The sequence below is a fragment of the Solanum verrucosum genome, unplaced genomic scaffold, assembly GCF_900185275.1.
Source record: "Solanum verrucosum unplaced genomic scaffold, falcon-dt-bn FXZP01000103.1, whole genome shotgun sequence".
Classification (NCBI taxonomy): domain Eukaryota; kingdom Viridiplantae; phylum Streptophyta; class Magnoliopsida; order Solanales; family Solanaceae; genus Solanum; species Solanum verrucosum.
In genome coordinates, this window is record NW_026020048.1 from 31,107 (window position 1) to 175,285 (window position 144,179).

General features: G+C 29.4%; 5 protein-coding genes across 8 annotated transcripts; all 5 read right to left on the reverse strand.

Moving 5' to 3' along the window:
• Window positions 1–12,590: 12,590 nt before the first annotated feature.
• LOC125822840 (phospholipase A1-II 1-like) lies at window positions 12,591–21,831 on the reverse strand. The gene is made up of 3 exons (XM_049502295.1): window positions 21,822–21,831; window positions 21,632–21,757; window positions 12,591–13,093 (listed from the first exon to the last, which is right to left on the reverse strand). The coding sequence occupies exons 1-3, from the start codon at window positions 21,829–21,831 to the stop codon at window positions 12,591–12,593; spliced, it is 639 nt and encodes a 212-aa protein (XP_049358252.1).
• An 8,700-nt stretch (window positions 21,832–30,531) lies between these two features.
• On the reverse strand, window positions 30,532–40,858 carry LOC125822841 (phospholipase A1-IIgamma-like). The gene is made up of 4 exons (XM_049502296.1): window positions 40,850–40,858; window positions 39,651–39,812; window positions 39,236–39,564; window positions 30,532–30,811 (listed from the first exon to the last, which is right to left on the reverse strand). The coding sequence occupies exons 1-4, from the start codon at window positions 40,856–40,858 to the stop codon at window positions 30,532–30,534; spliced, it is 780 nt and encodes a 259-aa protein (XP_049358253.1).
• A 1,390-nt stretch (window positions 40,859–42,248) lies between these two features.
• Window positions 42,249–108,582, reverse strand: LOC125822708 (phospholipase A1-IIgamma-like). 3 transcript variants are annotated; one of them, XM_049502142.1, is made up of 3 exons: window positions 107,995–108,582; window positions 107,289–107,916; window positions 42,249–42,334 (listed from the first exon to the last, which is right to left on the reverse strand). In XM_049502142.1, exons 1-2 carry the CDS (start codon window positions 108,580–108,582, stop codon window positions 107,296–107,298), a joined length of 1,209 nt encoding a protein of 402 aa, XP_049358099.1. In that variant the 3' UTR covers window positions 42,249–42,334; window positions 107,289–107,295. The 3 variants fall into 3 exon arrangements, with proteins under 3 accessions (XP_049358099.1, XP_049358100.1, XP_049358098.1); XM_049502143.1 differs by lacking the exon at window positions 42,249–42,334 and adding an exon at window positions 103,951–104,496 and having other exon boundaries at window positions 107,838–107,916; XM_049502141.1 differs by lacking the exon at window positions 42,249–42,334 and having other exon boundaries at window positions 107,181–107,916.
• On the reverse strand, window positions 42,275–59,340 carry LOC125822707 (phospholipase A1-IIgamma-like). 2 transcript variants are annotated; one of them, XM_049502139.1, is made up of 3 exons: window positions 58,732–59,340; window positions 58,565–58,643; window positions 42,275–42,879 (listed from the first exon to the last, which is right to left on the reverse strand). In XM_049502139.1, exons 1-3 carry the CDS (start codon window positions 59,338–59,340, stop codon window positions 42,338–42,340), a joined length of 1,230 nt encoding a protein of 409 aa, XP_049358096.1. In that variant the 3' UTR covers window positions 42,275–42,337. The 2 variants fall into 2 exon arrangements, with proteins under 2 accessions (XP_049358096.1, XP_049358095.1); XM_049502138.1 differs by lacking the exon at window positions 42,275–42,879 and having other exon boundaries at window positions 57,853–58,643.
• On the reverse strand, window positions 76,331–76,858 carry LOC125822880 (phospholipase A1-II 1-like; the record flags this gene model as incomplete). Its single annotated transcript, XM_049502347.1, has 1 exon — window positions 76,331–76,858. A coding segment is annotated over one exon (528 nt), but the record flags the coding sequence as incomplete, so codon positions are not given.
• Window positions 108,583–144,179: the final 35,597 nt, after the last annotated feature.

Below are 144,179 nucleotides of genomic sequence, written 5' to 3' on the forward strand. Positions count from 1 at the left end.
TGGTAAGTTCAAGTTTCGTTCAAATTAAGTGGGGACAAGTTGGTGATGTATATTTGGAGGGTTAATGATGAGTAGTGGTGAGGTAATCATTGGAAAATAATGTTTTGAAGGAATTAGTTAGTGCTCTACATATTTCTTGGGAGATTTGAACAATACTGGTTTTGTTAAAGGTCACCGATCATGTATTGAACTTCGATTTAAGATCTTTCTTATTGTTATCACATTATGATTCAAGCTTTGATATATTGAGATATGAAATCAGTTATTAGATGTATCATACGAAACCTATTAGAGTTGATATTGGAAAATTGAGACATAATCCTAGGCTTGAAACTTAAAAACTTGATTATAGATTTGAGTGAGTTTTCGGGTCTAGGCTAAACCGATAGTAATATGGGTGTTGATTAGTTTTGAAATCTTATTGTGATTATATATTTGAATAGATTGCTTTGAGTCGGAAGTTCAACGAAAAGGGAAGGCTCAAGTCTTGGAGTGAATTCTTGATCGATTGAGGCAAGTGGATTTCTAAACCCTTGTTAAGCGTATGGAATTCGTGTATTTCCTTGTGGTATATGTTTGGGAGTAATGTGATCAATTGTTTGTGTAATGTGTTGAGAATTGTTTGAAAGACTTGTTGAATCATCGTTGAACTTGTGATTTGTGCAATGTTATGAAAATGGTCATCTCCTCATTATTTGTGTGAACATGTCATTTGCATTATTCTGAGACATGGTTGTGACAAGTGTTATGTGCATTGAGAAAGAATAAGAAATTAAGGAGGATGTACCATTTCGAGGGACGTATCGCGCGCCGCGATGGATACTATATTTCGAGGGACGTGTCGCGCGCCGCGACGGATATTATATTTCGAGGGACGTATCGCGCGCCGCGATGGATGCATGGACAGATATGTCCCCCATGGGTCCCGGACTGAAAGACAACGGGTGTGTATCATTAGGTCAGACATGCATCACTATAATTGACATTGCATTTCATTGCATTGCATATTTTTATTATTAATGAACTTGATCTTGTGTGTTGCTGATCTTGTGAGTGCCTTTCTGTGAAATTGGTTATTGACGAATATTGAGGTGTTATTGAGAATATATGACCTGTTAGAGTGCTATTGTTGAGTTGTATGCTTTGTAAATTGTAAATTGTTAGGTTGGGTTGGTTTTATGCAGGTTGTAGTTATGGAGGTTAGGATGGGGTGTAAGGAGTACCCGTATTCTGTACTCTTAGCTTGTGTTTAGAGGTTTGCTTGTTGAGTACCGTGTGGTTTGGTACTCACCCCTTGCTTCTACAATCTTTTGTAGGTTACGAGCCCGGATCTTCGTGATACTTTCAATTCTCTTCGTTTCCGAGGTTTTCTGTGGAGATCTGAGAGGTAGTTGTTTGTCATCTCAGCGAACCTTCTTACTCCTGTTTATGATTTTGTTTTTACTTGAAAGACAACGTCATTTGAGACTTGCGTATTTTCTTTCAATTCTAGTATTTACATTAGAGGCTTGTGCACGTGACAACCAGGTTTTGGGGATTGAATTAAGTTGACTTGTTTTCGTAATAGTAATTGCTATTGAACTTTGCTTTATTTCCGCACTTTATCAAAATGATTGGGTTTTAGGCTGACTTGGCTTGGTGGGATACGACGAGTGCCATCACATCCATCTTTGGGTCGTGACATATTTTCTTTTGCAGATTGAGATTCGGGACATACTCGAGAGGTAGCGGTTCATTCCAAACGTGCCCTTGAGTTATCTTTACTTTCAATTTTGTTCTATTCGAGAACTATACTCTGAGACTTGTATATTTTTATTCGAATTCTGTATTTAGAGGTTTGTACATGTGACAACAAATTCTGGGTAGTGTTGAGTCTTAATTAAAGTCTTCCGCTTATTTATTATCTTTTATTCTCGTATTTCTACTTCTCTATCGTTGTGGTTGGGTTAGGCTGACGTGTCTGGTGGGAAATGGACACATGCCATCACATCCGGATTTGGGGTGTGACATTTTTTAGTTTCAAGTTAGTATATGAAAAGGAGTTACGTTGAAACAACATGAATAATAGATATAAAAATAATAAAAAATAAAAATAAAAAGAATGTGTCTAATAAATTTAAACAAAAACAAATTAAAAAGAAGAAATGGAATAAAAGGAAAAAATAATGAAAAAGAAGAAGAAGGTCTAAGCCCAAAAGTTACATTTTCCAAAGCATTAAAAAAAATAGGGGAAAAATGTTGCCCAACGGATTTGAACCCGTGACCTAGGGGCACGCACATCTTGAACCACTTATCCATTGAGCCAAGCCTGTACTTTGTTTACAAGGGGTTCATTTTAATATATATACCCATAAAATCAGAATTTGACATTATATATATATAGTGTATTTTTTTGACGAGGGGGTTCTGGTGAACCCCCTGGAGTCCACCTAGGTCCGCCCCTGGTGGGGGTGGGGGTGGGGTTTATTTTTACTCAAGCATGCTTTTTTTATTTTGTATTTTATTATATTTTCATATCAGCTTTGAGGATGATATTAAATTAGATCAACCTTTGAATAGTAATGATGTAATAGATCGTTATGACAATTTAAGCAAGTAACTGATTCTTTTAGGACAAGTTCAAACGGGAATTTATGTCTTTTTCTTATACTTATAATATTAATTGTTTTGTCAAACATGCATTTCATGGTGTTGTTAAAAAAATATGCACGTTTAATTTTTATGATTTATTAAATTAAAATATCATTAATTTGAAATATATATATTAAAGAAGTTTTTTTTTTTTCTAAACTATGTTAAAGTATTTGCCCATTTCATTTAAAAACTTAAAACTTTTTGAGAGAGATCACTATGAAAAAAATATTAGGAAATAACTTTTAAATTCATTGTTGATCTTTCAGTTCATATCTCGTAGCTGACAAGATTTTTTGATACTTTATCATTAAATAAGAACAACAATGATTTTTTCACTGTTTAATAACACAAATATTTGTACATAATTAATTCCTAATTTATTTGTAGTATGTAATTATAAGTGATAACATATTTTTATTTACTTAATTAACTTTTGAACATACAGTGTGTAGATATTCTTTATCTATTATACCGAATGAGACCTTAAATCTCAATATACCCATAACATGTAGCAAAATAACTAAAAATTGATTGACAAAGACATAATTAAAGGAGACAATAATTATTTTTTCGACCTTGCTATGGTAGATATATATACCTATCTCGTTTCTCATGATGTAGCAAAATAACTAAAAATTGATTGACAAAGACATAATTAAAGGAGACAATAATTATTTTTTCGACCTTGCTATAGTAGATATATATACCTGTCTCGTTTCTCATGATGCACATTATTTGAGTCATTGTCAGAGAGTTTCTTGACATTAATTTTGGCTAATATCTTTCTTAATGAGAAAAATAATTTCGGTTCCAATCATGTTCCTCTATCAAAATATCTTGAGGAGTCGGTTTGGGATAATAATAAGTTTGCATACTAGGTTTTTGAGCATATTGAGTATTACCACTATTCTTCCTGGGATACCCGCGAAGTTTATTAATTTCTAAATCAACTTGATTTTTAAAATCAAAAGTGGTTTCCATATTATCTGCAAAATCGTCTGATAAATCAAGAGGTTTAGCTCCAAATTCAGAAAAAAATTTATCAAGAAGTTTTTCTAAATCATAAAGTGGTTTAAATACAAAGTCCTGAATCTCAGGGGGTCTTTGCACATGAGTAGAAAGTTCAGAAAGTGATTTGGACGTAGATGCTTGCTCATAAGGTTTTAATTCCTTTTTTATTTGAATTATTAGCGCAGTTAAGTCATCTAATTTTTTATCAAGAGAACTAATATGCTCTCCTATGACTTTAACATAAAGCCCCAAATAATTATTTTGAGAGATGAGGTTATTAATCTCATTGATACTTATCGTAGCCACATCATTTTCAATAAACTTTTGAAAAGCAAGAAAGTAATACCTGTATTATTAGGTAGTATAAATGGTGCCTGAGGAGGATAAATAGCTTTAATAATATTACATGATTCATCTTTATAGGATCGTTCAAGAACATTGATGAATAAAGGCAAATAAGTGATTACAAACCATGGTACGAAAAACATAATATGATTATGTAAAGCACAAGTCTCATGAAATTCTTGAGAAATATTATGCAAATCCTCTGCACTATATGTGTTAAAAAATCAAGTTTTAAACTGGCTCCATTTATCACTTGCAAATTCATTTTGAATATATTTTCTTGCCAGTGAACCTGGACTAAAATCAATTTGATGTCCACTCATCATTAATTATCATTAAGATTAAAATTCATTTCGGATGCAGAAGGAATATCCTTATCAGAAATATCAGATGATTTATCGTTTGTTCGAACAATATTTAATCGAGGATCAATTTTAATTTTATTTTTATCCGCAGATATAACAGAGGATAGTGTATGCAAAGAAGCAGCACGATTTCGAGCTGGACCATAAACAGGATCAATCGGCGAGATGTGTTGAATGGCAAGTAATCTTCTATCAGAAGAAAATGAATGTTTATTAGATGGAACACTCTTGTCATCAAACTGAATGTAAATCTCACCATCAACATTTTGAGTAATATGAGAATATTCAGTATTAGTGACAGCATCAACCATCTGTTCTGGCGGTATAACAAAGTCTAAAGTCCAAGTAGTAGGAAAATTAATCTCTTCCCATTTTATAGGTCTTCTAGTAGTGACCTTAGATTTAGCAAAATTAGTTTCAACTAAAATGGTTTGATCAAATGTATCATATAATTTACATCTTGGGTTTAACTTAGCAAGCAATTTATAATAGATTCTATAAGATAACAAATTAATTCAGAACCATGCTCATAATTATAACCATGCGTTTTAACATTTAAAGAAAAAGCATACAGAATATTAGAATCAGTCAAAGATAACTGCAAATTAGGTTGAGTATTAAAATATACTGGGCCATAAGCTACCGTGGATTCTATCGAACCCATCAAAGATTGTCAAAAATTTAAATTTCTAGCATCACGAAGAGCAGCTAAGAAAGTTTTAGGTAACCCTTTAAGAGTTAGAGGTTTAAAAGCAATTTGTACCATGTCAATATGCAAGAATTTATATTGCGATTTATATAAATCAATATCGCGCTTATTCAACAAACAAATAGTTTGTTCAGACAAATTTAACGCTAAAGATTTCTCAGTAGTTTTTATCAACTGTTTATTAGAGATCTTATCAAACCAACCATAATCATAAATGGTTTTTATATCAACTTTCGGAATAGTCCATTTGTTTAACAAATCAAGGTTTTGAGGTATATCTACCTCTTCTAATTTGGTACTTTTAGTACTAGTATCTCCTAAATCCATGATTAAGAGAATATATCTATGCCGAACTTCACATCAATTTCATATTACCATGAAAGTTCCTAGGCTCTGATACCAACGTTACAGGATCTCTGACCTGGCGGATATATACCATATAGGAATCACAATATCAAAAAATTTAATTCAATGTGATTAATTCGATATCTATTATATCATACACATCTACTTATCTTAATTATTGATAATCAAATTTATTTTTGTTCACTTTTACTTCTCTGCTATTTCAAAAATAGTTCTTTACCACTTTTAACATATAAAGAAAATACAAATTTTTTTCCTCATATTTTATCCTTAACGTTAATTCCTTATTCTTCAAGTTATTTTTCAAAGCATATGTCACGACCCAAATTGGGTCATGAGTGGCACCCACACTTAACCTTCTAAGTGGGCGGACCAAGGAATCTAAACCCCCACATATACCAATATTTTAACTACGACTAACAACAATAACGCGGAAGCTCCAAAACTTATTAAAGTAATCAATCAAATAAACCTCTAAAGTCTATTACATATTATCCCCAAAATCTGAAAGTCATCACATCAAGGACATCTGTTCTTAACATATCAAGTCTAAAAGTATTAGAGACCCCAAAATAAGTAAATACGTTGGTCCATGTCCGAAAATCAAGGACATCACACCATAACTGAGAGAATCCAGCACGAGCTAGAAGGAATAGCTCACCCTGAAATCTGATGTGCGGGAGACTGGCTAGAGCTGAGGGCGAGTCGAAGTCGATGGTACACTTGCTGCACTCCACAAAAGAAAAACGCAGAAAACACAAGTAGGAGTCAGTACCAGGAACACGTACTGAGTAGGTATCATCGGCCAACCCAAAATAGAAACTAATATACAATGAGTAATAGTATAAAGTCAACTATAGCACTTAGCAGGTGATAAGAAACCACAACATGAACAAGTAACAGTTGAAGCAAGTACGTAATCAATCACAATATCAAGCACACACACGAGGACTCATGCCTCTACATCACACTCGTTTGGGAAATGCGTTCATTGAGATTGAGTACATTAAGTTAATTCAATATTTTTTTCCTTTAAGGTTACCGTGTCGGAACGTGACACTCCGATCCAATTATACCGTGTCGGAACGTGACACTCCGATCCAAAAATACCGTGTCGGAACGTGACACTCCGATCCAATAATATTATTAATTTATCATTTATTATCACTACTTTTCCGTTCATTAATAATATTACATCAAGCCTTCTTTATTCAAGGCATAACTTCAATAGAGAGGTGTTCAGATTATAAATCTCACGGTCTCAGGATTTTAGACCAATCACAACCACACAATCAAGCCACACAATCACACAGTTAAGTACATAGAGAACTTCACAATATCAGTCAATGCATATCAATCGCTATTAAGAGTTTATCTATCAAATAGAACAAACCATAACCTACCTCCACCGAAGAACCGAAGTCAAGCAAACTACTTCTCCAATGCTTTTCCCTTCCTCAATGCCTCTGAACCTTTCCAATCTATCAAATATATTTATGCATAATTTGTAAGTTAGCGAGTCCATAAACACTCATATTATTTTATGTCTAGCCTAAACCCAAAAACTCACCTAATTCTATAACCAATTTCCTAAAGTTCAAACCTATGGGTAAGTCTTAATTCCTCCCATTAGCACATCTCTAATGGAATTTAAATAATTCGATGGACCTAATATTTAATTACCTATCTCAATATATCAAAATATAGTTTATAATATAATAACAAAATTGTAATGTTTAAACGTTAAAGCCACTGGTTACGGAACCAGTGGCAGCGAACACTCCAACAATATACTCTACACTTTTATATCCTTAAATCACCTTTGTTAAATTATTAACTTCCTCACTTTCATCCAAAGTCCCAACCAATCAGTGATACAAATTCATGCATATTACCACTATACCTTTCTTATCTTCTTGTCCATCCTTAATTATTTTTATACCAACACCATTCTGCACTAAATTTCAGCATATAACAATATACTCCTACCACATTACAGTAACCTGTACCAATAAAATGATTACAACTCCTTAACCAACTAACAATACCTTGTACACGAGTCACAATTTTATATCATTGTTCTAAACATAACTTTTGTTGTGTGTAGTAGCCATTACTTAATAATAAATTATGATATAAACTCCATATGCATGCTACCATTGTGGAATCAACAAAGAGTCACGACAATTTCAACCAACAATTAATGAGGCAAATAACGCTAAGCATGATTCATTACCAATCAAAGGTGTCCTACATCAGGCGGGATATATATATGTATACATAGTCAACTTTATACTCAGAAGTTAGATGCACTTTGATGAATTAAAGTTACCTCGATGTTGTTCTTCACTGGTATACGCCGCAACTACTGTTTTCTCCCCAATTTTTCCTTCTTTGCTATAATTTATTTATTACCCTAATTCTTATATAACCAATTATAAAAAGTGGTAAAAGTGACCCACTATTTATTTTACTATTATTTTCTTTAACCACCAACTAAGTAATTTATTAAAATTACCCCACTAATTTCATATTGTAGTTACGAATAGTCCAAAATACCCATTTAGAATTTATCGGAAAAGTCTTTTATGAAATAAAACGCTCTAGTACTCAAAACGAGCAAATGGGTCGTTACAGCATAATAGAAAACATCAATTAATATAAATAGTATAGTAAAATAGTCATGTCAATCATTATTTTGTGTCAAGTCATATATGACAAACACAAACAAATTTTAAAAAGTATAATATTTAATGTACTATAAGATTTATACCTAACAATTATTACTCATTATATTAATTTTAATACATCACTTTCAAACCAGCAATCAAAGACCCCAAGTTAATGGCTCAAAGGCCGTATGAGGGAAGGTAGGAAATAAAGCTACAACGAATTTTCGTATTTATTGAGTTCTTGTCTTAGTCAGAAAGTTGTTATTTCGAATTTTTTAGAAAATAATTTAGTAGTAGTACCTAACTCATATAGATTTTTTTTTCCCATAGAAACTAGACACTTGTATTATTGCATCAAAAAATTATATAGTTTAAACTTTAAATATATCCACAATATCATGTACAATTTAATATAGGAAAAAATTCTTTCTAGAAATTCCCTTCAGTGAAGAAATAAAAAAGTACAAACTATGAAAGTGGCCATTCGATTTTTTGTTTTATTAAAAAATTGATCTAATTTTCAAAATTATCGAAATTGAACAAATACGTACTTCTTCTTCCTTCCAGTTTTGTCATCAATGACTTATTTTCCTTTTTCTTCCTTCTTCATTATCATCTTCTTGTCTTCTCCTTTTTTCTTTTTCATTTTTAATTCGACATATAAAAAACAATGAATCGTTTAGAGTGAACTATATATGATGATCAAAAGATTCAAAATATTGAGAGGATTTCATATATAATTTTGTTGGACTGTTTAGAGTGATTTTGAGTTGATCGGTATTGAATAGTCAGTATATACTTTATGAATAGTCAATGTATATTTCATGTATAGTTAAGTTATATTCAATTTTTTGAATGTATCATAATATACCATCAGTACATAGCTCATGTATAGGCTAACTATATTGTATAGTTAGTGTATATTTTTTTTTATGACTTTTGACAAGATATGATATATAGTTCGCGTATACCTTTTATGACTTTTGCTATTTTTTATGTAAATAAAATATGACTATATTTGTTATAAAACTAATTACTTTATTATATATGTTTGAAACTAGTCCAATAATTCTTTTGGTTAAATTATAAGCTATTTTATTCAAACATTATATATATATATATATATATCAATATAATCAAACATGCTTGAAAGCATCTAAATATTTTCACACAAATGCTATCTCCCATTAAGAGTTTTTCTTAATAATTACTTATTTGAAAGTAACTTTGCAACAACCAATTTTTTCCAACGTATTTCCATATTTATTAAGCCCTTATCTCATCCAAAAAGTTATGTTTCGATTCGTTAGATGCTCATGCTATGGTAGTACCTAACTCGCAGAAGACTATATTTTCATTTCTTCATAAAAGCTAGTCACTTCGTATAACTACATCAAAAAGTTACATATTTTAAATATATTATATACAATAACATCATGTAACATTTAACCCGAGAAAAACCTCTTCGAGGAGTCAGCAAAAAATAAAGCATACAAATATCTTCACACGTTACTTTTATCTCCAATCAAACTTTTCTTGGTAATTTTGGAGCAATTAATTTTTTCCAACTTGTTTTCGTATCTATTGAACTCTTATCTTATCCAAAAAGATAATGTTTGATATTTTAGAAAGTAATTTGTGAGCCTTACAGGATGTTCTATTCAATGCTAGTACGCTTAACTCACAAACATCTGATTTTTTTCTACTTTTCAATTTAATTTGCTTATCTGATTTTGATTTAAACGAAATTTTATAATATGAAATATTTTACTTTAAAGAGGCCGTTAGAAATAAGGAGAATTAAAAGATTAACAAGGAGGGCATTTTTTACTCGAAAGATTATTATCAAAGACATTCTTTGTAAAATAAAAAAAAATATTATATCAAATCTCATAATTTAAAAATATTTTAAAATCTTCTTCGTAAATATATTACATTCTACCTCATTAATTTACAGCAAATAGCCTAAGGAGTATAAGAGAGATCCACAAGTACCAATTTAACTTTCTATGTGCATAGTATTCTCATTGGTAAATTGTATTTTAGTAGTCTTTAATAATAATTTTAAAATACTTGTAAGTTCTAATGGTGTCGTCGTCATTGATATTTTTAGCATTTATAAAATATTAGAGTGCAAATCTTTATTAAAAAAATAAAGATAAAAATGTAACACAAAAAACACATTATATGTTAAATTACTCCAATTTTTACGATGTAGACAAGAGCGAGTGGGTTGTTACAATAATTTAGGTCAAGCTTTCACATTTAGTGAGACAACGGAGCAATCTTTGTCACCAAATTAAATACAATATCTAAATAAACATTGATTGAAAATATTGTTAATTAATCATTAACATATACATAGAAAAAACCATTTTTTTCTCGACTTACAGTAACATAATATATACTCTACAAATTTCAGTTTTAACAGGTGTGCATTTAATCAAGTCATATCAAGTAGATTAACTAGCGCAATAGGTAGATTTTATGAAATGGACAATTCTCTCTTTATTTGTTTTAAAAATCATCGAAACAAATAAGAATGGAATTAATTTTATTAGATGCCACTTTTAAATTCGGATAGTATGGATTATGTTGGTATGAATTATGATGTTGATGTAGTAGGTAATTTAGGCGTTGGCCATGCCTTAGGTCACTGATCTTAGTATGGATGCATAATTATATCTATAAACATAAATTTTCCTTTTCAACCAAAAAAAACGTCATAACAAGTATGTTAGTAGGCCCGGTTTGTAGAGTAAATTTCTTAGATAATCATATCACCTATGGTTGGTGATAAAAATTGGAGCATAAATTTATTTTTTATTTATTTGAAATTAATACTTATTTATATAATATGAACAACATTCCATTTCATTATTTTATATTACAAAGATAGATTCATAATTTAATTTTGCAAAAGAAAACTCATATTTGACGTGCAGAGATTGTTTATACAATGTGAGAATCATATGAAAGAATAGTTAGTTATTGATATTGTTGATTTATTGGATCAAATGAATCTTTGTAAAATTATGTCTATTTAAAAATTGTAATATCATGTAATCGCAAATATATTTATTTTTTAAAGAAAACACGAAGATATACAATTTATTAATTATCTGACACCTTAGAATATTTATTACCTTGTTAATAAACTATATATGGTTTGCTTGGTGAGATTATAATAGTTTTGATAAATTTTGGGGGTTTTCATATTTATGGATTTTTTTAAAGAATTCTAATTGCATGTCAAATAAAATTGAAGTTTTTGCAAGAATTTTCCCTATTTTGGGTAGTTTTAAATATTTTTTCGATTCGATTTCCCAATAGATATTAATCCCAAAATTCAGCACCAACATATACAAGGAGGTGGATAGTCTTAATTATCTCTGCCTCCAAAATCATAGCTGCAAAATAGAACTATACCTAATTAAAATTATGTTCCAACAAATAGCATCTAGTAGCCTTTAATTGTCATCCTTAAATATAAATAATAGTTTTTATTTTTGCCTATGTTGGTCATTTAATAAAAAAAATTACAGCCAAAATACTCTTATATATGACCTAATTTCACAAGACAAAAAGCTTTTGCTTTACCCTACACAAATTGTGTAGTATCTTATTTACAAGACACTGTAAACCGACAAAAACTTTGTAAGAATAAACTATTACTCGATCGATTTTAAGACAACTTTATAGGTTCCGAAATTGAATGAATACTTCTATCAAAATTAAATTTTACATGAACTAAGTTATGTCTTATAATATGACATAAGTTACAAATTATGAACTTCTTAGGATATAAACATAATGTTCTAAAATTAGACTTATGCCTTTGTCGTCATAAGATCTAAGTTTCTCCTTTATAAAATCTTTTTACCAACCCTTTTTTTTGTTGTTTAGCTTATGATATATAGTTAACCAACAATCTTTCGCTTCTTTTTTTACAGAATAAATCTGAGAAAATGGTCAAATGTCCCCCTAATCTATTAGTCAATTCTCAACTACACATCAATACTTGGGTCACTATGAGGAGTAGGGTTTTTTTTTTTTTTGTAAAGAAGAAGAGAGTTGATACTCAATTGAAGAGTAGACATGGTGGTTATGTTTGGAATTGAGAATTTAACCAAATTAAAAGGAAAAAGTTAAAAAAGTGGGTCCATTAAATCTAAAATAAATATAAATAGGAATTTTTTTTTGAAGAAAATGGGCCCGCCTAGCGTGTGTGTACAAACATTTGGGTATATCTGGGTAATAACAAAAGATGAGCGTTTAAGGGTTACAAAATATCAAAAATAAAAGGTTCAGGGGGGTAATAGGACCCCCGTGAAGGGGGTAATAGGACCCCCGTGAAGGGGGTAATGGAAGAGAGTAACCATAATATATATATGGTTCTCTTTCTCAAGCTCAAAGAAACGCCCTTATTAAACCATTACATGAAAAGAAATAAATTAAAACAACATGTAAAATTAAACCATAAATCTCTCAAAGCTCATACTCCTCACAATCCATGAGATTCCATTTTCCATCTTCTTGTTTAACCATCCCATTGTGCTTCTCCACCCACCAAGCTCCAGGTACCAAATATTCATCTTTTAAGATGTCCCATATCCTGTTCACAAGTGCGAGATCGCGATTCACCTCTAGTTTACAACCATCTAAAGGTCCAATTCCTTGAGTACCATCAATTTCGTGAAAGTAACCTTCCAAATTATGCCTAGTGTGTGGGTCCCCAGGATTCAATTTCAAATAAGGGGATTTTGTGGTGTCAATTACTATTTTCTGTCCAACGTCGAAATACCCAATGGATGGGTATTTTGGTACAATATCTAATAAGTTATGAATTCTTATGATGTGAAGATGTTTCAATTTGTTAAATGCGTTAACAAAATTGAGACCTCCAACTTTAGGACTTGCGAATACAAAAGCTATCACTGGAAATTCCTTGACACTGCTTGTTTTGTTGATTCCATTGTAAGCTATGTCGACTGTATTTAGAGTTGCAAGTGATAATCACCCTGACCCCTAATTTCCTTGAGAATAGTATCCTGGATATGCATGGTAAATGATTTTCTTTTTTAGTTTTTTTTATGTCGTTGGATGGAAACAAAATTTATTTAATGTACAAATTACTTAAACAACTCAAAAATATACGGTGACAATAGCTGTAAAAAAAACATATTTATTACATTAGGAAAAGAGAAGGCATACTATAAATATGAAAGGTGTAGAAGATTATTAATGTCAAGAAACTATAGCTGACAATGACCAGAATACTGTGCATAATGAGAAACAAGATATTTAATTTTAAAATTTGATCATAAGTTAATGTTTTACGAAAATAAAATCATGATTTTATAATTTTGAATTTGTAGTATATTTTTGTTTTAATCTATTTGCTTTAGTAATATTAACTTATATTTTAACACTATATACCATTTATTCTTTAATTAAAATTGATAGATTATCTCTTTCTCAAATATTAAAAGAATTTTATGGTGTATATTTATTTATTTATTTATTTATTTTTAAATTCAAAATGGCTTATACTAATTATAGCGAAGCAAAATATCCAACTCTGAACTTGTTTTAAAAAGTTGATTTCACACTCAAATTAATTTAGCAACCTATTATACCACCCTAAATGTACTAAGTTAGTCCCATAATCTAATGTGATTTACACGCATCTGTCAAATCTTTGCAAGCTTATCCGTGTAATTTTTTTATTTTATTTTTTCTCAATCATTTTTGTTTTTATTGATACAAATATTAGTAAAGTCAGACAATAACTTTCTTCAATTTATTTTTTTCCAACCGCCATCCAAAAATTCAATACCATCACAATCTTATTGCGCGACATCTATCATCAAATATCACACGCTATTAAGGTCACCAAAAATCACCAAACATAACTACCTATTTCACCATCTGACACTCAAAGAACAATTATCAACATTTATTTACAAAGATCTTAGTCGAACAATTGACAATTTAGTACTCAATTTACTATCACTAATTTTGTGGAAAATTTAGAAATGATTTTCTTAAGAGAGAAAGAAAGATCTATGAAATTTTTTACATTAAAAGATTGGATTTTGTGCAAAATTCAAAAACTTTTTACAAAGAAAAGGAAAGGTATGGAAATGTTCTAACTTCATGTGTTCACAATCAATAAAAAAGATAAATAAATTGATGAATTTGATGATGGGAGTGGAAATAGTAAGAATTGATCAATTTTAGATGTCTCGTAGAAATCTTTTTCAACCAGCAAACCTAATTAATTGAACAACTTCGAAGATTTTTGTAGTGAATTTTGACCCTCGATATTGTTTTATGTTTCTCTCAAAAAGTTACCATGAAAATTTTTTTGTTTGTTTCATAAACACCATAGTAAATTGAGTGCTTGTGATAAAGAAAAAAAGAGGAAGAAATATAAGATGGCGTGAAGATGAAGGGGTGTATGTGGGGTTACTTTTACTTAAACACGCCTTTTTTATTTTGTATTTTATTTTATTTACACGTCAGCTTTGAGGGTGATATAAAATTCATTTTTGAATCGCCATGATAATCTAAACAAGTAACTCACTTCTCAAGACAAGTTCAAGGAAAAATTTATGTCTCTTTATTTTACTTATAATATTTACCGTTTTGTCAAACATGCATTTCATGATGTTGTTAAAAAATATGCACATTTTAGTTTTATATTTGAAATTTATATATTAATTACTTTTTATAATATTAGTTAAAAATACATGTTCATTAATTAATATATTTTCAATATATAGTATCAATCTTAGATACCTAATCTAATACTTTATTATGAAGGCACATATTCTGTCAAAATTAATTTAAATTTTTTAATAATCAACTCTTATTTTAAAATTTTGATTTAAATTGTCAAATATGCATTCCACTATATGTTCTTAAAAAATATGCACTTTCAATTTTTATGATTAATCAAATTAGAATATTATTCATTTGAAATCTACATATGAATTATTTTGTATACTAGTAGTAGTTAAGATTATAGGTTTATTGATTCATATATTTCCAGGAGACAATATCTATCTTATGTATGTAATTTAATCTCCATTTATGAAGGCACGTGTTTATTAAATATCAATATTTATTTTTTAATAATCAACTCTTATTTTAAATTTTGATCTAGCTAATTATACAATTATATTTATGTAATCAAATAGTACGCATATAGTTATACTGTGACAAATAAACAGGTCATCAAAATTATTATACTATATAACTATTTAATTGTGTAACTATTGCCTTAATAGTCATATCAATTTTATTTATCAAATGACTTTTCAAATCAAATTTATGTTGTAGCCCAACAAGCACACTATCCATCCTTCATAGTGAAACTTTGCCTTTATTAAAAGTCATAACATTTCATCTTATTTAAAAGTTTAAATTATTAAATGAATTTTACTTTTAATTATTAAATTATATATTTAATATGTTTTTCATATTCAGACGTTGAATTTAAAATTTTCATGGATCAAGATATTAATTGATGATGAAACTCAAATCTAAGAAGTTCACTTTTTTTTATATACTATGATAAAATATTTGACTATTTCATTTTAAAGCAGGGATTATTAAATAGAGAATATTACTATAAAATAAATCAGGCAGCGATTATTTTTTCATTGTTTAATGACAACATATTTGTACATAATTAATTCCTAATATATTTGTAGTAAGTAATTATAAGTGATAATATATTTTTATTTACTTAATTATTTTTAAATATAGACTTTACTATAGTAGATATTCTCATGAAGCACATTATTTGGGTCACTGTCAGAGACAATTTCTTGACATTGATTTTGACTAACATCTTTCATAATGAGAAAAATAATATTTTTGGTGTACGTCTTTGAATTAGCTACTATTAATAAAGAGTATTTCTTTTGTTGATATCAAACAACAAATAAATAAAATAAAATAAAATAAATACATATAAAAGATTCTAATAAACAAAGCTTGTAATATTTGATGAAGATCAAAAGGACCAAAATCACGTATAGGATCGGATTAGAATATTTAAGAACTTTTTAAAAATTTACCCTAAATATAAAGATCGTGTTTTAAATTTTCTTTGGCACGATTACTTTCACCATCTTATTTATTAATAATGATGAATAAATGGAAAAATATTCTTTTGACAGACGAAAAAGAGAAAAGAAGTACTCTGAATACAAAAAAATATTCATTCCAATTTCCACCTTAATTATTATTGATTTGGCATATGTACACTGAATACGTGAATTTCATCCATTAAAAGTAGACAACATGTTGTGGGGGTAAAACAATAATTTACTTTAAGGATGGGTATGATATGACAGGGGCGGATTTAAAGGTGTCACGTGACACGGCTTCGTCGGAAAATTTTATTAAATAAGTATAAATAACTAAAAAGAAAAAAAAATGTAAACAAAGAACAAATATAACAAAGTGACATTCCTTGTACCAAAAATGAGCGTAGCTAAGCTGGTTAGGGTTCTTCAATACATGCTGTATGTTGGAGGTTAGAACCTCAATAGAGCCACCTTTCCTTTCTTAGTTTAAATTTATTTCGCTACCCAAATCAAAATGCTAAATAATTCTTAATTTTTTAATATAATATTATATTTTTTGTTTCTTTATTTTTATTCTGAAATGTGATATTTAATTTTTTTAATTTAAATTTATTTCGCTACACAAATCAAAATGCTAAATAAATATTAATTTTTTAATATAATATTATATTTTTTTTTATTTAAAATATGACACTGCTTAGGAAGAATCCTGCGTACACCACTGGATATGATTTGTACAATGTTTAAAATTTCGATTCAATAATTTTATTTTATTTTTCCAAATGTTATATTGTTATTATATTAAATTAATTTGGTAATAATTTAATATTTTAAAGTTTGTTTTTAATATTTTATGAGCTCATAACTATAGTCTATTATAAAAAAATGTCTCAACTAAATCAAATGATTATATCATACTAATTATATATCTATTTATATATATATATATATATATATATATATATATAAATATATATGAAAATTATTTACATAACTATACACTTCGTTAATATATTCAATATTTCAATATTTTATTTATAAATAATGAATACTATATCAAATATAAAAAAAAATATTTAAATATATAGCATATAGGAATCACAATATCAATTTTTTTAATTCAATGTGATAATTCGATAGCTATTGTATTATACACATTTCTATTTATCTTAATTATTGATAACCATATATTTTTTTTATTTTTACTTGTCTGCTATTTCAAAAATAATTACTTGCCATTTTTAACATATGAAGAAAATACAATTTTTTTTCTTCATATTTTATCCTTAACAATAATTGCCTATTCTTTAAGTTATTTTTTTAAAACATAATATTAAACATCAATTAATAGAAATGGTATAGTAAAATAGTCATATCAATTATTATTTGGTGTCAAGTCGAAATATATGACAAATAAAAATAAATTTTAAAAAAATACTATGTTTAATGTACCATTAGATTTATACCTAACAATTAGTACTCATTATATTAATTTTAATACATCACTTTCAAACCAGCAATCAAAGACCCCAAATTAATGGCTCAAAGGCCGTGTGAGGGAGGGTAGGACAAAAAGCGACTTAACTTAATTTGGAAAAAAATAAATTCAAAAGATCTCCATCACCAAAAAATAATAATTTCACTAAATTATGAGCTAATTTATTCAATTATTTAAAAATATATATAAAATTAATGTAATTAAACATGTTTAAAAGTATCCAAATATCTTCATAAGTTACTTTAGTCTTCCGTCAACTTTTTGTTTGGGTAATTACTTGTTTGAAAGTAACTTAGCAACAATCAATTGTTTTCAACGAATTTTCGTATTTATTGAGTTTTTGTCTTATTCAGAAAGTTATTCCGCGATTTTTTTAGAAAATAATTTAGTAGTAGTACCTAACTCATATAGATTATTATTTTTCATAGAAACTAGACACTTGTATTATTGCAATAAAAAATTATATAGTTTAAACTTAAAATATATCCACAATATCATGTACAATTTAACTTAAGGAAAAATTTCTTTCTAGAAATTCCCTTCAGTGAAGAAATAAAAAAGTAAAAATTATGAAAGTGGTCATTCGATATTTTGCTTTATTAAAAAATTGATCTAATTATCAAAATTATCGAAATTGAACAAATACGTTCTTCTTCTTCCTTCCAGTTTTGTCATCAATAACTTATTTTCCCTTTTCTTCCTTCTTCATTATCATCTTCTTGTCTTCTCCTTTTTTCTTTTTCTTTTTTAATTCGACATATTAAAAACAATGAATCGTTTAGAGTGAACTATATATGATCAAAAGATTCAAAATATTGAGAGGATTTCATATTTAATTTTGTTGGACTGTTTAGAGGTGATTTTGAGTTGATCGATATTGAATAGTCAGTATATACTTTATGAATAGTCAATGTATGTTTCATGTATAATTAAGTTATATTCAATTTTTTTGAATGTATCATAATATACCGTCAGTGTATAGCTCATATATAGGTTAGCTATATTGTATAGTTAGTGTATATTTTTTTTATGACTTTTGGCAAGATATGTTGTATAATTCATGTATACTTTTTATGACTTTTGACTATTTTTATGCAAATAAAATATGACTATATATGTTATAAAATTAATTACTTTATTATATATGTTTGAAACCAGTCCAATAAATTGTTTAGTTAAATTATAAGCTATTTCATTCAAACATTAAATATATATATATATATATATATATATATATATATATATATATATATATATATATATATATATAAAATCAAACATGCTTGAAAGCATCTAAATATTTTCACACATCAATGCTATCTCCCATTAAGAATTTTTCTTAATAATTACTTATTTTGAAAGTAACTTTGCAACAACCAATTTTTTCCAACGTATTTCTGTAACATCTCGCAACTAGAAAGAACTAGAAGGAAGTTTAAAATCTGGAAATAGTTACTTTTGGAAAGTATAAGGAAATCTGAAAAATTTTAAGTTAAAGTGAATTTTCGGTAAACTTTAAACGACCATAACTCCTAGCTAAGGATGAGTTAGGTGTAGTTCCAAGATATGGTTGGAAAGCTTTTGCAATGATCTTTCCAGCGCCGCCAAATTTACGTGATTCCGAGTTCGTATGAGTGAGTTATTTCCTTTGGAAGTTGGGTTGTTCAAATAAGGAAATGCCCAATCCGGATTTTTGAAGGGTAGTTTGGTCTTTTCCTTACCCAATTAATTAAATCCGTTTTTAATAAAATAATTGGGGTCAAAACTGAGTTAGTTCAGTTACACTTTTGAGAAATAGAGTTAGGGCTTTCGGAGAAAGAACGCAAGAGAAAGAAGAGGAAAAGCAAGATTCGCCAAGAACGATTGATTTTGGTTGCGGATTCGCCAGGGAATTGACCCTACAAGGTATGTGAGTCTCTCATAGTGTTGGGTTCATTCACCCACGCGCCAAACATGTTTAGTTCAGCGAAATTCGTCCTAAAAGAGTTTGAAAGTTGATGTTCTTAACATAAATTCTTGAATTTGAATGTTGTTTTTGAATTGGGATGAATTGAGAAGTTTCTGAGTTCGTTACGTCGCATTATAGAGTAGTTTCGAGTTAGGTTCTTAGGTACATTTCCTAGGTATCTGTATCTAAAGGTAATTTGAGAAAAAGAACCGAGGTTGTGTGATTTGGGGCTGGAAAATGAAGAAGAAATTTCGTCGAACGAAATTTGAGTATGGGAGCACGTCGCGCGACCTGTTCACAGAATTGAAAAATTCTGCTCCGCTTTGCGAAGCTGACACGAGGTGTTTTGCCTCAAAAGACATTTTCGGAACCAAAATTTAATTATGCCTCCACGTCACGGACCCACCTTCAAATCTTGATTTTCGGTCTTTTCTCATGTTTAGCGATCTAAAATCATTCCTAAACAACATGAGATCTTTCCAAACACCAATCATAATCTTTCAATCCATAATTCAATTCAAGGATCAGTTAAGAGTCAAGACAAGAGCAATTAAGATCAAAGTCAAGAGAAGTCAAGAGTCAAGTAAGAGAAGTTCATTTCAAGTTTTCATAAGTCTTTTACAAACGTTCTAACTATGTTTTAAGACTTAAGTTTTGAAGTTGAGTAAAGAGTAAGAGCAAAGTTCATTTTCTTTAAAATGATATACGGGAACTAAGTATTTCCAAGAGTAAATGTTTTCACATTTAAGATGAGAGGAAACTGAGATTTCCAAAAGAGTTTTGAACAGCAAAAGGGAACATTGATTCCAAGAGAGCTTTTTAAGCTAAGTTTGAGCAATTATCTCAAACCGGAGAAGAAGTTGTTTTAAAAACATATGAGCTAAGTATATTTTGGGAGTAGTATTGAGCACCGATATGGGGACGCGAGTTTATATTAACTCAAGCCCCCAAAAACCATGTAGCCATTATGGGCAGAAAAAGGATCATACTTTTTAGATGATTCCTTAGTGCTTTTTAGCATAGACTAGTGGATCCACTTAGTAGTTCAGGTTCTATATCGATGGCAAGGTATAGGACGGTACTTGGCAACGTGAGGTAAAACGTTGTACCATCACTTAGGCTCATAGTGATGGTTGTCGGTTAGAGAATCTTCCACATAAGTTATATTACTTTCTAAATGAGTAAAGTTAAGTTTGTTATTGCTTTATCTTTAACGAACTAAGATTGTTTTCAGTTGTTTTATAAGCTTTATATATGTTGACACCCAATTTTGGACCTTCAAGATATGAATTAGTCACCGAGCCTCTTCAATTTCAAACGATTTGAAATAATTGACTTTTTAAAATTTAAAATATTTTTCAAGTTATTTTTATCACTTTTTATAATTTTTATATAATATATATGTTTATATAAATTTGTCTATAATTAGTATAGTTTATGAATATTCGAAAACCGTCTTAAAAAATTTTTGTTAAATTTTTGGTTAATTAATTTAGTTATATAATAGTTTATACTTTAATTTATTTAGTTTATAGTTAAGTTAATTATTTTATTTCGTTAACATTAAAAAGCTCATTGATTAATTTATATTAATTCGTTTTATTTAGGATTTAGCCGAATTTGTTAATTTAACTCAATTTAGCTATTTTTTTTTAAACTCCAAAATCTAACCAATCTATGACCAATGTTTTCACTCCTTATTGGACCATTTAAAGGACCAAGTTCTGGGCCTTTCTTGCCTCTTTTCAGCTGCCCAACAGACCCAATTTAATATTCCAACCCAAACCCAATTCTTCCAACAATACAACAATACAAAAAACAACCAGCAGTGCTCCAATACATACCTAACCCGACCCTGCACTGTTTTTCTTCCCTAGACGCGACCAAACCCAGAAAATTAAATCGCAACTCCAGCAAAGAACGCGACCCGACCCAGCTCTCGCGTCCCTCTCCCTCTCTCCTCACGCGTGTTCATCCGTACGCGAATCTTTCCAGATGTCTTTAGCTCCTCGCCTCAATCGTCCTCTGCTCGAATCGGACGGCTGCAATGCTTTTTCCGCTGAAGAATGGTACAAGAATCGTACTGTTCCGGCAGCAACCTTATCCTCTAGCAAGGATTCGAATTTCAAATTTCGAATTCAGAAGCTCCCTCCCATTTTTCCCTCTTAAACCGAGCCCCATTTTCCTCTTATAAATAGTCCATGTTCATCTTGATTGAGAGAGGGAGGATGGCTCATTTTGGGTTGGAGATAGCTTATTTTGGGTTGGAAAAAATATACATTGGAGAGAGCTGCCATTAGAGACGAAATTACAATAAAATTGCTAGCTATACAACTTTAAATAAAATACTTAAGGATGGACCTTGAAATCAAAGAGTGAGAGTTCAAATTTTTGTTCAGTCTTCTTGCTCATGTCTTGAACACGGAAGTTTCTCGAAATCATATTTCAGTGGTGGTGAAGTCGCTTCCATGCTCGTCTAGTTCCCGTTCGCTGCTCCGAGAAAGGTACAACTTTTTCAAATCTTGATTTGCTTAAGTTAAAATTGTTTTTTTTTTTTACTTTATTTGTTAGATGAACTTAGTATTCTCTTCTTTTAGTAATTTCATTTCTTTAAATTTAATTCTTCTAAATGCCCTATATTGTTTATTATGCTTTGTTAGTTAGTTTATGTTGTTGCTATAAATAAGAATGCCTTATTATGTGGATACTTTGATGTCATAGATGCTAAATGTGTTGTTACAAATTTTGCATTGAGAAATTGTAAATTTCATAATTTCATTTTGGTATCTTGGTTGTTTATGGAAGTTCTATCTTTTCAGAATTAATCCCCCTTCTCTGTTTCCCCGAGTTTTTTTTTTCTTCCAGCTTTCTCTTTAAGATTATAAGCTAAATTGTTTTGATTAAATAGAAATAAAAATGGTTGTTCTTTAATGTAAGTTTAATCTGCAAAGTTGTGAATAAATCATGCTGTTCTTCTCTGTTTTGGATTACCTGGTTCTGTAGCGAAATTTATAGTTAAAAAAATATATATATAAATATTGTTGCTTTATCTCTTTTCGATCTTGAGTCGCTATGTCAGTTCTTTCGGGTTCAGTTCAGATAGGTCTGTCTCTATGTTGGACCGTGGAAGCATAAATTGGTTGACTATAATTGTTTAAATGTTATTCCCTCAACAGCCTTTTTGCATTGTGTATTTATGTTTAGTAGCTAAATTTATTTAGTCTACTATTGCCTTTGTATTGCCTTCACTTATGTTACATTTTCTTTCTTTTTAGTTCAGGAAGTTACCTTAATTAAATATCATATCTCAGTTTCAATTAGTTACCATGGTCATCTCTTTCCTTTGAAAATATCTCTCTCTCTTTTCTGTTAAAATGCTTTAGCTTGTGGCTTTGATCTTTATTTCTTAAAAATGTGTTGTATGTTTGTCTTCATTGTGAGTTGATTACTAGACCATGTGTATGTGGGGACTTGTGTTTTCTTATATTTATTTTTGTCTATTTCTATATTTTATCTTGTCACTTAAGTTATTTCCCTTTAGGAAAATTCCCCTTAAATCCTATTCCCTTAAGATAATTATATAATAGTAATAAATAAATAAGTTAAAATAAATGAGTTCTTTTACTTAGTTCAAATTTCAAAATTAGTCAAAGTCATTATGGGTGCTTTTACTTAATTAAAATTTCAAAATTAGTCAAAGTCGTTATGAGTCCTTTACTTAGTTAAAATTTTAAAAAATAAAATTAATCAAAGTCATTTTAGTCAAATCGCCGGTTAACCGCAAGTTAGCGGGCATTTCGAGGGCCTAACACCTTCTCGGAAAGTACATTGAACTTCGAACCCTTTTATTTTCAATTGATTTTATCTGTTTGAGTCTTTTGAAAAGCTTAAATTTTTTCTTGATTTTTCTCTAAAAATTAAGTGGCGACTCTGTTATTTTGGAAATTTGATTTCTTTTAAACCATAAGTTTGATCGATTTTTTGAAAACTTAGTCATTTTCTTTTATATATAATTTCGAATAAAACAATATATATATATATATATATACCGCATGTGTTTTATTGCTTTATATTGAGTTGAGTATCCATGAGTTGAGAAAAGCCAGGTAGGTGTTTCTTCCATAATCTCTTTCAAGCCAATGTTTGTTAGCATTCCAACTCGCATACTCATACATTCAATGTATTGATGTCAGTTGGCCTGCATCTTATTATTATGTAGACGCAGGTAACCAGGATCAACATCTAGCGCCTTGTTGATCCAGCTTGAGCATTCAAAGTCTGTTGGTGAGCCTCCTTGAATTCAGGAGGAATCCTTATTTGCTTTCTAGTCTTTCAGATGTTAGGATGATCGGGGGTCCTGTCCCGACATCCCTCTTTGTTTTAGAGGCTTCATAGACAGTTAGTAGTTCAATAGTCTTTGCATTATTGTTCTTATGTTAAAGACTTGGGTTGCCACTTTTGGCCAAGTTGAATGTTTAATCTTTAAAACATTCTCAGTTATTTTATTATTCAGTTCAATTAAGTTCATTGATCATTATAGATATGAATATTGTCTTCCGCTTAGTTAAGTAAGCCAGGCCAGGGGTTCGTTTGGGGCCAACAATGGTCTTCGAGTGTCAATTCCGCCCAGGGTGTAGGCTCGGGGCGTGACAATTCCCATATTTATTAAGCCCTTATCTCATCCAAAAAGTTATGTTTCGATTCGTTAGATGCTCATGCTATGGTAGTACCTAACTCGCAGAAGACTACATTTTTATTTCTTCATAAAAGCTAGACACTTCGTATAACTACATCAAAAAGTTACATATTTTAAATATATTATATTCAATAACATCATATAACATTTAACCCGGGAAAAACCTCTTCGAGGAGTCAGCAAAAAATAAAGCATACAAATATTTCACACGTTACTTTTATCTCCAATCAAACTTTTCTTGGTAATTTTGGAGCAATTAATTTTTTTCAACTTGTTTCCGTGTCTATATTGAACTCTTATCTTATCCAAAAAGATAATGTTTGATATTTTAGAAAGTAACTTGTGAGCCTTACTGGATGGATGTTCTATTCAATGCTAGTACGTCTAACTCACAGACATCTATTTTTTTTTTACTTTTCAATTTAGTTTGCTTATCTGATTTTCATTTAAACGAAGTTTTAAACTATGAAATATTTTACTTTAAAGAGGCCGTTAGAAATAAGGAGAATTAAAAGATTAATAAGGAGGGAATTTTTTACTCGAAAGATTATTGTCAAAGACATTCTTTGTAAAATAAAGAAAAAATAATATTATATCAAATCTCATAATATAGAAATATTTTAAAATCTTCTTCGTAAATATATTACACTTCTACCACTTTAATTTACAACAAATAGCTAAGGAGTATAAGAGAGATCCACAAGTACCAATTTAACTTTCTATGTGCATAATATTCTCATTGGTAAATTGTATTTTAGTAGTTTTTAATAATAATTTTAAAATACTTGTAAGTTGTAATGGTGTCGTCGTCATTGATATTTTTAGCATTTATAAAATATTAGAGTGCAAATCATTATTAAAAAAATAAAGATAAAAATGTAACACAAAAAGCACATTGTATGTTAAATTATTCCAATTTTTACGATGTAGACAAGAGCGAGTGGGTTGTTACAATAATTTAGGTCAAGCTTTCACATTTAGTTAGACAACGGAGCAATCTTTGTCACCAAATTAAATACAATATCTAAATAAACATTGATTGAAAACATTGTTAATTAATCATTAACATATACATAGAAAAAACATTTTTTTCTCAACTTACATAACATAATATATACTCTACAAATTTCATTTTTAACAGATGTGCATTTAATCAAGTCATATCAAGTAGATTAACTAGCGCAATAGGTAGATTTTATGAAATGGACAATTCCCTCTTTGTTTGTTTTAAAAATCATCGAAGCAGATAAGAATGGAATTAATTTTACTAGATGCCACTTTTAAATTCGGATAGTATGAGTTATGTTAGTATGGAATTAATTTTACTGGATGTTCTATTCAATGCTAGTACTATCTAACTCGCAAATGTCTATTTTCTTTTACTTTTTAATTTAATTTGCTTATCTGATTGTGATTTAAACAAAGTTTTAAAATATGAAATATTTTACTTTAAAGAGGCCGTTAGAAATAAGGACAAGGTAAGTTTGAGTTAAAAAAGTTAATAATGAGGGCATTTGTTGGCTCGAAATAAGAACAAACTTTGAATTAAAAGATTAATAAAGAAAATAATATTATATCAAAACTCATAATTTAGAAATATTTTAAAATCTTCTTCGTAAATATATTTCACTCTACCACTTTAATTTACAACAAATAGCCTTAGGAGTATAAGAGAGATCCACAAGTACCAATTTAACTTTCTATATGTGCATAATATTCTCATTGGTAAATTGTATTTTAGTAATCTTTAATAATAATTTTAAAATACTTGTAAGTTGTAATGAATGTCGTCGTCATTGATGTTTTTAGCATTTATAAAATATTAGAGTACAAATCATTATTAAAAAAATAAAGATAAAAATTTAACACAAAAAACACATTGTATGTTAAATTACTCCAATTTTTACGAAGTAGACAAGAGTGAGTGGGTTGTTACAATAGTTTAGATCAAGCTTTCACATTTAGTGAGACAACGGAGCAATCTTTGTCACCAAATTAAATACAATATCTAAATAAACATTGATTGAAAATATTGTTAATTAATCATTAACATATACATAGAAAAAAAAACATTTTTTTCTTGACGTACAGTAACATAATATATACTCTACAAATTTCATTTTTAACATGTCACATGTGTGCATTTAATCGAGTCATATAATGTAGATTAACTAGCGTAGATTTTATGAAATGGACAGTTCCCTTTATGTTTATTTTAAAAATCATCAAAGCAGATAAGAATGGAACTAATTTTACTAGAAGCCACTTTTAAATTCGAATAGTATGGATTATGTTAGTATGAATTATGATGTTGATGTAGTAGGTAATTTAGGCGTTGGCAATGCCTTAGTATGGATGCATAATTATATCTATAAATAAATTTTCCTTTTCGACAAAAAAAAAAGTCATAACAAGTATGTCGGTAGGCCCAGTTTGTAGAGTAAATTTCTTAGATAATCACCCATGGTTGGTGATAAAATTTGGAGCTCAAATTTAAAGTTTTTTAAAAATTTGAAATTAATATTTATTTATAAAATATGAACAAAATTCCATTTCATTATATTATATTATAAAGAAAAATTCATAATTTAAACTTTGAAAAAGAAGACTCATGCTTGACGTGAAGAGATTGTTTATACAATATTAGGGGATTATATTAAAGAATAACTAGTTATCGATATTATTGATTTATTGGATCAATGAATCTTTGTAAAATTATGTCTATTTAAAAATTTGTAATAACATGTAATCGCAAACCTTTATTTATTAAGAAAACACAAAGATATACAATTTATTAATGTAATACCTTAGGATATCCGTTATCTTGTTAATGAACTATTTATGATTTGCTTGGTGAGATTATAATAGTTTTGATAAATTGTGGGGATTTTCATATTTATGAAGAAAAAATATTATTTAAAGAATTCAAATTGCATGTCAAATAAAATTGAAGTTTTTGCAAGAACTTTCCCTGTTTTGGGTAGTCTATAAAAAAAATTGATTCAATTTCCTAGTAGAGCTTGGATGTTGTATACTTGTATTAATCCCAAAATTCAGCACCTACATACAAGCAGGTGAATAGTCTTTTTTTTGCCTCCAAAATTATAGCTGCAAAATAGAAATATACCTAATTAAAATTAAGTTCCAACAAATAGCATCTAGTAGCCTTTAATTGTCATCCTTAAATATAAATAATAGTTTCAATTTTTGTCTATGTTGGTCGTTCGATAAAAAATTACTGCCAAAATACTCTTATATATGACATAATTTCGCAAGACAAAAAACTTTTGCTTACCTTACATAAGTTGTACAGTATCTAATTTGCAAGACACAATTTAAACTGACAAAAACTTTGTAGGAATAAACTATTACTTGATCTTAAGACAACTTTATAGGTTTCAAAATTGAATGAATACTTTTATCAAAAGTAAGTTTTACATGAACTAAGTTATATCTTATATAACATAATTTGAGGCTACGAGCTTTTTAGGGTATAACATTCTATTATAATAATTTTATAAATATGACATAAGTTGCAACTTATGAACGTTCTAAAACTAGACTTATGCCTTGTCGTCGTAAAGATCTAAGTTTATCCTTTTTAAATCTTTCTACCAATCCTTTTTTTGTTGTTGTTTAGCTTATTATAATTAACCAACTATCTTCCGCTTCTTTTTTGCAAAATAAATATTTTCCATTTATAGAGCTTTCATCTTTTCCTCTTAGGTTGTGTTTGGTATGAAGGTGAAAAGTATTTTTCAATTTTTTCATGTTTGGTTGGATTAATGTTTGGAAAATATTTTTTAAATCAACTCATTTTCCTCAAATTTAAGAAAAATGATTTCTCTTCCTATCAATCTCCTTGAGGCTTGAGCAACTAGCGAATTTATTTTTGTTTATTTAATATTAGAATTATATCAGTCATTTTTGTTTATTTAAAATGATAAAAGGATAAAAATTAAATATCATTCCGGAAAATAGAGGCTTTCTACAAAATGATCCAATAAAATTTTCAAGAGGGTGTTTGGATGGACTTAAAGTTGGTCAAACTTATTTTTAAGTCAGTTTTGACTTTTGAAAGTCCATCGCGGAGCCACATGTAGTTAAGGATTTTAAAAACTATTATTTTAAAGTCTATTCAAACGGGCTCTAAGTTATGACTTTTGACTTATTTTTATCATTTTAGCTTAAAATTAAATGGTTATAAATATTTACAAGTTAATTCAAATACTTTAAAAGTATTTAAAATTTATTTGGACTTAAAAATACTTGAAATAAGTTAATTTCAACATGCCATTGATGTTTGACCAAATTTTTTAGAAGTGTTTTAAATGTAACAACGTCATTTCATTAACCAAGCTTATAATTATAGATAATCCAAAACCACAACTTCAACTAACACATGAAAGAAAACATGTTGACATATATATATATATATCTATATATATAAAATAAGTCACAATGCAAATATATATAAGTATTTAGTTACATTGTAACTATTTTGTTAGCTTTCAACCAAAAGCAAACAAGATTTTTAGTTACATATTTATTATTTAGTTAAATAATAAATATGTCATTGTATGAGCTATTTATTACTCATTCCTTTTGAATTTGTTAATCTGATTTTGATCCGACACATAGTTTACGAAAGTAAATTAGATTTTGAGAAAAAAACATTAAGTGATACTTGAAGTTATCCCAGATTTTCAAAAAGACACCTTAACTTTGCATGCGTCCTATTACCCCACAAAACATTCAAAATCACAATAAATACAAATTTTTACACAACATTTCCACTTTGGACAAAAATATCCTTCGAATGTGCAATTTCTTAAAAACAAAAAGTCGGACCCATTATTGATGTATTGAAGGATGCTTTGGTAATTTCCTATAATGAATTCGTTTTGTTTGTTTCTTTTAAATTTATTTTACTATACTAAATAATTGTATAAAATATTATGAATCACGATAATTAATTACTTAAATATTTAAAAGATATAAAAATATATAAAAGATCTGATTGACTCTTCAAATTTTACCGGTGACACATAAATTGGGACAAATGAAATAATATATATTATTTGAAAATTTCTTAGAAAGTAGTATACATTACAATAATTAACAACTAGAAATATTTCAAAGACAAAAAAAATTGATTGAATCTCAAATTTTTTTAGTACTACATAAATTGAGAAAGAAGAAATGACCTATATTATTTGAAAATGGCGTAAAAACATTACAAATCATACAATAAGAATTAACAATTTAAAATTTTAAAAGACTTTAATGCTTTATACTTATTCTATTTCCACTTTGGACAAAAATATACTCCCAATATGCATATTTTTTTAAACAAAAAGTGGGACCCATTATTGATGTATTCAAGGATGCTTTGGTAATTTTCCTATGATGAATTCGTTTTGTTTGTTGTTTATTTTTTTTAAATAATTGTATAAAATATTATAAATCACAATAATTATTTACTTAAATATTCAAAAGATATAAAAATATGTAAAAGATCTGATTAATTCTTCAAATTTTATCGGTGACACATAAATTGGACAAATGAAATAATATATATTATTTGAAAATTACTTAGAAAATACAATAATTTACAGTAATTAACAATAAAATATTTAAAGACAAAAAAATTGATTGAATCTCGAAATTTTATTTGTACCACATAAATTGAGAAAGAAGAAATAACCTTTAATCAAAATTGCGTAAAAGATATTACAAATCATACAACAATAATTAGCAATTTAGAATGTTAAAAGACATAAAATTTTTTTACCATAGTTAACAATAATTAAAAATTTAAACTATTTTAAATTAATATTAAAATTTGATTAACCCTTTAATTTTGTCTTTGTCACATAAATTGAAACAAAAAAGATACATATTGGGCCCGTGCTAGCACGGGCTCCGATGTCTAGTATATATATATATATAGCAAATAGATTGACAATAAGCTTTATCGCCCCGCCGTGGCTCCTTTCAGCTTTAAGCGTACAAACGTTAATGCAACACACTCATTTTCCTTATTATATTCAGTTAGTATAACCATAATATATGTATATATATATATATGGTTCTATTTCTCAAGCTCAAGAAAATGCCTTTATTAAAACATTACATGAAAAGAAATAAATTAAAACGACACGTAAAATTAAACCATAAATCTCTCACAACTGATACTCCTCGCGATCCATGAGATTCCATTTTCCATCTTCTTGTTGAACCATCCCATTGTGGTTCTCGACCCACCAAGCTCCACGTACCAAATATTCATTTTTTAAGATATCCCATATCATGTTCACTAGTGCGATATCACGATTCACTTCTAGTTTAAAACCATCTAAAGGTCCAATTCCTTGAGTACCATCAATTCCATGCAAGTAACCTTCCAAATTATGCCTAGTGTGTGGGTCCCCAGGATTCAATTTCAAATATGGGGATTTTGTCACGACCCAAAAATGGACGTGATGGCACTCGTCTTAACCCACCAAGACAAGTCAGCCTAAAACTCAACCATTACAATAAAATGCGGAATTTTTTATAATAAACTCAAATATACCCCCCAAAATCTGGTTGTCACGTGTACAAGCCTCTAAAGTATTACAATTGAATCAAAAGAAAACTACAAGTCTCATATGACATTGTTGCTAGAGTAGAACAAGATCATAAACAGGAGTAAGAAGGATCGCTGAGAAGACAAACAACTACCTCACAAATCTCCCAGAAGCCGTGGAAAAGAAGAGAATGACAAGTACCACAAAAATCCAGGCTCGTAACCTACAAAAATTTGTAGAAGCAAGGGGTGAGTACCAAACCACACGGTACTCAGCAAGTAAACCTCTAAACACGAGCTAAGGGGATAGAACACAAGTACTCCTTACACCCCCAACCGAACCTTCACAACTACAATCTGCTTAGTACCAGCCCAACATAACAGTTCACAGTTTACAAAGCACATAGCTCAACACAACACTCTAACAATTTCATATCCTCAACAACAACAATAATTTCATATCCTCAACAACAACACTCTAACAATTGCATATCTTCAATAATAAGCCCAATATTCATCAGTCACAAGTTTCATAGAAAGGCACTCGCAAGATCAGCAACACACAAGATCAAGTTCACCAATAATAAAAAAATGCAATGCAATGTCAAGTATAGTGATGTATGTCTGACCTAGTGATACACACCTGCTGTCTCTCAGTCCGGGACCCATGGGGGACATATCTGTCCATGCAACCATCGCGGCGCGCGATACGACCCTCGATAATAGTAACCATCGCGGCGCGCGATACGTCCCTCGAAATATAGTATCCGTCGCGGCGCGCGACACGTCCCTTGAAATATAGTATCCATCGCGGCGTGCGATACGTCCCTCGAAATGATACATCCTCTTTATTTTCTTATTCTTTCTCAATGCACATAACACTTGTCACAACCATGTCTCAGAACAATACAAATGACATGTTCACACAAATAATGAGGAGATGGCCATTTTTATAACATTGCACAATTCACAACAAGACAATCAGGATACAACATCAACAATGATTCAACAAGCCTTTCAAACAATTCTCAACACATCACACAAACAATTGATCACATTGCCTTTTATTATCCCTTTTTCATCATTAGAATTAATCAATGTGGACAAGTCAACCCATCACCAAGCCTCGTTACCCTAAACACATATTACAAGGAAATACATGAATTCCATACACTTAACAAGGGTTTAGAAATCCACTTGCCTCAAATAATCGAACAATCACTCCGGGAGCCTTCCCTTTTCGTTGAACTTCTAACTCAAAGCAATCTAGTCAAATAATTAACCACAATAAGATTTCAAAACTAACAATATACATGTTACTATAGGTCTAACCTAGACCCAAAAACTCATCCCCATTCTATAATCAAGTTAACATGTAAATTCTCATATTTCCAAATTTCAAGTCTAGGGTTAAGTTTTGATTCCCTCAAATAGCATAATTTTAATGGTATCCACATACTACAATACACCTAATATGTAATTAGGTATCTCAATATATTAAAATCTTGATCACAATATGCTAACCAAAAATAAACATAGAAACCAACTTGTTACGGAAGATAATACGCAGAACCTAAACTAGCTACAACCTTTATATTCCACTCATTATTATCTCATCATTAATTTCCTCATCATTACTCATCATGAAACATCAATCCACTGCCATAAATACATACACCTAATCAAAAATAATTTACATTACAATATCTCCAATATTCTGTAAATATTCGACTATTCCAACCTACCAATTTAATAATTAATTAAACTCTTACTCCTAAAACTAGAACATACGAATTAGAGATGAAGATTAGTTAGGCGAATTCTTGTTTTACCTGGAGCGAGAATGCTTTCCTGTGGCGCCGAATTATGCCTCTGCTTCTATCATAAATATTTTTCTTTTCTTTGTAGTTAATAAAAACTAAACCCCAATCTACTTTAATTCATTCTCATACATGGGCCAAATGGGTATATGATATTAATAAAATTATATTCTTGGCCCATTAATTACTAATTAAAATAAATTATTTAAAATTTCTCATAAATTAATAACCATAGTTAAACAAATAGTCCAAAATTTCCAAAAATGACCTTCCGGGTCATTACATTATCCACCACTAAAAATCATGTTCGTCCTCGAACATAAAGAAGAAGGAAGGACACTGACATTACCAAAAGTTTGATGTATAATTTTCAGAGTCAATGTTTATCTCTCCAAGTGAGCTCATCCTTAAGACCATCCCATCAAGAGCAACTACTAAAAACTGAACTTTCGAATCAAAACAGATCCACAAATCATGAGTGATTATCCAACACTGACTAACTCATGAACCCAATCTAAAATGAAACTTATCGTACCATAACACGACCATCATGACGAATCTTTTATCATATAACCAAGATAACATTTTGAATCATTATTGACTACAACCAGAAGTGAGCCTGAATCAACCACCAGACACTCATAATGCACATACAATCACATATCTTGTCATAATTCCCTTTTCACAACACACTCTTTTCATAAGCTTAAGTTATAAAAATCTGATCTTTAGACATCGGGTACCCATCAAGGGAGAATCAAACATATCTAATCCAAAGAAGAACAAGATCAAGTAAGCACCCAACAAGTGGTACACTATAGCATGCAGAACCTTTAACAACACTGTCGGATAACTGTAACTATTCACAAAAGCTCTTCTATAAGTTCTCATAAGCAAGGTCGTGCATACAGAACCAATGGTAAACTTCTACTTTTCCAAACAACACCAAATATGCCACAACCGAAGTGAACAAGTCTAACCAAGGATGCCACCCTACCAAGAGGACAATCACAGGATCGGTACACCCGATCCACCACTAGGAATTCACCCATGGATATGAAAACACGTGTGGGTATAGGTAACAAATCACACTCCAAACCATATCCAACACGAACTAGATGGTCATATAAGAATATACAGAACCAAAGTCGAATAACACTAGATATTTCTTCCGTAGTGCCCATATCAAACATTTCCATCCATCTAACTCCATCTCCTTAATTTTTAGCCACCCACAATCAATTAGTCTAGTCTTCATTACAATCGTAAATATTACTTGATTCATTGAATCCCATAAGATCTTCACAATACTCCATTAAAGTCAACACTCCTAATACTAACAATTCATCATAACTACAATGATCATTTACCTTACTCTCAAACTGTTACTAGTATCAAAGTCTTTTAACAAACACATTATCACCTCCAAAATTTTCAAACTATGGCGCTCTCTCTTTCCAAATAAGCATTTTATGATAAATATAAGTCCCGCACAAGGCTGATAGCACTAATTTTAAATTTGATAGTACCTTTCCATAGAGATAAAACTATTAAATCACACCCAAATTCAACTCCACACAATCTTTCACATACCAAGTTTCAATTACCATTCAACCTATCATATACCTCATGTTAAAACTTAGAGAAATTCTTGGTCACTCTAATAATTTGGTATACTATAAGCTCATAACCTCTACTCACTATCAAATGCCTATGTAGCACATCATAACTGTTTGTATCGTCCCATCAATCCCCTCGAATCCTCATTAATCATATAAAATTGTAGGTCCACACCGTTTAATATCCATAAGTTACCTATCATATTTTGAACAATCTAGATCGACATAACCACATAGAATCTTCCACACATCATTGCTTGTAACCCAAACCAAAACTCCATATTTATAAAAGTCGATGATAAAATCCTAGTAAGTCTATACCGAACCAATTCACATCCATAGTCATATTAGAACTTACATATGAAAATTCTTACATCCTTCAACTCCGAACCAAAGTCTATATGAGAGGCCTTATTCCTTCACATCTCTTAAATTCTTTCTATCACACAAATTTTAAATACCTTGAACTCTTCAATACACCAGACTCTTTTTCCTTTCGCTGACTTGCTTACCAATCTTATCATTTGACCAACCACCTATGATATTTTACCTTCTACTTTAAACCAAAATTTTAAGAGAAGTACTTTCTTAGGCCCTTCAAAATCAAAATTAACAATCTCTACGACTCAAACCCTGCATATGTTCTTTCAAATGCTCAATACTCGATGTGATCGATCATTTCTTACTTTACCAATTCATATCTTGACAAAACATACTACCACGAACATAGACTTGCAATGAAAAACTTGAATTCTGATTCTAATTGTGCCAGTTATCAAACTCAAAAACACAAAAACATTTATTACCACTCTCAAATCGAACATCTATAGATTTCTTTCTCAAATTTTATCCAATCGTTTAAACCAATATGATTAACCCATGACACTATTACCATGACCTGAGCAAAACGGTTGAAACCACGTGTCTCTGAACTCAATTCTCAATCCCTCTGAAGATACCTCTTTACCCCTTGCAATTAGAGAAAATATTCGTACTCTCAGCTCTTTTCGAAGGCTACACTAAATCCCACTAAAAAAAATTTCATTTGTGACTCTAGTTCATTTCAATTCTATTCCAGTGGTGTCCTATAACTTTTCATGCAACCACGTTACTCATCAAATAGTAGTAAACCAAAACATTAGATACTCACAAGTCGTCATTACCATAAAAAAAAATCCATTTAACCAATAATTTTTATCATATAGTTGCATCCTAATCAAAATCCATCACGAACTCTTATTATCATCATGCTCAGTTAGCTCTTGTCATCACTACGAAGCCAAATTTTTCATCAGTATGACATTTTAAACCAAGTTATACCAATCAAATTCAAAGGACTAACCCACTTTTATATGCACTATTTACTAAAATTTTCAATTACCTTCACACACATATACTATTTGGGACTTCCTTTACCCATAAACTTGTCATTCTAGTATATATCCATTCCCTTGGACCTTAAGATGAAATAACCAGCCCTCATTTGAAACCCTCATGATACACTTCTCAACTTAACACATTAATACCTATCAACGATCCACCACTAAAATCTTCCTTATACACACTGCTTAACCCCAAACATCTGCAGTAACAACCTAATTGGATTCTCAAATATGAATGCAACATCGAATCTCATTATACGAGCATGTGATACAACTGATAACTCTTCAAGTAGTTAGTATCCACACTTGACAATGAACGTATTCGTTTCCATGTACCACTAGTACCACATCATGTGAGTCTGTTAGATCCACCACTAGAACACATCACGCCCCTCAAGAAGATTGTACCCAAATAGCCCACACATTTCTATCCATTGAATAACTGCAATACACTACCAAATCCGTTTTGTATATAGCCCAAGCCATATGTATTCTTCTGTAGGTCAGGTCAATATCAAAAGTAACACACTTTATAACTCTGACCAAGTAAGCATCAATACTATTGTAGTAGTTGTATCATGGCCTTCTTTGATATACACACAATATATGAAGTCATAGTAAAAGCTCTGACCTCAACTAATGCAACATCAGTTTTCATTAATTGCTAAGCAACCCATACATGTTATCACAACTTTACTAACTATAGTTTCCAAAGTTACATGTTCATTACCTATCCATCCTTTTAATCATTCCACTTCCATTATCAAACTAATCAAGATATTGCCTATACCACACAAGTACTATTCTTTTTATTGGGGGTAACCAACCAAAAATAAACACATTCATAAAATCCCTCAAACTATTGTTCAACCTCATCATTCGAATATCCTCAAACTGTTTCGTCAAGTCATTACCTAACTAAATCTATTCGAGTCGTTGGACATTTTAAATCTGACAACATATCCTTCCCACAAGTCTATCACTCCCACATTTGTAACAAATCTAACATCCAAGACAAATACAACACACCAAATACACACATCAGGAACTACGCACGAGTCATCATATAAATGAGAGTGAATGGAGTGAAGCGATGATAATCAAAATTGGACCAAGTACGCACGATAGAGATCTAAGAAGTGAAGATATTTCCTAAAAGTCACCATAGCCTCTCGAAGATAAGTACAGACGTCTCCGTACTGATCCTCGAGACTCTACTTAGACTCGACTTGTATACACGTGAGACCTATGAACCTGGGGCTCTGATACCATTTTGTCACGACCCAAAAATGGACGTGATGGCACTCGTCTTAACCCACCAAGACAAGTCAGCCTAAAACTCAACCATTACAATAAAATGCGGAATTTTTTATAATAAACTCAAATATACCCCCCAAAATCTGGTTGTCACGTGTACAAGCCTCTAAAGTATTACAATTGAATCAAAAGAAAACTACAAGTCTCATATGACATTGTTGCTAGAGTAGAACAAGATCATAAACAGGAGTAAGAAGGATCGCTGAGAAGACAAACAACTACCTCACAAATCTCCCAGAAGCCGTGGAAAAGAAGAGAATGACAAGTACCACAAAAATCCAGGCTCGTAACCTACAAAAATTTGTAGAAGCAAGGGGTGAGTACCAAACCACACGGTACTCAGCAAGTAAACCTCTAAACACGAGCTAAGGGGATAGAACACAAGTACTCCTTACACCCCCAACCGAACCTTCACAACTACAATCTGCTTAGTACCAGCCCAACATAACAGTTCACAGTTTACAAAGCACATAGCTCAACACAACACTCTAACAATTTCATATCCTCAACAACAACAATAATTTCATATCCTCAACAACAACACTCTAACAATTGCATATCTTCAATAATAAGCCCAATATTCATCAGTCACAAGTTTCATAGAAAGGCACTCGCAAGATCAGCAACACACAAGATCAAGTTCACCAATAATAAAAAAAATGCAATGCAATGTCAAGTATAGTGATGTATGTCTGACCTAGTGATACACACCTGCTGTCTCTCAGTCCGGGACCCATGGGGGACATATCTGTCCATGCAACCATCGCGGCGCGCGATACGACCCTCGATAATAGTAACCATCGCGGCGCGCGATACGTCCCTCGAAATATAGTATCCGTCGCGGCGCGCGACACGTCCCTTGAAATATAGTATCCATCGCGGCGTGCGATACGTCCCTCGAAATGATACATCCTCTTTATTTTCTTATTCTTTCTCAATGCACATAACACTTGTCACAACCATGTCTCAGAACAATACAAATGACATGTTCACACAAATAATGAGGAGATGGCCATTTTTATAACATTGCACAATTCACAACAAGACAATCAGGATACAACATCAACAATGATTCAACAAGCCTTTCAAACAATTCTCAACACATCACACAAACAATTGATCACATTGCCTTTTATTATCCCTTTTTCATCATTAGAATTAATCAATGTGGACAAGTCAACCCATCACCAAGCCTCGTTACCCTAAACACATATTACAAGGAAATACATGAATTCCATACACTTAACAAGGGTTTAGAAATCCACTTGCCTCAAATAATCGAACAATCACTCCGGGAGCCTTCCCTTTTCGTTGAACTTCTAACTCAAAGCAATCTAGTCAAATAATTAACCACAATAAGATTTCAAAACTAACAATATACATGTTACTATAGGTCTAACCTAGACCCAAAAACTCATCCCCATTCTATAATCAAGTTAACATGTAAATTCTCATATTTCCAAATTTCAAGTCTAGGGTTAAGTTTTGATTCCCTCAAATAGCATAATTTTAATGGTATCCACATACTACAATACACCTAATATGTAATTAGGTATCTCAATATATTAAAATCTTGATCACAATATGCTAACCAAAAATAAACATAGAAACCAACTTGTTACGGAAGATAATACGCAGAACCTAAACTAGCTACAACCTTTATATTCCACTCATTATTATCTCATCATTAATTTCCTCATCATTACTCATCATGAAACATCAATCCACTGCCATAAATACATACACCTAATCAAAAATAATTTACATTACAATATCTCCAATATTCTGTAAATATTCGACTATTCCAACCTACCAATTTAATAATTAATTAAACTCTTACTCCTAAAACTAGAACATACGAATTAGAGATGAAGATTAGTTAGGCGAATTCTTGTTTTACCTGGAGCGAGAATGCTTTCCTGTGGCGCCGAATTATGCCTCTGCTTCTATCATAAATATTTTTCTTTTCTTTGTAGTTAATAAAAACTAAACCCCAATCTACTTTAATTCATTCTCATACATGGGCCAAATGGGTATATGATATTAATAAAATTATATTCTTGGCCCATTAATTACTAATTAAAATAAATTATTTAAAATTTCTCATAAATTAATAACCATAGTTAAACAAATAGTCCAAAATTTCCAAAAATGACCTTCCGGGTCATTACAATTTTGTGGTGTCAATTATTATTTCCTGTCCAACGTCGAAATACCCAATGGGTGGGTATTTTGGTACAATATCTAATAAGTTATGAATTCTCATGATGTGAAGGTGTTTCAATTTGTTAAATGCGTTAACAAAATTGAGATCTCCAACTTTAGGACTTGCGAAAACAAAAGCTGTCACTGGAAATTCCTTGCCATTGCTTGTTTTGTTGATTCCGTTGTAAGCTATGTCGACTGCATTTAGAGTTGCAAGTGATGCACCTAGGCTATGTCCAGCCACTGTTATACTGACCTCGTCGTCTTTGTATTCTTCAACCAATCTTTTCACTTCTTCAATTACCTGAAAACATGATTCCATATTTTTACTAATTTATTTATAGTGAGACACTTTAACTAACTGTCATAATTTAATATGTACGTACGTACCTGGTCTCTAGCACTCGCTTGATTAAACTTTGATCGTGCACTTTCTGATGTATAAACGTTGTAGAATCCATGATGCACCAATGGTTTGAACAAAGGAAGTAAACCCCCATCACCAAACACTTTTGGTCCTGGAATTTGTAAAAATTGAAGGTCATTAACCCACTCCAGTAGATGATTTTATTTATTCATGTTTTAGTTACTTGATGACGGTAGATAGCTAGATACCTACTTTTAGCAGTACTAATTCATACCTACTCGCCAATTATATATTTCTCCCTAATTTATGTATCTTATTTTTCCTGCTTATCTGATTCATTAACACTTCATATTTTAAATATTAAATTAACAAAACATAAATAAATTGGGAGATTTTGAAGTAGTAACTTCTTTTCGTTTTTTTTCTTGTGTTGCTGATGAAAGGGGTATGTTTGTCTTACTGAATTTGGTTGGTAATTACATTTTTTTTAATTCGTCGTCCATTATTCGTTTGGGAGTTGATTAAATTTGAATTCATGCCAAGAAGTTTTATATAGAAAGTAAAGTGTTTCTTAGCAAAATATATTTTATACTTAGAACTCAAAAATAAATTTCTAATTTAATAAATGAAGAAATACTCATCATTTTGCAATAATTTTCGTGAATAAAGGGGTGTAATTTTCTATCTAGAACTGTTGTTTGATCTTTTTATGTATTTTTTTTTAATAATTATATTTAATAGAATATGAGCCAAAAGAACATTTCAAATGGACTAACCTAATGTAGTGTTTACATTAAATAGTGAGCTTCAAATCTCAATATTTGGAAACTTTTTTCATAGTTTAAAATGAATTATTTTAAAGTCTTAAAAAAACTATTGATTTTTTTTTCATGTTTACTTTTAATTTTATATTTTCTAATAGAACAACTTGAAGATAACAAAAAAAATAATAGTGAAAAAGGGATTACGTAAATTTGAAAAACATATTTTTATACATTTTTTCATATTTACTTTTATCTTTGCATTTTTCAATTTATATGATAGTACATTTTTAGCTAGTCACAAAAAAACATTTTTTTTTTTATATTTGATAGTAATTTAACTTTAAAATATTGTTTTATCCTTTAAATATACCATATATTTTATTTTTTTAAAATCTTTGTAAATTACATATTCAGTCAAACAACATCTATGAATTGGGTGTGGAGTGAATAGTCAATACTTTCTCCATCCCATATTAGTTAATCACCTTACTATAAATAATTGTTCCATATTAGTTGATCATATTACTAAATCAAAAGAACATTAATTAAGGGTGTGTTTGGTATGAAGGAAAACATTTTCCAATTTTCTCATGTTTGGTTGGGTTAAATGTTTTGGAAAATATTTTCCAAATCAATTCATTTTTCTCAAATTTAAGGAAAATGACTTCCCTTCAAAACTTAAGGAAAACATTTTTCAAAACTCTCTTCCAACTTCAATTTACAATTATTTTTTATTGAAAAAATCAATTAATTTGTCCCTACATTCAAACCAGCCCCCCAAGCCCCCCCCCCCACCCCCCCCCAAAAAAAAATAATAATTTTAAAGCTTGTTTCTAAATTCAATTTTTTTACCCCACCCCCACCACCACCCCCTACCACCACACCTCCCAAAAAAAATATTAAAAGTTGTTTTTAAAAGATATTTCTAATTTCAATTTTTTAATTTTTTACCACCATCCCCTACCCTCACCCTCCCCCATCAGCCCCCCACCCCCTTCAAAAAGCAAAAAATTTAAGTTTGTTTTTAAAAAATATTTTCAACTTCAAATTTTTATTTTTTCACCCCGATCATCGACCACCCACCCCCTATTCCCGGCCACCCCCCTCCCCCCCCAAAAAAAAATTTCAACTTCAAAATTTTATTTTCACCCCTACACTCGACCTCCCCCACCCACCCCCTACCAGCCCCCCACCCCCCAAAAAAATTTTAAGTTTTCTTTTTAAAAAACATTTTCAACTTCAAAGTTTCATATTTTCACCCCTACCCTCGACCTACCCCCTACCCAGCCCCCCACCAACCCCCCCCCTACCAACCCCCCCCCCCCCCTCCTCCACCACCCAAAAAAAATTAAGTTTGTTTTTAAAAAATATTTTCAACTTCAAAATTTCATTTTTTCACCCCTACCCTCGACCCCCTATCCCCTACCAGCCCCCCACCCACTCCCCTACCAGCCCCCTACCCACTCCCCTACCATCCCCCACCCCTCAAAAAAAAAATTAAGTTTGTTTTTAAAAAATATTTTCAGCTTCAAAATTTCAATTTTTCACCTTTACCCTCGACCCCCCCCCCCTCCCCCCCCCCCCCCCCCAAAAAAAAAAAAACAAATTAAGTTTTAACTCGCCTTATCACATCATGCATGTGAAATATATCTAACATATGAGTAAATAATAAATTTGATTGAGTTCTTTTTAACGATAGTCATAAATGATGTGCTAAAGGGTCTGAAATTTAATCAAGTACAACATTTAAATAGCCCTTCTTAGAAACATGTATACAAAATTAACAAAAACAAGTTTAACTTAAGGTGCAGAAAGTACAACTTAATTACAACACACTCATATGTATTATTGCATATGATGTGTTCGTAATAACCCTTTTATTCAAACATTACATGGAATTAAAGAAATAAAATTAAAATAGCAAGTACATTAAACTCCAAATTAAATTAAACCTCAGCCACAACTATGTCATACTCCTCTCGATCATTGAGAACCCATTTTCCATCTTCTTGTTGAACCATTCCTTTGTTCTTCACAGTCCACCAATTTGCTGGGACAAGATACTCACTTTTCAATGCACCTGAAGATTTGTTAACAAGTGCGATATCGCGATCCACCTCTAGTTTAAAACCGGTTAAAAGTCTTATACCTTGAGTTCCCGCAACTCCATGCATGTAACACTCCAAATTATGCCATGTGATGATATCTCCAGGGAGATTTAAATAAGGGGATTTTGTGGTGTCGATTATTATTTCCTGCCCAACGTCGAAATATCCAATAGGTGGGTATTTCGGAACAATATCCAATATGTTATGAATTCTCATAACGTGAAGGTGTTTCAATTTGTTAAATGCGTTTAAAAAATTGAGATCTCCAACTTTAGGACTTGCAAATACAAAAGCTGTCACTGGGAATTCCTTCCCATGACTTGACTTGTTGATTTTATTGTAAGTTATGTCAACTGCATTCAGAGTCGCAAGGGATGCACCTAGGCTATGCCCAGTCACAGTTATGCTCACCTCTTCATTCTTATATTCCTCGACCAATCTCTTCACTTCTTCAAGGACCTATACGTAACGTAACGCGATACTTCGATGCATCAAGGCCAACATTAGAAAAAAGATTTTCCATCGAGTATCTGCTAGCTCCGGCATATTTAGATACTTTATCAGAAATGAAGGTGTCGTAAGTCACTTCAGCTTTTTCTCCATATTGAATGATATATTTACGAAGATCAACATCCAATGGATTTAATAGCCCATCCCAATTGTTTTTCCCACTAAGTTCCTCCCATTTCTCAGCCATGCTAGACATTTTTTTTTTCTTTTTCTTACTCTTAGTTTTTTCTTGGTATGTGAAGTACTTTGTTGATCTCTAAGGTTTTTCAATTTTCATGCATGAAACACGTTTTTATTTTTATTTTTTTAATTTTTGTGAATTATTGTCATAGTCCAGTAATAAATGATTTAACCAAGAAAGCATTAAAAATAGTACTAATAAAATAATGATTTCCATATTGAATTTCTGAACTACTACCACCATTAGCATTTCGCTGTTTGGCCATATGAAGAACATTTTGGCATATTTGAAATAATATATAGGGAGTATTAACTTCAAACTTCAAATATAGAATTAAATTGCATCAAGTTTTAACTTGCAAAACTTCAACTTGGTCTGTTTTACCAACAAGGTTGTGGCGGAGGGGTAATTACTTCTCCATCTTTAACCAGATGTTTCGGGTTCGAGTCCCTCTAGGAATAGAGTCACTTTGTGAACTTTTAGGCGGGTATCCAAATTTAATCGAGCTCCATTATGAGTATTGAACATTGAGTGGGAAACTGTGAGTATCGGCACTTAGGTATTAATTTATCCTTCCTTAATTTATGTTTCTAATTTGTTTTAATACAAAACTTAAAGTAGATGATAGAGCTTTGTATTTTTATTTATATGTAAATAAGGGATTCGGCTCCTCTCCATTTTTTCCAAGTTCTTGCTTGGATATGAGACATATGACATAGGTAAAAACTAATGGTTAAGATTTAATTGAATAAACATAAGATTTTATTTATGATTTAGATAATTAATACTTCATAAGAAAAATGTCAAGACCACAATCATAATAATATATTATCTTGTCCATAAATATATTATTTCTTTTTCTGACTAGTATTATCTTCTGTTTTTGTCCATAATTATGTTATAAAATTATTTCTCTTTTTCTAATTATTTTTTCCCTGCGAGTATTTTTTTCTATTAATTATATGTAAACTAATTTCAAAGAGAAAGTTCAAAGTTGTTTTCTAAGACTTACTCATTTTTATTTTAAAAAACAAACGGAAGATAAATACTCGTAGGAATTTTTTTTAGAAAAGAGAACAATTTTTATAATTTATTTATGGACAAGATATTATATTTTTATGACTTATGATTATGGTATTAATATTTTTTTTATGAAATGTTAATTATCTAAATCATAATTAAAATATTATTTTAATCTATTAAATTTTAGTCATTGATTTTTATCTATGTCATGTGTCTCACATCCAAGCAAGAACTTGTAGAAAATAGAGGAAAGGGAAATAGAGAGGAGCCGGATCCGTAAATAAGCTACTTATTGAATAGTTTGAATTTGTGAGGGGAAAAGTAAGTTCCAAATTACATACTATTTGACAATAGAATAACGAAAATCATATAATATAGGTGGATTTCATCACTTTATTAATGCATTGGTAAGATACACCAACCAACTTGCTGATTGTTTTTTCCGACTACCTAAACTTATTACTTAACAAATTTCATTTTTAACTTGCGTGCATTTTAGAATATTTGATAGAATGATTTTCATTAGGCGCGGTTAAAATTAAATTATAATTGATAATTTAATTTAGATGTATTTATTGGGTTGGATTATCGAATTAATGATTTGAAAGAGACAATTCTTAAACAGAGAAAAAAAAAAAGATAGTCGGAAATTTTATATGTTAACCCATTTGTCTAAATTCTTATAAATAATGAATTATCAATTTAAGAACCAACTGTCTAATTTTATTTTTATCGAATTAATAATATGTTAACCCATTTTACTTGTCCCTGTCTCCTCTCCCACTCTAAATTTCTTTAATTTGCTTCAAAACATCTATCATCAATTGCTACTGATCACTCCAATTACTATTGTCATTGTCTATATATATATATATATATATAAATTACTCTTCCACTGATTTTATTTCTATACTATATAATCGATAATCAATGAATAATCATTAAGCCAAATATAAAATTAATTAATATCTTATTGATTCTGTAGAGATTTAGCACATATGAAAATTAATAATAAATACAAGAATTATTAAATATAAAAATCAAATTAAATCATAAGATAATCACCCTGACCCCTAATTTCCTTGAGAATAATATCCTGGATATGCATGGTAAATGATTTTCTTTTTTAGTTTTTTATGTCGTTGGATGGAAACAAAATTTATTTAATGTACGAATTACTTAAACAACTCAAAAATATACGGTTGACAATAGCTATAAAAAATATATTTATTACATTAGAAAAAGAGAAGGCATACTATAAATATGAAAGATGTAGAAGATTATTTATGTCGAGAAACTATAGCTGACAATGACCAGAATAATGTGCATCATGAGAAACAAGATATTTAATTTTAAAATTTGATCATAAGTTAATGTTTTACGAAAATAAAATCATGATTGTATAATTTTGAATTATAGTTTATTTTTTTTCTTTTAATCTATTTGCTTTAGTAATATTCACTTATATTTTAACACTATATACCATTTATTCTTTAATTAAAATTGATAGATTATCTCTTTCTCAAATATTAAAAGAATTTTATGGTGTATATTTATTTATTTATTTTTAAATTCAAAATGACTTATACTAATTATAGCGAAAAGGCAAAATATCCAACTCTGAACTTGTTTTAAAAAGTTGATTTCACACTCAAATTAATTTAGCAACCTATTATACCACCCCAAATGTACTATTTTAGTCACATAATCTAATGTGATTTACACGCATTTGTCAGATCTTTGCAAGCTTATCTGTGTAATTTATTTATTTTATTTTTTCTCAATCATTTTTGTTTTTATTGATACATATATTAGTTAAAAAAGTCAAGTAATAATTTCATTCAATTTATTTTTTTCTAACCGCCATCCAAAAATTCAATACCATCACCATCTTATTGCGCGATATCTATCATCAAATATCACACGCTATTAAGGTCACCAAAAATCACCAAACATAACCACCTATTTCACCATCCGACACTCAAAGAACAATTATCAACATTTATTTACAAAGATCTTAGTCGAACAATTGACAATTTAGTACTCGATTTACTATCACTAATTTTGTAGAAATTTTAGAAATGATTTTCTTAAGAGAGAAGAAAGATCTATGAAAATACGTACATTAAAAGATTGGATTTTGTGCAAAATTCAAAAACTTTTTACAAAGAAAAGGAAAGGTATGGAAATGTTCTAACTTCATGTGTTCACAATCAATAAAAAAGATAAATAAATTGATGAATTTGATGATGGGAGTGGAAATAGTAAGAATTGATCAATTATAGATGTCTCGTTGAAATCTTTTTCAAGCAACAAACCTAATTAATTGAACAACTTCGGAGATTTTTGTAGTGAATTTTGAGCCTCAATATTGTTTTCTGTTTTTCTCTCAAAAAATTACCATGAAAAAAATTGTTTTTTTTCATAAACACCATAGTAAAATGAGTGCTTGTGATAAAGAAAAAAAGAAGAAGAAATATAAGATGGCGTGAAGATGAAGGGGTGTATGTGGGGTTTACTTTTACTTAAACATGTCTTTTTTATTTTATTCACACGTCATCTTTGAGGGTGATATAAAATTCACTTTTGAATCGCCATGATAATCTAAACAAGTAACTCACTTCTCAGGACAAGTTTAAGGAAAAATTTATGTCTTTTTATTATACTTATAATATTTACTGTTTTGTCAAACATGCATTTCATGATGTTGTTAAAAAATATGCACGTTTTAGTTTTATATTTGAAATTTATATATTAATTAATTTTTATAATATTAGTTAAAAATACATGTTCATTAATTAATATATTTTCAATATATAATATCAATCTTAGATACCTAATCTAATACTTTATTTATGAAGGCACATATTCTGTCAAAATTAATTTAATTTTTTTAATAATCAACTCTTATTTTAAATTTTTTATTTAAATTGTCAAATATGCATTCCACTGTATGTTCTTAAAAAATATGCACTTTCAATTTTTATGATTAATCAAATTAGAATATTATTCATTTAAAATCTACATATGAATTATTTTGTATACTAGTATTAGTTAAGATTATAAAATTATTGATTCATATATTTCCAGGAGACAATATCTATCTTATGTATGTAATTTAATCTCCATTTATGAAGGCACTTGTTTATTAAATATTAATATTTATTTTTTAATAATCAACTCTTATTTTAAATTTTGATCTAATTATACAATTATATTTATGTAATCAAATAGTATGCATATAGTTATACTGTGACAAATAAATAGGTCATCAAAATTATTATATTATATAACTATTCATTGTGTAATTATTGCCTTAATAGTCATATCAAATTTATTTATCAAATGACTTTTCAAACCAAATTTATGTTGTAGCCCAACAAGTACACTATCCATCCTTCGTAGTGAAACTTTGTCCTTATTAAAAGTTATAATATATCATCTTATTTAAAAGTTTAAATTACTAAATGAAATTTAATTATTAAATTATATCTTTAGTATATTTTTCATATTCAGACGTCGAATTTAAATTTTTCATGAATAAAGATATTAATTGATGATGAAACTCGAATCTAAGAAGTTCACTTTTTTTTATATACTATGATAAAATATTTGACTATTTCATTTTAAAGCAGCGATTATTAAATAGAGAAAATTACTATAAAAAAAATCTGGCAGCGATTATTTTTTTCATTGTTTAATGACACAAAATATTTGTACATAATTAATTCCTAATATATTTGTAGTAAGTAATTATAAGTGATAATATATTTTTATTTACTTAATTATTTTTAAATATAGACTTTACTATAGTAGATACTCTCATGAAGCACATTATTTGGGTCACTGTCAGAGACAATTTCTTGACATTGATTTTGACTAACATCTTTCATAATGAGAAAAATAATATTTTTGGTGTACGTCTTTGAATTAGCTACTATTAATAAAGAGTATTTCTTGATATCAGACACTAAATAAAAAAATAAAAAAATACATATAAAAGATTCTAATAAATAAAGCTTGTAATATTTGATGAAGATCAAAAGGACCAAAATCACGTATAGGATCAGAGTAGAATGTTTAAGAACTTTTTAAAAATTTACCCTAAATATAAGGATCGTGTTTTAAATTTTTCTTGGCACGATTACTTTCACCATCTTATTTATTTATTAATAATGATGAATAAATGGAAAAATATTCTTTTGACAGACGAAAAAGAGAAAAGAAGTACTCTGAATACAAAAAAATATTCATTCCAATTGTTTTATTAAGAGAATATAATTAGACTGGTTTTAAGAGTCGCCACTTAATTTTAAAGGTAAAATTACGAAAACTGTTGTTTTCAAAAGATTAAAACAGAAAATCTAATGAAAACTTAAAAGGGATTCGGGGTTCTTTTTAGTATTCTAGGAAGGGTTTTAAAGCATCTAGAACACCCGCTAATGCGGTTATCCGGCAATTAATCATTTGGGTAAAAATTTGACTTAATTTGATTTAAACAAGTTTTAGATTAGAACCATTTTAAAGGGGACAAGGGGAAGTATGGAACTACTATCTAAGTGAGATATTTTGCAAAATTATTCTTTAAGTTTTGTTAAAGGTGACTGATTCAATTAAAGTGTTAAATCAAAATGGGTGTCTTTCAGGGATTTTGAATTTTTAAAACCTTAAGATTAAGTAGTAGATATTGATAAATAAATAAACACAATAAAAGTAAATGGGGAAAGAGACTTGGGCCCAAATCTGGTTTTCCTATCCGCTGGGCCAATATTTGGGCCCATTTTCACTTTGGGTCTTTGGCCCATTTGAATCACATGTACCTGTCCTAATCTAACATAAAAAGAAATGTATTTTTATCTTTGGGCTTTAGGCCCACTTCTTTCACCTGTCCTAAGAACTAACAAGTATAGCAAATAAGTGGGCTTAGACCCAAAATAACAAAATACAATTTGTTTTGGAATTAAGAGTGGGCCAAAAGGCCCAATCTTCTTAACTTTCTGTTCTGCCGCATATTCTTTCAACTCCGGGACTTGTACGTCGATTTTCAATGGCCGGTTGACTCGATAAAGGAATTTGAGCCTTTATGGGGCTCTCGAAATGTAATGAAAAAGAGTGAGTTTGTGGCGAACTCGAACAGATTTCACATGTGAACAAACAAAGGGAAAAAGGATTAATATTTTAAAAATGACAACATCTTAATATAGTCAAACGAAACTATGTAACATTTGATGAATTTAATAATGATAAAAATTCTTAACAAATTGCATCAATCAAACATCAGTAAACAATTAATTTCCATAAATGGGTAACCCTTGAAAAAAGGAATCAACAATTCGCAACAATCAATAATTATGAAGTAAGGAGTCCAAACTAACACACATATGGATGATATCCTTATTAAGCAACAACTTCCAACTTAACAGAAGGATGAAACAAAACAGCAAAATGACATTTAATGTCGATATTTTATACTAAACAAAAATCAAAGAACTATATTCAACAATACGACCAATATCCAGATATCATAAAACTTGAATACATGATGGAGAGGGAAGGAAGAAAATGGACAGCAGCCTAGCAGATATGCGTTTAACAACGGCTTACTGATTTAAACACGAGTTAACGGAATGAACCACTTTATCAAAATTTAACATGCCAGTGACATCTTAACTCAAACAAACAAGTTGTCATATGAAGAGAAGTGCTACTATCAAGTAGCTTTGAAGACAAAGAATGTGCTCATGATGACTCTAACTAGTTTAACAAAAACACTCATCTAAGAAAGAAACGAGTTAGATTTCAAACTTTAGACTACAATCCTTTAAAGTAAGACTTGACTGACCGAAACTACTAAAAAGATAGAAAAAACACAACTCATGTTTAACAAACACATATATGAATGAGGCACTACGGTATCATGGAGATATATCTATTTAGACAAACCAGGAAACTCAACCAATTTGTCACATACAAGATATAAGTCTATCCAACTCTCATATAGATAGAAAGCAAAATTCCAGATCAGAAGGGGTTAAAATAATCAACTAAGAATCCCAAAATAGCAAATATAAAAACACTAAAATGAACTCAAAATATAAACATCTTGATTCGTTCATCTCAACTTGAGGTGAAAGAATAAAGAAATGACATCAAACACTAAACCTTTATCACAGATTTATGACAAATAAAAACAAGCTAGCACTTAATACGATACTTTGAAAAATAATCACAGCTACACCAAGAAAGTTAAGACAACAAGAGTAACAATAATCAGAAAAACTGCCCTCCAATATCCATACACATATTCAAGTCACAATCGAAACTAAAAAATGAAACAATTGGCAAAAGGAGACGAAGAACCTCAACTTTTATCAATATCTAGAAACAAATAGAACATATTCGATGAAGCAAACCGAGTTTACATGAGAAAGGAATGAACTGAAAAGTTGATTGACTAAACAGAAAACTCTACTACTAACTTGAAACCTAACAAAAAAAATGATTCAACCTGAATTTTTATCATTCAAACAGCTCAACAGTTAGCATTCCAGCATATTAAACATAACCAAATAACGAACTGAAATCAGGGTTACCTTTCAGAGTGCAGCAAATAGGGACAACTATGAGCTTGGACAAACTCAACACCGACTTCAAACTTCAGGAAGCTCTTATGAATCCCTAGCAACTCTCGAATCAAGGAAAAGAAAAGTATGTATTTTAGGTATATTTCTGCACGACTATTGCTGTAAATTATCGCCTATTTTCACAAATTTTTCCCAACTATTTTCCCCAATGTTTTCTCTAACTCAAAATTTTTGGCGCTTTCATAGTGAAGAAGATGAAGTATTTATAGGGTAAAAATTAGGATTCCAAATTGGGGGGAGGGGAAACGGATAAAATTCGGATAGGATAAAACCCACCACAAATTTAAAATCCAAAACTCTTTCACCAATTTGGACAAACACCCGTTTTTGAAATTTCACCCCATTTCGAAAGAGGAAAGGAGAGATGGACTAGCTCGATCGGATCCATCGTCCTTGAGGCGAGACGTGTTTTGATCTTAAGGCCCCAAGGACAAAAACGTGTTGCTGGCAACTGCTGGAAACGTACTGGATTCAGAGGCAAAGGAAGAAGACGAAAAAGGCGCTAGCGTACTGCTCCTGCGATTTCCGTCTACTTCACGTTGTTTATGTTGCTGCTTTGGACTGTTGTACGTTCTGCTGGAATGGGCTAATTTGGTATGATGTTGTATTGAAAATTGATAGTGGGCTGGGTATTGGTGTTGTATGTTGGATTGGGATGGGAATTACGTATGTTGTTGTAGTGTTGTGTATGTTGAGAAAGTATTGGATTGAGTCTGAAAAATGGGAGGCAAAGAGAGTGCGCTAATGAATTGGAATTGGTTAGGGAATGGGCTGCTGAAATTTACAAATAGGGCCCAATTTTAGTTTATCACAAATGGGTTTAGGGAATTTGGCTAATAACTAAATAAGATGAATTAATATAAATTAATTTAATGACCTTCTTAATCTTAACGAAATGAAATAATTAACTTACTTATAAAAATAATTAATCTAAATACAAACTAATTAATTCAAAAAATTAAACTATAATCCAAACTAAAACTAAATCAATAAAATACTTATTTTAATCAATGTAGAACACTTTTGCTACAATTTTCAAAATATTTGTAAGACATAGTAAATACATATATAATTATATGAAATATAGTTATTATTCAAAATACTACAAAGATCGATTGAAATTACTTAAAATAACCTTGAAACTAATTTGAATTATATAAAACTAATTATTCTAAATCATTCAAAAAATTTAGAAACTCAGAAATTAATTATTATCGGGTAGGATCAAAATTGGGTGTCAACACCAATTTCCACCTTAATTATTATTGATTTGGCACATGTACACTGAATACGTGAACTTCATCCATTAAAAGTAGACAACATGTTGTGGGGGCAAAGCAATAATTTACTTTTAAGGATGGGTATGATATGATTGGTACGATGTTTAAAATTTCGATTCAATAATTTTATTTAATTTTTCAAAATGTTATATTATTATTATATTATATTAATTTGGTAATAATTTAATATTTTAAAGTTTGGTTTTAATATTTTACGAGTTGATAACTATAGTCTGTTATAAAAAAATGTCTCAATTAAATCATACTTAAATTTATATATATATGAAAATTATTTACATAACTATACACTTCGTTAATATATTCAATATTTCAATATTTTATTTATAAATAATGAATACTATATCAAATATAAAATATATTTAAATATATAACATATAGGAATCACAATATCAAATTTTTTAATTCAATGTGATAATTCGATATCTATTGTATTATACACATTTCTGTTTATCTTAGTTATTGATAACCAAATATTTTTTTTATTTTTTACTTGTCTGCTATTTCAAAAATAATTACTTGTCATTTTTAACATATGAAGAAAATATAATATTTTTTCTTCATATTTTATCCTTAACATTAATTGCTTATTCTTTAAGTTATATTTTAAAACATAATATTAAACATCAATTAATAGAAATAGTATAGTAAAATAGTCATATCAATTATTATTTGGTGTCAAGTCGAAATATATGACAAATAAAAATAAATTTTAAAAAATACTATATTTAATGTACCATAAGATTTATACCTAACAATTAGTACTCATTATATTAATTTTAATACATCACTTTCAAACCAGCAATCAAAGACCCCAAGTCAATTGCTCAAAGGCCGTGTGAGGGACGGTAGGACAAAAAGCGACTTAACTTAATTTGAAAAAAAATAAAATTCAAACGATCTCCATCACCGAAAAATAAATAATTTCACTAAATTATGAGCTAATTTATTCAATTATTTAAAAATATATATAAAATTAATGCAATTAAACATGTTTAAAAGTATCTAAATATCTTCACAAGTTACTTTAGTCTTCCGTCAACTTTTTTTTTTGGGTATTTACTTGTTTGTAAGTAACTTTGCAACAATCAATTGTTTTCAACGAATTTTCTTATTTATTGAGTTTTTGTCTTATTCAGAAAGTTGTTATTCCGATTTTTTAGAAAATAATTTAGTAGTAGTACCTAACTCATATAGATTATTATTTTTCATAGAAACTAGACAATTGTATTATTGCAATAAAAAAATTATATAGTTTAAACTTTAAATATATCCACAATATCATGTACATGTACAATATAACTTGAAGGAAAAATTTCTTTCTAGAAATTCCCTTCAGTGAAGAAATAAAAAAGTACCAAATTATGAAAGTGGCCATTCGATTTTTTGCTTTATTAAAAAATTGATCTAATTTTCAAAATTATCGAAATTGAACAAATACTTTCTTCTTCTTCTCCTTCCTTCCAGTTTTGTCATCAATGACTTATTTTCCTTTTTCTTCCTTCCTCCTCCGTCTTCTTCTTCATTATCATCTTCTTGTCTTCTCCTTTTTTTTTTTTTTAATTCTACATATCAAAAATAATAAATCGTTTAGAGTGAATTATATATCAAAAGACTCAAAATATTGAGAAGATTTCATATATAATTTTGTTGGACTGTTTAGAGGTGATTTTGAATTGATCGATATTGAATAGTCTGTATATACATTATGAATAGTCAATGTATACTTCATGTATAGTTAAGTTATATTCAATTTTTTTTGAATGTATCATAAGATACCATCAGTGTATAGCTCACGTATATGTTAGCTATATTGTAAAGTCAATGTATATTTTTTTTTATGACTTTTGACAAGATATGTTGTATAGTCAGTATATATTTTTTATGACTTTTGACTATTTTTTATACAAATAAAATATGACTATATTTGTTATAAAACTAATTACTTTATTATCTATGTTTGAAACCAGATGGTATCACTATCTCGTGAAGGTAGAGAGACCATTGACTCATATTAGTTGTTAACATTAATAAAAATAGTAGTCCCAAATTACTCGTCAATTTATTAAATCATGATACAATTAATTACATTTTTTTTTCAATTTCCCTTACAATTAACACTTTTTAAAAGTCTACACAAATTTATGAAGTTCCAGATAAAGAAAAATTATGGGGTAAAATAGTATAAATTATCCTTTTTATTTTTACTTTCTTGGCATCCGTGTCAAGGAAAAAATAGACAATTAATATAGAACAGAGAAAATAATATTTAGTTAAATTTATGACCAATGTTAATTTTGAATAACTTATTTTAGTTTGAATTAAAAATATAAAATGTATATGAATTTAAAATAATTTTATCTACCTCCGAAAAAGGGACAAATTTGCATACACTCAAGTATCTCAAGACATATATTGATAAAAGTTCTTGTTATGTTGTACTCTCGTCAAATCTCATATTGTAGTAATATACTGAGTATTTATTATTATTATTATTATTATTATTATTATTCTATTGTTTTATTTTATATGAATTTAAAATGATATATGCATTAGAATGTCAAGTTAAAAATAGAATAAAACTGTCAATATCAGAAAATATATTTAATCTATTTATATAGAATTGGAGAAGCAAAATAATATTGTGATGGCAAGTGTCAATTACCATACAATTCAAGTTTGAAAATAATTTTAAGATGAAATTTTTGAAAGAAAATAAGAAATTCAATACAATTTTTTTATATCAACCATGTGAATTCAAATTCAAGTTAAATTGTTTACCATAATGAAACTATACTTCCACATTGTTTACCTATTTCAATTTGATTTTTTTAAATAGAGATGTAAATTTTGAATTGTAGTTTTATAGTTTTTATTAGAAATGCAAAAATTATATGGATTAGGAAGTTAAGATTAAACTAAGAGAATCAAAAATAATTATTTTTTTTGTCAATAATAGAAAATTAAAAAAGAATTGAATGTTAATATCACTTCTTTGTGTATTGTATTCAATAAACAATTAATTTATCTATCTATATTCCATAATAATTCATATTGCATATTTGAATAAAATATGACATTATTTAATGATTTGTAAATTGACTATACATTTTTTTTTTATATAAAAAAAGTACAAATACATCCAATTAATTAGACATAACTTCTATTTATTTAAATTATACTTAAAACTTAAAAATTAAGAACTTGTAAAATTGAAATGATAGAAAGATTAATATCTCTAATTAATCTAGCTCGATAAATATATTTTTCGATAGAAGAGGTTTGAATCGTATAACATGAACTCTCAACACAAGATGAAACGCCTCAACGCTTACGTTTCACCTCGTATTAGATAACATGTATCACCTCAATTGTACTCACACAGTTATATTATTTTGTCATGACAAATAATTATAACCTTTAAGTTAGTTATTGCAACAATTTTTTGCTACTCAAAACATAATATTTATTAAGTTATAATATTTTATTTTAAATTATTTCTTATCGATAAAAAGTTAATATTGCTTCAACAATTTTCAACTAGATAGTGAAAAAACTTAATAATTAACTATAAAATTGTATTATAGCAAAACAATTATGAATATATTTTTAATATTCTGCAACTTTTATAACTTGAAAAAAGAACATTTAGCTACAATTATTTCTTCAAATAACTTATTAAGACCGAAAGGTTATTGTTACTACGATAAATTCAAATTTGTGGCAAAAAGTAATTATCAACTATGATATTTTATTATAAAAGAAAATCTATGGCTATTTCATTTAATTATTGCCACAATATTTTATGACTTGAAGCTAAATTATTTATTTAGCTACAAATATTTCTTCAAATAAGTTATTGTGGCTAAAATATTATTATTATTACAATAAATTTAAATTCGTGGCAAAAAATAGTAATTAGTTACGAAATTTACTATAGAAAAAACTCTATGGCTATTTCATTTAAGTATTGCCACATCTTTTTATAACTTGAAGCTAAATTATTTATTTAGCTACAATATTTTGTTTCAAATAACTTATTATGGCTAAAGAATTACTATTGCCACAATTAGTTTTATTGCATAGCAAAAAAGTTATAATTAGCTACAAAATTTTAATGTAGCAATAAAATTGTAGCTAATTAGATAATTATTGCCACGATTGTTAGCAATTATAGCAAATACAAGGATTTAGCTTTGTCAACTTAATATTTGTGGCTAAGAAATTTGACGAATTTTTAGGTAGCCACATAATTTAAATTTTTATGGCTTTACTAGGTAATAGCTATGATTTTTAAATTCATAGCTTAGATTTCGTAGCAATAAGTATATTTTCTTGTAGTGGTGGTGGCGTGTAGTATTGGATAGGCGTGGGGGGGGGGGGGAGGTTAACGTATGGGAGGTTTGGAGTGTAACGGTAATCAAGGAACTCTAATCAATGTAAATCCCTAAATTTGTGTAACTGATAAATTCTGTTTTAAAAAAGGAACTGCAATCAAATTAATTAACTATTAATAATTAATAATATAAAAATATAAAGAGATTAATCATTTATTAAATTAAATTGTAATTAATTTTTAAATAAACTTAAATTTAATTGATATATTGTAACCCGTAAATAAACTGTTATAAGTAAGAATTTTTTAAGAGCATGTTTAAAACCCGTAATATTGTCTCTTAAATGTGTATATGGTGTGATTTTTCCTTAATTGATGGTATAATAGGCAAAAAGAAATTATCCTTTTTTAATTTGTCAAAATAGACAAGTAATTAAGGATAACTAAAAACAAAAAAATAGACAAGTAATTAGGACAGAGGGAATATTATCGATCATTTCGTGCGTATATGTATATCTAAAAAATTAGTATGGACAGAGGAATTAAATTCATGATCATTGATTATAATAATATGCCCTATCTTCATAGAAATATTATTTTATTCAATAAGCATAGTGCATGTATAATAGTATGTCTTTATCTTACATGGTTTAACTTTTAACATATTGGATCTTAATTTATTACTTAATTGCATTGTATCTTATCTACTTGTACGATATAACATGGTTTAACTTTAACATATTGGATCTTAATTTATTAATTGTATCTTAATATACTTGTACGATATAATTAAGACATTACTATATATAAATACACATAGATAAAATCTTACCGACATTAGTTAATTAGATCCAATATTGCTATAGGTTTTAGAGATATTTATAAAAATATTAAGTGCTATTAAAAACATAATTTTAATGTTAATTATAACTAAAGATCATTTTCGGAGAAAAAATGAGTATCTTTCTTCCAATTTTATCATTGATCGATGGATCAGTGGAACTATATATTCATATTTTATTTTGTAACTAATTACTACCTAGTACTAATTACCATACATTCTTATCTTTAAGTTTTGAATTCATTTAACAGATATTTACTACTTGTTTATAAAAATATCCAATTTGAGGATTGAGATGTTTCAAAATATTCAATTCTTCATTTATTTACATGAAATAATTCATTTATTTACATGAAATAATTCATCGATTAAATTTATAACTCGCCTTATCACATCATGCATGTGAAATATATCTAACATATGAGTAAATAATAAATTTGATTGAGTTCTTTTTAACGATAGTCATAAATAATGTGCTAAAGGGTCTGAAATTTAATTAAGTACAACATTTAAATAGCCCTTCTTAAAAACATAACCAAGTTTAACTTAAGGTGCAGAAAGTACAACTTAATTACAACACACTCATATGTATTATTGCATATGATGTGTTCGTAATAACCCTTTATTCAAACATTACATGGAATTAAAGAAATAAAATTAAAATAGCAAGTACATTAAACTCCAATTAAATTAAACCTCAGCCACAACTATGTCATACTCCTCTCGATCATTAAGAACCCATTTTCCATCTTCTTGCTGAACCATTCCTTTGTTCTTCACAGTCCACCAATTTGCTGGGACAAGATACTCACTTTTCAATGCACCTGAAAATTTGTTAACAAGCGCGATATCGCGATCCACCTCTAGTTTAAAACCTGTTAAAAGTCCTATACCTTGAGTTCCCGCAACTCCATGCATGTAACACTCCAAATTATGCCATGTGATGATATCTCCAGGGAGATTTAAATAAGGGGATTTTGTGGTGTTGATTATTATTTCCTGCCCAACGTCGAAATATCCAATAGGTGGGCATTTCGGAACAAGATCCAATATGTTATGAATTCTCATAACGTGAAGGTGTTTTAATTTGTTAAATACGTTTAAAAAATTGAGATCTCCAACTTTAGGACTTGCAAATACAAAAGCTGTCACTGGGAATTCCTTCCCATTACTTGACTTGTTTATTTTATTGTAAGCTATGTCAACTGCATTCAGAGTCGCTAGGGATGCACCTAGGCTATGTCCAGTCACAGTTATGCTCACCTCTTCATTCTTATATTCCTCGACCAATCTCTTCACTTCTTCAAGGACCTATACGTAACGTACTCTTTAATTATAAGTAATTAAATGGCATTAAATCAAAATATATGTACGAATTCAAGGTCAAAATTATATATACCTGATCTCTAGCACTTGTTTTATTAAACGTTGATCGTGCACTTTCTGATGTATAAATGCTGTAGAAGCCATTATGCACCAATGGTTTGGACGAAGGAAGTAAACCCTCATCACCAAACACTTTTGGTCCTGGAATTGGTAAAAATTGAAGGTCATTAACCCACTCCAGTGCTTGAACTGTTCCTCTCCAAGCAATCACAATATCCCTCCTTCCTAGTGAAACTTTACCCTCATCAGTAGCCACAGCAACATATCCCATAAAATTTGATTCCATAATCAAAGCACCAGGAAATGGCATGGATGAAGTAGCATAGAAATATTTGGTTACGCGATACTTCGATGCATCAAGGCCAACATTAGAAAAAAGATTTTCCATCGAGTATCTACTTTCTCCAGCATATTTTGATGCTTTTTCTGAAATGAAAGTGTCATAAGTTACTTCAGCTAATTCTCCATATTGAATGATATATTTACGTAGATCAACATCCAAGGGGTTTAATAACCCTTCCCAATTGTTTTTCCCACTAAGTTCCTCCCATTTCTCAGCCATGCTAGACATTTTTTTTTTCTTTTTGTTACTCTTAGTTTTTTCTTGGTATGTGAAGTACATTAAGCCCATGAATTTATAGGGAAGCAACTTCGTTGATCTCTAAGGTTTTTCCATTTTCATGCATGAAATATGTTTTGATTTTAATTTTTTTTATTTTTGTGAATTATTGTCATAGTCCAGTAATAAATGAATTAACCAAGAAAGCATTAAAAATAGTACTAGTAGGACTAATAATAATGACTTCCATATTGAATTTCTGAACTACTACCACCATTAACATTTTGCTGTTTGGCCATATGAAGAACATTTTAGCATATTTGAAATAATATATAGATAGTATTAACTTCAAACTTCAAATATAGAATTAAATTGCATCAAGTTTTAACTTGCAAAACTTCAACTCGGTCTAGGGTTATGGTGGAGTGGTAAGTAATTAGGTTTCCGGTTCGAGTCCTCTAGGTACGAAGTCGCCTTTTGTTAGGGAGCGCTTTACCTGACATGGGACTTCCTAGCGCGAATTTAGATTTAGTCGAACTCCGGTGGGAAAAAAAAAACTCGATCTGTTTTAATGTCCAAATTGAACAAACTTTTAACTTAAAATCAACTTAATTTACTTCGAGTGTTAACTTTGATAATTTCAACCAAATTATGTACAAACACTTTATCCTTAGTTTGAATTTGTAGAGGGGAAAAGTAAGTTCCAAAATACCTACTATTTAATTTCATCACTTCATTAGATGACACTAAAAATGGAGTCCCCATAAACTCCAAAGTTTTAACAAACAACTAACCAAAGTACTAATGTGGATGAACAATCCTTAGAACCTGAAAGTCATTGTACCAAAACTCTACTAACGACAAGTCTAAAAACAAGGGGTACAACCCCGAAACTAAAAACACCTTAAACAAATATTCTGAGTCCGAAAAGAGCAGACTTAAACAAGAGAGATCCATGGCGGCCTGAAAGAACTGGCTCACCCTTGAATACAGTCACACTCAATAATCACTTAGCTGAGGTCTATCAATAGCCGCCTGAAGATTCCCTGTACTCAACAAAGAACAAGCAAGTGCAGTATCAGTACACAACCACAGTGTACTGGTAGGATCACGTGGCTATCCCAATTAGTGAAACACATGCAAGTAACCACAACATTATAAAACAGGCATATACCAAACATGTACAATATTACTCATTTTTTCATAATCAATGTAGCATTCCACGTTCTCAATAATACACATTGGTTATCAATTAGAGCAACATACAGTCTTCCAATATCAATCATTAGATATGAACGTAATCATCACAAGTAGATACACAACACAATTCAATGTTCCTCTCACGGAACCCAATTCAATGGTCCTCTCATGGAACCCACACCCAAACTGTTAGCATACCGGAACGTGGTATCCGATCCAATGTTATATCAGAACGTGGCAACCGATCCCATGTTTATGCCGAAACGTGGCAACCGATCCATTCAACAAACCACAATCACAATCACAATGTATATTCTCACAATCATACAACAAGAAGTGATTCATGTCATACAATTATTCAATTATCCTCTTATCCTCATTTACAATTAGGGTGATCAATAATGCAACATTCGCATACATACATGCATTATAATGAGCAATTACAAACATATATCACACCAACATGAAATCACAACCAACACCTATCTCGAAACAGGCTTGAAACCTTAAGAAACGTGATCCTTCCCTTTCTGAATTCGTTCCGCACTACAAGAAAATATACTTATTGCTACGAAATATAAGCTATGAATTCAAAAATTGTAGCTATTACCTAGTAATAGCCATAAAATACAAATTTCGTGGCTATTTAAAAATTCATCAAACTTTTTTGCCACGAATATTAAGTTTACAAAGCTAAATCCTTGTATTTGCTATAATCGCTAACAATCATGACAATAATTATCTAAATAGCTACAATTTTATTGCTAAAATAAAATTCTGTAGCTAATTATAACTTTTTTGCTACCCAATAAAAATAATTGTAGCAATAGCAACTCTTTAGCCATAATAAGTTATTTGAAACAAAATATTGTGGCTAAATAAATAATTTTGCTTCAAGTTATAAAAAGATGTGGCAATAGTTAAATGATATTGCCATAGAGTTTTGCTATAGTAAAATTTCGTAACTAATTACTATTTTTTGCCACGAATTTTAATTTACCGCAGTAATAATAACATTTTAGCCATAATAACTTATTTGAAGAAATATTTGTAGCAAAACAAATAATTTAGCTTTAAGTTTTAAAATATTGTGGCAATAATTAAACGAAATAGACATAGATTTTCTTCTATAATAAAAATTCATAGCTGATAATTATTTTTTGCCACAAATTTGAATTTATCATAGTAATAATAACCTTTCAGCCACAATAACTTATTTGAAGAAAAAATTGTAGCTAAATGTTTTTTTTCAAGCTATAAAAGTCGTGGGATATTAAAAATATAATCATAGATTTTTTGCTATAATACAGTTTTATAGTTAATTATAAGTTTTTTTCACGATCATGTTGAAACTTATTGAAGTAATAGTAATCTTTTATACATAGGAAGTAATTTAAAATAAAATATAATAACTTAATAAATATTATGTTTCGAGTAGCAAAAAATTGTTACAATAATTAACTTAAAAGTTAAAATTATTTGTCATGAAAAAATGATACAACTATGTGAGTACAATTGTGGTGATACGTTTTATTTAATACAAGGTGAAACGTAAGCGTTTAGGTGCTTCATCTTATGTTGAGAATTCATTTTATACGACTCAGACCTCTTCTATCGAACATTATATTTATCGAGATAGCTTAATTAGAGATGTCAATCTTTCTATCAATTCAATTTTACAAGATCTTAATTTGGAAGTTTTAAGTATAATTTAAATAAATAGAACTTATAAAATAAAATAGAAGTTATGTCTAATTGATTTGATGTAATTGTACTTTTTTTATACAAAAAAAAATGTATAATCAATTTACAAATCATTAAATAATATCATATTTTATTCAAATATGCAATATGAATTATTCTTGAATATAGATAGATAAATCAATTGTTTGTTGAATATAGTTAATACACATAGGAAGCGATATTGATATTCATTTTTTTTAATTTTCTGTTATTGGCAATTTTTTATTTATTTCTTATTTTAATGTTAAGTTCCTAATCCATATAATTTTAGTATTTTCAGTTAAAACTACAATACAAAATTCACATCTCTATTTAAATTCAAATTGAAATAACCAGACAAGTTGTCTATTTTTTTCCTATAATATTTTGAATTCATATAATTTTGATATTTTAATTCAAACTAAAAATAGTAATTCAATATTAAGAGTGGTTATAAATTTAACTAAACACTATTCCCTTTGTTCCATATTAGTTGTCTATTTTTTCCTTGACACGATGCTAAGTAATTCAAAATAAAAAGAATAATTTTTACTACTTTACCCCATAATATTTTTTATCTGGAACTTCATAAACATGTTTACACTTTAAAAAAGAATTAATTGTAAGGGAAATTGAAAAAATTGTAATTGATTTTCATCTTTATTTCATAAATTGACAATTAATTTGAAATAACTATGAGTAGATGATCTCTTTACCATCTTATTGCGCGACACCTAACATCAAATATCACTAAAAAAATCATCAAACCTGACCACCTATTTCACCATCGAACTAAGGGGTCAAATGGGCGGGTTGGGTTGAAATTAGAGATATTAAAATAGGTTGAAATAGAAATTGGGTTGGGTCTTGGCCCCCCAAGTTTACTTTGGGCTCAAATGGGTAGGATTCAAATGGACTAAAAATGAGTTTGGTCTTGACCCGTCCAATTTGACCCAATTAATATCAATATATAATTTTACATAGTGATATTTAACTTTTATAATCACAATTAGAATTTCAGCTCAAGATTTTTTTTTAAAAAAAGTAACAAATGGATAGATAAATCTTAAAAGATGTTAAATAGATAATAATTCATACCTTTAATATAGGAACATATCTTAGTAAAGAGTTTTAAAACGGGTTGAAATTGGAGATTGAATTGGGCTCAATTGAGGATTCTCTTAAAGTAGGTTAGGCTTGAATGAGTTGAGATTGAACCAACTTCAAATTATCTTGAGCCCAACCCTTAAAATTCTGGACGGATTACCTATGTTTGGGTTCATTTTTGACACCCCAACATCGAACACTCAAAAAAATAATTATTAGCATTTATTTACAAAGAGCTTAGTCGAACAATTGACAAATTAATGCTCGATTAACCATAACTAATTCTGTGAAAAATCTAGAGATGGTGTTTTTAAGAGAAAAGAAAGATCTATAAAAATACATTATAAGATTGAATTTTGTGCAAAATTTAATAACTTCTTACAAAGAAGACAAGGTACGGAGGTGTTCTTATTTCATGTTCTCACAATCAACAAAAAAGACAAATAAATTGAATAATCAATGCATTTGAAAAATTTAATGGTGGAAGTTGGAGTAGTAAAAATTGATCAATTTTAGGTGTCTCGCTAAAATCTTTTTCAAGCACTGAACCTAATTAGTTGAACAACTTTGCATATCTTTGTTGTGAATTTTGACCTCAATATTCTTTTATGTTTTTTCTCTCAAAAAAATTACCATTAAAAAAATTGATTTGTGGTAAGACGAAAAAATAGAGGAGGAGAAATATAAGATGGCGTGAAGATGAAGGGGTAGGGAGTCAGTGGCGGATCCAGGATTTTTGCTGAGGGGGTTCAAAGTATAAAGAAGATAACACAAGTGTGCGGTGAGCTTAGTAGTCTCTCGGCATGCTCTTTGTATAAGAATCATAAATATTTCATTGGTTCATAAAAGTAAAATCTAAACTAATCAAAGATATCGAGGACAAAGATACATTGATAAGAATTTTAGCGGATCAACTGTATTACATAAATTAATTCCTAAAATGTGTGAAAATTAAATGATGAAAAAGGGAGCGAGACGGGGAAGAAAGATATTTACCTTATCATGCTAAATCTAACATACTTTATTTTACCATATTAAACATTTCTTTCTACTTTTATCATGCTCCATCGAGCATTCTTAAAATTTCTTGTGTTTTTATACTTTTATTTTGTAATGTTTTACTTCAGTTTTCACTTTTTAAAAAATTTAAATTTGTATCCATTCAATCACATATTACTATGAAAATCGTCAAGATTCTCTAAAAATGTGTAAGAATAGACTTACTAATATTATAATGCATATTCAAAAGATAAATAAATAACGTCGTCAATTTTTTTAGTTCATATAGTTCAATTTACTAGGTTAGTCATAATTTGTAAAAAAGACAAATAACGAATAAATCAAATAAGTTTAGTTTTCATCCCTCTAAAATAGAATTAAAAATATAAAATAATTTCATGAATTCTATAAATTAATATTTTTAAAAGGGTGTTAACAATATTTAAGTTTCTTCATTAAATTACATCTAATTTACCTTTTAAAAATAAATAAATAATATATATATATATTATTTCTATCTCAATTTCTAGTTAAATATAATTCATCATATTTAAAAGGTTTTTGTAATGACCCTAAAGGTCATTTTTGGAAATTTTCATAAAATGACCGTTTTACCCCTCCCGATAGTTTCCCCGAGTCCTAATTATTGTATTTTCGAAGTTGGTTTGAAGGAAAATTGATGAAAAGTTGAGTTTTTAAGAGTAAAAGTTTGGTTAAAAGTGCTATTTCGAGTCATTTGGAGTTTCGAGACTCGAATCGGATTTCTGTCGATTCCAATGGTTTTAGAATGTTGAAACGGGCCTATGAGAATTTACGAAGTCGAATTTGGAGTTAAAACGAAGATTTGAGGTTCTAAGTTGCAAAAATTGTGAAATTTTGATCAAGAGTTGACTTTGGTCAACAAACGAGGTTTCGGTGCTTGAAATGGAATTCCGAGGGCACCGTTGGATTCAAGGGGTGATTCTAAGTCTAAAATGAGTCTTGGTTGAATTTTTAGAGGCCCCGAGTGCGTTTCGAGTTTTTGAGCCTAAAGTTAGTTTCTTGACGCCTTATCGGATACCGGGTCAAGGAGACCTCGAATTCAAATTCCGACGATTTCATTGAGTCCGAAATGTCATTTTCAAGCTAGTACCATATTTGGTTTGTGTTCGGGAAGTGCCAAATGAGTTTTGGGTGAGCTTTTAAGCTTCTTGGATGCTTTGACACTATTTCAGCAAATTGTGGCAACTAAAGGGTTCATTATTAGTTTTAAAGGTCGAAAAATTAATCCGAAGGTTCTGAAATTTTGAGCATGAATTATAGGACTTATCTGCAAATTTTGGTGCATTTTCGCTAACCCGAGATTGGACTTTTATCGCAAATAAGAAATAATTGTTTACCGAGTAGAAATGATATTTGACTGGGCAACGAGCATGAAATTGAGCTCCGATTGAACGAACAGGTCCGTATCATTATTTAAGACATTTACAAAAAAGAATCGGGTCATTTCACTATCGTATGAGGAAATTACGGCCTTTTTAGTGAAAGATTAACTGCTGTTTTTCTGGTGCATAACAGCCATGTACTGTTATAAAAATCTCAGACTGAGTTCATTTGGTATTTTGAGCATATCGGGAGTTCTAGAGATCGGAATGGAGTGATTCTTACGGGTTTCTTCTTGAATTAATATGAGGGTTAGTATTCAATCTTCAATTCGACATTTTCTCATAATTTCTTTATCTGTTTTTTTTTCCTATCCGTAAATCTCTTGGGAAAAATTAGGGTTTTATCGATTTGGACTCCCTTTTTTATGAAAAAGGTATATTTACGATCCTTATATTATGGGTAAACTGATTTTAACATAAAATTATTGATTCATCGATTATTTTCATCATATTAACCGCGTATAATTTGGACTTTCCCGGTAAAGTTAAAGTTTGATTAATTGAGAATTTCAAGGTCGATCTTAACTCCGTTTTTGATGAAATTTCATATTTGAACTTATCTAAGCATGGGTAAGATGTTTTTCAAGAGATATTTCATTTTCGAGTCGGGATTTCGGATCCGAATATTTTAGGCTTCTTCAAGAACGTGGATTTTCCTTCAAATTGAGTTTGTGAATTGATTTCAACTCCGTTTTCAAATTGGTTTTCACCATTAGCTTCCAAATACTTTAAGGATCATTTTACATAAAAAAATTCCAGATTTGGGTATCGTTTTCCGGTATGAGACTTTTGGACCGTTTTGCCCTTTTTCCCTAAATTTCTTGATTTTGGTGTCATTGGACTCGAATTGTGATTGTGAATAATTGTTTGAATAGATTATCGTGATCCGGATTATACTCGGAAAGGAAAAGCTCAAGTCCAGTAACTTTTGGAGTTCGTTTTAAGGCAAGTGGCTTCCAAACTTTGTAAAACTCTTAGACTACGCATGACTACCTTCCTAATTGTGTTGGGGAGTAATGGGGATTGAGGATGAGTTTTATTTGTTGATTGAAATTGTTGTAAATGAAAGATGGGAAATAAAACGAGCTAAATGTGTTATATGTGACTTGAATTTGTTGAATAAGTCATGTGATAACTGAAATTAAGGGGATAGAAGAGCATGAGTAGGCTATGATTGATACAGACATTGATGTTGAGACAGATGATGTGTAATACTATGATGTGGTCGTGATATGGTTGTGATTGAGACATGTGATGTGTAATACTATGATGTGGTCGTGATATGGTTGTGATTGAGACAGGTGATGTGTAATACTATGATGTGGTCGTGATATGGTTGTGATTGAGACGGATGACGTATAATACTATGATGTGATCGTGATATGATTGTGATTGATGACATGTGCATATTCATTATTCATCCCATGTGTGAACTATCTGTTGCATGAGTTCTGAGACACTGATATGAGGATGGATGGATATGAGACACAGTTGAGACTAGCTCCGGCTAGCGATTTGGATGCCGATGGGATCTGGTTCCGGCGGTGATACATGGTCCATGTGTGGCCCCCATGGGTTCTGATTTGAGTATTCAGCGCGGACTGATTACGTTAACAGATGTGTATCGTAGGACAGACATGCATCACGACTACATGACATCATTATTGCATTTTGCATCGCATTTGCCTTATCTTTGTCTGTGATGTGTGGATTGTATCGGTTTACCCTTCTTATGTGGAATTTGATCTACTTGCTCTTATTTGTTAATCTGAGGTTGATGAGGATATACTGTTGGTTCTGGCTGTTGAATATGATCTGTTTAGTATAGGTTGGTTGGTTTGCTGCTAGATTGATGTTTCGGTGGTTCGGTTGGGATTGAAAGGAGTTGTTTGTAGCTGCTAGTTTTGCTTAGTTTAGAGTTACTTGCGAGTACCTGTGGTTTTCGGTACTCACCCTTGCTTCTACACAATTGTGTAGGTTGACAGATCTCTCTCAGATTCGGCTTAGTATTTTCTTTAGCAGATTGAGATTCGGGACATACTCGAGAGGTAGCGGTTCATTCCAGACGTGCCCTTGAGTTATCTTTACTTTCAGTTTTGTTCTATTCGAGAACTATACTCTGAGACTTGTATATTTTTATTCGAATTCTGTATTTAGAGGTTTGTACATGTGACAACAAATTCTGGGTAGTGTTGAGTCTTAATTAAAGTCTTCCGCTTATTTATTATCTTTTATTCTCGTATTTCTACTTCTCTATCGTTGTGGTTGGGTTAGGCTGACGTGTCTGGTGGGAAATGGACACGTGCCATCACATCCGGATTTGGGGTCTGACATTTTTTAGTTTCAAGTTAGTATATGAAAAGGAGTTACGTTGAAACAACATGAATAATAGATATAAAAATAATAAAAAATAAAAATAAAAAGAATGTGTCTAATAAATTTAAACAAAAACAAATTAAAAAGAAGAAATGGAATAAAAGGAAAAAATAATGAAAAAGAAGAAGAAGGTCTAAGCCCAAAAGTTACATTTTCCAAAGCATTAAAAAAAATAGGGGAAAAATGTTGCCCAACGGATATGAACCCGTGACCTAGGGGCACGCACATCTTGAACCACTTATCCATTGAGCCAAGCCTGTACTTTGTTTACAAGGGGTTCATTTTAATATATATACCCATAAAATCAGAATTTGACATTATATATATATAGTGTATTTTTTTGACGAGGGGGTTCTGGAGTCCACCTAGGTCCGCCCCTGGTGGGGGTGGGGGTGGGGTTTATTTTTACTCAAGCATGCTTTTTTTATTTTGTATTTTATTATATTTTCATATCAGCTTTGAGGATGATATTAAATTAGATTAACCTTTGAATAGTAATGATGTAATAGATCGTTATGACAATTTAAGCAAGTAACTGATTCTTTTAGGACAAGTTCAAACGGGAATTTATGTCTTTTTCTTATACTTATAATATTAATTGTTTTGTCAAACATGCATTTCATGGTGTTGTTAAAAAAATATGCACGTTTAATTTTTATGATTTATTAAATTAAAATATCATTAATTTGAAATATATATATTAAAGAAGTTTGTTTTTTTTCTAAACTATGTTAAAGTATTTGCCCATTTCATTTAAAAACTTAAAACTTTTTGAGAGAGATCACTATGAAAAAAATATTAGGAAATAACTTTTAAATTCATTGTTGATCTTTCAGTTCATATCTCGTAGCTGACAAGATTTTTTGATACTTTATCATTAAATAAGAACAACAATGATTTTTTCATTGTTTAATAACACAAATATTTGTACATAATTAATTCCTAATTTATTTGTAGTATGTAATTATAAGTGATAACATATTTTTATTTACTTAATTAACTTTTGAACATACAGTGTGTAGATATTCTTTATCTATTATACCGAATGAGACCTTAAATCTCAATATACCCATAACATGTAGCAAAATAACTAAAAATTGATTGACAAAGACATAATTAAAGGAGACAATAATTATTTTTTCGACCTTGCTATGGTAGATATATATACCTATCTCGTTTCTCATGATGTAGCAAAATAACTAAAAATTGATTGACAAAGACATAATTAAAGGAGACAATAATTATTTTTTCGACCTTGCTATAGTAGATATATATGCATGTCTCGTTTCTCATGATGAACATTATTTGAGTCATTGTCAGAGAGTTTCTTGGCATTAATTTTGGCTAATATCTTTCTTAATGAGAAAAATAATTTCGGTTCCAATCATGTTCCTCTATCAAAATATCTTGAGGAGTCGGTTTGGGATAATAATAAGTTTGCATACTAGGTTTTTGAGCATATTGAGTATTACCACTATTCTTCCTGGGATACCCGCGAAGTTTATTAATTTCTAAATCAACTTGATTTTTAAAATCAAAAGTGGTTTCCATATTATCTGCAAAATCGTCTGATAAATCAAGAGGTTTAGCTCCAAATTCAGAAAAAAATTTATCAAGAAGTTTTTCTAAATCGTAAAGTGGTTTAAATACAAAGTCCTGAATCTCAGGGGGTCTTTGCACATGAGTAGAAAGTTCAGAAAGTGATTTGGACGTAGATGCTTGCTCATAAGATTTTAATTCCTTTTTAATTTGAATTATTAGCGCAGTTAAGTAATCTAATTTTTTATCAAGAGAACTAATATGCTCTCCTATGACTTTAACATAAAGCCCCAAATAATTATTTTGAGAGATGAGGTTATTAATCTCATTGATACTTATCGTAGCCACATCATTTTCAATAAACTTTTGAAAAGCAAGAAAGTAATACCTGTATTATTAGGTAGTATAAATGGTGCCTGAGGAGGATAAATAGCTTTAATAATATTACATGATTCATCTTTATAGGATCGTTCAAGAACATTGATGAATAAAGGCAAATAAGTGATTACAAACCATGATACGAAAAACATAATATGATTATGTAAAGCACAAGTCTCATGAAATTCTTGAGAAATATTATGCAAATCCTCTGCACTATATGTGTTAAAAAATCAAGTTTTAAATTGGCTCCATTTATCACTTGCAAATTCATTTTGAATATATTTTCTTGCCAGTGAACCTGGACTAAAATCAATTTGATGTCCACTCATCATTAATTATCATTAAGATTAAAATTCATTTCGGATGCAGAAGGAATATCCTTATCAGAAATATCAGATGATTTATCGTTTGTTCGAACAATATTTAATCGAGGATCAATTTTAATTTTATTTTTATCCGCAGATATAACAGAGGATAGTGTATGCAAAGAAGCAGCACGATTTCGAGCTGGACCATAAACAGGATCAATCGGCGAGATGTGTTGGATGGCAAGTAATCTTCTATCAGAAGAAAATGAATGTTTATTATATGGAACACTCTTGTCATCAAACTGAATGCAAATCTTACCATCAGCATTTTGAGTAATATGAGAATATTCAGTATTAGTGACAGCATCAGCCATCTGTTCTGGCGGTATAACAAAGTCTAAAGTCCAAGTAGTAGGAAAATTAATCTCTTCCCATTTTATAGGTCTTCTAGTAGTGACCTTAGATTTAGCAAAATTAGATTCAACTAAAATGGTTTGATCAAATGTATCATATAATTTACATCTTGGGTTTAACTTAGCAAGCAATTTATAATAGATTCTATAAGATAAACAAATTAATTCAGAACCAGGCGCATAATTATAACCATTCGGTTTAACATTTAAAGAAAAAGCATACAGAATATTAGAATCAGTCAAAGATAACTGCAAATTAGGTTGAGTATTAAAATATACTGGGCCATAAGCTACCGTGGATTCTATCGAACCCATCAAAGATTGTCAAAAATTTAAATTTCTAGCATCACGAAGAGCAGCTAAGAAAGTTTCAGGTAACCCTTTAAGAGTTAAGAGTTTTAAAAGCAATTTGTACCATGTCAATATGCAAGAATTTATATTGCGATTTATATAAATCAATATCGCGCTTATTCAACAAACAAATAGTTTGTTCAGACAAATTTAACGCTAAAGATTTCTCAGTAGTTTTTATCAACTGTTTATTAGAGATCTTATCAAACCAACCATAATCATAAATGGTTTTTATATCAACTTTCAGAATAGTCCATTTGTTTAACAAATCAAGGTTTTGAGGTATATCTACCTCTTCTAATTTGGTACTTTTAGTACTAGTATCTCCTAAATCCATGATTAAGAGAATATATCTATGCCGAACTTCACATCAATTTTATATTACCATGAAAGTTCCTAGGCTCTAATACCAACGTTACAGGATCTCTGACCTGGCGGATATATACCATATAGGAATCACAATATCAAAAAATTTAATTCAATGTGATTAATTCGATATCTATTATATCATACACATCTACTTATCTTAATTATTGATAATCAAATTTATTTTTGTTCACTTTTACTTCTCTGCTATTTCAAAAATAGTTCTTTACCACTTTTAACATATAAAGAAAATACAAATTTTTTTCCTCATATTTTATCCTTAACGTTAATTCCTTATTCTTCAAGTTATTTTTCAAAGCATAATAGAAAACATCAATTAATATAAATAGTATAGTAAAATTGTCACGTCAATCATTATTTTGTGTCAAGTCATATATGACAAACACAAACAAATTTTAAAAAGTATAATATTTAATGTACTATAAATTTTATACCTAACAATTATTACTCATTATATTAGTTTTAATACATCACTTTCAAACCAGCAATCAAAGACCCCAAGTTAATGGCTCAAAGGCCGTATGAGGGAAGGTAGGAAATAAAGCTACAACGAATTTTCGTATTTATTGAGTTCTTGTCTTAGTCAGAAAGTTGTTATTTCGAATTTTTTAGAAAATAATTTAGTAGTAGTACCTAACTCATATAGATTTTTTTTCTCCATAGAAACTAGACACTTGTATTATTGCATCAAAAAATTATATAGTTTAAACTTTAAATATATCCACAATATCATGTACAATTTAATATAGGAAAAAATTCTTTCTAGAAATTCTCTTCAGTGAAGAAATAAAAAAGTACAAACTATGAAAGTGGCCATTCGATTTTTTGTTTTATTAAAAAATTGATCTAATTTTCAAAATTATCGAAATTGAACAAATACGTTCTTCTTCTTCCTTCCAGTTTTGTCATCAATGACTTATTTTCCTTTTTCTTCCTTCTTCATTATCATCTTCTTGTCTTCTCCTTTTTTCTTTTTCTTTTTTAATTCGACATATAAAAAACAATGAATCGTTTAGAGTGAACTATATATGATGATCAAAAGATTCAAAATATTGAGAGGATTTCATATATAATTTTGTTGGACTGTTTAGAGTGATTTTGAGTTGATCGGTATTGAATAGTCAGTATATACTTTATGAATAGTCAATGTATATTTCATGTATAGTTAAGTTATATTCAATTTTTTGAATATATCATAATATACCGTCAGTGCATAGCTCATGTATAGGCTAGCTATATTGTATAGTTAGTGTATATTTTTTTTTATGACTTTTGACAAGATATGGTATATAGTTCGCGTATACTTTTTATGACTTTTGCTATTTTTTATGTAAATAAAATATGACTATATTTATTATAAAACTAATTACTTTATTATATATATTTGAAACTAGTCCAATAATTCTTTTGGTTAAATTATAAGCTATTTTATTCAAACATTATATATATATATATATATATATATATATATATATATATATATATATATATATATATATAAATCAATATAATCAAACATGCTTGAAAGCATCTAAATATTTTCACACAAATGCTATTTCCCATTAAGAGTTTTTCTTAATAATTACTTATTTGAAAGTAACTTTGCAACAACCAATTTTTTCCAACGTATTTTCATATTTATTAAGCCCTTATCTCATCCAAAAAGTTATGTTTCGATTCGTTAGATGCTCATGCTATGGTAGTACCTAACTCGCAGAAGACTATATTTTCATTTCTTCATAAAAGCTAGACACTTTGTATAACTACATCAAAAAGTTACATATTTTAAATATATTATATTCAATAACATCATGTAACATTTAACCCGAGAAAAACCTCTTCGAGGAGTCAGCAAAAAATAAAGCATACAAATATCTTCACACGTTACTTCTATCTCCAATCAAACTTTTCTTGGTAATTTTGAAGCAATTAATTTTTTCCAACTTGTTTTCGTATCTATTGAACTCTTATCTTATCCAAAAAGATAATGTTTGATATTTTAGAAAGTAATTTGTGAGCCTTACTGGATGTTCTATTCAATGCTAGTACGCTTAACTCACAAACATCTGATTTTTTTCTACTTTTCAATTTAATTTGCTTATCTGATTTTGATTTAAACGAAATTTTATAATATGAAATATTTTACTTTAAAGAGGCCGTTAGAAATAAGGAGAATTAAAAGATTAACAAGGAGGGCATTTTTTACTCGAAAGATTATCGTCAAAGACATTCTTTGTAAAATAAAAAAAAATATTATATCAAATCTCATAATTTAAAAATATTTTAAAATCTTCTTCGTAAATATATTACACTCTACCACTTTAATTTACAGCAAATAGCCTAAGGAGTATAAGAGAGATCAACAAGTACCAATTTAACTTTCTATGTGCATAATATTCTCATTGGTAAATTGTATTTTAGTAGTCTTTAATAATAATTTTAAAATACTTGTAAGTTCTAATGGTGTCGTCGTCATTGATATTTTTAGCATTTATAAAATATTAGAGTGCAAATCATTATTAAAAAAATAAAGATAAAAATGTAACACAAAAAACACATTATATGTTAAATTACTCCAATTTTTACGATGTAGACAAGAGCGAGTGGGTTGTTACAATAATTTAGGTCAAGCTTTCACATTTAGTGAGACAACGGAGCAATCTTTGTCACCAAATTAAATACAATATCTAAATAAACATTGATTGAAAACATTGTTAATTAATCATTAACATATACATAGAAAAAACCATTTTTTTCTCGACTTACAGTAACATAATATATACTCTACAAATTTCATTTTTAACAGGTGTGCATTTAATCAAGTCATATCAAGTAGATTAACTAGCGCAATAGGTAGATTTTATGAAATGGACAATTCCCTCTTTATTTGTTTTAAAAATCATCGAAACAAATAAGAATGGAATTAATTTTATTAGATGCCATTTTTAAATTCGGATAGTATGGATTATGTTGGTATGAATTATGATGTTGATGTAGTAGGTAATTTAGGCGTTGGCCATGCCTTAGGTCACTGATCTTAGTATGGATGCATAATTATATCTATAAACATAAATTTTCCTTTTCAACCAAAAAAAACGTCATAACAAGTATGTTAGTAGGCCCGGTTTGTAGAGTAAATTTCTTAGATAATCATATCACCTATGGTTGGTGATAAAATTTGGAGCATAAATTTATTTTTTATTTATTTGAAATTAATACTTATTTATATAATATGAACAACATTCCATTTCATTATTTTATATTACAAAGATAGATTCATAATTTAATTTTGCAAAAGAAAACTCATATTTGACGTGCAGAGATTGTTTATACAATGTGAGGATCATATTAAAGAATAGTTAGTTATTGATATTGTTGATTTATTGGATCAAATGAATCTTTGTAAAATTATGTCTATTTAAAAATTGTAATATCATGTAATCGCAAATATATTTATTTTTTAAAGAAAACACGAAGATATACAATTTATTAATTATCTGACACCTTAGAATATTTATTACCTTGTTAATAAACTATATATGGTTTGCTTGGTGAGATTATAATAGTTTTGATAAATTTTGGGGGTTTTCATATTTATGGATTTTTTTTAAAGAATTCTAATTGCATGTCAAATAAAATTGAAGTTTTTGCAAGAAATTTCCCTATTTTTGGTAGTTTTAAATATTTTTTCGATTCGATTTCCCAATAGATATTAATCCCAAAATTCAGCACCAACATATACAAGGAGGTGGATAGTCTTAATTATCTCTGCCTCCAAAATCATAGCTGCAAAATAGAACTATACCTAATTTATGTTCCAACAAATAGCATCTAGTAGCCTTTAATTGTCATCCTTAAATATAAATAATAGTTTTAATTTTTGCCTATGTTGGTCATTTAATAAAAAAAATTACAGCCAAAATACTCTTATATATGACCTAATTTCACAAGACAAAAAGCTTTTGCTTTACCCTACACAAATTGTGTAGTATCTTATTTACAAGACACTGTAAACCGACAAAAACTTTGTAAGAATAAACTATTACTCGATCGATTTTAAGACAACTTTATAGGTTCCGAAATTGAATGAATACTTCTATCAAAATTAAATTTTACATGAACTAAGTTATGTCTTATAATATGACATAAGTTACAAATTATGAACTTCTTAGGATATAAACATAATGTTCTAAAATTAGACTTATGCCTTTGTCGTCATAAGATCTAAGTTTCTCCTTTTTAAAATCTTTTTACCAACCCTTTTTTTTGTTGTTTAGCTTATGATATATAGTTAACCAACAATCTTTCGCTTCTTTTTTTACAGAATAAATCTGAGAAAATGGTCAAATGTCCCCCTAATCTATTAGTCAATTCTCAACTACACATCAATACTTGGGTCACTATGAGGAGTAGGGTTTTTTTTTTTTTGTAAAGAAGAAGAGAGTTGATGCTCAATTGAAGAGTAGACATGGTGGTTATGTTTTGGAATTGAGAATTTAACCAAATTAAAAGGAAAAAGTTAAAAAAGTGGGTCCATTAAATCTAAAATAAATATAAATAGGAAATTTTTTTTGAAGAAAATGGGCCCGCCTAGCGTGTGTGTACAAACATTTGGGTATATCTGGGTAATAACAAAAGATGAGCGTTTAAGGGTTACAAAATATCAAAAATAAAAGGTTCAGGGGGGTAATAGGACCCCCATGAAGGGGGTAATGGAAGAGAGTAACCATAATATATATATATATATATATGGTTCTCTTTCTCAAGCTCAAAGAAACTCCCTTATTAAACCATTACATGAAAAGAAATAAATTAAAACAACACGTAAAATTAAACCATAAATCTCTCAAAGCTCATACTCCTCACAATCCATGAGATTCCATTTTCCATCTTCTTGTTTAACCATCCCATTGTGCTTCTCCACCCACCAAGCTCCAGGTACCAAATATTCATCTTTTAAGATGTCCCATATCCTGTTCACAAGTGCAAGATCGCGATTCACCTCTAGTTTAAAACCATCTAAAGGTCCAATTCCTTGAGTACCATCAATTCCATGCAAGTAACCTTCCAAATTATGCCTAGTGTGTGGGTCCCCAGGATTCAATTTCAAATAAGGGGATTTTGTGGTGTCAATTACTATTTTCTGTCCAACGTCGAAATACCCAATGGATGGGTATTTTGGTACAATATCTAATAAGTTATGAATTCTTATGATGTGAAGATGTTTCAATTTGTTAAATGCGTTAACAAAATTGAGACCTCCAACTTTAGGACTTGCGAATACAAAAGCTATCACTGGAAATTCCTTGACACTGCTTGTTTTGTTGATTCCGTTGTAAGCTATATCGACTGTATTTAGAGTTGCAAGTGATAATCACCCTGACCCCTAATTTCCTTGAGAATAGTATCCTGGATATGCATGGTAAATGATTTTCTTTTTTAGTTTTTTTTATGTCGTTGGATGGAAACAAAATTTATTTAATGTACGAATTACTTAAACAACTCAAAAATATACGGTGACAATAGCTGTAAAAAAACATATTTATTACATTAGGAAAAGAGAAGGCATACTATAAATATGAAAGGTGTAGAAGATTATTAATGTCAAGAAACTATAGCTAACAATGACCAGAATACTGTGCATAATGAGAAACAAGATATTTAATTTTAAAATTTGATCATAAGTTAATGTTTTACGAAAATAAAATCATGATTTTATAATTTTGAATTTGTAGTATATTTTTGTTTTAATCTATTTGCTTTAGTAATATTAACTTATATTTTAACACTATATACCATTTATTCTTTAATTAAAATTGATAGATTATCTCTTTCTCAAATATTAAAAGAATTTTAAGGTGTATATTTATTTATTTATTTATTTATTTTTAAATTCAAAATGGCTTATACTAATTATAGCGAAAAGGCAAAATATTCAACTCTGAACTTGTTTTAAAAAGTTGATTTCACACTCAAATTAATTTAGCAACCTATTATACCACCCTAAATGTACTAAGTTAGTCCCATAATCTAATGTGATTTACACGCATCTGTCAAATCTTTGCAAGCTTATCCGTGTAATTTTTTTATTTTATTTTTTCTCAATCATTTTTGTTTTTATTGATACAAATATTAGTAAAGTCAGACAATAACTTTCTTCAATTTATTTTTTTCCCACCGCCATCCAAATATTCAATACCATCACAATCTTATTGCGCGACATCTATCATCAAATATCACACGCTATTAAGGTCACCAAAAATCACCAAACATAACTACCTATTTCACCATCTGACACTCAAAGAACAATTATCAACATTTATTTACAAAGATCTTAGTCGAACAATTGACAATTTAGTACTCAATTTACTATCACTAATTTTGTGGAAAATTTAGAAATGATATTCTTAAGAGAGAAAGAAAGATCTATGAAATTTTTTACATTAAAAGATTGGATTTTGTGCAAAATTCAAAAACTTTTTACAAAGAAAAGGAAAGGTATGGAAATGTTCTAACTTCATGTGTTCACAATCAATAAAAAAGATAAATAAATTGATGAATTTGATGATGGGAGTGGAAATAGTAAGAATTGATCAATTTTAGATGTCTCGTAGAAATCTTTTTCAACCAGCAAACCTAATTAATTGAACAACTTCGAAGATTTTTGTAGTGAATTTTGACCCTCGATATTGTTTTATGTTTCTCTCAAAAAGTTACCATGAAAAAAAAATTGTTTGTTTCATAAACACCATAGTAAAATGAGTGCTTGTGATAAAGAAAAAAAGAGGAAGAAATATAAGATGGCGTGAAGATGAAGGGGTGTATGTGGGGTTACTTTTACTTAAACACGCCTTTTTTATTTTGTATTTTATTTTATTTACACGTCAGCTTTGAGGGTGATATAAAATTCATTTTTGAATCGCCATGATAATCTAAACAAGTAACTCACTTCTCAAGACAAGTTCAAGGAAAAATTTATGTCTCTTTATTTTACTTATAATATTTACCGTTTTGTCAAACATGCATTTCATGATGTTGTTAAAAAATATGCACATTTTAGTTTTATATTTGAAATTTATATATTAATTACTTTTTATAATATTAGTTAAAAATACATGTTCATTAATTAATATATTTTCAATATATAGTAACAATCTTAGATACCTAATCTAATACTTTATTATGAAGGCACATATTCTGTCAAAATTAATTTAAATTTTTTAATAATCAACTCTTATTTTAAAATTTTGATTTAAATTGTCAAATATGCATTCCACTATATGTTCTTAAAAAATATGCACTTTCAATTTTTATGATTAATCAAATTAGAATATTATTCATTTGAAATCTACATATGAATTATTTTGTATACTAGTAGTAGTTAAGATTATAGGTTTATTGATTCATATATTTCCAGGAGACAATATCTATCTTATGTATGTAATTTAATCTCCATTTATGAAGGCACGTGTTTATTAAATATCAATATTTATTTTTTAATAATCAACTCTTATTTTAAATTTTGATCTAGCTAATTATACAATTATATTTATGTAATCAAATAGTACGCATATAGTTATACTGTGACAAATAAACAGGTCATCAAAATTATTATACTATATAACTATTTAATTGTGTAACTATTGCCTTAATAGTCATATCAATTTTATTTATCAAATGACTTTTCAAATCAAATTTATGTTGTAGCCCAACAAGCACACTATCCATCCTTCATAGTGAAACTTTGCCCTTATTAAAAATCATAACATTTCATCTTATTTAAAAGTTTAAATTATTAAATGAATTTTACTTTTAATTATTAAATTATATATTTAATATGTTTTTCATATTCAGACGTTGAATTTAAATTTTTCATGGATCAAGATATTAATTGATGATGAAACTCAAATCTAAGAAGTTCACTTTTTTTTTATACTATGATAAAATATTTGACTATTTCATTTTAAAGCAGGGATTATTAAATAGAGAATATTACTATAAAATAAATCAGGCAGCGTGTAACGACCCGCTAGGTCGTTTTGAGAACTAGGACTATTCTGACTCTTTTCAGAAAATTTAAAGGAGTATTTTAAACTATTCGGTAACTATGAGTATCTAGTTGATGAATTTTTTGTTAAGTGAGTATTATAGTTATATAGTTAGTGGGTCACATCCATAATTAATAGTAACCACTTGGCCCATATAATTAATTTATGTTAAGGGAATTTAGTATTATTTTTATCAAAAAAATAAGAACAAAAGAGAAGAAACTGACAAAGCAGTCACGAACGGAAACAAAAGAAAACCTACGATCTTGGTTGATGATAGCTTCAGGTGCGAATCTTATTTTCATGGCTAAGAGAATGAGGTTGTAGTTTGATTAACTGTATTTCATTCTTGAAATTTTGTAGTCATTATATTCATAGTACTTGGAGTTATTTTAGTTGGTTGGTAGATTAGGTTAGCACTAAGTATATGTATTTAACGCCTAGTATAGTTTCTGTAAGGTTATTAGGGGATAAAAATTAAGTTTTTGATGGGTGGGTGATTTTAATAAGGAAGTAATTATTATAGGATATATGATAAGTTACAATTAAGTAAAGAGAAAAGAATTGAATTTCTTGATTTGGCTAGAAATTATCGGTGGGAATTCTTTTGATTTTAAAGGAGAATCTTTAGCATTGAATATTGGCAAATCATTAGACAATTATCGTGGTTGATTATTGAGTGGTATAATGCATTTGGGATTAGAACTTTGTAACTAGGTTAGTTACTTCCAGTAAATGAATTTTGGGGTCAAATTGAGGCGTGATGATGATCCAGTGACATTAGGCGTTATTATTTAATATTTTTGAGTGTTAATACCCAGTACGGCTAGAGGAAATTGAGGTGAGGCTATTTTCGATCACCGTTACTTTTAGTCTCTTTTTGTTACTCTTATTATTATTACATTTGGATGGTTATTGTTTCGGTACAAAAATAGTGAATATTCGAATTATATAATGAGATGTTTGTGGATTCGTTTGCTGATGCATAAGGTATATTTGATAGATTGAGAACGTTGTGAAGCTCTACAAAAGGAAAAGGTGAAATATTAAGGATTCGTGAAACGAGTTCGACCTTTGAGGTATGTTAAGACTTTTAGACTTCATTGAAGGACATTTTCCTAATTAAAGACTTAAAATCGGAATAGACAATAGGTAAGGACGAAAGATGGGGGTCTCGTACCAATGGTGTGACAGGCATTGGTACGAGTACCGGTGTTATAAAGGGAAAGTTTATTACTATAGAATGTGGATTTTAATCTGAGGATGCCAAAGCATATGAGCATTAGCTGATATATTATTGACTGATTATTTTATGTGATTGTGCTCTTATTTGAAACCGTATACTTGTGATGGTTGAGGTGGTTATGTATTATGCTGATATTTGATTGATTGAGATGCATCATCATCCCCTTTATTTGAGATTATATTGTGCACATGCATTGACATGAGATTGAGTATAAGTTGGGCACGTGGAGATCGTCCGTGCTGGGGATGGTGAGATGTTAAGATTATATTTTGGGCACGTGGAGATCGTCCGTGCGGAAATTGTTTGATTTTATGATAGTGCGTTGAGATTGTCCGCACAGACACGTGGAGATCGTCCGTGTCGGTATATGGACCTCGCGAGTCCCCCATGGGTCATGAACTCTCGATGTATTTTCGAGGAGTATCATGTATATACAGTTGAGAGAGTACTTGGCATTCTGAGGCATATCATTTCATGGTGTAACATTGCACTGTATCTCATTACATCATTCATATTGTTGATTACGTGTTTTATTGATAGTTGTACATTATGTGAAGTTTGTTTATCCTTATTTTGATGAAACTTGACTGGTAAGCGTACTATAGACTTGTATAAGTAAAAGACCTATTTTTATTAATTAAACTCCTGTCACTACTTCTTCGTTGTCGGTCTATGAGATATACTGGGTACACGTGGTTTCGTACTCATACTACACTTGTTGCACTCTTTTGTGGTGCAGATTCGATTCCGAGTACGAGCACATCTCGTGGAGCTTTTTGAGTCCGAGCTTGGAGTATCTTGGAGTTGTGGTGAGCTGCTTGACTGTTCCGTGGCCCACACCTCCTTCTACCTTTTATTTATTCTGTTATTTTAGTATTCAAACAGAATATCCCTTATGTTTGGATTTGTCATTTAGTTTCAGACTTGCATCATATTTAGAGGCTCTTGTACTTATGACACTAAACTTGGGGTGGTATTTTAGTTTTTCCGCATTTCATAATTGTAAGGAACTCAATGATTTGGAGATTTTTACTTAGTGTTACCTTTTACCTCTTAGTTAGTTAATAAAAATTGGTAAATAAGTTGGGTTGGCTTACCTATTGGTTGGGAACATAGGTGCCATCACGACTTGTAAATTTGGGTCGTGACAAAGCGAATATTTTTTCATTGTTTAATGACAACATATTTGTACATAATTAATTCCTAATATATTTGTAGTAAGTAATTATAAGTGATAATATATTTTTATTTACTTAATTATTTTTAAATATAGACTTTACTATAGTAGATATTCTCATGAAGCACATTATTTGGGTCACTGTCAGAGACAATTTCTTGACATTGATTTTGACTAACATCTTTCATAATGAGAAAAATAATATTTTTGGTGTACGTCTTTGAATTAGCTACTATTAATAAAGAGTATTTCTTTTGTTGATATCAGACAACAAATAAATAAAATAAAATAAAATAAATACATATAAAAGATTCTAATAAACAAAGCTTGTAATATTTGATGAAGATCAAAAGGACCAAAATCATGTATAGGATCGGATTAGAATATTTAAGAACTTTTTAAAAATTTACCCTAAATATAAAGATCGTGTTTTAAATTTTCTTTGGCACGATTACTTTCACCATCTTATTTATTAATAATGATGAATAAATGGAAAAATATTCTTTTGACAGACGAAAAAGAGAAAAGAAGTACTCTGAATACAAAAAAATATTCATTCCAATTTCCACCTTAATTATTATTGATTTGGCATATGTACACTGAATACGTGAATTTCATCCATTAAAAGTAGACAACATGTTGTTGGGGTAAAACAATAATTTACTTTAAGGATGGGTATGATATGACAGGGGCGGATTTAAAGGTGTCACGTGACACGGCTTCGTCGGAAAATTTTATTAAATAAGTATAAATAACTAAAAAGAAAAAAAAATGTAAACAAAGAACAAATATAACAAAGTGACATTCCTTGTACCAAAAATGAGCGTAGCTAAGCTGGTTAGGGTTCTTCAATACATGCTGTATGTTGGAGGTTAGAACCTCAATAGAGCCACCTTTCCTTTCTTAGTTTAAATTTATTTCGCTACCCAAATCAAAATGCTAAATAATTCTTAATTTTTTAATATAATATTATATTTTTTGTTTCTTTATTTTTATTCTGAAATGTGATATTTAATTTTTTTAATTTAAATTTATTTCGCTACACAAATCAAATGCTAAAAAAATATTAATTTTTTAATATAATATTATATTTTTTTTTATTTAAAATATGACACTGCTTAGGAAGAATCCTGCGTACACCACTGGATATGATTTGTACGATGTTTAAAATTTCGATTCAATAATTTTATTTTATTTTTCCAAATGTTATATTGTTATTATATTAAATTAATTTGGTAATAATTTAATATTTTAAAGTTTGTTTTTAATATTTTATGAGCTCATAACTATAGTCTATTATAAAAAAATGTCTCAACTAAATCAAATGATTATATCATACTAATTATATATATATATATATATATATATATATATAAAAATATATATGAAAATTATTTACATAACTATACACTTCGTTAATATATTCAATATTTCAATATTTTATTTATAAATAAAAAATACTATATCAAATATAAAAAAAAAATAATTAAATATATAGCATATAGGAATCACAATATCAATTTTTTTAATTCAATGTGATAATTCGATAGCTATTGTATTATACACATTTCTATTTATCTTAATTATTGATAACCATATATTTTTTTTTATTTTTACTTGTCTGCTATTTCAAAAATAATTACTTGCCATTTTTAACATATGAAGAAAATACAATTTTTTTTCTTCATATTTTATCCTTAACAATAATTGCCTATTCTTTAAGTTATTTTTTTAAAACATAATATTAAACATCAATTAATAGAAATGGTATAGTAAAATAGTCATATCAATTATTATTTGGTGTCAAGTCGAAATATATGACAAATAAAAATAAATTTTAAAAAAATACTATGTTTAATGTACCATTAGATTTATACCTAACAATTAGTACTCATTATATTAATTTTAATACATCACTTTCAAACCAGCAATCAAAGACCCCAAATTAATGGCTCAAAGGCCGTGTGAGGGAGGGTAGGACAAAAAGCGACTTAACTTAATTTGGAAAAAAATAAATTCAAAAGATCTCCATCACCAAAAAATAAATAATTTCACTAAATTATGAGCTAATTTATTCAATTATTTAAAAATATATATAAAATTAATGTAATTAAACATGTTTAAAAGTATCCAAATATCTTCATAAGTTACTTTAGTCTTCCGTCAACTTTTTGTTTGGGTAATTACTTGTTTGAAAGTAACTTAGCAACAATCAATTGTTTTCAAAGAATTTTCGTATTTATTGAGTTTTTGTCTTATTCAGAAAGTTATTCCGCAATTTTTTTAGAAAATAATTTAGTAGTAGTACCTAACTCATATAGATTATTATTTTTCATAGAAACTAGACACTTGTATTATTGCAATAAAAAATTATATAGTTTAAACTTAAAATATATCCACAATATCATGTACAATTTAACTTAAGGAAAAATTTCTTTCTAGAAATTCCCTTCAGTGAAGAAATAAAAAAGTACAAATTATGAAAGTGGTCATTCGATATTTTGCTTTATTAAAAAATTGATCTAATTATCAAAATTATCGAAATTGAACAAATACGTTCTTCTTCTTCCTTCCAGTTTTGTCATCAATAACTTATTTTCCCTTTTCTTCCTTCTTCATTATCATCTTCTTGTCTTCTCCTTTTTTCTTTTTCTTTTTTAATTCGACATATTAAAAACAATGAATCGTTTAGAGTGAACTATATCTGATCAAAAGATTCAAAATATTGAGAGGATTTCATATTTAATTTTGTTGGACTGTTTAGAGGTGGTTTTGAGTTGATCGATATTGAATAGTCAGTATATACTTTATGAATAGTCAATGTATGTTTCATGTATAATTAAGTTATATTCAATTTTTTTGAATGTATCATAATATACCGTCAGTGTATAGCTCATATATAGGTTAGCTATATTGTATAGTTAGTGTATATTTTTTTTATGACTTTTGGCAAGATATGTTGTATAATTCATGTATACTTTTTATGACTTTTGACTATTTTTATGCAAATAAAATATGACTATATATGTTATAAAATTAATTACTTTATTATATATGTTTGAAACCAGTCCAATAAATTGTTTAGTTAAATTATAAGCTATTTCATTCAAACATTAAATATATATATATATATATATATATATATATATATATATAAAAAAAATCAAACATGCTTGAAAGCATCTAAATATTTTCACACATCAATGCTATCTCCCATTAAGAATTTTTCTTAATAATTACTTATTTTGAAAGTAACTTTGCAACAACCAATTTTTTCCAACGTATTTCTGTAACATCTCGCAACTAGAAAGAACTAGAAGGAAGTTTAAAATCTGGAAATAGTTACTTTTGGAAAGTATAAGGAAATCTGAAAAATTTTAAGTTAAAGTGAATTTTCGGTAAACTTTAAACGACCATAACTCCTAGCTAAGGATGAGTTAGGTGTAGTTCCAAGATATGGTTGGAAAGCTCTTGCAATGATCTTTCCAGCGCCGCCAAATTTACGTGATTCCGAGTTCGTATGAGTGAGTTATTTCCTTTGGAAGTTGGGTTGTTCAAATAAGGAAATGCCCAATCCGGATTTTTGAAGGGTAGTTTGGTCTTTTCCTTACCCAATTAATTAAATCCGTTTTTAATAAAATAATTGGGGTCAAAACTGAGTTAGTTCAGTTACACTTTTGAGAAATAGAGTTAGGGCTTTCGGAGAAAGAACGCAAGAGAAAGAAGAGGAAAAGCAAGATTCGCCAAGAACGATTGATTTTGGTTGCGGATTCGCCAGGGAATTGACCCTACAAGGTATGTGAGTCTCTCATAGTGTTGGGTTCATTCACCCACGCGCCAAACATGTTTAGTTCAGCGAAATTCGTCCTAAAAGAGTTTGAAAGTTGATGTTCTTAACATAAATTCTTGAATTTGAATGTTGTTTTTGAATTGGGATGAATTGAGAAGTTTCTGAGTTCGTTACGTCACATTATAGAGTAGTTTCGAGTTAGGTTCTTAGGTACATTTCCTAGGTATCTGTATCTAAAGGTAATTTGAGAAAAAGAACCGAGGTTGTGTGATTTGGGGCTGGAAAATGAAGAAGAAATTTCGTCGAACGAAATTTGAGTATGGGAGCACGTCGCGCGACCTGTTCCCAGAATTGAAAAATTCTGCTCCTCTTTGCGAAGCTGACACGAGGTGTTTTGCCTCAAAAGACATTTTCGGAACCAAAATTTAATTATGCCTCCACGTCACGGACCCACCTTCAAATCTTGATTTTCGGTTTTTTCTCATGTTTAGCGATCTAAATTCATTCCTAAACAACATGAGATCTTTCCAAACACCAATCATAATCTTTGAATCCATAATTCAATTCAAGGATCAGTTAAGAGTCAAGACAAGAGCAATTAAGATCAAAGTCAAGAGAAGTCAAGAGTCAAGTAAGGGAAGTTCATTTCAAGTTTTCATAAGTCTTTTACAAACGTTCTAACTTTGTTTTAAGACTTAAGTTTTGAAGTTGAGTAAAAAGTAAGAGCAAAGTTCATTTTCTTTAAAATGATATACGGGAACTAAGTATTTCCAAGAGTAAATGTTTTCACATTTAAGATGAGAGGAAACTGAGATTTCCAAAAGAGTTTTGAACAGCAAAAGGGAACATTGATTCCAAGAGAGCTTTTTAAGCTAAGTTTGAGCAATTATCTCAAACCGGAGAAGAAGTTGTTTTAAAAACATATGAGCTAAGTATATTTTGGGAGTAGTATTGAGCACCGATATGGGGACGCGAGTTTATATTAACTCAAGCCCCCAAAAACCATGTAGCCATTATGGGCAGAAAAAGGATCATACTTTTTAGATGATTCCTTAGTGCTTTTTAGCATAGACTAGTGGATCCACTTAGTAGTTCAGGTTCTATATCGATGGCAAGGTATAGGACGGTACTTGGCAACGTGAGGTAAAACGTTGTACCATCACTTAGGCTCATAGTGATGGTTGTCGGTTAGAGAATCTTCCACATAAGTTATATTACTTTCTAAATGAGTAAAGTTAAGTTTGTTATTGCTTTATCTTTAACGAACTAAGATTGTTTTCAGTTGTTTTATAAGCTTTATATATGTTGACACCCAATTTTGGACCTCCAAGATATGAATTAGTCACCGAGCCTCTTCAATTTCAAACGATTTGAAATAATTGACTTTTTAAAATTTAAAATATTTTTCAAGTTATTTTTATCACTTTTTATAATTTTTATATAATATATATGTTTATATAAATTTGTCTATAATTAGTATAGTTTATGAATATTCGAAAACCGTCTTAAAAATTTTTTGTTAAATATTTGGTTAATTAATTTAGTTATATAATAGTTTATACTTTAATTTATTTAGTTTATAGTTAAGTTAATTATTTTATTTTGTTAACATTAAAAAGCTCATTGATTAATTTATATTAATTCGTCTTATTTAGGATTTAGCCGAATTTGTTAATTTAACTCAATTTAGCTATTTTTTTTTAAACTCCAAAATCTAACCAATCTATGACCAATGTTTTCACTCCTTATTGGACCATTTAAAGGACCAAGTTCTGGGCCTTTCTTGCCTCTTTTCAGCTGCCCAGCAGACCCAATTTAATATTCCAGCCCAAACCCAATTCTTCCAACAATACAACAATACAAAAAACAACCAGCAGTGCTCCAATACATACCTAACCCGACCCTGCACTGTTTTTCTTCCCCAGACGCGACCAAACCCAGAAAATTAAATCGCAACTCCAGCAAAGAACGCGACCCGACCCAGCTCTCGCGTCCCTCTCCCTCTCTCCTCACGCGTGTTCATCCGTACGCGAATCTTTCCAGATGTCTTTAGCTCCTCGCCTCAATCGTCCTCTGCTCGAATCGGACGGCTGCAATGCTTTTTCCGCTGAAGAATGGTACAAGAATCGTACTGTTCCGGTAGCAACCTTATCCTCTAGCAAGGATTCGAATTTCAAATTTCGAATTCAGAAGCTCCCTCCCATTTTTCCCTCTTAAACCGAGCCCCATTTTTCCTCTTATAAATAGTCCATGTTCATCTTGATTGAGAGAGAGAGGATGGCTTATTTTGGGTTGGCGATAGCTTATTTTGGGTTGGAAAAAATATACATTGGAGAGAGCTGCCATTAGAGACGAAATTACAATAAAATTGCTAGCTATACAACTTTAAATAAAATACTTAAGGATGGACCTTGAAATCAAAGAGTGAGAGTTCAAATTTTTGTTCAGTCTTCTTGCTCATGTCTTGAACACGGAAGTTTCTCGAAATCATATTTCAGTGGTGGTGAAGTCGCTTCCATGCTCGTCTAGTTCCCGTTCGCTGCTCCGAGAAAGGTACAACTTTTTCAAATCTTGATTTGCTTAAGTTAAAATTGTTTTTTTTTTTGACTTTATTTGTTAGATGAACTTAGTATTCTCTTCTTTTAGTAATTTCATTTCTTTAAATTTAATTCTTCTAAATGCCCTATATTGTTTATTATGCTTTGTTAGTTAGTTTATGTTGTTGCTATAAATAAGAATGCCTCATTATGTGGATACTTTGATGTCATAGATGCTAAATGTGTTGTTACAAATTTTGCATTGAGAAATTGTAAATTTCATAATTTCGTTTTGGTATCTTGGTTGTTTATGGAAGTTCTATCTTTTCAGAATTAATCCCCCTTCTCTGTTTCCCCGAGTTTTTTTTTTCTTCCAGCTTTCTCTTTAAGATTATAAGCTAAATTGTTTTGATTAAATAGAAATAAAAATGGTTGTTCTTTAATGTAAGTTTAATCTGCAAAGTTGTGAATAAATCATGTTGTTCTTCTCTGTTTTGGATTACCTGGTTCTGTAGCGAAATTTATAGTTAAAAAATATATATATATATAAATATTGTTGCTTTATCTCTTTTCGATCTTGAGTCGCTATGTCAGTTCTTTCGGGTTCAGTTCAGATAGGTCTGTCTCTATGTTGGACCGTGGAAGCATAAATTGGTTGACTATAAGGGGTCGTTTGGTGTGAGGGATAGTACCAAATAGTCTCGGGATTAAATTATAGTACGCTTATTTTGTTGTTTGGTTGGCAAGTTCGGGATAACTTATCCAGGGATTAATAATTAGTACCGGGATAAGTTATCCCTCTCCTTGGGTGGTATAGTAATCCCGGGATAAAATAGGTAAATGACAAAAATGTCTTTTTCAACCCTTTTGTTATATCGCTTTTTACATTAATGAAGGGCATTTTTGTAAACAAATAAATTGTTCTTAAAATTTATTATTTTGAATACAACAAACCAAACACTCAATAAAAAATAATCCCAACACAACTTATCCCATCATAACTAATACCAACATAACTTATCCCATCATAACTCATTTTCAAACCAAACGACCCCTAATTGTTTAAATGTTATTCCCTCAACAGCCTTTTTGCATTGTGTATTTATGTTTAGTAGCTAAATTTATTTAGTCTACTATTGCCTTTGTATTGCCTTCACTTATGTTACATTTTCTTTCTTTTTAGTTCAGGAAGTTACCTTAATTAAATATCATATCTCAGTTTCAATTAGTTACCATGGTCATCTCTTTCCTTTGAAAATATCTTTATCTCTTTTCTGTTAAAAACGCTTTAGCTTGTGGCTTTGATCTTTATTTCTTAAAAATGTGTTGTATGTTTGTCTTTATGAGTTGATTACTAGACCATGTGTATGTGGGGACTTGTGTTTTCTTATATTTATTTTTGTCTATTTCTATATTTTGTCTTGTCACTTAATTTATTTTCCTTTAGGAAAATTCCCCTTAAATCCTATTCCCTTAAGATAATTATATAATAGTAATAAATAAATAAGTTAAAATAAATGAGTTCTTTTACTTAGTTCAAATTTCAAAATTAGTCAAAGTCATTATGGGTGCTTTTACTTAATTAAAATTTCAAAATTAGTCAAAGTCGTTATGAGTCCTTTACTTAGTTAAAATTTTAAAAAATAAAATTAATCAAAGTCATTTTAGTCAAATCGCCGGTTAACAGCAAGTTAGCGGGCATTCCGAGGGCCTAACATCTTCGGAAAGTACATTGAACTTCGAACCCTTTTATTTTCAATTGATTTTATCTGTTTGAGTCTTTTGAAAACCTTAAATTTTTTCTTGATTTTTCTCTAAAAATTAAGTGGCGACTCTGTTATTTTGGAAATTTGATTTCTCTTAAACCATAAGTTTGATCGATTTTTTGAAAACTTAGTCATTTTCCTTTTATATATAATTTCGAATAAAACAATATATATATATATATACCGCATGTGTTTTATTGCTTTATATTGAGTTGAGTATCCGTGAGTTGAGAAAAGCCAGGTAGGTGTTTCTTCCATAATCTCTTTCAAGCCTATGTTTGTTAGTATTCCAATTCGCATACTCGTACATTCAATGTATTGATGTCAGTTGGCCTGCATCTTATTATTATGTAGACGCAGGTAACCAGGATCAACATCTAGCGCCTCGTTGATCCAGCTTGAGCATTCAAAGTATGTTGGTGAGCCTCCTTGCATTCAGGAGGACTCCTTATTTGCTTTCTAGTCTTTCAGATGTTAGGATGATCGGGGGTCCTGTCCCGACATCCCTCTTTGTTTTAGAGGCTTCATAGACAGTTAGTAGTTCAATAGTCTTTGCATTATTGTTCTTATGTTAAAGACTTGGGTTGCCACTTTTGGCCAAGTTGAATGTTTAATCTTTAAAACATTCTCAGTTATTTTATTATTCAGTTCAATTAAGTTCATTGATCATTATAGATATGAATATTGTCTTCCGCTTAATTAAGTAAGCCAGGCCAGGGATTCACTTGGGGCCAACAATGGTCTTCGAGTGTCAATCCTGCCCAGGGTGTAGGCTCGGGGCGTGACAATTCCCATATTTATTAAGCCCTTATCTCATCCAAAAAGTTATGTTTCGATTCGTTAGATGCTCATGCTATGGTAGTACCTAACTTGCAGAAGACTACATTTTTATTTCTTCATAAAAGCTAGACACTTCGTATAACTACATCAAAAAGTTACATATTTTAAATATACTATATTCAATAACATCATGTAACATTTAACCCGGGAAAAACCTCTTCGAGGAGTCAACAAAAAATAAAGCATACAAATATCTTCACACGTTACTTCTATCTCCAATCAAACTTTTCTTGGTAATTTTGGAGCAATTAATTTTTTTCAACTTGTTTCCGTGTCTATTGAACTCTTATCTTATCCAAAAAGATAATGTTTGATATTTTAGAAAGTAACTTGTGAGCCTTACTGGATGGATGTTCTATTCAATGCTAGTACGTCTAACTCACAAACATCTATTTTTTTTTTACTTTTCAATTTAGTTTGCTTATCTGATTTTCATTTAAACGAAGTTTTAAACTATGAAATATTTTACTTTAAAGAGGCCGTTAGAAATAAGGAGAATTAAAAGATTAATAAGGAGGGAATTTTTTACTCGAAAGATTATCGTCAAAGACATTCTTTGTAAAATAAAGAAAAAATAATATTATATCAGATCTCATAATATAGAAATATTTTAAAATCTTCTTCGTAAATATATTACACTTCTACCACTTTAATTTACAGCAAATAGCCTAAGGAGTATAAGAGAGATCCACAAGTACCAATTTAACTTTCTATGTGCATAATATTCTCATTGGTAAATTGTATTTTAGTAGTCTTTAATAATAATTTTAAAATACTTGTAAGTTGTAATGGTGTCGTCGTCATTGATATTTTTAGCATTTATAAAATATTAGAGTGCAAATCATTATTAAAAAAAATAAAGATAAAAATGTAACACAAAAAACACATTGTATGTTAAATTATTCCAATTTTTACGATGTAGACAAGAGCGAGTGGGTTGTTACAATAGTTTAGGTCAAGCTTTCACATTTAGTGAGACAACGGAGCAATCTTTGTCACCAAATTAAAGACAATATCTAAATAAACATTGATTGAAAACATTGTTAATTAATCATTAACATATACATAGAAAAAAACATTTTTTTCTCGACTTACAGTAACATAATATATACTCTACAAATTTCATTTTTAACAGATGTGCATTTAATCAAGTCATATCAAGTAGATTAACTAGCGCAATAGGTAGATTTTATGAAATGGACAGTTCCCTCTTTGTTTGTTTTAAAAATCATCGAAGCAGATAAGAATGGAATTAATTTTACTAGATGCCACTTTTAAATTCGGATAGTATGGGTTATGTTAGTATGGAATTAATTTTACTGGATGTTCTATTCAATGCTAGTACTATCTAACTCGCAAATGTCTATTTTCTTTTACTTTTTAATTTAATTTGCTTATCTGATTTTGATTTAAACAAAGTTTTAAAATATGAAATATTTTACTTTAAAGAGGCCGTTAGAAATAAGGACAAGGTAAGTTTGAGTTAAAAAAGTTTAAAATGAGGGCATTTGTTGGCTCGAAATAAGAACAAACTTTGAATTAAAAAATTAATAAAGAAAATAATATTATATCAAAACTCATAATTTAGAAATATTTTAAAATCTTCTTCGTAAATATATTTCACTCTACCACTTTAATTTACAACAAATAGCCTACGGAGTATAAGAGAGATCCACAAGTACCAATTTAACTTTCTATATGTGCATAATATTCTCATTGGTAAATTGTATTTTAGTAGTCTTTAATAATAATTTTAAAATACTTGTAAGTTGTAATGAGTGTCGTCGTCATTGATGTTTTTAGCATTTATAAAATATTAGAGTACAAATTATTATTAAAAAAATAAAGATAAAAATGTAACATAAAAAACACATTGTATGTTAAATTACTCCAATTTTTACGAAGCAGACAAGAGCGAGTGGGTTGTTACAATAGTTTAGGTCAAGCTTTCACATTTAGTGAGACAACGGAGCAATCTTTGTCACCAAATTAAATACAATATCTAAATAAACATTGATTGAAAATATTGTTAATTAATCATTAACATATACATAGAAATAAAACATTTTTTTTCTTGACGTACAGTAACATAATTGTTGACACCCAATTTTTGACCTCCACAATGTATATTAATCATCGAGCTTCTTCAATTTCAAATAATTTTAAATAATTAGTTTTATAAAATTTCAAATAAATAAATAAATAATAATAATAATAATATAGTTCGCAAGTTATTTTAAATAGTCTTGTCACTTTTTATAATTTTTAGATAATATATATATCTTTCACATAATTATGTATATAATAAGTATATTTTATGAATATTCGAAAATCGTCTCAAAAAGATTTTATATTTTAAATATTTGGTTAATTATTTAGTTATATAATAGTTCATATATATTGTTATATATATATATATGTGTGTGTGTGTGTGTGAAATAATTAGTTTTTTAATTAAGTTGATTATTTTATTTTGTTAAGATTAAGAAGCTCGTTAATTAATTATATTAATTTGTCATCTTTAATTATAAGTCGAATCTACTAATTTAATCAATTTGACTAAGTTCTTAATTTCAATCAATTTGACTAAGTTCTTAATTTCAATTGGCTACAATTTCAATCAATTTGACCAAATTCTTAATTCAAAACTAACCCCATTTTTACCTCACCTCATACCCAATTCAATAGGCCAATTTTGGGCCCAATTTCAGTTCAAATTACCAGCCCAATTCAGTCATTTGAAAATACAAACAAACCCAAGCCCATTCCAACATTACCATTCTTCCAACAACATACAAAAGCAATACATCATACCATACTTACACATACAGTACGCCCGACCCCACCTGATTTCTTCTTCTTCTTCTTCTTCCTTATGACACCAAACCCAGAAATGAACAGCAGCCATACCCTACGACCCCTATATCGTCTTCTTCACGCGAAAATCCCACCAAATTGCGGAAATTTGGCAACCTTATCTCTTGGGAAGAGATTTTTGAATTTCGAATTTGGAAATCCTCCCATCTTCTCAACCCGTTTCCCCCCTTTTTCAATCCCAAATTCCGCCTATAAATACCTATGTTCACTCTTGAGGAGAGGGGAGAGGGTTGGAGTTTTTTTTTTAAGCAATAGTCACTTCTACACCTTCAAGAAAAAGATATATCTAGTTTTCCGATTTTAAATTCCGAAAAGATCGCTGCCCGAATTTTCTTAACTTGCTGCTCCTATTCGAAAGATCGTGGTAGAAGAATCATTTCTCTCAAACTCGTTTATCTCAATTCGCTGCACCGAACAAGGTAAACAACTCGCAATCCCTTTGTTTATTTTGAATTCATTGTGTTGTTTTGATATGTAGCTCTTTGTGGATTCTAAGATGAGCTTGGGTGATGTGTTCGATCTATATTATTTTCTTCGTCTTATTTTTACTAAAATGTTCTTATGTATTCGTTTTCTTGATGATTTAACATTGGTGTAAGCTCACATCGTTGGCTTTGTTCTTTTCGAATTCATCGTTGTTATACTCACCTTAAGTTTGTATGGCCTGTTTGATTAACCTCGTTGACATTGCTCCGTTCGTGTTGGTCAAATAATACTCATTGTTTGTTTCATGTTTTGAAAGTGTCTATTGCCCAAATCAGTGAAGTGTGGTTTGACCATGTTTGTTTTTGTGACATAAATGATCCTTACATTTAGTATATATTTTTTATATAGTATTTTATCCGATTTTGTCTACTGTCCTTAGTTGCTGTCCACGTCTAGTTAATTTAAGAATTTTATGTTTAGGAAATATGTGTGTAGTTCCATTTGTTTGGGAGTAAAAAATAAAAAATAAATAAAAATGAATGATCCTTTGCATCCAAATGAGTTTCTTATGGGATGAGACTGCCTGACATCCTTGTTGCTATTGATTTTCCTTTGATTAAGTTGAAGCTTTGGTCTTGTTTCCGGTATGAGCTTGAAGTCCGGATTAATGGTCGTGCCTGTTTTGATACTAATCTCATAGGACCATAAGATGTTTTTACTTTATTTTGTGTTATGTCGCTTAAAAGTTTTACCTACTAAGTCGTTTCCTTCTTCTTTTGTTGTGAAATCCACCCGAGTTCATCACGAACTCCCTCTCCTTGCATCTTCTCTTTGGTTCGGCCCAATGCTTCCCCTTACCGGATCTGCAAAGCTGGTGTACAGGTTGAAAGCAGCAAGATACAGGCTGGAAGTTGAGTTTTCATATTTTGGAAAGTTGAAAATAAGCCGAAATACAGCTTGTATACAGTGGTATACGTCAAATATGTGACCAAAAACAAAGATACAGGTTGGAAGCGTCAAAACAAACTGTATACAGTTGGTATATGGGTTGATATGCAGGAAAAAAGGCTAAGAAACGACCGATATACACTCGTATACAACAACTGTATACCAAAAACGGGAATTTGGTTAGGATAAAAATTCCAGCGAAATTGGCCCAAAAGGAGGCCCAAACTCGATTTCTCCCTTACTCTTTAATTATTTAATGGACAAATTACTTAAGTACACAACATTACTTTACCTATTCTCAATATTTCCCTACTCTTTTACTAAAATACAAAAATCCCTTATTTTCCCCCAATTCAACTTAATCGGATACTTTATTAGTTTAAGTATCCGCCCGTTATTAATTAAAGTATCTGCGCTGCTATATTATGCATCCGCCCGTTAATTTAAGTATCCGCCCGTTATTAATTAAAGTATCCGTGCCAACAACTTAATAATTTAAGTATCCACCCTTTATTAATTAAAGTATCCGCGCTGCTATATTATGTATCCGAAAGACACTAAAAAAGGGATTTTTGGTAATTAATGAAAGAGTAGGGATAGGAAGTAATTTCCTTCTTATACTATGTGATTTGCCTAATTTTTACTTATTTAATTGTGGTGATTTATTGTTCGTTGTTTGACTCTAACTTTATAGTTTTTAATTAACTTAATTAGATTCCCCAAAAGACGAGTTACTTTCTTTGTGTTGGTTTGCTTTGAATACCCTTTTCTTAAGGTCATTTATTTCATTAATTAAATATTGGTCGAATTTTGTAGTTAAATCTTTGTTCTTAAAAACTTCACTTGAGCACATTTTTATTTTAAAGTGGTTTTAAGTTAAAGTATTTTTCTCAAATGAACTAAAAAATGTTATCTTTCTAGTTAGTCAATTTTTCTCAAAAAGTTGGTCAAAATTTTATATCTTCAATTAAGTTAAACTTTTTGTACTTAAAAAGAGATGTTCTTTAATGCTTTTTTTACTTAATCATATTTTACTCATGTTAAAGTTGTTTTAAGTTAACGTATTTTTCATCAAAAAAATTTTAAAAATTGTAGCAAAAACCTTTTCAATTAATTAAAATAGTAATACTTACTTAATCATTTTCTCAAAAGGTTTAGTCAACTAATTCAAAATGATATTCATGCTTTAATTGGTTTAAATTATTATTTCAAAATGAATCAAATAAATTCTAATTAATCTAATTCTATTAATATTCTAATCACTTGATTTTCGAGTCAAATGTTCCATTTTGGATCCCTTCCTCTAAAAAATAGAATAATATAAAATGCGTCATTTATTTAATTATTTTCTCAAAGTTAATCAAATATTGTAAGTTATTTTTTTTTATATTAAATCGTTATTTTCCTAAAATAGTCAAATATATTTTAGTCAAGTCGCAAGTCAAACGCATGTTAGCGGACACTTCGAATGCTTAAACCCTTCTCGAAGTGTAAATTGAACCCCGAACCCTCTTTGGTATTTTCAAATGATTTTTTCTGTTTAAATCTTTGAAAATTATAAGTTTTCTTAATTTCTTTAAAAAATTAAGTGGCGATTCTTTTCTAAGTATTTTTCTCAAATTGTTTTATACTTAGAACATTTCAAAAAAGTGATTTTTCTAAAGGTTAGGAAAATTACGGCATAACAATAATATATGCTCTACAAATTTCATTTTTAACATGTCACATGTGTGCATTTAATCGAGTCATATAATGTAGATTAACTAGCGTAGATTTTATGAAATGGACAGGTCCCTTTATGTTTATTTTAAAAATCATCAAAGCAGATAAGAATGGAACTAATTTTACTAGATGCCACTTTTAAATTCGAATAGGATGGATTATGTTAGTATGAATTATGATGTTGATGTAGTAGGTAATTTAGGCGTTGGCAATGCCTTAGTATGGATGCATAATTGTATCTATAAATAAAATTTTCCTTTTCGACAAAAAAAAAAGTCATAGCAAGTATGTCGGTAGGCCCAGTTTGTAGAGTAAATTTCTTAGATAATCACCCATGGTTGGTGATAAAATTTGGAGCTCAAATTTAAAGTTTTTTAAAAAATTTGAAATTAATATTTATTTATAAAATATGAACAAAATTCCATTTCATTATATTATATTATAAAGAAAAATTCATAATTTAAACTTTGAAAAAGAAGACTCATGCTTGACGTGAAGAGATTGTTTATACAATATGAGGGGATTATATTAAAGAATAACTAGTTATCGATATTATTGATTTATTGGATCAATGAATCTTTGTAAAATTATGTCTATTTAAAAATTTGTAATAACATGTAATCGCAAACCTTTATTTATTAAGAAAACACAAAGATATACAATTTATTAATGTGATACCTTAGGATATCCGTTACCTTGTTAATGAACTATTTATGATTTGCTTGGTGAGATTATAATAGTTTTGATAAATTGCGGGGATTTTCATATTTATGAAGAAAAAATATTATTTAAAGAATTCAAATTGCATGTCAAATAAAATTGAAGTTTTTGCAAGAACTTTCCCTGTTTTGGGTAGTCTATAAAAAAAAATTGATTCAATTTCCTAGTAGAGCTTGGATGTTGTATATTTGTATTAATCCCAAAATTCAGCACCTACATACAAGCAGGTGAATAGTCTTTTTTTTGCCTCCAAAATTATAGCTGCAAAATAGAAATATACCTAATTAAAATTAAGTTCCAACAAATAGCATCTAGTAGCCTTTAATTGTCATCCTTAAATATAAATAATAGTTTCAATTTTTGTCTATGTTGGTCGTTCGATAAAAAATTACTGCCAAAATACTCTTATATATGACATAATTTCGCAAGACAAAAAACTTTTGCTTACCTTACATAAGTTGTACAGTATCTAATTTGCAAGACACAATTTAAACTGACAAAAACTTTGTAGGAATAAACTATTACTTGATCTTAAGACAACTTTATAGGTTTCAAAATTGAATGAATACTTTTATCAAAAGTAAGTTTTACATGAACTAAGTTATATCTTATATAACATAATTTGTAGGCTACGAGCTTTTTAGGGTATAGCATTCTATTATAATAAGTTTTATAAATATGACATAAGTTGCAACTTATGAACGTTCTAAAACTAGACTTATGCCTTTGTCGTCGTAAAGATCTAAGTTTATCCTTTTTAAATCTTTCTACCAATCCTTTTTTTGTTGTTGTTTAGCTTATTATAATTAACCAACTATCTTCCGCTTCTTTTTTGCAAAATAAATATTTTCCATTTGTAGAGCTTTCATCTTTTCCTCTTAGGTTGTGTTTGGTATGAAGGTGAAAAATATTTTTCAATTTTTTCATGTTTGATTGGCTTAAATGTTTGGAAAATATTTTTTAAATCAACTCATTTTTCTCAAATTTAAGAAAAATGATTTCTCTTCTTGTCAATCTCCTTGAGGCTTGAGCAACTAGCGAATTTATTTTTGTTTATTTAATATTAGAATTATATCAGTCATTTTTGTTTATTTAAAATGATAAAAGGATAAAAATTAAATATCATTCCGAAAAATAGAAGCTTTCTACAAAATGATCCAATAAAATTTTCAAGAGGGTGTTTGGATGGACTTAAAGTTGGTCAAACTTATTTTTAAGTCAGTTTTGACTTTTGAAAGTCCATCATGGAGCCATATGTAGTTAAGTATTTTAAAAACTATTATTTTACAGTCTATTCAAACGGGCTCTAAGTTATGACTTTTGACTTATTTTTATCATTTTAGCTTAAAATTAAATGGTTATAAATATTTACAAGTTAATTCAAATACTTCAAAAGTATTTAAAATTTATTTGGACTTAAAAATACTTGAAATAAGTTAATTTCAACATGCCATTGATGTTTGACCAAATTTTTTAGAAGTGTTTTAAATGTAACAACGTCATTTCATTAACCAAGCTTATAATTATAGATAATCCAAAACCACAACTTCAACTAACACATAAAAGAAAACATGTTGACATATACATATATCTATCTATACTAGATATAGGACCCCGTGCCAGTACGGGGCCCAATATATATATATATATATTATTTTAATTTATGTCATATTATGTAATTTGAGAAGTTATTGAAATTTTTATATGATTTTAAAAATATTTTAATTTTTTAGCTATTGTGATTTGTAGTACTTTTTTTTAACATAATTTTGAAAATAATATTTATTACTCTGTTTGTTCTAATTTATGTGGCACAGGCAGAATTTCAAATATTAACCCTTTTTTATATGTCTCTTTAATATATTAAGTTGTTAATTATTGTATTTTATAGTACATTTTGAACCTAATTTTTTAATAATATATGTTATTTGCCATGTCCCAATTTATGTGGCATTAATTGATAGATTTGTTGGAGTCGAGAGATTTATTTTGTTAATTATTGTAATTTATATTTTTTTTTCCGTCAATTTCAAACAATATATGTTGTTAATTGATAGAATACTTTTAATGTAATTTTTTAAAAAAAAATATGTGTGACTCTCCATGTCCCAATTTATGTGGCACATGTAAAGTTTTGACAATTAACCAAAATTTTAATACATTTAAAAAAATATTTTTAAGTCGTTAAATTTTAAGTAATTTAAATTGTTGTATTATTTATTACAATTTATAATACTTTTAAAGTAGTTGAAATATTGTACTATTTATTATGATTTATAACAGTTTTTTTTTTCAATTTATGTCATATTATGGAATTTGAGAAGTTATTGAATTTTTTATATGATTTTAAAAATATTTTAAATTGTTAGCTATTGTGATTTGTAGTACTTTTTTTTAACATAGTTTTGAAAATAATATTTATTACTCTATTTGTTCTAATTTATGTGGCAGATGCAGAATTTCAAATATTAACCCTTTTTTATATGTCTCTTTAATATATTAAGTTGTTAATTATTGTATTTTATATTACATTTTGAACCTAATTTTTTAATAATATATTCTATTTGCCATGTCCCAATTTATGTGGCATTAATTGATAGATTTGTTGGAGTCGAGAGATTTATTTTGTTAATTATTGTAATTTATAATTTGTTTTTCGTCGACTATTTATTTTATTAATTATTGTAATTTATTGTTTCTTTTTCGTCAATTTCAAACAATATATGTTTATCATATAATCCATTTTATGTGGTACCAATAGAATTTAGAGAGTCAATTAAATTTTGTATATAAGTTTTAAATAATTAAGTTGTTAATTATTGTAATGTATAGTATTACTTATATTATTTTTAAATATATTTAAATATTATATGTTAGGTTTTTTGTCCTAATTTATATGGCATTGATAGAATTGAAAGTGTCAAATAATTGTTAATTATTGTAATAGATAATATGGAGTATTTAAGTCATTTATAGTATAGTAATTAATATATAATACGTAGTATTTAAGTGTTATATTATGGAATTTGAGAAGTTATTGAAATTTTTATATGATTTTAAAAATATTTTAAATTGTTAGCTATTGTGATTTGTAGAACTTTTTTTTTTACATAATTTTGAAAATAATATTTATTACTTTGTTTGTTCTAATTTATGTGGCACAGGCAGAATTTCAAATATTAACCATTTTTATATGTCTCTTTAATATATTAAGTTGTTAATTATTGTATTTTATAGTACATTTTGAACCTAATTTTTTAATAATATATGTTATTTGCCATGTCCCAATTTATGTGGCATTAATTGATAGATTTGTTGGAGTCGAGAGATTTATTTTGTTAATTATTGTAATTTATAGTTTCTTTTTCGTCAATTTCAAACAATATATGTTGTTAATTGATAGAATACTTTTAATGTAATTTTTTTAAAAAAATATGTGTGACTGTCCATGTCCCAATTTATGTGGCACATGTAAAGTTTTGACAATTAACCAAAATTTTAATACATTTTTAAAAAAAAATTAAGTCGTTAAATTTTAAGTAATTTAAAATTGTTGTATTATTTATTACAATTTATAATGCTTTTAAAGTAGTTTAAATATTGTACTATTTATTGTGATTTATAACACATTTTTTAAAATTTATGTCATATTATGGAATTTGAGAAGTTATTAAAATTTTTATATGATTTTAAAAATATTTTAAATTGTTAGATATTGTGATTTATAGTACTTTTTTTTAACATAATTTGAAAATAATATTTATTACTCTCTTTGTTCTAATTTATGTGGCAGATGCAGAATTTCAAATATTAACCCTTTTTTATATGTCTCTTTAATATATTAAGTTGTTAATTATTGTATTTTTTAGTACATTTTGAACCTAATTTTTTAATAATATATGTTATTTGCCATGTCCCAATTTATGTGGCATTAATTGATAGATTTGTTGGAGTCGAGAGATTTATTTTGTTAATTATTGTAATTTATAGTTTCTTTTTCGTCAATTTCAAACAATATATGTTGTTAATTGATAGATTTTTTGGAGTGGACTATTTTTTTATTAATTATTGTAATTTATTGTTTCTTTTTCGTCAATTTCAAACAATATATGTTTATTATATAATCCATTTTATGTGATACCAATAGAATTTAGAGAGTCAATTAATTTTTTTTATATAAGTTTTAAATAATTAAGCTGTTAATTATTGTAATGTATAGTATTACTTATATTATTTTTAAATATATTTAAATATTATATCTTAGGTTTTTTATCCTAATTTATATGGCATTGATAGAATTTAAAGTGTCAAATAATTATTAATTATTGTAATAGATAATATGGAGTATTTAAGTCATTTATAGTATAGTAATTAATATATAATATGTAGTATTTAAGTGGAAGGTGATGGGGCCCACTTATATAGTTTGATAAATATATTGGATATTAGTAGTGATTTATAGTATAGTAATTAATAATTTATAATATGTAGTATTTAAGTGGAAGGTGGTGGGGCCCACTTATATATTTTATAAATATATTGGACATTAGTAGTGATCTTATTGGCACAATGGTAGTCATTCCTAGAGTCTTCTATAATATACTAATATACTAATATAATAAGTCATAATGCAAATATATATAAGTATTTAGTTACATTGTAACTATCTTGTTAGGTTTCAACCAAAAGCTAACAAGATTTTTAGTTACATATTTATTATTTAGTTAAATAATAAATATGTCATTGTATGAGCTATTTATTACTCATTCCTTTTGAATTTGTTAATCTGATTTTGATCCGACACATAGTTTACGAAAGTAAATTAGATTTTGAGAAAAAAACATTAAGTGATACTTGAAATTGTCCCAAATTTTCAAAAAGACACCTTAACTTTGCATGCGTCCTATTACCCCACAAAACATTCAAAATCACAATAAATACACATTTTTACACAATATTTCTACTTTGAACAAAAATATACTTCGAATGTGCAATTTCTTAAAAACAAAAAGTCGGACCCATTATTGATGTATTGAAGGATGCTTTGGTAATTTCCTATAATGAATTCGTTTTGTTTGTTTCTTTTAAATTTATTTTACTATACTAAATAATTGTATAAAATATTATGAATCACGATAATTAATTACTTAAATATTTAAAAGATATAAAAATATATAAAAGATCTGATTGACTCTTCAAATTTTACTGGTGACACATAAATTGGGACAAATGAAATAATATATATTATTTGAAAATTTCTTAGAAAGTACTATACATTACAATAATTAACAACTAGAAATATTTCAAAGACAAAAAAAATTGATTGAATCTCAAATTTTTTTTAGTACTACATAAATTGAGAAAGAAGAAATGACCTCTATTATTTGAAAATGGCGTAAAAACATTACAAATCATACAATAAGAATTAACAATTTAAAATTTTAAAAGACTTTAATGCTTTATACTTACTCTATTTCCACTTTGGACAAAAATATCCTCCCAATATGCATATTTTTTTAAACAAAAAGTGGGACCCATTATTGATGTATTCAAGGATGCCTTGGTAATTTTCCTATGATGAATTCGTTTTGTTTGTTGTTTATTTATTTTTAAATAATTGTATAAAATATTATAAATCACAATAATTATTTACTTAAATATTCAAAAGATATAAAAATATGTAAAAGATCTGATTAACTCTTCAAATTTTATCGGTGACACATAAATTGGACAAATGAAATAATATATATTTTTGAAAATTACTTAGAAAGTACAATAATTTACAGTAATTAACAATAAAATATTTAAAGACAAAAAAATTGATTGAATCTCGAAATTTTATTAGTACCACATAAATTGAGAAAGAAGAAATAACCTTTAATCAAAATTGCGTAAAAGATATTACAAATCATACAACAATAATTAGCAATTTAGAATGTTAAAAGACATAAAAAAATTTTTACCATAGTTAACAATAATTAAAAATTTAAACTATTTTAAATTAATATTAAAGTTTGATTAACCCTTTAATTTTGTCTTTGTCACATAAATTGAAACAAAAAAGATACATATTGAGCCCGTGCTAGCACGGACTCCGATGTCTAGTGTGTATATATATATATATATATATAGCAAATAGATTGACAATAAGCTTTATCGCCCCGCCGTGGCTCCTTTCAGCTTTAAGCTACAAACGTTAATGCAACACACTCATTTTCCTTATTATATTCAGTTGGTATAACCATAATATATATATATATATATATATATATATATATATATATATATATGGTTCTCTTTCTCAAGCTCAAGGAAACGCCTTTATTAAAACATTACATGAAAAGAAATAAATTAAAACGACACGTAAAATTAAACCATAAATCTCTCACAACTCATACTCCTCGCGATTCATGAGAATCCATTTTCCATCTTCTTGTTGAACCATCCCATTGTGCTTCTCGACCCACCAAGCTCCAGGTACCAAATATTCATCTTTTAAGATATCCCATATCCTGTTCACTAGTGCGAGATCGCGATTCACTTCTAGTTTAAAACCATCTAAAGGTCCAATTCCTTGAGTACCATCAATTCCATGCAAGTAACCTTCCAAATTATGCCTAGTGTGTGGGTCCCCAGGATTCAATTTCAAATATGGGGATTTTGTGGTGCCAATTATTATTTCCTGTCCGACGTCGAAATACCCAATGGGTGGGTATTTTGGTACAATATCTAATAAGTTATGAATTCTCATGATGTGAAGGTGTTTCAATTTGTTAAATGCGTTAACAAAATTGAGATCTCCAACTTTAGGACTTGCGAAAACAAAAGTTGTCACTGGAAATTCCTTGCCACTGCTTGTTTTGTTGATTCCGTTGTAAGCTATGTCGACTGCATTTAGAGTTGCAAGTGATGCACCTAGGCTATGTCCAGCCACTGTTATACTGACCTCGTCGTCTTTGTATTCTTCAACCAATCTTTTCACTTCTTCAATTACCTGAAAACATGATTCCATATTTTTACTAATTTATTTATAGTGAGACACTTCAACTAACTGTCAGAATTTAATATGTACGTACCTGGTCTCTAGCACTCGCTTGATTAAACTTTGATCGTGCACTTTCTGATGTATAAACGTTGTAGAATCCATGATGCACCAATGGTTTGAACAAAGGAAGTAAACCCCCATCACCAAACACTTTTGGTCCTGGAATTTGTAAAAATTGAAGGTCATTAACCCACTCCAGTAGATGATTTTATTTATTCATGTTTTAGTTACTTGATGACGGTAGATAGCTAGATACCTACTTTTAGCAGTACTAATCCATACCTACTCGCCAATTATATATTTCTCCCTAATTTATGTATCTTATTTTTCCTACTTATCTGATTCATTAACACTTCATATTTTAAATAATTAAATTAACAAAACATAAATAAATGGGAGATTTTGAAGTAGTAACTTCTTTTCCTTTTTTTTTCTTGTGTTGCTGATGAAAGGGGTATGTTTGTCTTACTGAATTTGGTTGGTAATTACATTTTTTTTTATTCGTCGTCCATTATTCATTTGGGAGTTGATTAGATTTGAATTCATGCCAAGAAATTTTATATAGAAAGTAAAGTGTTTCTTAGCAAAATATATTTTATACTTAGAACTCAAACATAAATTTCTAATTTAATAAATGAAGAAATACTCATCATTTTGCAATAATTTTCGTGAATAAAGGGGTGTAATTTTCTATCTAGAATGTTGTTTGATCTTTTTATGTATTTTTTTTTAATAATTATATTTAATAGAATATGAGCCAAAAGAACATTTCAAATGGACTAACCTAATGTAGATGTTTACATTAAATAGTGAGCTTCAAATCTCAATATTTGGAAACTTTTTTCATAGTTTAAAATGAATTACTTTAAAGTATTAAAAAAACCATTGATTTTTTTTTTCATGTTTACTTTTAATTTTATATTTTCTAATAGAACAACTTGAAGATAACAAAAAAAATAATAGTGAAAAAGGGATTACGTAAATTTGAAAAACATATTTTTATACATTTTTTCATATTTACTTTTATCTTTGCATTTTTCAATTTATATGATAGTACATTTTTAGCTAGTCACAAAAAAACATATTTTTTTTTATATTTGATAGTAATTTAACTTTAAAATATTGTTTTATCCTTTAAATATACCATATATATTTATTTTTTTAAATCTTTGTAAATTACATATTCAGTCAAACAACATCTATGAATTGGGTGGGGAGTGAATAGTCAATACTTTCTCCATCCCATATTAGTTAATCACCTTACTATAAATAATTGTTCCATATTAGTTGATCATATTACTAAATCAAAAGAACATTAATTAAGGGTGTGTTTGGTATGAAGGAAAACATTTTTCGGAAAATATTTTCCAATTTTCTCATGTTTGGTTGGGTTAAATGTTTTGGAAAATATTTTTCAAATCAATTCATTTTTCTCAAATTTAAGGAAAATGACTTCCCTTCAAAACTTAAGGAAAACATTTTCCAAAACTCTCTTCCAACTTCAATTTACAATTATTTTTTATTGAAAATATCAATTAATTTGTCCCTACCCTCAAACCAGCCCCCCAACCCCCCCCCCCCCCCCCCAAAAAATAATAATTTTAAAGCTTGTTTCTAAATTCAATTTTTTTACCCCACCCTCACCACCACCCCATACCACCACACCTCCCAAAAAAAATATTAAAATTGTTTTTAAAAGATATTTCTAATTTCAATTTTTTATTTTTTTACCACTATCCCCTACCCTCACCCTCCCCATCAGCCCCCCACCCCCTTCAAAAAGCAAAAAATTTAAGTTTGTTTTTAAAAAATATTTTCAACTTCAAAATTTTTATTTTTTCATCCCGATCATCGACCACCCACCCCCTATCCCCGGCCACCCCCCTCCCCCCAAAAAAAATTTCAACTTCAAAATTTTATTTTCACCCCTACACTCGACCTCCCCACCCACCCCCCTACCAGCCCCCACCCCCAAAAAAAATTTTAAGTTTTCTTTTTAAAAAATATTTTCAACTTCAAAGTTTCATATTTTCACCCCTACCCTCGACCCACCCCCTACCCAGCCCCCCACCAACCCACCCCCTACCAACCCCCTCTCCCCCACCACCCCAAAAAAAATTAAGTTTGATTTTAAAAAATATTTTCAACTTCAAAATTTTATTTTTTCACCCCTACCCTCGACCCCCCATCCCCTACCAGCCCCCCACCCACTCCCCTACCATCCCCCACTCCCCAAAAAAAATTAAGTTTATTTTTAAAAAATATTTTCAACTTCAAAATTTCAATTTTTCACCTTTACCCCTCGACCCCCCACCCCAAAAAAAAAAAATTAAGTTTTAACTCGCCTTATCACATCATGCATGTGAAATATATCTAACATATGAGTAAATAATAAATTTGATTGAGTTCTTTTTAACGATAGTCATAAATGATGTGCTAAAGGGTCTGAAATTTAATTAAGTACAACATTTAAATAGCCCTTCTTAGAAACATGTATACAAAATTAACAAAAACAAGTTTAACTTAAGGTGCAGAAAGTACAACTTAATTACAACACACTCATATGTATTATTGCATATGATGTGTTCGTAATAACCCTTTTATTCAAACATTACATGGAATTAAAGAAATAAAATTAAAATAGCAAGTACATTAAACTCCAAATTAAATTAAACCTCAGCCACAACTATGTCATACTCCTCTCGATCATTGAGAACCCATTTTCCATCTTCTTGTTGAACCATTCCTTTGTTCTTCACAGTCCACCAATTTGCTGGGACAAGATACTCACTTTTCAATGCTCCTGAAGATTTGTTAACAAGTGCGATATCGCGATCCACCTCTAGTTTAAAATCGGTTAAAAGTCCTATACCTTGAGTTCCCGCAACTCCATGCATGTAACACTCCAAATTATGCCATGTGATGATATCTCCAGGGAGATTTAAATATGGGGATTTTGTGGTGTCGATTATTATTTCCTGCCCAACGTCAAAATATCCAATAGGTGGGTATTTCGGAACAATATCCAATATGTTATGAATTCTCATAACGTGAAGGTGTTTCAATTTGTTAAATGCGTTTAAAAAATTGAGATCTCCAACTTTAGGACTTGCAAATACAAAAGCTGTCACTGGGAATTCCTTCCCATGACTTGACTTGTTGATTTTATTGTAAGCTATGTCAACTGCATTCAGAGTCGCTAGGGATGCACCTAGGCTATGTCCAGTCACAGTTATGCTCACCTCTTCATTCTTATATTCCTCGACCAATCTCTTCACTTCTTCAAGGACCTATACGTAATGTATACTTTAATTAAATGGCATTAAATCAAAATATATGTAGGAATTCAAGGTCAAAATTATATATACCTGATCTCTAGCACTTGTTTTATTAAACTTTGATCGTGCACTTTCTGATGTATAAACGTTGTAGAAGCCATGATGCACCAATGGTTTGAACAAAGGAAGTAAACCCCCATCACCAAACACTTTTGGTCCTGGAATTTGTAAAAATTGAAGGTCATTAACCCACTCCAGTGTCTGAATTGTTCCTCTCCAAGCAATCACAATATCCCTCCTTCCTAGTGAAACTTTACCCTCATCAGTAGCCACAGCAACATATCCCATAAAATTCGACTCCTTACTCCATGCTTCTCTTGACAATGATTTCGTAATGAAAGCATCAGGAAGTGGAATTGATGAAGTAGCATAGAAATATTTGGTTACCCGATACTTCGATGCATCAAGGCCAACATTAGAAAAAAGATTTTCCATCGAGTATCTGCTAGCTCCGGCATATTTAGATACTTTATCAGAAATGAAGGTGTCGTAAGTCACTTCAGCTAATTCTCCATATTGAATGATATATTTACGTAGATCAACATCCAAGGGGTTTAATAACCCTTCCCAATTGTTTTTCCCACTAAGTTCCTCCCATTTCTCAGCCATGCTAGACATTTTTCTTTTTCTTTTTGTTGCTCTTAGTTTTTTCTTGGTATGTGAAGTACATTAAGCCCATGAATTTATAGGGAAGCAACTTCGTTGATCTCTAAGGTTTTTCAATTTTCATGCATGAAACACGTTTTGATTTATTTTTTAAAATTTTTTGTGAATTATTGTCATAGTCCAGTAATAAATGATTTAACCAGGAAAGCATTAAAAATAGTACTAATAAAATAATGATTTCCATATTGAATTTCTGAACTACTACCACCATTAACATTTCGCTGTTTGGCCATATGAAGAACATTTTGGCATATTTGAAATAATATATAGGGAGTGTTACCAGCAAGGTTGTGGCAGAGGGGTAATTACTTCTCCATCTTTAATCAGAGGTTTCAGGTTCGAGTCCCTCTAGGAATAGAGTCACTTTGTGAGACTTTTCGGCGGGTATCCAAATTTAATCGAGCTCCATTATGAGTATTGAACATCGAGTGGGAAATTGTGAGTATCGGCGCTTAGGTATTAATTTATCCTTCCTTAATATATGTTTCTAATTTGTTTTAATACAAAACTTAAAGTAGATGATAGAGCTTTGTATTTTTATTTATATGTAAATAAGGGATCCGGCTCCACACCATTTCCCTTCCCTCCATTTTTCCCAAATTCTTGCTTGGATATGAGACACATGACATAGGTAAAAACTAATGGTTAAGATTTAATTGAATAAACATAAGATTTTAATTATGATTTAGATAATTAATACTTCATAAGAAAAATGTCAAGACCACAATCATCATAATATATTATCTTGTCCATAAATATATTATTTCTTTTTCTGACTAGTATTGTCTTCTGTTTTTGTCCATAAATACATTATAAAATAAATTCTCTTTTTCTAATTATTTTTTCCCTGCGAGTATTTTTTTCTATTAATTATATGTAAACTAATTTCAAAGAGAAAGTTCAAAGTTGCTTTCTAAGACTTACTCATTTTTATTTTAAAAAACAAACGGAAGATAAATACTCGTAGGAAATTTTTTAGAAAAGAGAACAATTTTTATAATTTATTTATGGACAAGATATTATATTGTTATGATTTATGATTATGGTATTATTATTTTTCTTATGATATTAATTATCTAAATCATAATTAAAATATTATTTCAATCTATTAAATCTTAGTCATTGATTTTTATCTATGCCATGTGTCTCACATCCAAGCAAAAACTTGTGGAAAATGGAGAGGAGCTGAATCCGTAAATAAGCTACTTATTGAATAGTTTGAATTTGTAGAGGGGAAAAGTAAGTTCCAAATTACATACTATTTGACAATAGAATAACGAAAATCATATAATATAGGTGGATTTCATCACTTTATTAATGCATTGGTAAGATACACCAACCAACTTGCTGATTGTTTTCTCCGACTACCTAAACTTATTACTTAACAAACTTCATTTTTAACGTGCGTGCATTTTATAATATTTGATAGAATGATTTTCATTAGGCGCGGTTAAAATTAAATTATCATTGATAATTTAATTTAGATGTATTTATTGGGTTGGATTATCGAATTAATGATTTGAAAGAGATAATTCTTAAACAGAAAAAAAAAAAAAAGATAGTCGGAAATTTTATATGTTAACCATTTGTCTAAATTCTTATAAATAATGAATTATCAATTTAAGAACCAATTGTCTAAATTTTTTTATCGAATTAATAATATGTTAACCATTTTACTTGTCCCCTGTCTCCTCTCCCACTCTAAATTTCTTTAATTTGCTTCAAAACATCTATCATCATTTGCTACTGATCACTCCAATTACTATTGTCATTGTGTATATATATATATATATATAAATTACTCTTCCACTGATTTTATTTCTATACTAGATAATCAATGAATAATCATTAAGCCAAATATAAAATTAATTAATATCTTATTGATTCTGTAGAGATTTAGCACATATAAAAATTAATAATAAATACAAGAATTATTAAATATAAAAATCAAATCATACCATATGATAATCACCCTGACCCCTAATTTCCTTGAGAATAGTATCTTGGATATGCATGGTAAATGATTTTCTTTTTTAGTTTTTTATGTCGTTGGATGGAAACAAAATTTATTTAATGTACGAATTACTTAAACAACTAAAAAATATACGGTTGACAATAGCTGTAAAAAAACATATTTATTACATTAGAAAAAGAGAAGGCATACTATAAATATGAAAGATGTAGAAGATTATTTATGTCGAGAAACTATAGCTGACAATGACCAGAATAACGTGCATCATGAGAAACAAGATATTTAATTTTAAAATTTGATCATAAGTTAATGTTTTACGAAAATAAAATCATGATTGGTATAATTTTGAATTTATAGTATATTTTTTTTGTTTTAATCTATTTGCTTTAGTAATATTCACTTATATTTTAACACTATATACCATTTATTCTTTAATTAAAATTGATAGATTATCTCTTTCTCAAATATTAAAAGAATTTTATGGTGTATATTTATTTATTTATTTTTAAATTCAAAATGACTTATACTAATTATAGCGAAAAGGCAAAATATCCAACTCTGAACTTGTTTTAAAAAGTTGATTTCACACTCAAATTAATTTAGCAACCTATTATACCACCCCAAATGTACTAATTTAGTCACATAATCTAATGTGATTTACACGTATTTGTCAGATCTTTGCAAGCTTACCCGTGTAATTTATTTATTTTATTGATACATATATTAGTAAAAAAAGTCAAGTAATAACTTCATTCAATTTATTTTTTTCTAACCGCCATCCAAAAATTCAATACCATCACCATCTTATTGCGCGACATCTATCATCAAATATCACACGCTATTAAGGTCACCAAAAATCACCAAACATAACCACCTATTTCACCATTCGATACTCAAAGAATAATTATCAATATTTATTTGCAAAGATCTTAGTCGAACAATTGACAATTTAGTACTCGATTTACTATCACTAATTTTGTGGAAATTTTAGAAACGATTTTCTTAAGAGAGAAGAAAGATCTATGAAAATACGTACATTAAAAGATTGGATTTTGTGCAAAATTCAAAAACTTTTTACAAAGAAAAGGAAAGGTATGGAAATGTTCTAACTTCATGTGTTCACAATCAATAAAAAAGATAAATAAATTGATGAATTTGATGATGGGAATGGAAATAGTAAGAATTGATCAATTTTAGATGTCTCGTTGAAATCTTTTTCAAGCAGCAAACCTAATTAATTGAACAACTTCGAAGATTTTTGTAGTGAATTTTGAGCCTCAATATAATATTGTTTTATGTTTTTCTCTCAAAAAATTACCATGAAAAAAATTGTTTTTTTCATAAACACCATAGTCAAATAAGTGCTTGTGATAAAGAAAAAAAGAAGAAGAAATATAAGATGGCGTGAAGATGAAGGGGTGTATGTGGGGTTTACTTTTACTTAAACACGCCTTTTTTATTTTGTATTTTATTTTATTTACACGTCATCTTTGAGGGCAATATAAAATTCACTTTTGAATCGCCATGATAATCTAAACAAGTAACTCACTTCTCAGGACAAGTTGAAGGAAAAATTTATGTCTTTTTATTATACTTATAATATTTACCGTTTTGTCAAACATGCATTTCATGATGTTGTTAAAAAATATGCACGTTTTAGTTTTATATTTGAAATTTATATATTAATTACTTTTTATAATATTAGTTAAAAATACATGTTCATTAATTAATATATTTTCAATATATAATATCAATCTTAGATACCTAATCTAATACTTTATTTATGAAGGCACATATTCTGTCAAAATTAATTTAATTTTTTTAATAATCAACTCTTATTTTAAATTTTTTATTTAAATTGTCCAATATGCATTCCACTGTATGTTCTTAAAAAATATGCACTTTCAATTTTTATGATTAATCAAATTAGAATATTATTCATTTGAAATCTACATATGAATTATTTTGTATACTAGTATTTGTTAAGATTATAGGTATATTGATTCATATATTTCCAGGAGACAATATCTATCTTATGTATGTAATTTAATCTCCATTTATGAAGGCACGTGTTTATTAAATATTAATATTTATTTTTTAATAATCAACTCTTATTTTAAATTTTGATCTAATTATACAATTATATTTATGTAATCAAATAGTATGCGTATAGTTATACTGTGACAAATAAATAGGTCATCAAAATTATTATATTATATAACTATTTAATTGTGTAATTATTGCCTTAATAGTCATATCAAATTTATTTATCAAATGACTTTTCAAACCAAATTTATGTTGTAGCCCAACAAGCACACTATCCATCCTTTGTTGTAAAACTGTCCTTATTAAAAGTCATAACATACCATCTTATTCAAAAGTTTAAATTATTAAATAAAATTTAATTATTAAATTATATCTTTAGTATATTTTTCATATTCAGACGTCGAATTTAATTTTTTCATGAATAAAGATATTAATTGATAATGAAACTCGAATCTAAGAAGTTCATTTTTTTTATATACTATGATAAAATATTTGACTATTTTATTTTAAAGCAGCGATTATTAAATAGAGAAAATTACTATAAAAAAATCAGTCAGCGATTATGTTTTCATTGTTTAATGACACAAAATATTTGTACATAATTAATTCCTAATATATTTGTAGTAAGTAATTATAAGTGATAATATATCTTTATTTACTTAATTATTTTTAAATATAGACTTTACTATAGTAGATATTCTCATGAAGCACATTATTTGGGTCACTGTCAGAGAATTTCTTGACATTGATACATCTTTCATAATGAGGTGTCCTACTTATCAAACTCAATTTTGGGCTAAAAACCACGGCTCATCAGATGGAGTCACAAAGACAAAGCCAATAAAAGTAGTACGATGATGAAACTCGAATCTAAGAAGTTCATTTTTTTTATATACTATGATAAAATATTTGACTATTTTATTTTAAAGCAGCGATTATTAAATAGAGAAAATTACTATAAAAAAAATCAGTCAACGATTATTTTTTCATTGTTTAATGATACAAAATATTTGTACATAATTAATTTCTAATATATTTGTAGTAAGTAATTATAAGTAATAATATATCTTTATTTACTTAATTATTTTTAAATATAGACTTTACTATAGTAGACATTCTCATGAAGCACATTATTTGGGTCACTGTCAGAGAATTTCTTGATATTGATACATCTTTCATAATGAGGCGCCCTACTTATCAAACTCAATTTCGGGCTAAAAATCACGGCTCATCAGATGAAGTCACAAAGACAAAGCCAATTAAAGTAGTACGATGATGAAACTCGAATCTAAGAAGTTCACTTTTTTTATATACTAAGATAAAATATTTGACTATTTTATTTTAAAGCAGCGTATTAAATAGAGAAAATTACTATAAAAAAAATCAGTCAGCGATTATTTTTTCATTGTTTAATGATACAAATATTTGTACATAATTAATTCCTAATATATTTGTAGTAAGTAATTATAAATGATAATATATCTTTATTTACTTAATTATTTTTAAATATAGACTTTACTATAGTAGATATTCTCATGAAGCACATTATTTGGGTCACTGTCAAAGAATTTCTTGACATTGATACATCTTTCATAACGAGGCACCCTACTTATCAAACTCAATTTCGGGCTAAAAATCACGGCTCATCAGACGGAGTCACAAAGACAAATCCAATAAAAGTAGTACGATGATGAAACTCGAATCTAAGAAGTTCACTTTTTTTATATACTATGATAAAATATTTGACTATTTTATTTTAAAGCAGCAATCATTAAATAGAGAAAAATACTATAAAAAAAATCAGTCAGCGATTATTTTTTCATTGTTTAATGACACAAAACATTTTTACATAATTAATTCCTAATATATTTGTAGTAAGTAATTATAAGTGATAATATATCTTTATTTACTTAATTATTTTTAAATATAGACTTTACTATAGTAGATATTCTCATGAAGCACATTATTTGGGTCACTGTCAGAGAATTTCTTGACATTGATTTTGACTAACATCTTTCATAATGAGAAAAATAATCTTTTTGGTGTACGTCTTTGAATTAGCTACTATTAATAAAGAGTATTTCTTTTGTTGATACCATACACTAAATAAATAAATACATATAAAAGATTCTAATAAACAAAGCTTGTAATATTTGATGAAGATCAAAAGGACCAAAATCACGCATAGGATCGGAGTAGAATATTTAAGAACTTTTTTAAAATTTACCCTAAATATAAGGATCGTGTTTTAAATTTTCTTGGCATGATTACTTTTACCATCTTATTTATTAATAATGATGAATAAATGGAAAAATATTCTTTTGACAGACGAAAAAGAGAAAAGAAGTACTCTGAATACAAAAAAATATTCATTCCAATTGTTTTATTAACAAAATATAATTAGACTGGCTTTAAGAGTCGCCACTTAATTTTAAAGGTAACATTAAGAAAACTGTTGTTTTCAAAAGACTAAAACAGAAAATCTAATGAAAACTTAAAAGGGATTAGGGGTTCTTATTAGTATTCTAAGAAGGGTTTTAAAGCATCTAGAACACCCGCTAAAGCAATTATTCGGCAATTAATCATTTGGCTAAAAATTTGACTTAATTTGATTTAACAATTTTTAGATTAGAACCATTTTAAAGGGGACAAGGGGAAGTATGGAACTACTATCTAAGTGAGATATTTTACAAAATTATTCTTTATGTTTTGTTAAAGGTGATTTATTCAATTAAAGTGTTAAATTAATATGGGTGTCTTTTGTGGATTTTGAATTTTTAAAATCTTAAGATTAAGTAGCAGATATTGATAAATAAATAAACACAATAAAAGCAAAGGGGGAAAGAGACTTGGGCCCAAATCTAGTTTTCCTATCCGCCTGGGATAGTATTTGGGCCCATTTTCATTTTGGGTCTTTTGCCCATTTGAATCACATGTACCTGTCCTAATCTAACATAAAGAGAAATATATTTTTATCTTTGGGTCTTAGGCCCAATTCTTTCACCTGTCCTAAGAACTAACAAGTATAACAAATTAAATAAGTGGGCTTAGGCCCAAAATAACAAAATACAATTTGTTTTGGAATTAAGAGTGGGCCTTTGGCCCAATCTTCTTAACTATCTGCTCTGCCGCATATTCTTTCAACTCCGGGACTTGTACGTCGGTTTTCAATGACCGATTGACTCGATAAGGGAATTTGAGCCTTTATGACTCTCTCGAAATGCAAGGAAAAGGAGTGAGTTTGTGACGAACTCGGGCAGATTTCACACGTGAACAAACAAAAGGAAAAAGGATTAATATTTTAAAAATGACAACATCCTAATATAATCAAACGAAACTATGTAACATCTGATGAATTTAATAATGATAAAAATTCTTAACAAATTGCATCAATCAAACATCAGTAAATAATTAATTTCCATAAATGGGTAACCCTTGAAAAAAAGAATCAACAATTCGCAACAATCAATAATTATGACGTAAGGAGTCCAAACTAACACACATATGGAGGATATCCCTATTAAGCAGCAACTTCTAACTTAACAGAAGGATGTAACAAAACAGCAAAATGACATTTAATGTCGATACTTTATACTAAACAAAAGTCAAAGAACTATATTCAACAATACTACCAATATCCAGATAGCATAAAACTTGAATACATGATGGAGAGGGAAGGAAGAAAATGGACAGCAGCCTAGCAGATATGCGTTTAACAACGACTCACTGATTTAAACACGAGTTAACGGACTGAACCCTTTTATCAAAATTTAACATTCCAGCGACATCTTAACTCAAACAAACAAGTTGTCATATGAAGAGAAGTGCTACTACCATGTAGCTTTGAAGACAAAAAATGTGCTCATGATGACTCTAACTAGTTTAACAAGAGCACTCATCTAAGAAAGAAACGAGTTAGAGTTCGAACTTTAGACTTCTATCTTTTAAAGTAAGACTTGACTGACCGAAACTACGAAAAACAAAAAAAAAATACAACTCATGTTTAACAAACACATATAGGAATGAGGCACTACGGTATCATGGAGATATATCTATTTAGACAAACCATGAAACTCAACCAATTTGTCACATACAAGATATAAGTCTGTCCAACTCTCACATAGATAGAAAGCAAAATTCCAGATCAGAAGGGTTAAAACAATCAACTAAAAATCCCAAAATAGCAAATATAAAGACACTAAAATGAACTCAAAATATAAATGTCTTGATTCGTTCATCTTAACTTGAGGCGACAGAATAAAGAAATGACATCAAACACTAAATCTTTATCATAGATTTATGACGAATAAAAACAAGTTAGGACTTAATAATATGATACTTTGAAAAATAATCAGAGCTACACCAAGAAAGTTAAGACATCAAGAGTAACAATAATCAAAAAAACAGCCTTCCAACATCCATACACATATTCAAGTCACAATCGAAACAAAAAGATGAAACAATAGACAAAAGGGTACGAAGAACCTCAACTTTTATCAATATCTAGAAGAAAACAGACCATATTCGATGAAGCAAACCGAGTTTACATGAGCAAGGAATGAACTAAAATATCGATTGACTAAACAGAAAGCTCTACTACTGACTTGAAATCAAACAAAAAAAAATGATTCAACCTGAATTTCTATCATTCAAACAGCTCAACAATTAGCATTCCAGCATATTGAACATAACCAAAACACGAAATTTCTGGCGCTTTCATAGTGAAGAAGATGAAGTATTTATATGGGAAAAATTAGGATTCCAAATTGGGGGGAGGGGAAACGAATAGAATTCAGATAGGATAAGACCCACCCCAAATTCAAAATCCATAACTCTTTCACCAATTCAGACAAACGCCATTTTTTGAAATTTTGCCCCATTTCGAAAGAGGAAAGGGGAGATGGACGAGCTGGATCAGCTCTATCGTCCTTGGGGCGAGCCGTGTTTTGATCTCAAGGCCCCAAGGACAAAAACGTGTTACTCGCAGTTGCTTGAAACGTACTAGATTCAGAGGCAAATAAAAAAGACGACAAAGGCGCTAGCGTACTGCTCCTGCGATTTCCGTCTCTTCACGCCGTCTATGTTGCTACTTTGGACTGTTGTACGTTCTACTGGAATGGGCTAATTTGGTATGCTGTTGTATTGAAAATTGATAGTGGGTCGGGTTAAGAATAAAGGAGTAGGCTGGGTATTGGTGTTGTATGTTGGATTGGGATGGGAATTACGTATGTTGTTGTATTGTTGTGTATGTTGAGAAGGTATTGGATTGGGTCTGAAAAATGGGAGGCAAAGAGAATGGGCTGATGAATTGAAATTGGTTGGGAATGGGCTACAGAAATTTAGAAATAGGGCCCAAATTTAGTTTATCACAAATGGGTTTAGGGAATTTGGCTAATAACTAAATAAGATGAATTAATATAAACTAATTTAATGACCTTCTTAATCTTAACGAAATGAAATAATTAACTTACTTATAAAAATAATTAATCTAAATACAAACTAATTAATTCAAAAAATTAAACTATAATCCAAACTAAAACTAAATTAGTAAAATACTTATTTTAATCAATGTACAACTCTTTTGCTACGATTTTCAAAATATTTGTAAGACATAGTAAATACATATATAATTATATGAAATATAGTTATTATTCAAACTACTACAAAGATCGATTGAAATTACTTAAAATAACCTCGAAACTAATTTGAATTATATAATGCTAATTATTCTAAATCATTAAAAAAATTAAGAAGCTCGGAAATTAATTATTATCGGGAAGGGTCAAAATTGGGTGTCAACAACTGTCCCCCGTTTGACTTGAATTGATGAAAGAAATTCGAGGAAAATGAAATTAACAAATCCAATTTTGACCGACCACATCTTCATCCTTTCTGAAAGAGGGGTTTCGGTACGAACTTTAGAAATTACGGTCGAACCCCGAAAATGAGTTTCCTACATACCTTAGCTATATGAGAATTCAGGTCATTTATAGTTCAATACGCTTGATTTGACGCACGGTTTTGAAAGAATTTAAGAAGCTATCCCGACACCGAATTATGAAGGGACTGAAATGCTCGAAAATCAAATTTAAGAGTGAATGTCAAAATACAGTCGAGGTTTCAACATTGATTCTGCCTACATACTCTTCAACCTAAGGAATCATGGCATTTGTAGTTCGACTTGATCGATTGAAAAGGAAATCTATTATACTAGATAACCTTTAGTTTTGGAGGAGTGACAAATAAGTCGAGTATGAAAAAGAGATTTGCAACCTTTCAACCATGAATGTGGAGCTCTTCACATCCATAAGTAAGAACTTTCTCAAACATAATTTCCAAAGCTCTTGGTGCATTGTCACTCAGATTGAAAAATTACCTCTGGTGAAAATCAATTTTTTCTAGATGCGAAACTGAAGCCGATAAACCTAAAGAAAAACCCACATGCCTTTTGATAGGGGTATGGTTTGATTGTGGTGGAAATCACTCCTCAGCTCACGCCTTAAAAGTTTGTCACTGTTATTCAGACTATGTCCCAGTTCTCTGCTAAGAAAAAATTCCACGTTGTGCTGCATCCTTATTGATGTCATCCGCACCTGAGGTTTGACTTGAGAATTCATCCTCTTGGATGTTCTCGACAAAGACTGAGAAAAAACTCATTAGCATAAAAAATGTAATTCAAATGGAGAGATAACGTCTTTTACCATGTTAACACTTAGTCGCTCTCCTTGAACATTTGACGTCAGTTCCTTCATCTTAACATTACACCAATAAAACTTGTATCTCATATTTGCAATATAATTCTTTGAATGTACTCTTTCTTTGATATCGAAATAATAAAATATAGACGATGTAATATGTTGATGGCTCTCTTGATGACGTTCTTGCAAATGAAAATAATGATGATGATTCTTCATTGGTAAGATGATGATAATGATATGATGATGTTGCTACTCCATTGATATGATGATGATGATGCTCCATCGACGGGATGATGATGTTGATGCTCCATTGATAGGATGACGATGATGATAAGATGATGTTGTTACTCCATCGATAGGATAGTGATGATGCTCCATCAATAAAATGATGATGTTGATGCTCCATTGATAGGATAATGATTCCTGATTGATAAGATGACGATAATGATAGGATGATGATGTCATTCTATTGATAGGATGATGATGATGCTCCATCGACAGGATGATTGGCAATGATCCATTGATAGGATAATACTGATGAAGGTCCATAGGTAGGATGATGATAATAAAGAATCGTCGGTAGGATAATGATGAGGATGAAGAAGACCCGTTGGTAGGATAATGTTGATGATCCATTGGTAGGATAATGTTGATGATCCGTTGTTAGGATAATGATAATTAAGATCCTTCGGTAGGATGATGTTAATGTAAATGAACATCTGTTGGTAGGGTGAGGATATTCCGTTGATAGAATGACGATGATATCCCTATAGGTGATGGCATTATGTCATTTGATAATACTCTAGGAATGTCCATCCGGGTGGTAAAGACGATGTCCCTCATGGTAGTTCACATTACCGTGTCTGATATCAATGAGATTTGTGAATAGTCTTCAAATGTTCTTGATGCTGAAAAATGTAATCTCGTGTCATCGAAGATGCTTGTATATATTAAGAGTGATGATTTCACTTGTTCCTATTTTGAACACTTTGTTTTCGTTGTGACTTATGTTTTGTTGGGAATTTAAACGAGGTGTTGTTTTTCGTATTCTAAACTCTTTCTTTTTCTCCTGAAAAACTTAAATGACTTTCCTGCATCCACATAAATGTTGTCAATTTTGGGGAGCTCCTCGCCCTTTTGACTTCTCTACATTCATTTAATAGAGAAATATTATGAACTTGAGGCAATCTTATTGACCTGCATCCACAGAAAATATGTCAGTTTTTAAAACAAACTAATCTCTGTTGTCTTCTTCAATCACTTGATCCTTGTCTTGCTATCTTCAGTTGATTGTTTTGATCTCTTGCTTCTCGATAGACAAGACAAAAACTTTTTATGCAAAAATATTTGAAACATATAAATAAAATCTTTAAGAAAAAGGTCACTGCCAAGTGTCATGTCACGTCGAATTTAAAGGAACGTCATTGGTTTGGAACTTTGGTGTTTCCGATAGCTTTTTCTGGAGAACTTTGTCAGATAGGCACCAATTTTGATTTCTCTGATGCGTTTATCCTTTTCCTGATTCACTATTCTGATATCTTCTGAATTCAGCTTATCGTGACTTTTGAACTGTCTGAACTTCTCAACCAGGTGTTTAGGTAACATGATCTTCTCATTGTAGTCCTCAAATTCCTTCGCATCTACCCCATTTTGTTCCTCCAGCTTGTGACATGACATGATATTGACAGATTTGAAAATATTTTCACTGAAATAATAGACATATGTTGTTAGATAAATATAAAACGAGTAAAGCAAATTTTCGTAATAAGAGAGGTTTTCGTTTGAAATAAGAAAATAAGAACTTCTTTCATGACGATAAATCATTTTGCCTTTTCAAAACATCAGGAGGGAGATTATAGCATAGTGAGGTAAAAATTGAGTAAATGATGGATCTCGAGCCTCATTCGAAACACCACCATTTTTTTAGAAATAACATATAAAATTGTCTATGTCTACCAAGACGAGCGGGGAATCAAGAGCAAAATGGATGACCAGTTAGGCATTTGCTCCTTTGGCTCGCTGTCTAGTATGACTGATCTCTCAATCATCTCTTCAAGCACAATATCACATTCTTTGAACCAAATTTCAATTCCTTCCCCTTAATCATTTTGCATCGAAAAAGACTGACATAAGTGAGACAATGATTTTGGAAAAACTTGATCGATCTTTTGCTTGTTCTGACCCTCTTTTGGCACCAAAGCAAAAGCTTGATGAGGTGACATGATCACAAATTTGAATTTATCTGTTTTGATTGGAGGGACTACAACTTTCTCAAACTTTCAAGGTTGACTAAGATTATTACTTTCTCCACATTCAAATCTTCTTCGACTTCAACCATATTAATAGTCACCCCTCTATGATTCAGCATGGGGTTACTATTCATATTAGGAGTGACAGTCTCAAGAGTGACAATCTTTTAATCTATCAAGTTTTGAATTTTATGCTTCAAGTTGAAACAATCCACAGTAATATGCCCAGCACCTCTTGAATGGTAAGCACAATGAAGATCAGGTCGATAAAGCTTGGAGTTGACATTGATATTTTTTGGATCAATTGTCTGTGGCAGGCCAGCTGATTTCAATCTTTCAAAAACTTGTGTTCGACTCTCAACCAAATGAGTAAAGACTCTAGAAGATTTCTTCTCAAGATTTAGGCGAGGATGATTGTAATTATTTCCTGGATATGAAGGTATTTGACGGTAGTTTGGAGGATTTTGGTGAGTTGGTACTTGCGTTTGAAAATTTGGGTATTGTGGAGCTCGATAGCTAGGGGGTATTTTGGTTGTGCGGGGGTGGAATTTGGTAACTTGATTGGATATTTGAATAATTAACTGATGGAGCTTGGTAATATGGATGGGTATTTTGGTAATGTGGAGGTGGAGTTTGGTAAACAATAGTTGGAATTTGATAACTCGCTAGTGGAATTTGGTGGTTATGAGGTAAAATTTTGTAACTCGATGGTGGAGTTTGATAACTCGATTGGGTATAACAAACTGGATATGAATTTTGTGGAGCTCGAGGATAACCTATGTAAGTGAGGATTTTCTGAAGTGTCTTTTTCCACCAGATGCGCAGGAAATAGAAGACACATCCTCTCTCTTCTTTTTCAACAATCCTAAATATTCATTTGGGGCGGCAATGCAAGAAATCTTTTCGGTTTTAATCCTATCTTGGATAGCCTTACCCACCTTGACTATCTCCGCAAATTTTGTTCCAATGAGCAACATTATACTGTCATAATACTCTGGCTTTTGAATGCGTTTGAACACTTCAACGATCTGCTTTCTCAAACATAGGAGGTCGAACCCGGGAGGCCTTTTTTCTCCACTTATATGCATATTCATGATAGCTTTCAGGGGATTTCCGCTTAATTCTCTCCAGAGAATAACGATCTCCACATTATAGGCGAACCGATCGACAAAATCTTTTGCTAGTGTATTCCAGCTAGACCATTGTTTTATCTCATGGGAAGTAAACCATTCCAAGGCTTCTTCATTCAAACTTCGGCTAAAAAGCCGCATTAATAAGACTTCATTCCTTCCGACTCCCTCGGGCTGGTCACAGTAGGCTCTCAGGTGTGCCAAGGGATTCCTTGTTCATCCGAAAGTGTCAAATTTTGGAACTTTAAACCCTTTTCGGAGGTCCAGATTCAAATGGATGCACAAATCCTCATAACTCAATCCATCGACTTCAGAAATACAATGCAACTCCTTCATGGCTTTCCTGATCTCTTCTTTCATATTCAGGTTGTCTACCTCTTCCTTTGACCTTCATTCTCTCTCTTGTTCTTCATAGTGATCAATCTTGAAACAGTTGCCATAAGGTTCATTTGAAATTGAAATTTGGAAAGTAGTCTTTTGAGGCAATGGCAGAGCAATTGAGGAATTCTGGGTATTTTGAGTGGCTTGGTAATTTTGGGGAAAGTCTGGGGGTCGGTATGTTTATTTCGGTGATGGGGAAAGGCTTGGGATTGTTAACATTTTGATTTTGAAGGTGAGGGTAAGCTTGCGGTTTGACATTTTGATGAGGAGCGAAGGTTTGGGGGTTAGTACCTTGAGGAGGAGGTGGCGTTTGGTAAGAGACAGAGGCATGATGGGGATTTGGGGCGGTTAGATCAATGATTGGGGGATTTTGAGCGGGGTTAGAGGGCGGGCTATGAACCTGGTACGCGCTTGGTGGAGGAAAGTTGAGTAGAGGTCCTCTATCTCCTAGAGGGTTGAAAGCGAAAATTGGATTAGATAAATTTTGCCTTCTTTGCATTTCGATCCTTATTTCGGCAATCTGTTGCATCAACTGCATAATTAATTCATTTTTTATCAGTGGCGGCAGGCTGAACCACGACAACATCAATCAGGCTAATCTCGTCATTGTTATCACTCATTGCTGCCTTTATTTTTTGCAAACTTTGATCGGGGAACAAATCTTTGGGGGCCTTAGATATTGTAAATACGAATGAACAACCAACTTATCAACACAGATCAGTTCTAAGTACTTGACAAAGAAAAATGACTCAAAAGATAACTGTGTTAGTCTATGTAGATGGTAAGTAATAGAAAATATCACACATATGACCACAAACACATAAAAGTTGGTCCATTTGAAGATAAAGTAGATGTATTTAGAGAAATGACTAAATAGACATGAAGTTGTCTATTTGATTTTGATCTTAGTGAATCAGAAATGTTGACTCGAGTCGAGACAAAGTCGATTGTATCTTTCATTAACATACTTATGATTTTCGATTGATATGAAACTATAATTTCTTTGTAACAGTTGAAAGAAGATAAAATTTCTCAAAAATGGGGGCCGAGTCTTGAAAAGCTGCCTACGTATCTCACGAGGGAGAATTCAAGTTCTATGTAGTTCGACTGCCTTGAATCTCTTTTTGAGTTGAGATGGCAAATTGACCCTTTTTCCGAGAGGAAAAAGTAAGTTTTAGAAATTGAAAGAGAAGTTTGATTCTTGTTGGGAAACTATCAAGTCTTTGGACGTACTTTTGATAGTGACTTGATATTTATACATAGGGGTTCTAAGAAAAAAATTCGAAGATGAGTGAGCTATAATATCTCCAAATGAAACAACATATTCACACAATCAGTTATAACACATAAACAAATATTATTCGTTCTAAGCAGATATGTGACCGTTTTGTACCAAGGGTTGGCCTAACGATTTGAAAGATATATACGTCATTTGAAACATTCCATTGCTCCAAAACCCATACTTATACAAGTTTTGCGAATAAACCGAATGGGGATACATAATAAGGAAAAAGAGATACAAAATAATCAGTTCCTCGCAATCCTAAACTAAACACAATCCTAAACTAAACATGAAAGGTCCTTCGCTCCTGAGTTTCTTGTCGTCTTCGGATGTCCACACTTTTGTATAGAATAGTTACTTGTACAACTCCTTCTTTGACTCTAACAAACCAGTAAACTCCCAACCCCCATGAACAATGATTTTCAAACAACGTATACATCCTTTAAATTTAAACACATAAGTATGATCGTCCGTTTAAGCCGTGGGCCGTTTGTTTACATCCCTACTCTATTTAAATAAGACGAAACGTCGCAGTGACTCAAAAAATAAACAATTGAATCAATTTTTAAAAAAATTCAAGAATAAACGAATTTTAAATGAGTCGCCACCTAATTTTAGGAAAAACTAGAAAACCAATTAAATGATCTACGAAACCATTAGATTCTAGGTAAGGGGTTCAAGTGATTCCGAAGGGAAGGTGTTAAGCATCCTTCGAAATCCACAAATGTGGTTCCCGACTGAATTCATTTTTTTCAAATTGAGGAGGTAACACAATATACAAATAAAACAAACATGCAATATATACAAATAATAAAGTAAATCAATAATATAAAAAATGGCTTTGCCTAACGTGAATAATACAAAATAATAAATAAAGAATGTTGTTCGAACTTCATTCGAATAGCTTCAATGAGAGGCAAACTTATGTACCTGTAAACACACTTAGTAAAAATATTAGTAACAAATAAATATGAATAAAAATGAATAAAATAAATAACAACTTAAAATAAAAATCCGTCTCATTAACATGGAAGACCTTGCAAATTGACCGTAATTTTTTCATCGGTCAATCTTAACATAAAAAATATATAAACTTAAACAAAAAATTTCCGTCCTTTAACATTGTGAAGGCCTCTAAAATAGACGGAGAAATTTTTCTCATTGGCCAATTTTGACATATGAAAATATAAGAATTAGCTAGTATTCAAGAATTACAATATCGAGAACATGAGAAAGAAAATCAATAATAAACTAAACATGAAGCTTGACAGCAAGAAAAAAGTAAAATGACAACGATAATATAATTTTTTTTTTAAAAAGAAGGTACATTAACTAAAAACAAAGTATAGGCAGCAACAAACAAAATTTATCTATTAATTATAACAAATAATAATAATACCAAAATAATATCAACCAAGCAACAACAGTGAATAATCAAAGTAACTAATAAAGTCAAAACGAAGTGAAACAATGATATACCAGTGAATAAACATACCTAAAATGACATTCCAAATAACATGATTAATGGCAAAATAATTTTTAACGAAAGAGAAATAAAATAACAATAATAAAGAAGACAACAGAATCAACTACAAACAGATAATATAGAGTTCACTAGACCAAATTTCTAAACAAAATCAATTGCAATAATAGAGAGCCAGAAATAAGATTAGAAACCTTTTAAATGGTTAAAAACTAAGCTAAAATAAATAAATTAGAACATTATGCCAACAAATTTTGAAATGAAACAATATTAACACATAAAAATGAATGGACCCCAAAATATAAACAAAAGAAAGAGAATAAGAAGTGTACAGAAACACCTTGGTAAAAGAGGATGACAGAGAGCTCACTAGGTCTCGATTTCGCCGGAGTTGGTTGTTTTCCGTCGATAAGCCTCAAAGCTCGCTGGTTCCATCACCTGCAAAGAAAAATGAGAAAAAAAATGTAAAAGGAGAAGGGGATGGGGTTTTGTTTGGTGACTGGTTGTTCGCTGGGTTTGTGGTGGCCTTTTTGGAGGTTGTTTCGGTGGTGTTTTGGGTCGGGGTTATGCTCGTTGTTGGTGGTTGTTTCAGCTAGAAATGGTTGAGAAATGGGTTTTTGATGATTTTGTGGTCGGTTTTCGGTGATTTGGAGCTCAAGAGTTCACTGGAAATGGAGAAAATGGGAGAGCAGCGTGGTTGGTTGTTCACTGTTGCTCGTTGGTGAACCTCGAGGTCACTGGTGGATCCATGGAGGTCGAAACAATGGGGTTTTGTATTGGAGGTGAATTCGGTGGTATTGCGCCGAAAAAGAAAAAAATGAATGAGGGGATTTTGGGTTGCCGGAGATTGGCCGGAATCCGGGGTGGCGGTTGTCTTTGTGCCAAAAAATAGGAGGAGAATTAGAAAAGTTTTCATCCCCTAGTCTAAAAAAAAATTTCTCATTCCCTTTGACCTAATGAATAAGTTATTGTTTATATAGAAAATAAAAAATTACCCATAGTATAATATCATTTTTTTAAAATCGTGCGTCAAAATCACCAGCCTTTAAAAATATTTGTGCGTGAAATCTTATTCATATTCGAATGAATAGACTGTGCAAAATTTCAAAATTAAAATTAACAAATATAACAAATAAAATAATTATTAAAAAGTATAATGAACGTAGATAATGACATGTAAAAAAATGTAACTTATCAGAACTAATAATTTAATCGAAATGAATAAATATTTGAACGTAGTCAACTGGTTGTGACAAAAAATAATGTAATTAAAATTAACTAATAAAAAAAATACTAAATTTTGACAAATAAAGATAGTTATCGATAAACTTATTTAAAATTATAAAAAATGTATTTTGAACTATTAAATAACTAAAACTTAAAGGTTGCGAATTTTTTAAAATGTTAGGCCAAAATTGAGTGTCAACAGTTGTCCCTTTCATTGGATATGATTGATGGAAGAAATTGTGGACAACGAAAATTGGCAAACCCAATTTTGACCGAACACATGACCTTTATATAAAAGTGTGGTTGGGATGTGGTGGAAGTCGATCCCGGACTTGTCTCCAAAAGGTTCCACGTTGTGTTGCGTCCTTGTTGAAGTAATCTGCACCTATGTTCTCGAAAAAACAAAGATAAAACTCATCAGTAGAGACAGAATTACAGGGAAAAGGAGCATCTCTTACGATACGACAAATGAAGATGATCCATTAGTAGGATAAAAATGCATGTCCATCGGTAGGACGAATGAAGATGATGATCCATCGGTAGGAAAAATGAAAATGATCCATTGGTAGGATAAACTTGCATGTCAACGATAGGACGAATGACGACGATGATCCATCGGTAGGATTTTGAATGTATGTCCATCGGTTGGAAGAATGAAGATGATCCATTGGTAGGATAAAATTGCATGTCCATCGTAGGACGAATGGCGATGATGATCCATTGGTAGGACGAATGAAAAAAGATGATCCATTAGTAGGATATAAATGCATGTCCTTCGGTAGGACGAATAAAAATGATCTATCGATAGGATATCAATGTATGTACATATGTTGGACGAATGAAAATGATGATCCATCTTGTAGAATCTAAATGTATGTCCATCGGTAGGACGAATAAAAACGATCCATCGGTAGGATATTAATGTATGTCTATCGGTAGGACGAATGAAAATGATTCAGTGGTAAGATCTGAATGTATGTCCATCGGTAGGATGAATGAAAATGATCCTTCTAAATGCATGTCCATCGATAGACGAATAAAAAAAATGATTCATCGGTAGGATCTAAATGTATGTCATCGATAGGACGAATGAAAAAAAGATATTCATCGGTAGGATTTTGAATCTATATACATCGGTAGGACAAATAAAAATTCTTTCAACGCAAGTCTTCTCCGACTTGAACGTGGAATAGATAGGGTGCACATCTTTCACCTCCGAATAGATGCGACTTAAATGCAAATATCTTTCAACGCAAGCTTCCACCGACTTGAACGTTGAATATATAGGGTGCACATCTTTCACCTCCGAATAGATGCGACTTAAATGCAAATATCTTTCAACGCAAGTTTCCACCGAATTGGACGTTGAATAGATAGGGTGCACATCATTCACCTCCGAATAAATGTGACTTAAATGCAAATATCTTTCAACGCAAGTTTCCACCGACTTGAACATTGAATAGATAGGGTGCACATCCTTCACCTTCGAATAGATGAGACTTAAATGCAAATATATGTTAACACAAGTTTCCACCGACTTGAACGTTGAATAGAAATAGTGTGCATCCTTCACCTCCGAATAGACGCGACTTAAATGTAATGGCAATGCAATGGCCTTTTCAGCAAAATAAAAAAATGCAATGGCCCTCTCGGCAAAATGAAAAATGTAATGGCCCTCTGGGCAAATGAAAATGCAATGACCCTCTTAGCAAATAAAAAATTACAATGACTCAATGATTGTCCACCGTAACGAGATGGATGGATCGATTCTCCACTGTAACAAGGTGGATGGCTCATGTGTCTTGAAAATGTCATCATCTTAATGTTGCCATCTGTCCCTGTATTCGCAAATGAACGGTTAGTAGACACAATCTTTCTTTAGGTAGCAACATGACCAAGAAACTTTAAGGCAGGATTCAAAAGAGAATGTGTGCAAAGTGCCTAATCACTTTGACACAAGTGAGCAACCATCATTTTGCTCTTGAACACTTTGTGTTCATTGTAACTCATGTTTTATTGGGGATTTGTACGAGGCGCCAATGGCTCGTATCCTGAGCTTATTTTGCTCCATTATGGCAAATGTTAGATATTCTGACATCAATTTTGAACTTCAATCGATACCAAAGATCATTTGAAGTTGACTCTCGAACTTCTAACAGTACTTGTTGGAATTTTTGAGGTCTTCCTAAAAAATTATGTCCCAGTTAGATCTCTTAACAAATCTCACAATGATCTCCAATCTTGACTTGTTGGAGATAGCATTTTTATTGTGAATTTTTGAGATATTCTCAAAAATTTGTCCCAGCTTTTATTATAAAAAGAAAATAAAATCACACTGGATATATGACCGAGCCGTCATGGCACCAACATATCCTGTTGAGCTAGGAATCAGGTCAAATGTAGTTCCAATCCTGTAGATGATGAATGCTGCAAAGAATCTGAGACAAGGTCATTAGTAGAAAATGTACAATATGAACATGCTGAAATAGGAAAATGACATTCCTTGTGATATTCAAAGCCTAGAGACAAAAGACAAGTCTCATTTTTGGGACGGACAACCTAATAAAGTAAAATAGGCGTCTCACAGTTACAAGATTAGCCTAATATCACGTTTTACAACGGACAACCCAAAAAGAAAATGCAATTATTTTTAATGGAAATAATCTAAAAAAAATGATTTGGAAAATATTAAAAAGTGGGTGCTTGCTCACCTTTTTTTTTTTTTTGAAGAATAAAAAATGTGAAGAAAAAGTCAAGTCATAACTACAATTGGTACCAGGAGTCAGGATCGCATGTAATTTTTTTTTTCTTTTTTCTTTTTCTAACTAAGACTGAATTCAAGGTAATTCCTACAGCTTCAAGTGGTACCTCAAATATACTTAAGTATCAACAAGATTTGTTCATCTTGCTTCAAAAAAATGTTTTGAATTGTACCATCCTCATGTCTTAATTGCCCTCACAATAAGAAAAGTCTTATTTCACACAAATTTGAAGCATATTATTTGAGGACATTTTTCAAGGTGCACTCACACTTAGAAAAATGTTCAATGCATGTAACTGTAATACAATATGCTTGGCCCTTATGTAAATCTTCACTAATGTGAGGACATTTGAAATAAGATCATGTAGGGCTTGTCATTAGCTTGTAATGTAGGCTTAGGGACGGGTAGGATATATATTTGAGATAAGAGTGACTTAATTCCTTCTTGAGCGTCACAGTGAATTTGTGCTTTTGATGATTGATACACCTTTGGCGTTTGATCCTCTTCGTTGTCATCCCTTTTTTCGACTTCTTTTGAATTCTCATTTATTGGAGTTTTTTTCCATCCCTTTGTCTCGACTTCTTTTGAGTCCTTATTTCTAGGAGCTTTTCTTTTATTTCACTCCTTTCTTTTGAATTTCCCTTCTCTTTGTTGGAGTATTTTCCTTCTCTTCTTTCACTGACTTTGTATGGATATGTTTGTATTCTTTATTTCTTTCAACCTGTTTTCTTTCTTTTTTGTTCTTTCTCTAGAAGTCGTTTTCGTTTCCTTGACTTTGGGAGACTTCATATCTTTGCCTTTTGCAACTTCAAACTTGAATTTTCTCTTGTAATTTGCACATCTTTGGCGCGCTCAAGAAAGTTTGGGACGAATAGTGCAGGTAAACACTTAAAAGGGTAATGGCTAAGATGTGGTATTCCAAAAAAAAGGCTTCAGGCTCAAAGTGAGGAAAACTAGGGATTAATGTCATTTGGTAGGCTTTGAAAGGCATAATCGAGTCAAAGAAGGCGTACAATTCTTTCCCAAACCAATCATAACTAAGAATTTCGCCTCGATAAGCATTCAAGCCAAGTTCTAGATCAACGGTGTGATGCAATTGAATTTTGATCTAAAAGCTCACCACACAATGCACATAAAAGGATGAGGTTGATTTTATTCTTATCTTGAATGCATGCAAGAGAATTTTCAAGTATCACAAAAGTAGAAATGAGAGGTACCAAAAGAGTCTATAATTTACCACAAAGTCAGTCCCCTCCATCATACCAAATATATTTACATGATCCTAACTGCATTGGTCCCAACTGAGTTGAAGACTTGACTCTTACGATATATATATAATTTTTTTTTGAAAGAATGAATATCGAACCCAAAAAAAACTGCCTACGTATCTCATTGATATGAGAATCAGATGTGCGTAGTTCATGCAGATATGTTTTTGAAAATATGCACAAACTATTTGGTTTTAAAAAAAAATTAAAATAATGAATACCGAACCCAAGAAGGGTGCATACATATCTCATCGAGATGAGAATTAGGTGTGCGTAATTCATGCAGATATGTATTTTGACAATAAGACACACACAATATATATATATATATATATATATATATATATATTATTTTACTTTTTAAAAAATGAATACCGAGCCCAAGAAGGGTTGCCTACGTATCTCATTGAGATGAGAATCAAGTTCACGTAGTTCAGACATATATGGCATAGAATAATTTCAAAATTTCGACAAACTCTGAGCGATTCATTATATCCTCTTAACTGTCGAACTTTGGGCAGATATTTTATACCAAACAAAAAAAACGATTCAACCTGAATTTCTATCATTCAAATAGCTCAACAGTTAGCATTCCATCATATTGAACATAACCAAAACACGAACTAAAATCAGGGGTTACCTTTCAGAGTGCAGCAAACAGGGACAACTACGAGCTTAAAGCAAACTCAACACCAACTTCAAACTTCAGGAAGCTCTTATGAATTCCTAGCAACTCTTGAATCAAGGAAAAGAAATGTATGTATTTTAGGTATATTTTTGCACGACTATTGCTATAAATTATCGCCTGTTTCCCAATTTTTTCCCAACTTTTTTCTCCAATATTTTCTCTAGCTCAAAATTTTCGACGCTTTATAGTGAAGAAGATGAAGTATTTATAGGGGAAAAATTAGGATTCCAAATTGGGGGGGGGGGGGGGGACAGATAGAATTCGGATAGGATGAGACCCACCCCAAATTCAAAATCCAAAACTCTTTCAGCAATTCGGACAAACACCCTTTTCTGAAACTTCGCCCCATTCCGAAAGAGGAAAGGAGAGATGAACGAGCTCGATCGTCCTTAGGGTGAGATGTATTTTGATCTCAAGGCCCCAAGGACAAAAGCGGTTGCTGGTACTGCTGGAAACGTACTGGATTCAGAGGCAAAGGAAGAAGACGACAAAGGAGCTAGCGTACTGCTCCTGCATTTCGTCTACTTCACGCGTTTATGTTGCTGCTTTGGACTGCTATACGTTCTGTTGGAATGGGCTAATTTGGTATGCTATTGTATTGAAAATTGATAGTGGGCCGGGTTAAGAATAAATGAGTGGGCTGGTATTGGTGTTGTATGTTGGATTGGGATGGGAATTACGTATGTTGTTGTATTGTTGTGTATGTTGAGAAGGTATTGGATTGGGTCTGAAAAATGGGAGGCAAAGAGAATGGCTGATGAATTGAAATTGGTTGGGAATGGGCTACAGAAATTTAGAAATAGGGCCCAATTTAGTTTATCACAAATGGGTTTAGGGAATTTGGCTAATAACTAAATAAGATGAATTAATATAAACTAATTTAATGACCTTCTTAATCTTAACGAAATGAAATAATTAACTTACTTATAAAAATAATTAATCTAAATACAAACTAATTAATTCAAAAAATTAAACTATAATCCAAACTAAAACTAAATCAATAAAATACTTATTTTAATCAATGTAGAACTCTTTTGCTACAATTTTATAAATATTTGTAAGACATAGTAAATACATATATAATTATATGAAATATAGTTATTATTCAAAATACTACAGAGATCGATTGAAATTACTTAAAATAACCTTGAAACTAATTTGAATTATATAAAACTAATTATTCTAAATCATTCAAAAATTAAGAAACTTAGAAATTAATTATTATCGCGTAGGGTTAAAATTGGGTGTCAACACCAATTTCCACCTTAATTATTATTGATTTGGCACATGTACACTGAATACGTGAATTTCATCCATTAAAAGTAGACAACATGTTGTGGGGGCAAAGCAATAATTTACTTTTAAGGATGGGTATGATATGATTAATACGATGTTTAAAATTTCGATTCAATAATTTTATTTAATTTTTCAAAATGTTATAGTATTATTATATTAAATTAATTTGGTAATAATTTAATATTTTAAAGTTTGGTTTTAATATTTTACGAGTTGATAACTATAGTCTTTTATAAAAAAATGTCTCAATTAAATCAAATGATTATATCATACTTAAATTTATATATATATATGAAAATTATTTACATAACTATACACTTCGTTAATATATTCAATATTCAATATTTTATTTATAAATAATGAATACTATATCAAATATAAAATATATTTAAATATATAGCATATAGGAATCACAATATCAAATTTTTTAATTCAATGTGATAATTCGATATCTATTGTATTATACACATTTCTATTTATCTTAGTTATTGATAACCAAATATTTTTTTTATTTTTACTTGTCTGCTATTTCAAAAATAATTACTTGTCATTTTTAACATATAAGAAAATACAATATTTTTTCTTCATATTTTATTCTTAACATTAATTGCTTATTCTTTAAGTTATATTTTAAAACATAATATTAAACATCAATTAATAGAAATAGTATAATAAAATAGTCATATCAATTATTATTTGGTGTCAAATCGAAATATATGACAAATAAAAATAAATTTTAAAAAATACTATATTTAATGTACCATAAGATTTATACCTAACAATTAGTACTCATTATATTAATTTTAATACATCACTTTCAAACCAGCAATCAAAGACCCCAAGTCAATTGCTCAAAGGCCGTGTGAGGGACGGTAGGACAAAAAGCGACTTAACTTAATTTGAAAAAAAATAAAATTCAAACGATCTCCATCACCGAAAAATAAATAATTTCACTAAATTATGAGCTAATTTATTTAATTATTTAAATATATATATATAATTAATGTAATTAAACATGTTTAAAAGTATCTAAATATCTTCACAAGTTACTTTAGTCTTCCGTCAACTTTTTTTTTGGGTATTTACTTGTTTGTAAGTAACTTTGCAACAATCAATTGTTTTCAACGAATTTTCATATTTATTGAGTTTTTGTCTTATTCAGAAAGTTGTTATTCCGATTTTTTAGAAAATAATTTAGTAGTAGTACCTAACTCATATAGATTATTATTTTTCATAGAAACTAGACAATTGTATTATTGCAATAAAAATTTTTATAGTTTAAACTTTAAATATATCCACAATATCATGTACATCAGTACATGTACAATTTAACTTGAAGGAAAAATTTCTTTCTAGAAATTCCCTTCAGTGAAGAAATAAAAAAGTATCTAATTACGAAAGTGGCCATTCGATTTTTTGCTTTATTAAAAAATTGATCTAATTTTCAAAATTATCGAAATTGAACAAATACTTTCTTCTTCTTCTCCTTCCTTCCAGTTTTGTCATCAATGACTTATTTTCCTTTTTCTTCCTTCCTCCTCCGTCTTCTTCTTCATTATCATCTTCTTGTCTTCTCCTTTTTCTTTTTTTTTAATTCTACATATCAAAAATAATAAATCGTTTAGAGTGAATTATATATCAAAAGACTCAAAATATTGAGAAGATTTCATATATAATTTTGTTGGACTGTTTAGAGGTGATTTTGAATTGATCGATATTGAATAGTCTGTATATACATTATGAATAGTCAATGTATACTTTATGTATAGTTAAGTTATATTCAATTTTTTTTGAATGTATCATAAGATACCATCAGTGTATAGCTCACGTATATGTTATTTATATTGTAAAGTCAGTGTCTATTTTTTTTTATGACTTTTGACAAGATATGTTGTATAGTCAGTATATATTTTTTATGACTTTTGACTATTTTTTATGTAAATAAAATATGACTATATTTGCTATAAAACTAATTACTTTATTATATATGTTTGAAACTAGATGGTATCACTATCTCGTGGAGGTAGAGAGACCATTGACTCATATTAGTTGTTAACATTAATAAAAATAGTAGTCCCAAATTACTCGTCAATTTATTAAATCATGATACAATTAATTACATTTTTTTTTTCAATTTCCCTTACAATTAACACTTTTTAAAAGTCTACACAAGTTTATGAAGTTCCAGATAAAGAAAAATTATGGAGTAAAATAGTATAAATTATCCTTTATATTTCTACTTTCTTGGCATCCATGCCAAGGAAAAAATAGACAATTAATACAAAACGGAGGGAATAATGTTTAGTTAAATTTATGACCAATGTTAATTTTGAATAACTTATTTAGTTTGAATTAAAAATATAAAAATTATATGAATTTAAAATAATTTTCTCTACGTACCTCTGAGAGAGGGGCAAATTTGTGTACACTCAAGTATCTCAAGACATATATTGATAAAAGTTCTTGTTATGCTGTACTCTCGTCAAATCTCATATTGTAGCAATATACTGAGTATTTATTATTATTATTTTTTATTATTTTATATGAATTTAAAATGATATATGCATTAGAATGTCAAGTTAAAAATAGAATAAAACTGTCAATATCAGAAAATATATTTAATCTATTTATATAGAATTGGAGAAGCAAAATAATATTGTGATGGCAAGTGTCAATTACCATACAATTCAAGTTTGAAAATAATTTTAAGATGAAATTTTCAAAAGAAAATAAGAAATTCAATACAATTTTTTTATATCAACCATGTGAATTCAAATTCAAGTTAAATTGTTTAACCATAATGAAACTATACTTCCACATTGTTTACCTATTTCAATTTGAATTTTTTAAATAGAGATGTGAATTTTGAATTGTAGTTTTATAGTTTTTATTAGAAATGCAAAAATTATATGGATTAGGAAGTTAAGATTAAACTAAGAGAATCAAAAATAATTATTTTTTTTTGTCAATAATAGAAAATTAAAAAAGAATTGAATGTTAATATCACTTCTTTGTGTATTGTATTCAATAAACAATTAATTTATCTATCTATATTCCATAATAATTCATATTGCATATTTGAATAAAATATGACATTATTTAATGATTTGTAAATTGACTATACATATTTTTTTTTATATAAAAACAGTACAAATACATCCAATTAATTAGACATAACTTCTATTTATTTAAATTATACTTAAACTTAAAAATTAAGAACTTGTAAAATTGAAATGATAGAAAGATTAATATCTCTAATTAATCTAGCTCGATAAATATATTTTTTGATAGAAGAGGTTTGAGTCATATAACATGAACTCTCAACACAAGATGAAATGCCTCAACGCTTACGTTTCACCTCGTATTAGATAACATGTATCACCTCAATTGTACTCACACAGTTATATCATTTTGTCATGACAAATAATTATAACCTTTTAAGTTAGTTATTACAACAATTTTTTGCTACTCAAAACATAATATTTATTAAGTTATAATATTTTATTTTAAATTATTTCTTATGGATAAAAGGTTAATATTGCTTCAACAATTTTCAACAAGATAGTGAAAAAACTTAATAATTAACTATAAAATTGTATTATAGCAAAAAAATTATGAATATATTTTTAATATTCTGCAACTTTTATAACTTGAAAAAAGAACATTTAGCTACAACTATTTCTTCAAATAACTTATTAAGACCGAAAGGTTATTGTTACTACGATAAATTCAAATTCATGGCAACAAGTAATTATCAACTATGAAATTTTATTATAAAAGAAAATCTATGGCTATTTCATTTAATTATTGCCACAATATTTTATGACTTGAAGCTAAATTATTTATTTAGCTACAAATATTTCTTCAAATAAGTTATTGTGGCTAAAATATTATTATTACTACAATAAATTTAAATTCGTGGCAAAAAATAGTAATTAGTTACGAAATTTACTATAGAAAAAACTCTATGGCTATTTCATTTAAGTATTGCCACATCTTTTTATTACTTGAAGCTAAATTATTTATTTAGCTACAATATTTTGTTTCAAATAACTTATTATGGTTAAAGAATTATTATTGCCACAATTAGTTTTATTGCATAGCAAAAAAGTTATAATCAGCTACAAAATTTTAATGTAGCAATAAAATTGTAGCTAATTAGTTAATTATTGCCACGATTGTTAGCAATTATAGCAAATACAAGGATTTAGCTTTGTCAACTTAATATTCGTGGCTAAGAAATTTGACGAATTTTTAGGTAGCCACATAATATAAATTTTTATGGCTTTACTAGGTAATAGCTATGATTTTTAAATTCATAGCTTAGATTTCGTAGCAATAAGTATATTTTCTTGTAGTGGTGGTGGCGTGTAGTATTGGATAGGTGTGTGGGGGGGGGGGGGGGTTAACGTATGGGAGGTTTGGAGTGTAACGGTAATCAAGGAACTCTAATCAATGTAAATCCCTAAATTTGTGTAACTGATAAATTTTGTTTTAAAAAAGGAACTGCAATCAAATTAATTAACTATTAATAATTAATAATATAAAAATATAAAGAGATTAATCATTTATTAAATTAAATTGCAATTAATTTTTAAATAAACTTAAATTTAATTGATATGTTATAACCCGTAAGTAAACTGTTATAAGTAAGAATTTTTTAAGAGTATGTTTAAAATCCGTAATATTGTCTCTTAAATGTGTATATGGTGTGATTTTTCCTTAATTGATGGTATAATAGGCAAAAAGAAATTATCCTTTTTTAATTTGTCAAAATAGACAAGTAATTAAGGATAACTAAAACCAAAAAAATAGACAAGTAATTACGACAGAGGGAATATTATCGATCTTTTCGTGCGTATATGTATATCTAAAAAATTAGTATGGACAGAGGAATTAAATTCTTGATCATTGATTATAATAATATGCCCTATCTTCACAGAAATATTATTTTATTCAATAAGCATAGTGCATGTATAATAGTATGTCTTTATCTTACATGGTTCAACTTTTAACATATTGGATCTTAATTTATTACTTAATTGCATTGTATCTTATCTACTTGTACGATATAACATGGTTTAACTTTAACATATTGGATCTTAATTTATTAATTGTATCTTAATATACTTGTACGATATAATTAAGACATTACTATATATAAATACACATAGATAAAATCTTACCGACATTAGTTAATTAGATCCAATATCGCTATAGGTTTTAGAGATATTTATAAAAATATTAAGTGCTATTCAAAACATAATTTTAATGTTAATTATAACTAAAGATCATTTTCGGAGAAAAAATGAGTATCTTTCTTCAAACTTTTATCATTGATCGATGGATCAGTGGAACTATATATTCATATTTTATTTTGTAACTAATTACTACCTAGTACTAATTACCATACATTCTTATCTTTAAGTTTTGAATTCATTTAACAGATATTTACTACTTGTTTATAAAAATATCCAATTTGAGGATTGAGATGTTTCAAAATATTCAATTTTTCATTTATTTACATGAAATAATTCATCGATTAAATTTATAACTCGCCTTATCACATCATGCATGTGAAATATATCTAACATATGAGTAAATAATAAATTTGATTGAGCTCTTTTTAACGATAGTCATAAATGATGGGCTAAAGGGTCTGAAATTTAATCAAGTACAACATTTAAATAGCCCTTCTTAAAAACATAAACAAGTTTAACTTAAGGTGCAGAAAGTACAACTTAATTACAACACAGTCATATGTATTATTGCATATGATGTGTTCGTAATAACCCTTTATTCAAACATTACATGGAATTAAAGAAATAAAATTAAAATAGCAAGTACATTAAACTCCAAATTAAATTAAACCTTAGCCACAACTATGTCATACTCCTCTCGATCATTGAGAACCCATTTTCCATCTTCTTGTTGAACCATTCCTTTGTTCTTCACAGTCCACCAATTTGCTGGGACAAGATACTCACTTTTCAATGCACCTGAAGATTTGTTAACAAGCGCGATATCACGATCCACCTCTAGTTTAAAACCTGTTAAAAGTCCTATACCTTGAGTTCCCGCAACTCCATGCATGTAACACTCCAAATTATGCCATGTGAGGATATCTCCAGGGAAATTTAAATAAGGGGATTTTGTGGTGTCGATTATTATTTCCTATCCAACGTCGAGATAGCCAATAGGTGGGTATTTTGGAACAATATCCAATATGTTATGAATTCTCATAACGTGAAGGTGTTTCAATTTGTTAAATGCGTTTAAAAAATTGAGATCTCCAACTTTAGGACTTGCAAATACAAAAGCTGTCACTGGGAATTCCTTCCCATGACTTGACTTGTTGATTTTATTGTAAGCTATGTCAACTGCATTCAGAGTCGCAAGGGATGCACCTAGGCTATGCCCAGTCACAGTTATGCTCACCTCTTCATTCTTATATTCCTCGACCAATCTCTTCACTTCTTCAAGGACCTATACGTAACGTACTCTTTAATTAAATGGCATTAAATCAAAATATATGTACGAATTCAAGGTCAAAATTATATATACCTGATCTCTAGCACTTTTTTTATTAAACTTTGATCGTGCACTTTCTGATGTATAAACGTTGTAGAAGCCATGATGCACCAATGGTTTGAACAAAGGAAGTAAACCCCCATCACCAAACACTTTTGGTCCTGGAATTGGTAAAAATTGAAGGTCATTAACCCACTCCAGTGTTTGAATTGTTCCTCTCCAAGCAATCACAATATCTCTTCTTCCTAGTGAAACTTTACCCTCATCAGTAGACACAGCAACATATCCCATAAAATTTGATTCCTTACTCCATGCTTCCCTTGACAATGATTTCGTAATGAAAGCATCAGGAAGTGGCATGGATGAGGTAGCATAGAAATATTTGGTTACACGATACTTCGATGGGTCAAGGCCAACATTAGAGAAAAGATTTTCCATCGAGTATCTGCTAGCTCCTGCATATTTAGATACTTTATCAGAAATGAAGGTGTCGTAAGTCACTTCAGCTTTTTCTCCATATTGAATGATATATTTACGAAGATCAACATCCAATGGATTTAATAGACCTTCCCAATTGTTTTTCCCACTAAGTTCCTCCCATTTCTCAGCCATGCTAGACATCTTTTTTTTCTTGATTTTTTTTTTTTTGGTTACTCTTTAGTTTTTTCTTGGTATGTGAAGTACATTAAGCCCATGAATTTATAGGGAAAAAACTTCGTTGATCTCTAAGGTTTTTCAATTTTCATGCATGAAACACGTTTTGATTTTAATTTATTAATTTTTGTGAATTATATATTGTCATAGTCCAGTAATAAATGAATTAACCAAGAAAACATTAAAAATAGTAGTACTAATAATAATGATTTCCATATTGAATTTCTGAACTACTACCACCATTAACATTTTGCTGTTTGGCCATATGAAGAACATTTTAGCATATTTGAAATAATATCTAGAGAATTAAAAACCTATTATTTGAACTTCAAACTTCAAATATAGAATTAAACTGCATCAAGTTTTAACTTGCAAAACTTCAACTAGCTAGGTCCAAGGTTATGGTGGAGTGCTAAGTAATTAGATTTTGGGTTCGAGTCCTCTAGGTACAAAGTCTCCTTTTGTTAGGGAGCGCTTTACCCGACGTGGGACTGGCGTGAATTTAGATTTAGTCGGACTCCGGTGGAAAACAAAAAAAACTCGATCTGTTTTAGTGTCCAAATTGAACTAACTTTTAACTTAAAATCAACTTAATTTACTTCTAGTGTTAACTTTGATAATTTCAACCAAATTATGTACAAACGCTTTATCCTTAGTTTGAATTTGTAGAGGGGAAAAGTAAGTTCCAAAATACCTACTACTCCCTCCCTCTGTCCCTAGTTACTTGTCCACTTTTGAATTGACATACCTATTAAGAAAATAATTAATGACATAGTGAGTTTACCATTTTACCCCTATTAATTATGAAGTGGATGAAAAGTTCTACATTTTTCAAAGCAATTAGTCATTTAATTGAGGGCATAATAGGTAAAAAAAATGTGTCCTTTCTTGATTTGTTAAAATGGACAAGTAATTAGGGACAACTATAAAAAAAAAATGGACAAGCAATTAGGGACAGAGGGAGTATTTAATTTCATCACTTCATTAATGTATTGGTAAGAGACACCAACCAACTTGCTGATTGTTTTTGTCGACTACCTAAACTTATTACTTTACAAATTTCATTTTTAACGTGCGTGCATTTTATAATATTTGATAGAATGATTTTCATTAGGCGCAATTAAAATTAAATCATAATTGATAATTCAATTTAGATGTTATTAGATAATTGGGTTGGGTTATGGAATTAATGATTTGGAAGAAACAATTTTCAAAAAGAAAAAAGTAAGGTTGTATTTCGTACTTGATTTGGAAGAGACTTTGAATTTTATAAATAATGAATTATCGATTTAAGAACCAATTGTCTAATTTTTTTGTCGAATTAATCAATAATACTAACGTCATCGTTTATCAACCATATTTAATAGAGACTTAACACATATAAAAAATAATAATAAATATTAAATATAAAAATAAAATCAAACCCCTAATTTCCCTGAGTCTTGCGATGTAACTTTAAAACACCTACAATAGTATCCTAGATATGCATGGTAAATGATTTTCTTTTTTAGTTTTGGATGATGTTGGGTGGAAATAAAATTAGTTCAACGTACGAATTACTCAAACAATTAGAAAAAATTACTATTTACAGCAACTATTGCGATTTTTGTTAAAACATATTTATTACATCAGGAAAAGCCTAGAAGGCATATACTACAAATATGAAAGATGGAGGAGATTATTAATGTCAAGAAACTGTCCCAGACAATGACCAAGGCCGGCTCTATGTATACAAAAATAAGGCATTGGCCTTAGGCCCCCAATTTTAGGGGGCCTCAATTTTTTATCAAGAATAAATTATGTGTTACTTTTTTAAAGAAAAACATTAATTATTTATGATAAAAAGTATATATTTAAAATTATTATTTTATTCTCTTCAACCCAATTCAAATAGAAAAGATCAAGAAAGTATTGTTTTATTTTCTTACACTCTCTCTACTAATACTCACATTATTTTCTTTTTAACTCCTTTTACACTCTCTTCTTTAAATTGTTGATAAGTTAGAGTAATATTCTGTCAAAAATATCAATTAATAGTCAAAAAGTATTGAACAAATTGAATTGTAAATTCTTTTTCCATTTCTTCTTAGATTTTCAAGCATTACAACAACCATAGTAAAATGTGGGGTAACCAAATTATCAACTTCATCAAAGCTATGGTTCTAACTCTTATATTTATTTGAAATTTGTCAACTTATTACTTGTAGAACTATGTTAACAATTCATATAATGATTGCCCGAGTAAAATAATATTTTTCAATGTTGAATTAATAAAATCTTATTTAAAACTAATAATTGAAAAAGAAATCGAATAAATCATTTATATATATAAAAAAATATTAGGTAATACTTTGCATTTAAAAATGTAAGAAAAATAAATTTTAAATAAATACATGTGAAGTTTATTTAGATTTTAGGCCTCTAATTAAGATTTCGCTTTAGGCCTCCGATTACGTTGAGCCGCCCCTGACAATGACCAGAATAATGTGCATCATGACAAACAAGATATTTAACTTTAAATCAAGATTTTCAATTTTAAATATTAAAATTTGATCATAAGTTTAAAAAAATCATGATTTTACAATTTTGAATATATATTAAATATATTTTTTATATTAATTTATTTGCTTTAGTTATTATAATAACTTATTCTGAAAAGTCAGTTTCATACTTAAACTCATGTAGCAGCCTATTATACCACCTGAAATGTACAAAGTTAGTCGCTCAATCCAACGTGAATTACACACATATGTCAGATCTTTTCAAGCTTACCCCCGTGTAATTTATTTATTTAGTCTCTTTTATTCTCCATCGTTTTTGTTTTAATTTTCTCTCTCCATTTCTAAATGACTATTTTTGTTTTCAAGAAAACCACTAACAATGTCCTCTTCTTATTCCATTATTGATGATACAAATATTAGCAAAGTCATGCAATAACTTCATTCAATTTAATTTTTTTCTAACCATCAGAAATTTCAATACCATCACCATCTTATTGCGCGACACCTAATATCAAATATCACACGCTATTACTATTACAAAAAAAAATAATCAAACCTGACCACCTATTTCACCATCCGACACTCAAAAAAACAATTACCAACATTTATTTACAACGAAATTAGTCGAACAATTGACAAATTAATGCTCGATTTAAGGTATGGAAATGTTCTTATTTTATGTGCTCACTAGGTGTACAAAATCGAACCGAAAATCGAATCAAACCGTAAATCGAGTCAAACCGAAAAAAAAACTCGATTAGTGATTTGGTTTGACTTGGTTTGGTATTGAAAAAAAAAACCCGACTATATTTGGGTTGGTTTGGTTTTAACTAAAAAAAATCAACCCGATACCAAACCAACCTGACATTATATATGTAATTTTAAAATTTTATTTTATTCATAAAAATATTTTCTTTGATATAATTTTAAAATATTTCTTATACTATTTCATAGTTTTTATCTTTTAATATATTATTTCAAGTTTAAAACTTAGAATTCAGAATGGTCCAATAAAGATTATAGTTCATAGATGATGATAATTATAATAAAACTTAAATCAAAATCACATTAATATTAATGCAAAAAGAAAATCAATTCAACACTAAGAATGACAATAATATTGAATATTTGTTCTTTAGTTTTACATTGGTTTAGACAATTAAAATACATAATCTAATTTTAATTTTCCTTAAATATTCAGTAATGTAACTAATACATATTAAACTTATTTTAGCATGATTTAGTACTTTTAAATTATGATCATTTTTATTATGACTTTGCAGTATTTATTTTATATGATGATTTCATTATTATTTTTTATTGAATATTTTAGTGTCATCAGTACTCATCTCATATTTTGTGTTATTTTCTTAAGAAACAC

What these genes read in the sequence shown, in the direction of transcription:
- LOC125822840 (XM_049502295.1), bottom strand. An exon ending in AGACATCTGGAAAGATTCGC is followed by an intron (nt 13,094 to 21,631) that starts GTACGGATGAAC and finishes CTCTAAATACAG; the next exon opens with TCGACATAGCTTACAATGGA.
- LOC125822841 (XM_049502296.1), bottom strand. An exon ending in AAGCGAGTGCTAGAGACCAG is followed by an intron (nt 39,565 to 39,650) that starts GTACGTACGTAC and finishes TCATGTTTTCAG; the next exon opens with GTAATTGAAGAAGTGAAAAG. An exon ending in CAGGAAATAATAATTGACAC is followed by an intron (nt 30,812 to 39,235) that starts CACAAAATTGTA and finishes TTTTTGGGTCGT; the next exon opens with GACAAAATCCCCATATTTGA.
- LOC125822707 (XM_049502139.1), bottom strand. Translation starts at nt 59,340, where the DNA reads ATGTACTTCACATACCAAGAAAAAACTAAGAGTAACAAAAAGAAAAAA. An exon ending in AAACAAGTGCTAGAGATCAG is followed by an intron (nt 58,644 to 58,731) that starts GTATATATAATT and finishes CGTTACGTATAG; the next exon opens with GTCCTTGAAGAAGTGAAGAG. An exon ending in TGTGACTGGACATAGCCTAG is followed by an intron (nt 42,880 to 58,564) that starts GTGCATCCCTAG and finishes GGCATAGCCTAG; the next exon opens with GTGCATCCCTTGCGACTCTG.
- LOC125822708 (XM_049502142.1), bottom strand. Translation starts at nt 108,582, where the DNA reads ATGTCTAGCATGGCTGAGAAATGGGAGGAACTTAGTGGGAAAAACAAT. An exon ending in AAACAAGTGCTAGAGATCAG is followed by an intron (nt 107,917 to 107,994) that starts GTATATATAATT and finishes CATTACGTATAG; the next exon opens with GTCCTTGAAGAAGTGAAGAG.